The sequence below is a fragment of the Vipera berus genome, assembly GCF_964194415.1.
Source record: "Vipera berus genome assembly, chromosome: 10".
NCBI classification, from domain to species: Eukaryota; Metazoa; Chordata; class Lepidosauria; order Squamata; family Viperidae; genus Vipera; species Vipera berus.
Window position 1 is genome coordinate 15,771,266 of NC_138213.1, and position 115,000 is coordinate 15,886,265.

The 115,000-nt window shown below is 42.9% G+C and overlaps 4 protein-coding genes across 7 annotated transcripts; 2 read left to right on the forward strand and 2 right to left on the reverse strand.

Annotated features, from left to right (window-relative positions):
* Nucleotides 1–8,857: 8,857 nt before the first annotated feature.
* On the reverse strand, nt 8,858–32,317 carry LOC308672570 (dipeptidase 3-like). 2 transcript variants are annotated; one of them, XM_081335591.1, is made up of 11 exons: nt 32,262–32,317; nt 22,822–23,108; nt 21,527–21,653; nt 21,120–21,249; nt 19,333–19,480; nt 17,329–17,398; nt 15,576–15,752; nt 14,870–14,957; nt 13,428–13,503; nt 10,710–10,845; nt 8,858–9,563 (listed from the first exon to the last, which is right to left on the reverse strand). In XM_081335591.1, the coding sequence occupies exons 2-11, from the start codon at nt 22,938–22,940 to the stop codon at nt 9,381–9,383; spliced, it is 1,254 nt and encodes a 417-aa protein (XP_081191717.1). In that variant the 5' UTR covers nt 22,941–23,108; nt 32,262–32,317; the 3' UTR covers nt 8,858–9,380. The 2 variants fall into 2 exon arrangements, with proteins under 2 accessions (XP_081191717.1, XP_081191718.1); XM_081335592.1 differs by lacking the exon at nt 32,262–32,317 and adding an exon at nt 31,813–32,135.
* A 19,814-nt stretch (nt 32,318–52,131) lies between these two features.
* Nucleotides 52,132–71,311, forward strand: LOC308672625 (galanin receptor type 1-like; the record flags this gene model as incomplete). The annotated part of the gene is made up of 3 exons (XM_081335672.1): nt 52,132–52,821; nt 62,223–62,288; nt 70,994–71,311. The coding sequence occupies 3 exons, from the start codon at nt 52,132–52,134 to the stop codon at nt 71,309–71,311; spliced, it is 1,074 nt and encodes a 357-aa protein (XP_081191798.1).
* A 6,395-nt stretch (nt 71,312–77,706) lies between these two features.
* DDX28 (DEAD-box helicase 28) lies at nt 77,707–79,523 on the reverse strand. The gene has a single exon (XM_081335719.1). The coding sequence runs from the start codon at nt 79,503–79,505 to the stop codon at nt 77,826–77,828; it is 1,680 nt and encodes a 559-aa protein (XP_081191845.1). The 5' UTR covers nt 79,506–79,523; the 3' UTR covers nt 77,707–77,825.
* A 1,381-nt stretch (nt 79,524–80,904) lies between these two features.
* On the forward strand, nt 80,905–103,978 carry DUS2 (dihydrouridine synthase 2). 3 transcript variants are annotated; one of them, XR_014027447.1, is made up of 17 exons: nt 80,905–80,944; nt 82,354–82,511; nt 83,387–83,432; nt 84,045–84,136; nt 86,305–86,348; nt 87,943–88,003; nt 90,355–90,402; nt 92,885–92,950; nt 94,420–94,490; nt 94,843–94,929; nt 95,299–95,467; nt 96,583–96,704; nt 99,080–99,223; nt 99,558–99,645; nt 100,183–100,256; nt 102,199–102,529; nt 103,649–103,978. XR_014027447.1 is itself a non-coding variant. In XM_081335562.1 (16 exons), exons 2-16 carry the CDS (start codon nt 82,386–82,388, stop codon nt 102,428–102,430), a joined length of 1,470 nt encoding a protein of 489 aa, XP_081191688.1. In that variant the 5' UTR covers nt 80,905–80,944; nt 82,354–82,385; the 3' UTR covers nt 102,431–103,360. The 3 variants fall into 3 exon arrangements, 1 of the variants encoding a protein (XP_081191688.1); XR_014027448.1 differs by lacking the exon at nt 103,649–103,978 and adding an exon at nt 103,388–103,411; XM_081335562.1 differs by lacking the exon at nt 103,649–103,978 and having other exon boundaries at nt 102,199–103,360.
* The last annotated feature ends 11,022 nt before the right edge of the window (nt 103,979–115,000 follow it).

Consider the following 115,000-nt stretch of genomic DNA (forward strand, 5'->3'; position numbering starts at 1 on the left):
ACAATTTGTTAAGCGGATCTGGCTTTCCTATTGATTTGCTCATCAAGAAGATCGCAAAACATGACCCCAGGAGACTGCAGCCGTCATAAATATGAGTCAGTTGCCAAGTGTTGCCAAGAATTTGAATCATGTGATTATGGAGATGCCGCAACGGTTGAAAAAGTGCAGAAAATGGTCATAAGTGCCGTTATAACTTTGAACGGTGACTAAATAACCTGTTGTAAAGTTGAGGACGATCTGTATTCCTGATGGAAATTAAAACCCTACAGACCCTGGGATGGTTTTCTTCTCTTTCCACATCCATAAATCTTTACTATTCCTCCCCTTTCGTACCTCCTACCATGATTAATCCAAGGTGGTGGCTGGGACACATGTAAAAAGATTTCAATTCCTTTGGTTGTGGACCTTCTCCTGACTTTTTTTGACCCCCTGAGACGCTGTTCTCTTTTTTTGACCCCCTCCCATTTTCTTTGACTAGTGATCATTCAAGCAGCGAGAGATGGTTTGGTGTAGTGGTGAAGGCACCAGACTAGAAACTGGGAGACTGGGAGTTCTAGTCCTTTCTTAGGCACAAAACCAGCTGGGTGACCTTGGGCCAGTCATGCTCTCTCTGCCCAAAGAAGGAGGCAATGGTAAACCACTTCTGAAAATCTTGCCAAGACAACTACAGGACTCGTCCGGGTATTTGTCACTGAGAAAGCCAGTTTGTGTACTGGGGTGATTATGTCAAGCTCGAAGCGTGTGTATGATGTTGCCACTATTATTGCTTCTCAGCTGGTCAATACAGTAGGGGGGAGGAGATGGGGGAATGGAATGCAGGCTCCAGTCAGCCTGTATGAACCAAGGACGTCTCAGCAGGTGTTTGCCAACCCACAGAGACACTTTCTCATAACAATATTTTGACACTTGATTGGACAAGGTGACCTGCACTAATAGCGGGAGGGAGAATTCTATACTTTAATTATAGTGGTTTGCATGGGAAATAACCAGAGCTGGTTTTGCTTTCATCTGTGCTGACATGATGTACTCAATAAAGTTTTGCATTAAGAGATTGGATCGTCTCGACAGTGCTTGCTCAGTTGGGTTCATCAGTCGGACCTTGATAGATTAAAGCATCAGATTACAAAGCCAGAAATCATGAGTTCTGGTCTCATCTTAGGCACAAAGCCAGCTGGGGGACCTTGAGCCAGGCTTCTGTCTCAGCCCTAGGAAGGAGGCAATGGCAGACCACTTCTAGAAAACCTCGCCAAGAAAACTGCAGGGTTTCATCCAGACAGTTTCTGAGAATCGGTCATGATTGAATGGAAGGGAGGGGGGAAATTTCCAGCAGTAGACGATAGCATATGGAAGCCATGCCTGGAGGCTGTTCTTGTATTGAATGGAAGTCCTATGAAATTGGGGAAAAACAATTCCAGAAGTATCCAACGGCAAATCACAAGATGAAGATAAAGGTTTCCCCTGCCCACCCATATACAATTCTAGGGGGATGGTGCTCATCTAGGAGTGGTGTACTTTAGCAGAGAAAGACAGTGTTGTCTGAAGATTCTTCCATGGTCATGTGGCCAGCATGTTTATATGCCAAGGCCCATGGAATACTGTACCTTCCCATTGAAGTGGTACCTATTTATCTACTTGCATTTGCATGCTTTCGAACTGCGAGGTGGACAGGAGCTGAGGCATGGAGAGGACACACTGTCACGGGGTGCTCGGGTCTTTAACTTGGGCTGTCAGCTTTCCAGCTGACAAGCCCAGCACACACACACACACACATACCCCAGGCAAGCCATAATAATGCGTCAAATCCTGCATCAATGCAGTCATCATATAGAACTCAACTTGAAAGAGGTTTTTCTTCATACTTTGAGGGAAACAAATTTGGGACAGGTTGGAATGGAGAAATACGGGGCTCTTGGCTCCTATTCCCATTTTCTGGGATGCAGGCAGTGCTTCTAATAAATGTCATTAACAGGAACAGGATGGATGGCTTAGCCAAGCTGAGCGAACAATGCAAGATATTTTTTTGTTGTTGTTGTTCAGCTGCTCCTAGGCTGTTTCAAGAGCAGCAGCCTGGTTTTTATTAAGAAACGAAAAAGGAAGCTGAATACAACTTTCCTTCCTCATGCTGTAAATCGCCAAGGCAGACTGTGTAGGGACTCTGATTGTGAGTAATGCCTTAAGACCTTGGCAGACTTTGCCTGGCCATCATTAATCCAATTACTCCAAATTTTCTGGGTTCACACAGTTAAACAGGCTGAAATGGCACTGACTCTTCCCTTCGGGAAGGTAATTTTTGCTGCTCGCCATGAAACGATGCAACCTGTTTCCCATCGGCTTATATTTCATTGTGTTTGACAACCACAGAGTCTTCTTGTTGGGTACATCCTGAATTTTTCACGTTGGGTTGAGCACTTGTTACTGATAGGTTTAGATTGCAGTTTTTCTCCCCCTCCCCTTTCGTTATTATTGATTCGTATACATTTTATATTTATTTATCAGCTGTGTTGGGGGGTTTTTTTGTAGTCCTTTGTAGCCATTTGATTTAGTTTTGCATTTTTCTGTTTTGTTTTTCAAACTTGTAAAAGTATGTAAGTTAAAAAAGAAAGAAAGAAAGAAGAAAACTTTTGGAATAAGTTCATTGGCCCATGGGCTTCCATACTGCTTCTGAACCCCCAAATCTTGGTCCCTACAAGCCGGATTAAACTTAGGGAAGAAGGCTAGAAAATATCTTGCCTTAGGGCAGAGGTCTACAAAGTTGGCCCTTTTATGACTTGTGGACTTCAATTCCCAGAATTCCTCAGCCAGGCACCCTGATTTAAGGTATCAAACGTCTTGTGCACAACTTGTAAACTTGAAGGCGTCTTTTCTTCAAGTTGATTTTGGAGATGAGTTTTCAAGTTTTCAAGTTGTGCACAAGATGTTTGATACCTTAAATCAGGGCTCTTCAAACTTGGCCCTTTTATGACTTGTGGACTTCAACTCCCAGAATTCCTCAGCCAGGCATGCCTTAGGGACAAGAATGGGAAAGGAATTCTGCAAAAAAAAAAAATCTTCCATTCAATTGTGTCCAGTTCTCAGAGACTGCCTGCTTGAATGATCACTAGTCAAAGAAAATGGAAAAGAGGCTGGAAAAAAGGGAACGGTGTGTCGGGGGGTTAAAAAAGTCAAGAGAAGGTCCACAACCGAAGGAATCGAAAAGCTGCCTTTTTTTTTACATGTGTTACAGCCACCACCTTGGATTAATCATCGTAGCAGGTATGAACGGGGAGGAATAGTAAAGATTTATGGACCTGGAAAGAGAAGAAAATGCTTGGCCGAAGGTCACTGTCAGGACCCACCCCAAAACAAAACCTCTTGGAGTCAGTTCTAGTCCAAAAGGAATTTTTACTAGGACATGTTTGGTTGTGGAAATACAAGACAGGACTTAGTATTGTTTTACAAATTGAAACTTTATAAAGGGTTCCCGGTTCAACCCCCCTTCCCTCAACCCCATTTGGTCAGCGCCCATCATTTTACTTCGTGTCATCCCTTTCGTGGGAAAAAAGGAACTTCGAATCTTTATGGTTATTGCCTTCTTCCTCTACAGATTTAAATGAAGACACAGGCCAGATGCCTTCTTCTCTAACCCTCCCCTTTGTTCCCCCAGTTCAAATCTTTCCCTTGTTCTTTGAAATAACCTAAGGCAGGCTGAATCCACATGCGCTTCTCCTTCCTCGGGAGATGGCAGAATCCGGGGGGGGGGGGGGGATAATGTTTTAAACATACATTTATGAATGTGATATAAATGGATTCTGACAGTCACCCAGCTAGCTTCATGCCCAAGGCAGGATTAGAATTCCCAGTCACCCAGTCTCTGCCTGATGCCTTAACCACTAGGCCACACTGGCTCTGCAAATGGGGTAGCACCACAGAAAAGGTCCCCCCTCCTCCTAGTACAGGCACACCTCGCCTCCTTTGGTAGGCCAACCTGGAAGAAGATTTGGCCCTTTTATGACTTGTGGACATCATCTCCCAGAATTCCACAAGTCATAAAAGGGCCAAGTTTGAAGAGGCCTGGTTTAGGGCTTTAATGTTGAAACCACACTCTGATTTGAATCTGGAGACAGAGGCAGCCAACCTAGAGAATGGCGAGCTGACAAAACCCCTCGAGCTTTGATTGAACAACGTGTAGGGAGCTCCTTCTTTCTAAAGAGGAGGGAGAAAAACAAGAACGTGACCACACATATTGCTGGCTTTTTCCCCAGAGACTCAGCTGAAGGTCCCCCTAACAAAAAGTCATCGCTCAATGCAGAAATAAACTTTGCAATGTAGCAACGCCGTGTTATTGCCCAAAAGAGGAACTTTCTCAGAAAGGATTGAGCAAGACATTCTCCTCCCAGCTTCAACACGGGCTCAGGCAGAAACTGGGGTGGGGGAGTAAGGGTACTTCCACCATGAATCTTCTGCCCCTCCACTTTTGTTATGCCGGGAAGGAGCTGAGATGAATATTAAAAAAAAGCTATTGCAGTAACACGATCAGGGGACTGAAGGCTAAAACATATGAAGAACGGTTGCAAGAATTGGGTATGTTCCACTGGTTAATTGTTCTAACAGTCAGGAAGTTTCTCCTTAGTTCTAGGTTGCTTCTCTCCTTGATTAGTTTCCATCCATTGCTTCTTTCCTGCCTTTAGGCGCTTTGGAGGATAGCTTGACTCCCTCTTCTTTGGGGCAGCCCCTGAGATATTGGAACACTGCTATCATGTCTCCTCTCGTCCTTCTCTTCATTAGACTAGACATACCCAATTCCAGCAACCATGAATGAAATAATAGAATAAGATAGGATAGGATAAGATAGAATAGGAATGAAATGGAACAGAACAGAACAGAATGGAATGGAATAGAATAGGAATGGAATACAATACAATACAGATATAGAATAGGATAGAATAGGATAGAATGTAGAAATCATGTAGATATAGGATAGAATATAGTTATACAGTAGATATATAGATATAGAACACAACAGAACAATTATTTAGTAAAATCCACGAGAGGGCGCTACCATCCAGTATATGACTTTCAGACTAATTAACTCAATGAATTATTATGGGGTTTTTTTCAGCCCTGCTGGACTGCATTAGCAAAAGTAGTATCCTGTATGTGACTTTTTGCAAAAGTTTCTCCTACTTACACTATATTAAACTAAGACCTGACTTTCACACCTGCAATGTTCCCATTTCCAAACATTAACAAGAAAAGTGCGTGGGCAGGAGCTGAGGCAAGGAACGGGAGCTCAGAGCAGTTCGAAAGCGTGCAAATGTGAGTAGATAAATAGGTACCACTTCGGTGGGAAGGTAATCGCGTTCTGTGTGCCTCAGCATATAGCCATGCTGGTCACATGCCCATGGAAGTGTCCTCGGACAACTCCCTCAGCTAAGAAACGAAGGTGAACACCGCTTGTGTAGACACAACTGCACAGGGGAAACGTTTACTTTTAGTGTTACAACATCCCTTTCCTTGGTTCCTGGCTGGACAACACATTTTCAACTCACATCTCCAGTCAAAGACCTGATTCTTTTCTGCTTATTTGTGCTATTGTGTAGTTCTTTGATGAGTAACAAGTAATAATGCCAATTTTATTCTAAAGGAAGCCAGAACAACATTTAAATTAAATATCCTACTGAAAGATCTCAGGCATTTCCCACTTACTGTATTCATACAGTCTGTTATTTCATGGTTTAATCAAGGCTTGTTGAACAAACCATCACAGTGGATGGTTTCTTGCATCACGTTAACCTGTAAGTATGATGTACAAATGATAGTGATGCTATCCATTCAGACGGGTCCGACTCTTGCCGATTCTATGGGCCAGGTCTCTCCACATACAAATCATAATCACTGGATTCACACAACATACTAAATTAAATCCAAAGAAACCATATTATATTTTAGAGAGATGTGTGAATAAGACTGAGCCACTGGGTATTCAAGCTGAGTTATGCAAACCTATATAATAATAATAATAATAATAATAATAATAATAATAATAATAATAATAATAATAATAATAATAATAATAATAATAATAATAATAATAATAATAATAATAATATTTATTTGTATACCGCCCTTCTCCCGAAGGACTCAGGGCTTAGCATGAAGCAAAGGATGTATACGGGTGAACATAAACTAGTAGGGTTAAAATTGTCCTAGTTAATGGAGTTAGCAGAGGTGGCAAAACTGACTGTTTTGGTTAAAGGGAAGAATTTATCTAGTTTTCAATAAAAGAGAATATTTATAGCTCAGGGCTGAAATGAGGGGTCCTTGGTGCTCTCTGAGCTTGGTGGTTTTCTTGCAGACGTTTCATTACCAACCCTGGTAACATCATCAGTGCACTGAAAATGTTATCTAGGCTGGTAATCAAATGTCTGCAAGAAAACCACCAAGCTCAGAGACCACCGAGGACCCCTTATTTAGTTTTATTCCTACTTGGAAACAGCTTATGGGATTTTTGTTTGAGTGGAATGAAAAGGTTTTAGGTTGTGATGATTAGAAAGATTTTCTCATTAACACTGCGAAGTGTAAACCAAAAGGTTGAAGCTGCAGTTTTTTGGATCTTACTGTATTGAAAAATGCAAGAAGTCAGTTTTTCCCTCTCTTCTCAGGTTTTCTTTCTCTTAGTTTTCTAAATGTTGAAAAAAAAATCTGAAACTTCGATGTTATGTATGTTGACAGCAGCAAGATTACTCTATGCTCAGAAATGGAAGACTCCATCAATTCCCCCAACGGAGGAATGGTTACAAAAACGGATGGAGCTAGCAGAGATGGCTAAACTGTCTGTCTTGGTTAAAGGAAAAAAAATACAAATAATTTTATGACCACGTGGAAACCGCTTCTAGATTTTGGTGTTTGAGGTGGGCAAAAAAATGAAATTTTGACTGCGGCCTTTACCAGTGAGATGGATTTGATGTTATGGAAATGGCTAATCTATATTATTTTGTAAAAAGGAAAAAGTTGAGGTTTGACGTTGATGCTCTATTGCTGTTCTGTACCAGCCTGCTACCGGCCCTGCAGAAAAGGCAGGGACAACCCCTTTACAAACGGCAAGAGGCTGGAATTACGCCTGCCAAATTTATAGCTACAAAAACAAACAAGACACGAACCAAGAAACAGGAGCTTTAAGAAACACGAACTATCCAAGCGGTTGCCTTCAGCAAACCAGCCCTCCCCACACATTCCCCTTATATAGAGTTCAGGGCGTGGCTTCTCTCTGCCTCCTTCTGAGAAGCCCCATTGCCTTCCTCTGTTTACTCCTACTTGACTGCCTCCTGCGTCGGGCGTCCTTGAACAGGGCCAGCTGTGGGTCATCTTCATCCACGCTGTCAGGCTCACACAGCTGGGTCTCCGTGGTGACCAAGTGGGAGGGGCCTGGCTGAGGGCTCTCATCAGCAAGATCTTCAACCCCCTCAGCAAGGTCTTCAACACCCCCCTCCTCCTCCTCTGAGTCGTCCGACCCAACTGCCGAACCCACAGGCTGACCCTGAATCACAACAATTGCACCAAAAGAAGCCGGAAGTCAATGCTTCCCCCGCCTTTTTTTTCCTCCCTTACCTCATTTCTCTACTCCCTTTTCCCTTCCTCATCTTTCCCGCTATTTACTTTGCATTTGGATTGCATCGTATATTATAAGCTAATAAAAATTGGTGTATGTATAAACAAGCAGCTAATAGCAAACTATTAAAGCCCTGTACTTTCAAAAACTAATAGAACATTAACTATATAAATAGAGATAAGGAGAACTAGAAAGAACTTATCCTGGCTTTTCCATCCAAGCAATCTCCAAATTTTGGCCTATTGATCATCTGGTTCACAAAAACAGATGTTATGACTATGCAGGACACTTCAATAAATAAATAAATAAATCTCTGACAGTTTCTTGAGCTTTGCAGACAATAGTCTAACCTCAGCGTTAAAACCTGATCTAGAGGACACCAAGTTTAGGAACTAAACTGGGGAATTGCTCATCATTGTAAAGGTTCCCCCGCACATGCGTGCTAGTCATTTCCGACTCAAGGGACCGGTGTTCATCTCCGTTTCAAAGCCGAAGAGCCAGCGCTTGTCCGAGGACGTCTCCGTGGTCATGTGGCCGGCATGACTAGACGCCAAAGGTGCACGGCACGCTGTTACCTTCCCACCGTAGTGGTCCCTATTTTTCTACTAGCATTTTTTATGTGCTTTCGAACTGCTAGGTTGGCAGAAGCTGGGGTGAGTAACAGGCGCTCACTCTGCACTTGGGATTCGACCCGCCAAACTGCCAACCTTCTGATTGACAAGCTCAGCGTCCTAACCCACTGTATATCTATGTCTATTTTCAGGGTTCCAACATACTTCATTTCAAATATCTGCAATACAGGTAGTCCTCAACTTGGGATCACGTTTGAGCCCAAAATTTCTGTTGCTAAGCGAGGCAGTTGTTAAATGAGATTTGCCCAATATTTTGTGCTCTTTCTTGATACAATTGTTAAGTGAATTGCTGCAGTGGTTAAGTTAGTAACACGATGGTTTAGTAAATCTGGCTTCTCCGTTGACTTTGCTTGTCAGAAGGTCACAAAACATGACCCCCAGGCCACTGTGGAATGGTCATAAATATGAATCAGTTGCCAAGTATCTGAATTTTGAACATGTGGCCATGGGGATGCTGCAACGGTTGTGTGAAAAACAGTTCTAAGTCACTTTTTTTCAGTGTTATTGCAACTTCGAATGATCACTAAACAAACTGTTGTAAGTTGAGGGCTACCTGTAAACTTTTTCACAGCATTGTCTCTCATGGGGAGACTCCTATGCCATCACATGAAGTAACCAAAGAATAAGAAATTCACAGTACTAACCCATTCATGTTTAATTGAAGAAGGAAGTTCCACAGGATTTAACAGGAATTAAATATCACTAGAATGTGCTGTGAGTTATTGAATATGACTGAATTTCATTCTGAACTGAGCATGTAGGTACCACATGTGATGTTTATGGAAATGATGGCTCTGTTTGGGCAGCTTTTCTTTTCGCATCCCCAAAATCTTCTCATTCTGTAAAGATTCTCATTCTTCCAGGTCACGGTTGCCCCAGAGGTGCTTTCCCAAAAGGCATTTGGGTTTTCTTAGTTTTTCCGTTTGAAAACATCCCACTTCTCATCCATAAACGGAAGAAGCTTCTTGGATGAGAAGTGAAATGTTTTCAAGGGAAAAAACCCCCCAAGAAAGTCCAGTTGCCTCTTGGAAAAGCACCGTTGTGCAAATGAAGCAGGAACCATTGGCTGTTCCAGACTTTGTGACAATGAGTAGTGTTGTTCTTCATTTCTATCTTAACTTTGGAAGCATCCGTCCTTGGCACCGTTGTCAGAATCAAGTTCAGGGCAACATCATGTACATTCCTATAGTGTATACAAGGCTTTTGAGTAGCCCCATGCAAAGCAGCCTGCAGGAGCTGTTCCTTGATGAGGTTGGAGGCTTCAGCTCCAGGCGACAGGTTTGATTCACCTGTTCAAGTGGGATTTCCACTTCACTTGCCTTCCCTTGCCAGCTCTTCTTCACCTAGTTCAGAAGTTCAGAGTTAGGGCCAAACTCACAAATCCCCTTTGTATGAAATGCAAACATCTGAAATCATATTTATTAAATTGGTATACCATCCATCTCACTGTTTGGGGTCACTCTAGATCAGTGATGGCGAACCTTTTAGAGACGGAGTGCCCAAACTGCAACCCAAAACCCACTTATGTATCGTCGGGTGCCGGGTAGGCGTGGCCCATTGGGTGGGTGTGGCCCATTGGGTAGGTGTGGCTGCAGTGGTAACGGCAGACTGGGTGGGACTAAAAAGTTCAATCCATCAATTCCAACTTTGCGAGATCTTTTTTTTCCCCACAAGAAGTTGAAATTGATTGATTGAAACTTTTTTTTTTTTGCACACGGCGGCGGAGGCCTAAAGCGAAAAGGTTTTATAAAACCCAGTTAAAGGCCTAGGGCTGGGGCGACAGCGCGCGTGCCCAGAGAGAGGGCTCTGCGTGCCACCTGTGGCACACGTGCCATAGGTTCGCCACCAAGGCTCTAGATCTAGGCTCAGGTCAAGCTCATGGTGATCCTTGAACCAAGAGAAGTAGCTATCAGGATCTCCATTGTCCACCTGGTGCCTTGCTGGCATCTCATACCATCAAAGGGGAAGGGAGGGGGGAGGCAATTGGGGCAACCCACACCTGTGTACCTAATGGTGGGAAATGGGGAGTGGGAGCTAACATGAAGAAGACCAGAGCTGTCTGTACCACTTACACCGGGCATCTTCAAGCCCACTTGTCCTGGGTGTGAAATTCCAGCAGCTTAAACAACCCAGAGTTTCCCACATCGGGGTGGATCCTGGATTGGGTGGCAATGGACCAGACATTGCGGGGAAGGATGGGGAAATGTTGGGTTTGGCTCTTTGAGCAGGAACTCCACTTTCCACCTCACCTTCCTGCGACCAACAACTTTAGTAAAAGTTCTTTTCACTTCAATCAACTGGAGTCGAGAGTCTGCTTTCCTAAATGGTTGTTTTGGGGCAGGTCTGACAGCAGCATTTCATGATGTTGATCGACAATTTAAAATTGTCACACCTGGACTCCAGGATCCCTAGGGATGTCTGCCATCAGTCATTAATATGACGAAAGAGCAAAGCTAAAAATCAGTTGTCACCGAACGGGAAACCCTTACATTTTCTACTTCTTTGAAAACACGAAGCAAGTTCTCCCTCAGAATCCCACGAAGTTCTTCCTTGGTCCAACCTCTCTTCAGCAGTTCTTCAATTAAGTCTGGATATTTTGAAACATCTTCCAGTCCCTGAGGAAATCTGTCAGTCAAGACAGGAGAGGCACAAACTAAATGTCTATTTCTTAGCAAAACCACAGCCAGATTAGGAACTAAGAAAATTCATTGTCAGCTTTTGCTACCAGTAAAATGGCTGCTCATGAGAGACTCACAAGCTTTTTATAAATCTATATTTTTGTTAAAAAAAACACCTGGGAAATTCCAAGAATTTCACCGATTGCACTGCTTGATATGTTTCTTTATGGAATAGTTTATTAGACCTAAATGTTTTTTAGAAAGATTAGACCAAATATGAAGGGTCCCTTCTGGGTAGAACCGGGCCATTTTTACAGAGGTTTAAAAATCTGCACAACATCTTCATACCGTGAAACTACCATCCAGTTAATGATTTTCTTGGAAAGTGTTGCAGCAAGGCTATAAGTAGCCCATATCTTTCCTGTGGGTGGCAAGGACAAAAGATACTTTCCCGGATACAAAAAGCTATCAAAGCAGTAGGTGAATGTTAATTCAAGACTGAAGATAAGACGTAGACGGTCACAGTCAATAATTGATTGTCATACATGTACAATCCTGCTTAGCTATTACTCATCGTTTATTCTGGAGAGTGCCAGCATGCACAAAGCTTGCTATTTAATTTGAGAAAGGACACCTCCTTAATAGGACAGTTAGGTGTCACAAGAACCTGATAACCAACAGAATGAAAGCTTTCTTCTATCAAACGGTCAGCTGGAATTTTGTAGCTTAGATCTCCTGGTCCTATTCTTTGCCTAAGTGGTCAAAGCTCTTTCCCAGCTTCACAGCCTATGTGAAATTAGGAGAGACCACTAGGCCAAACAGCCAATGCAAGGCAACCCACAGGCTCAGAAGGATGGGGAGAGGTCAGAACGCATCCCTTTGCACCCGCTTCCTAAAATGAGGCGCTCCTTGCTCATGATGGTCAGGCTAAACCAAGCAGACCCATCTACTTTGAAGTCTGAGGTTACAACATAAGTCGCTGCAACTGGTGGTAATGGAAATATGCATTAGGAAATGGTCAAGGCAAGCCAAATGACTCTCTGTGAAGGAAGGAAAAGATTTTTTTTTAGCTCATCTTTTTTATACCTTTGGAGTCCTTGGTGATCTCTGAGTTTGGTTGTCTGCCTGCAGACCTTCCATTACCCAATCATCATAAGTGCTAGTGTCATGGTTCTGACAAATGCAGTACTTCAAAGAACTTCAAGGCATTGTTTACCTTAAAGGATCTTTTAATATGGCACTTACATATTGGAAGACAAGATCTGAATTCTCCTCCCCTGAACGTATAGTATCAAGCACGATTCCCTCCCTTAATTAAACACCGTAAATCACATTCTCCAATCAGTTTAAAATGCAAACTTTCCCTCCTGTTTAACAACCGGCCAAATTCTTATCTTGTCTTATTACAAACAGTCTTGAGATACATTCTCCCTACTCCCCCCAGCGTCCACTAATTCTAGCTCTAAAAGTAATAAACGAGTTAAAGAAAGGCTACATCTCTCTATGTTTTCAAGCAAGAACATCGGATGTTAGCAGCATTGACAGCTAGCATCTGTAGGCTTTGCTCCCTGTTTATATATGTGTATAGTAGCTTGACCTGCCACCAGTGATGGAGTATGTATGTATGTATGTGGTTTTCTCCTTGCTTGATTGGGCTACCTGCTTGCTTAGGGTATTGTGTTCTCCTTAAACAAGGAAGTACCACTCCCGCCAACACTGGCAGGACAAGCTACTGTATAGAAACAGAGAGCAAACGCCATACCCACTAGCACTAAATATGCTACATAGTTGGGCAACAAAACATCTGCAAGCAAACTGTCAAGTTCGGAGAGCACCAAGGACCCCACTGAAGAAGCTTCCTGGATGAGAAGCAAATCGTCTTCAAGGAAAAACAAAGTCCAGTTGCCTTTTGAAAAAGCACGTTTGGGACAACCCTGACCTGGATGATTGAGAATCTCCATAGATATCAAGGACTTCACAGTTCAACCTTGAGCTGCACATGTTTTTCTCTGATGGTATAACTTTGCTTAAAGAATCAAAGACACCACAGGGATTCTGAATTCTTTTGGGGACTGAAGATTTCAGTCAGCTTGGCAGCCTTGGAGGCAAAATTTCCCAAAATGGAGGGCACCAGGAGAAAGCAATGTGTTTTTCAAGTGTCATTTCACTTAAATTAAATTAATTAAAAGGATATCCGTTAAATACAGCTAATATAATTTTCAAACTAAAAATATTAAATCTCTCTGGGCATGCTAAAAGTGGCAGTTTGGAGAACCTCTTTAAGGTTTCCATACATCCACACCCTCGTGAAATACATGACAACAATGTGCAAAAACGTTCAAATGTGAGTACTTTTGAATATGAAAAACTCCATTTTCTTTTCAAAAGAATTCTTTGGCTTTTGAACCGGGCCCCTTCAAATGTTGCTTCAGGTCTTTAGGGCTCAGAAAATGGGATTATTTTGAGTTCAAAACACTTCTCAAAGGACTGAAACAGCCTGTTTTGAATATGAAATACATTTCAAGCCCTAATAGTTTGAAATGGAAAAGTTTTGCACATCACCAAAAAATAACGTATCCACATACTAACCGTGAATTTCCATCATAGTCACCGCCAATTCCTATTGAAAATGAACCTGCAATTTTCTTTATGTGGTCAAAGTGATCTGGAATTTTTTTTCCATCAAAAAAAGAAGATGAGATAGCATCAGTACATAGCCAGGAGAAAGGGGAAATGCTTATAAGAGAGGACCAGGTAGAGCTGGAGGGCAGAGTAAAACACATCATCAGTTTAGACTTCATGGTAGCCCAGTGGTCAGAATGCAGTATTGCAGGCTAACTCACTACTCACTGCCAACAGTTCGATCCTAACCAGCTCAAGGCGGACTCAGCCTTCCCTCTTTTCCGAGATCGGTAAAATGAGGACCCAGATTGTTGGGGCAAATATACTGAATCTGTAAACCACTTAGAGAAGGCTGTAAAAGCACTATAAAGCGATATATAAGTCTAAGCGCTATCTCCATTTTCCCTGAAGTTTCCTTCCCCTACTGTAGGGATGATCTTGAGGAAGGAATTCAACACCTATTAGGTTAACCACTAGCTTAGCTCCAGAAGAGAGAAGGGAATGAGAAAGAAGCTCAAGATTGCCTCACCTTGATTCTTTTTGCTATAAGGGAGAGATAGAACCTCTGTCAGGCTTTCAAAGTTCTGTTATAAAACCCTTCAAAAAACAAACTGAGTTCCAATAATCCTGGTGGAGCCTGTTTCCTGAACTGGCCTATCTTGAAGGGCTGATAGCTAGAAAAGATGGTGGCCTTCTCTCCATGAGGTACTTTCAAAAAAGAGGACCACCCCAAATTTAATTCTCATTCTGTTTAGTCTACCCAACACAATGAACTGCATAATTTACCCAACTATGATGATGATAATGATGATGATGATGATGATGATGATAATAATAATAATAATAATAATAATAATAATAATAATAATAATAATAATAATAATAATAATAGAGTTGGAAAGCACCTTGAAGGTCTTCTAGTCCAACCCCCTGCTCAGACAGGAAACCCTATACCATTTCAGACAAAGCACTGTATATAAGTCTAAATGCTATTGCTGTTATGTTGCCACAAACAAGTCCAGTCCTCCTTGAATTTCATTGGCCTTAATCTAGTGCCAATTTGGTGCTGACCATTAGTGTACCAGATTCTTGTGTATAGGCTTGAATAAATCATTTCTGCAGCCAACTACACAAACGATCCTGATTCTTTGCACCTGACAATGCTTCATCCAAGTTCCCCCATTGACTTTACTTGTCAGAGACCAGCTGGGAAGGTCGTAAATGGTGATCACGTAGCTTCGGGATGCTGCAATTATTGTAAATACATATCAGTTGTTAAGTGCCCAAATTTTGGTCACATGACTCTGGAGATGGTGCAATGATCCTAGGCGCAAGGATTGGTTGTAAGTCACTTTTTTTGCTAAATGAACGGTTGTAAGTCAAGGACTACATGTACAATGTTTGCAAACCTGCAACAGTTGAGATGTTAACTGACTTATTTCCACAGGCCAAAAACTTCACAGGGAACGTCACCATTATAATTCCATGGTTCTCGTTCTAAAACAAGGGAAAAATTAGTCAAATATCCAGTTCTGATGGCTGTGTCTCTCTTGATACCTATCAAGGCCCCCTGCCCCACCTCATTAGAGAAGTAAGCATGTTGCAAAGCAAACCACTTCTCTCTACCATACGGGTCTCCAAACGCGGCAACTTGTGGATTTCAGTTACAGGCAGCCATGGGAATTGAAGTCCACAAGTCTTAAAGCTGCCAACTTTGGAGATCCCTGCTCTACCATCAGCCATCTTAGTAGGAATGCCTTTTAGTCTTGCATCAACCTTGAGCATTATCTGAAATTAGAAAGACCAAGTGGTTGGAACCCTATGTTTGGGTTGAAACCCAAGTGGTTGGAACCCAATGTAACCCATCGGGTTGTAACCTGAATTGTTGTAACCCAATATAACCCATTGGGTTGTAACCCAAGTGGTTGCAACCCAATGTAACCCACTGAGTTGTAACCCAAGTGGTTGTAACCCAATGTAACCCACTGAGTTGTAAACAATGTAATCCACCAAATGCAAATTAGGTGACCAGGAATAATGGGAGTCCAGGACATTAAAGGGTCTCTGGTTGAGGGAGACCTTCCTTTAGTGCACGATCTGGAAAACAAGACTCACAAGCTTTTGGAGAATGTCATCTGGAACATTCCTGGAGTGGCGGCAGATGTAATAGGCAGAAGAATGGCTGAAAATGACAGGTGCTCTGGAGACCCTAAGAACAGCTTTTGCTGTCTCATGAGAGGTGTGAGATAGGTCTACCATCATCCCCAGGCGATTCATCTCCTTCACCACTTCCTGGAGAAAATACAGCAGTTATTGTGGTACACAGACACAGAGACACACTTGCCCACAAAGCTGGGACCCTGACCATCCTCCCCCAAATCACAGTAAAATGTTCATTTCTTGAGTGCTGTTCAAAGTTTTCTCCCAACTAACCAACACATCTCCAACTCAAGTCTTCCATTTTCTTGTTAGGAAGAAATTCTAAAGCCACTCAGCATGTTCAATCAAGATGGTCAAGATTGGCATCTTCTGCCAATCTGCCAATCTTCTTCTACAAGAAAAAATGCTGATGGAATCAACCATTTCTGTAGACTAGAAGGTTGGGGAAGACTGAGTTAGGATAAAGTTTGCTAAGGAATGTGGAAGAAATTGGAGAATCAATAATTGGCAAAAAGAGTGGAAGAAGAAAGATGCCAGAGAGAAGGAATAATTTATCTTTAACTCAATAGAGGTAAAGGTAAAGGTTCCCCCGCACATGCGTGCTAGTCGTTTCCAACTCTAGGGGCCGGTGCTCATCTCCGTTTCAAAGCCGAAGAGCCAGCGCTTGTCCGAGGACGTCTCCGTGGTCATGTGGCCGGCATGACTAGACGCCAAAGGCGCACGGAACGCTGTTACCGTCCCACTGTAGTGGTCCCTATTTTTCTACTTGCATTTTTACGTGCTTTCAAACTGCTAGGTTGGCAGAAGCTGGGACGAGTAACAGGCACTCACTCTGTTACACGGCACTCGGGATTCGACCCACCAAACTGTCGATCTTCTGATCGACAAGCTCAGCGTCCTAACCCACTGAGCCCTAACTCAATAGAAGATTGGGCTTAACTTTTCTTCAAATAACAATGAAATAAATTGTAAGTCTGAAGACAGGAACTACTTCATATTAATGAGGTATTTTGGATCTCTTTTGGTTAAAGAGAAGAATAAAAAATGTTTCCTAGATATAAATGGAATGGGTACTCTGCTATGAATTCCAGGTAACTATGCAACCAATACCTCAAGAATGTATTTATTTCTCAATTAAAATTATTTACATCCTGCCTTTCAGGATATACAATCTCTCCAAGGAGACTTTCAGTTAATAAGAACAATTCTTTAAAGTAGGAGTGTCCAACCTTGGCAACTTTAAGACCTGTGGACTTCAACTCCCAGAATTCCCCAGCCAACCAACAAACCATCAAACAAATCAACTGGGATCACACTTTGCATATTATGCAAAGACCTAGTTCTCTGGAGAAAGCTTTGATGCTGGCATAGATGGAAGGAGAGAGGAAGGAGAGGACACCTGGCAGTAATGTGGTGATAGATGTACTGTTGGAAGTCTTGGAGACCAGATTATGGATAGATCTTCATGGAGAAGATCTATTTATATACTCTCTAAGACTCAACAACAACTTGATGGCATATACCACCACAATCACCATCATCGCCACAATCTTCATCATATTTAAATGGTGATTATGGTGGATTCTCATCAAGATACAAGAAATGACCCTTGTAGATTAATTCCCAGATCTCCCTTACATATGAGAACCTCAGATCTCACTATCAATTCAAGTCACTTCCCAAGTTTCACTTAGGAACTTTCTCTTACGATGCCAAAAGGAGTCAAGCCGTTAACATTAGGATAGAAATGGTATCTGCCTTTCGTTGAAGTTTCTGCCCTGAAAATAAACAAAAAAGAAGGACTTTTATTCAATGCAAGGTGAAAAGTTGAAAGGTATTCAAAGTAAAGGTATTCAAACCATCCAGTCAGAGCTGAAGAACCTTATTGGATGAGAAGCAAAACATCTTCAGAGAAAAACCAGAAAGTCCACTTGCCTCTTGGGGCAAGGGATCTAAGTCCAGCCCACCTTGAATTCTGTTGACTGTTATTTACCCTCAATTTGCTTTCAGTATTAGTAATTCTATTGCTACCAGCCTCCTCTCCGTTGAGGACTTCTATGTTGCACGAGCAAAAAAGAGGGCTGTGAAAATATCTACAGACCCCTCACATCCTGGACGTAAACTGTTTCAACTTCTTCACTCAAGATGATGCTATAGGGCAGACATGTCAAACTCCTGACATCATGTGACATTGCGCAACGTATCGGCACTCTTTTTCCATTGCCGGCAATGGGATGGGTGCAGCTTCTGCATGATGCGTCTGGCCCGCGGGCCGGCACACCCCTGCTATAGGGCTATGCACGTCAAAACAACCAGATACAAGGACAGTTTTTTCCATTTCTTTCGGAAAGGAAAAATAGAATGAAATCCACCAATGTAAATGTAATCAATTGTTGAGAAAACTGTCACCAGTAAGAATATCTAGAACTTGGGGGTGAGAAATAAACTGAAATAAGTACTGTAACAGGATTTATGATAAGGCAACTAAGATGACTAATAAGAAATATTATATTAATATGATTATTATTTTTTCAGGAATATTGGAAAAACTATATACTTAACTGTTATTTATCAGAATAGTGAGAATTGTATTAATCTAATGTTTGCAAAGAAGGATACTTTGGGGAAAGGGGAAATCAACTAAAATTAACATATGGAATATAGATTATAGAAATCAATTGTTAAAGATTGTTTTACAAATGTTACCCAGACAACACACTGTTTACTAATTATTGAGTGATCTATATTGTGTTAAAAAAACCAATAAAATATATACCTCCCAGGCCATCACTCCCCCAAACACTGTCAAATTATCTAGTAGGGCCTATTATTCTCCTTATCTTTCCTATTATCTACCTCCTTATCTACTTATGACTATAACTTTGTTACTTGTATCTTATGATTTATATTGTTTTGTTTAGTATCCTAGTATGATTCAAGTTTTTTGCTTATTTAGTATCTTATGACTTATGACTAAATGTTGTATCTTATGATTTATGATGAATGTATTTTTATGATGATCATGATCATGATTTATCATCTGTTGCTTGTATGTACACTTGTATGTACACTGGGAGCTTATGCCTCGGAGACAAATTCCTTGTGTATCCAATCACACTTGGCCAATAAAGAATTATATTCTACTCCATTCCATTATTCTATTCTATTCTATTCTATTATTCTATTCTATTCTATTCTATTCTATTCTATTCTATTCTATGCTATGCTATGCCATGCCATGCCATGCCATGCCATGCCATGCCATGCCATGCCATCCCATAATTCTATTCTATTCTATTCTATTCTATTCTATTCTATTCTATTCTATTCTATTCTATTCTATTCTATTCTATTCTATTCTATTCTATTCTATTCTATTCCATTCCATTCCATTCCATTCTTTCGTAATTCTATTCTATTCCATTCCATTCCATTCCGATTCTTGTAGAGAGCTTTAGCATACAATAAACTCATATAATCCTTTGAACTGCCTGGACTTCCTGATTTCCCAGTCTTGACCAAAGACTGGCCATATGTCCCATTTTTCAGTGCCACTCTAATTTCAAATGGCCACTAAAAAAATGTTTGCAAGTCAAGGATTACCTGCAATTCATCTTCTTAAACTACACACACACGCCATATTATCTAAAGCAACTGTGGCTGCTGTCATAACAATCCAGAGTCTCTGACAGAAAATTTGTTTGTTGGTTACCAGGGAGTGTTGCAAGTGTGGGTCAAAGTCATGTACCGAGCACCCAGCTCATAGAACATCCTCAAGGTAGCCAGACTGCTGTCAATGGAATGGCCACCTTCAATGCCGATCAAGCAGGCGATCTTATTGTTGCTGAGATTCTCTATGCCTGGAGTTGAAACAGAAAGAGAGCCCTCTAATTAAAAAAAAAAGACAGAGCATCAGAGGAAACCTACAGTTTAGAGCAGGTGTGTCCAACTTTGACAACTTTAAGACTTGTGGACGTCAACTCCCAGAATTTCCCAGCCAAGTCAGTCTACAGGCAATCTTCAGCTTATGACTGCAATTGAGCCCAACATTACTGTGGCTAAGCCAGACATGTGTTAAGTGAGTTTTTTGCCCCATTTTACGACCTTCCTTGCCACAGCTGTTAAGCGAATGCCTGCAGTTGTTAAGTTAGCAACACCGTTGTTAAGTGAATCTGGCTTCCCCCCATTGACTTTGTTTGTCAGAAAGTTGCAAACGAGATCACGTGACCCCGGGGGACACAGCAACCATCATAAATATGAACCACTTCTTGGACACCCGAATACAATTCACACAACCACGGAGATGCTGCAACAGTTATAAGTATGAAAAATTCTCATAGGTCACTTTGTTCAGTGTTGCTGTAACTTAGAATAGTCACTGAGCAAGCTGTTCTAAGTTGAGGACTACCTGTATAAAAACTAGCACAACAATTTCAGCCTTGATTGGAACATAAGACTGCATAAGAGGATGTTCATCACCCCTGGAATTTCAACACATCACATGGACAAGGAGCATAGGTAGAGTTGCTCTCCCTATCTATTCAACTGTCCCCAAAGTGCTTTTTTAAGAGGCAACTGGACTTCCTTGTTTTTCTTTGAAGACCTTTCACTTCTCATCCAAGAAGCTTCTTCAGCTCTGACTGGATGGTGGGGAATGGAAGGATTTATAACCCTTGCAGACAGCTGATCATTTGCCTTGGCCTTGACTTATGACCATTCAGTCAGCAAGCATTTGAAGTTGTGATGGCAGTGAACAAATGCTGATTACGGTCAGTTCTCAGACTTTGGCTACTCCAGTATCCCTGCAGTCATGTGATTACCCCCCATAGTTGCACTTTGTAACTGCGTCCTTTAGAAATGGAAAATCCAGTCTCCATTATCATCATAAGTCAAGGACTACCTGTATGTTGCTTCTCTTTCTGTTTACCCTTTTCAATAGTCTGCATTCTAGCTCAGATGAATAAATCCATCCAGTATGCTCCACGGCCACAATAACTAAGGGTTGTTGTGATTTCCACCCCACAGTTTTTCTCCTAAAGAAAAGGCAAGCAACTGTGGTTCAAGACCCTTACATCCATACTCAGCCTTCTGTTGCAGCTCTTTGCAAGGCTTAGCACCTTTAAAATTAAGGATATAATGTTAATCTCCTCTAAATGAAAATTGTACGCTATAATTTTCGGCTGCACATGTTCCTTCCTTCCAGACACAGGGAGGTTTTTAGAAAAACATTTCCTGTCCTTGTTCTAAAGTTTTCTTTTGATATTCCTCAGAACCTACAGATACTTTTCCCCCCGGTAAATAGGTCCATTTTAATGATTAACTGAAGGGATTGTAGAAGAACGAGATTGCCAAGTATTTCTAAGCTTACAGATAAACGTATCTTTATGCTGTTATGTCAATTAGGTTGTTTCTCATGAAAACAGGAAAATGATGCATGTTTCCTATCTCTTATACTTTCGTCTAACGTTTCTTTCATTGAGCAAGTGAAACAAAATTTACCCTCTGAAGATGTCAGCAGTTCCAGTTCTTCATAGTCTTCACACATCCGTTTGACAACATCAATTTGTTCTAGTGTCAAACGTACAGCATCTTTGTTCTGTGCACCGCAGAGAACATATACTGACCAAAACTGCAAAAATTTAGAAAATAGAAAGAGGGATGAGTATAAGCTATGTTTGCCACCTTGAGTTATTTATAAAAATCATAAAGGCAGGCTAAAAAAAAATCTAATAAACAGGTAAAATAAAGGTGGCAACTGCTATATCAGTTCAATGAAGTACTTCAATCCTTGTATCATGTGAAACATCATTTACTTTTTCACCACTGCTCTCACCATTGTTGACCAACCTCCATTCTGGCATGTATCTTAGCCCCTAGTTTTTCCTTGGGACTCAGGTAGAACTTACCTGCACCCCAACATGGCCAGCCTGGAGCTTCTCAATGTTTGTGTTGGTGGTGCTGAGTTTCCTCAAGTCAATTGTGCTTAGCTTGTTCTGGTATAACCATCTTAATTTCAAGGGCAGATCGTTGTGTCTGAAAGATAAGACAGGAGAATTAGAACAATGAATCAGTGGAATAGAACAATTAATCAGTGGAACAACCTGCCTCCAGAAGTTGTTCCAACACTGGAGGTGCTCCAACACTGGAAGTTTTAAAGAAGAGATTGGACAACCATTTGTCTGAAATGGTATAGGGTTTCCTGCCTGAGTAGGGCGTTGGATTAGAAGACCTCCAAGGTCCCTTCCAACTTTATTATTATTATTATTATTATTATATAACTTTTATTCATTAAACATGAAACTCAGTCAACTGAACACTCTAATTGACTGGCACTAATGGTTGACACAGGTTGCTGCCAGCATCCTAGGTATCAACCAGGTATCTCCTTAAAATGTAAGATGTTCCAAGTAGGGCAGTTTTTTTTGTAGCTTTGCTGGAGTTATTGCAGGAAGCTATTATTCTATTCTATTCTATTCTATTCTATTCTATTCTATTCTATTCTATTCTATTCTATTCTATTCTATTCTACAATCTATTCCTATTCTATTCTATTCTATTCTATTCTATTCTATTCTATTCTATTCTATTCTATTCTATTCTATTCTATTCCATATTCTATTCTATTCTATTCTATTCTATTCTATTCTATTCTATTCTATTCTATTCTATTCTATTCTATTATTCTATTCTATTCTACTCTACTCTATTCTATTCTACAATCTATTCCTATTCTATTCTATTCTATTCTATTCTATTCTATTCTATTCTATTCTATTCTATTCTATTCTATTCTATTCTATTATTCTATTCTATTCTACTCTACTCTATTCTATTCTACAATCTATTCCTACTTTACTCTACTCTACTCTACTCTACTCTACTCTATTCTATTCTATTCTATTCTATTCTATTCTATTCTATTCTATTCTATTCTATTCTATTCTATTCTATTCTATTCTATTCTATTCTATTCTATTCTATTCTATTCTATTCTCTGCTTGGTGGGCAGGAACTGGGGCAAGGAATGGGAGCTCACCCCGTTGTGTGGTGCTGGGGTCTCGAACCCCGGTTGCCAGCTTTCCAGCTGACAAGCCTAGCATCTTAACCACTGAGCTGCAGCACACCCCCCCCCATCAGAATAGGATTCTAGTCAAATCATAGCTTTGCTGTTTTACGTCTGCAAGGAAGGAGACCCACATACCCGTCTATTAGCCGAGATGCCGCCATGAGGTCAAGAACTTCAGTTCTCAAGGATTCATTAGTTGCTCTGGATCCCAGAATGTCAAAAAGCAGAAAGAGTAGCCCCACAAGCCCCACCATCACTGGATCCCAAGGAAGTCCACAAGCTAAATGAGATGCCTCTAAATATATTTTTTTCCTCTTGGATATAAAAGGAGCACTGTTTTGGAGGAGACTCTTCAGGGAAAGGGTTTCAAATCCAGTGAAAAGAGGTAAACGGTCTCTGAAAATCTTTACTCAATCAGCCTGCTGTTGACGAAGGAAGAAAAAGAGGAGACGTAATGGGGATACTCTCATACTGCATTAAAAAAAAACAATATATGTGTCTCTCAGGCTTTTCAACACCGAGAGTTCATATCCCAAATAACATTACATAGTAACCTCTGAGAATCTCTCTCACATAGAAAATATGCACTCACGTCTTCCCAAAACTTTGCCAGAATAGATTCTTCTTACTGAAGACCAGATGTTCCTCTGGGCAGCACTAATATTTACAACATACAAACTGCATAGGCACCAGACCCAACAAAATGTCAAGGAAAGACATTTTAATTTTCATACATTCGAAGCCAGGATTGGTCGAGCATAGGAAGAAATGTGTTTTGGTTTGTTTTTTTTTTTTCCCCAATCCCGCCCATGGACAAACGTGTATAAAGATTAGGGCTAAGAAAAGCATTTGCTGACCAAAAAAAAAAGTTCTTTCTTCTTAAAAGAGAAGGCAACGCTTTCTTCCGTCTGCAGTATCCAAGGCAAGTTTTCTTTCATTGTGTAATTTATTAAGATCCTCATCTCAGAAATTCCCAGCTGTGCGATTGCTGAGAATTCTGTGCATCAAAATCCACATACACTAAATGGTTCCTTTAGTGACCATTCAAAGTTACAACATCCCTGGAAAAAAACATGACCATTTTTCACACTTATGACCGTTGCAGCATTCCCCTTGGTCATGTGATCAAAATTCGGATGCTTTGCAACTGGTTCGCATTTATGACGACCGCAGTGTCCAACGGGGTCCGCTTTGTGACCTTCTGACTAGCAAAGTCAACGGGGAAGCCAGATTCACTTAACAACCATGTTAGTAACTTAACAACTGCAGCAATTCACTTTACAACTAGAGCTAGAAAGGTCGTAAAATGGGGCAAAACTCACTGAACAAAAGTTTCGCTTAGCAACATAAATGTTTTGGGTTCAATTGTGGTCGTAAGTCCAGAACTAACTGCATCTGAAAGCTCACGAGGCTGAGGAAGCTTTGCTTTTTGGAGGCAAGCCAGACTGTCCCTAGCTGGAGTGAATTCTGTTGGGAAGCCAAAAATGGGAGGATTTCTTCAATGGATTCAGAGGACATTTATGTGTAGAAAGTTAGATTTAAAAACAATGCAAAGTAAGAATCAGAAACAAGCTTAGAATCCTTAAGGGTTCTAACATCCTGCAATGCTAGCTAAATGTAATGGAGGACAAGAAGCAATACAAACACCCAAGCAACAAAAATAGTTAAGAAAAACAGATTATGCAGCATGACTAAAATCTATAAAAGGAAAAGAGGGGGTGGGTGGGTGTGTTTAAATCATTTTGCTGTGCCATTAAATATGGATTTCCTCAGAAGGCCTTTGCAGAGTTTAGGTAAGGTGACTGGGCCTCCAACGTATATGTTAAACAATCATTTTTTCTAGAGGATTTTCCTGACCCTAGTTCTTCTGCAGGGTTTTAATTCACACCAGAGTCTCCCACATTCATTGTCATGTCTCTCAGCCATCTTCAATCTGTCCTCCAATTATGTTTGCGATTACATTTCCCAGAACTGTGTCAACAAACATCTGAAGGGCAGAAGGCTGGAGAAAGCTGCTACAATTCCTTGAAAGCACATCACACAACGTTCATCTAAAACTTATTTCTGAACAGAAGATTGTATTATAGACACAGAGAAGACGGGGTGACTGGAAGTTGAGAAATGCATAAAACTAATTGTGTGAATGAGATCCATGTACCTCTTTCAGACATTTAAAGAGATACTACAGGAAAACCTGAACAAATGGCAAATTTGGAGGATAGAGGGACAAAATCCCTCTTGAGCCGTTATTTGCAATTCAGTGGAGCGTCCCAATGCACCACAAAGGTTTGCATAGTAAAAGCTGTGGTTTTCCAGTAGTAACGCCTGGCTGTGGGAGTTGGACCATAAGGAAGGCTGAGTGTCAGAAGAATTGATGCTTTGCAATTACAGTAATGGAGAAGACTCTGGAGAGACCCTTGGAGATCAAATCAAAAGACCCTGATGTTGGGGAAGATGGAAGGCAAAAGAAGGGGACAGCAGAGGATGAGATGGGTAGATAGTGTCCTTGATGCAATGAAGGTAAATTTGGGCAAACTCCGGCTGACAGAGAAGGACGGGGGGAGGAGGCTACGGTCCATGGAGTTGCAAAGGGTCAGACACAGCTTAGTGACTGAACAACAATCCCAAACAATACATGTGAGAAAGGAAAGGGGCTTCGGCTGTGTCTGTGGAGGTTCTCAGTTATCCAGGACCAAGGTGCTTTTTCAAGAGGCAACTGGACTTTCTTTGCTTTTCCTTGAAGACGTTTCGCTTCTCATCCAAGAAGCGTCTTCAGTTCTGACCTAACGACTGAACATGTGCAAACTTTAAACCTCGCTTTCAAAGATTTGGCAGTTTGCAACCAGAAAAGCAGCTCTCCGATTTCCCTTGGTTTAGCTTGGTTAAAACCTGCACAGGAATTGCTTTAATCATAACAATGCAATATCTGCTACTTGGCTACAGGTTGTCCCTTGACTTACAACTGTTCGTGTAGAGACTTTTCGGAGTTACAACAACACTGAAAAGAGTGACTTATGACTGGGCCTTGCCCGTACGACCATCTCAGCTTCTCCACTGTCACGTGACCAAAATTTGGGTGATTGTCAACCAGGATGTATTTACAACATCCCTGGGGGCAGGTGATCACCCTCTGCAACCATCCCATTTGGCTTCCGACAAGCAAAGACAATGGGGGGGGGAGCTGGATTCGCTTGATGGCCACGTGATTCACTTAACAATTGCAGTGATTCACTTAACAACCCTGGCAAGATGGTCATAAAGTCGGGCACATGCTTAGCAATGGAAATTCTGATCCCAATTGTGATTGCAAATCGAAGACTACCTGTATGCACAGGATGCATAGATGAGCAGGTGTTCAACCACTAATCTGCTTGATGGATTCTGGTAAGACAGGATATAATTGAGACACATGATATTTATATAAAAACAAGGGACTCTCGTGACACTGTTAAATCCAAGGTTAACGTGGCATAAACATCAGCTGAAATACTGTAGACATTGGCTCATAAAAACCTGCATTGTGATAAATGAGCTAGTGTTTTGAGCATCACAAAACTTTCTGTTGTGCTTTTTTTTTACAAAGGCTGCAAATGTCATGATTTCTTAGGCATCTATTTGCAACAGGTGATTTTTTTTTTTTTTGGAAAAGTGACCTTTTCTATCAATCAAAGGAGGCAGCAATACGTTTTACTGTTGCAGAGATGTTTGTGATATTCTGCAATAATATTTGGAACTGATTATATTAGAGGAGTAATTTATTATATTACAGGAGTAATTTATTGCTAAACCAGGGACTATTGATAAGTATAAAATATAAGAATTTTTTTTTTCTTTTCAGTTTGTATTTTTAGAATGAGGTGGTCTCTTTTATAATTTGGGTTAAGGTGTTGTTGTTTTTTAGATTAAATATTATTATACTAATTGTGCCTGCATAAAATTTTTGGAAAAAGAAAAATTGAAGTGAATGTGCATAAAAACTGGAAAAATACACTAGGGATATTTTTCCGTCTCTGCTCGGTTTCTGTTAATGGAAAACCTGGAAAACTCAAAAGGAGCTACACTAGCCATGTCAATCTGATGCGTCAAACGCACAAAGGATTCTTGTAATGCTTTCAGCATACGCATTATAGCATAGGAACTTCCTTAAAAGGCAATATAGTCCATTAATTCATCAGTGTTGCACATCACCAGAAACAAATAAGACTGTCCTTAATAGGAATTGTTGGAGGTGCCTATGACAAAAGCTTCCACTGGGCTAAAAGCTGGAAACATTTTCTCAATCTTGAATGAAATTCTTCCCGGTTTTCCCTTCAAGCCCGCCTTCCATTTTCTGTCCTAGAATAAGAACTACCATCTGCTCTGTTTAAGGAACATATCTGGGGTTTGGGGACTCTTCCAAAACCCAAACAAATAAAAAAGCTCTTTCAAAATAATAAAAAAGAGGCTAAATCGTACAATGAATGTTTTGAGAGATCTAAATATGTCTAATCTAATGAAGACTAGGGGAGACACGACAGCAATATTCTAATACTTGAGAGGCTGTCAAAGAGAAAAGGGAGTCGACTTATTCTTCAAGCACCCGAAGACAGGACAAGAAGTAATGTGTGAAATATCATTTATTTATTTTTTTATTTATTTAATTAAATTTTTATACCGCCCTTCTCCCGAAGGACTCAGGGCGGTGAACAGGGCATATCTTAAAACTACAAAAGTACAAAAGTTAAAAAAGAATTAAATTATTGCCCACAATAAAAACAATAAAATATATATATAAATATTAAAACCCTAAGTAATTCCCCATCAGGCCAGGCCAGCTTGTTCAAATAAATGGGTCTTTAACCCGCGCCGGAAGGAGCGGAGATCCGGTGCCATCCGGAGCTCAACCGGCAGCTGATTCCACAAAGCCGGAGCGCCCACAGAGAAGGCCCTCCCCCTGGGGGCCACCAGCCGACATTCTCTGACTGGAGGCACCCTGAGGAGGCCCTCTCTGTGGGAACGCACGGGGCGGAGGGGAGTCGACGCCGGCAGCAGGTGGTCCCCGAGGTATTCCGGACCCATGCCATGTAAGGACTTAAAAACCATCACTAAGACCTTGAACCTCACCCGGAAGACAACTGGTAACCAATGCAGCTCGCGGAGCAAAGGTGTAACATGGGAGTACCGGGAAACTCCCAAGACAACTCTTGCGGCCGCATTCTGTACCAGTTGGAGCCTCCGAGTGGTCTTCAAGGGAAGCCCCATGTAGAGAGCATTGCAATAGTCAAGACGAGAGGTCACGAGCGCATGAGTGACCGTACACAGGGCATCCCAGTCTAGATAGGGCCGCAACTGCCGCACCAGGCGAACCTGTGCGAAAGCCCCCCTGGTCACGGCTACTACATGATCTTCTAAGGTAAGCCGTGCATCCAGGAGGACTCCCAAGTTGCGAGCCCTATCTACGGGGGGTAAAGACTCACCCCCCATAGAAAGTGATGGAACGTTTTGAATGTCCCGGGATGCCGGAATGTACAGCCACTCAGTCTTGTCAGGGTTGAGTTGAAGTCTGTTCCTCCCCATCCAGACCCGAACCGCCTCCAGGCAACGGGACATCACAGCGAGGGCATCACTGGGGTGGTTTGGGGTCGAAATGAAAAGTTGGGTATCATCAGCATATTGATGATACCCAACTCCAAAACCACGAATGATCTCACCCAGCGGTTTCATGTAGATGTTGAACAGGAGAGGCGAGAGAACCGAACCCTGAGGAACTCCACAAACGAGAGACCTAGGGGCCGATCTCTGCCCCCCTGCCAACACCGACTGCGAACGTCCCAGGAGATAAGAGGAGAACCACCGAAGAACTGTGCCTCCCACTCCCAATCCCCTGAGACGCCGCAGCAGGATACCATGGTCGATGGTATCGAAAGCCGCCGAGAGGTCTAATAGGACCAGGACAGAGGAATATCCCCTATCCCGGGCCCTCCAGAGATCATTCACCAGAGCGACCAATGCCGTCTCCGTGCTGTACCCGGGCCTGAAACCCGATTGGTACGGGTCCAGATAATCCGCTTCATCCAGGACCAGAGGGAGCTGATGCGCCACCACACTCTCAACAACCTTCGCAAGAAAGCGAAGGTTGGAGACTGGACGAAAGTTGTTCAATACAGCTGGGTCCAAGGCAGGCTTCTTGAGGAGAGGTCTCACCACCGCCTCCTTCAAGACGGTGGGGAAATTACCCTCACTCAAAGAAGCAGATATCACCACCTGGAACCAGCCTCGTGTCCTCTCCCTGGCTGCATAAACCAGCCAGGAAGGGCACGGATCCAATAAACATGTGGTGGAGCCCAACCTCCCCAAGTGGAGCTCAACCCACTTCATCAGGGGTCACAGAATCAAACTCCTCCCAGATAACATTGACAAGAGCGCCTGTGTCCTGATCGTCAGACTCTGCCCAGCTGGAGTCCAAACCGGTCCGAATCCGAGCGATTTTATCCGACAGATGTTGACCAAACTCCTCGGCACGACCCTGCAAGGGATCCTCCCTCACCTCCTGATTAAGGAGGGAGCGAGTCACCCTAAACAGGGCGGCCGGGCGATTATCTGCGGACGCGATGAGGGCAGAGAAGTAATTGCACCTCGCTGCCCTCATTGCTGCGAGATAAGACCTAATATAGGTTCTTAACCGCAACCGGTCGGATTCGGATCGGCTGGACCTCCAGCAGCTCTCTAGGCCCCGTTTCCGACGCTTCATCTCCCGGAGCTCCGCGGAGAACCATGGAGCTCGATGGGATCTGCACCGGGTCAGGGGCCGCAGGGGTACAACTCGGTCCAGTGCCTCAGTGGCTGCCCTTTCCCAGGCTTCCACTAAGGCATCCGCCGAGCTGTGAGCGACGGAGGCAGGTGGGGATCCCAGCGCTGCCTGGAACCCGAGAGGGTCCATTAAGCGTCTGGGGCGGTTCCGTCTAGTTGGTTCCGCATCCCCACGGTGGGGGGGTGGCAAGACGGAAGACCAGCCGCAGGAGGTGATGATCGGTCCATGACAGGGGCATAATAAATGGAGAGCCCCCACCAAGATCATCCAACCACCGTCCAGATAAAAAAACCAAGTCAAGGGTGTGGCCTCCCTCATGAGTTGGTTCAGAAATTACCTGCGTCAGGTCCATGGCCATCATGGAAGCCATGAACTCCCGGGCTAACTCAGATGACCCTCCCAGGGATGGTAGATTGAAGTCACCCAAAACTAGAAGTTTGGGGAACTCAATCACCAAACCGGAGAGGACATCGAGTAGCAGGGGCAGGGCTGCCGCTGTGTGACTAGGCGAAACGTACACCAGCAGCAAGCCCAACTGCGCCCCCGAACCAAACCTCAAAAAGAGAGACTCACACCCGACTATCTGAGGAACGGTGGTCTCCCGCGGACATAAGGTCTCCCTAATAACAACCGCCACTCCCCCGCCCCTACCTTGAGCCCGAGGCCGGTGTAGCGCTCGGAAACCTGGTGGGCAAAGGTCAACCAAAGGGACCCCACCCTCTGGACCCAACCAGGTCTCGGTGATACAAGCCAGGTCCGCATGCTCACCCTCCACCAGATCCCGCACAAGGGGAGCCTTATTAACCACGGACCTGGCATTCAGGTACACCAGCCGGAGCTCAGGAGGCTGCACATCCTCGCTCCCGGCACCTCGGGGAAGAACCAGAGGGTCGGAGCGCCTCACCGCTTGCAAACAGCGGAGACGGCCCTCCCGGTAACGATACGGCCCTCTGTCCATACGGCCCTCTGTCCATTTAAAGAGAGACTCAACATAGAACTAAGGAGAAATTGCCTGACAGTGAGAACAATCAATCAATGGAAACTCTTGCCTCCAGAAGTTGTGGATGCTCTATCACTGGAGGTTTTAAATGATAATTTATTTTTATTTATTTATTTTATTTTAATCCCATTTATATCCCGCCCTTCTCCGAAGACTCAGGGCGGCTTACAAGCTTAGCAGTAGCCTTCATTCTATGTATATGCCTGCTTATTAGGGCTATAATGATAATAATAATGATAATAATAATAATGATAATAATAATAATAATAATAATAATAATAATAATAATAATAATAATAATAATAATAATAATAATAATAATAATAATAATAATAATAGAAGGGACCTTGGAGGTCATCTAGTCCAACCCCCTGCTCAGGCAGGAAACCCTATACCACTTCAGACAAATGGCTGTCCAGTCTCTTCTTAAAAACTTCCAGTGTTGGAGCATTCACCGTTTCTGGAGGCAGGTTGTTCCACTGGTTAATTGTTCTAACAGTGTGGAAGTTTCTCCTTACTTCTAGGTTGCTTCTCTCCTTGGTTAGTTTCCATCCGTTGCTTCTTGTCCTGCCTTCAGGTGCTTTGGAAAATTGCTTGACTCCCTCTTCTTTGTGGCAGCCCCTGAGATATTGGAACACTGCTAACATGTCCAATGTCTTTTAAGAAGACATTGGACAGCCATTTGTCTGGATTGATATCTCCCCTCAAGCAGTAGGTTGGACTAGAAGACCTCCAAGGTCCCTTCCAACTCTTATTATTCAATGTTCTAAAATCCCACCCCTCACTAGGGCTGCATATATTCAATACAGAGTTCCTTTATCCATGCAGAATAATAAACCAACATTTCCTGGAAAAAGTCATTCTATGCTTAGTATTCATTCTCTCCAGAATACTTTTTTTTCACATAGAAAAATGAATGTCAAAGATTGAGGAGTTTTTTTTTAAGGGGCCAGGCCTTCCTCTCCTCAGCTCTGACCCCTGAAATCATCTGCCTTACTTTTGATAGTGCTTGATCTACTAGATTTGGATCAGCTTTCAATCCTTCCTACACTGAAATTCTAAAACGATGACCTGTAGACCAGAGGTCCCCAACCTTTTGGGCACCAAGGATCGGTTCTGTGGAGAAATTTTTTTTCCACAGACCGGAGGGTGGGTGGTTTTGTGTCCTGCCTGCATCCCGTGGATGGGGCTTTGCTTGTTTCTGTGGACCGGTTGCTGGCATGCCACAGCCCGGTATTGGTCCATGGACCGGGAGTTGGGGATTCCTGCTGTAGATGATTCATTAGGTTCTCCAAGACAGATACATCAATAGAGCACAACAGAGCATAGTTCCTACCTTCAGAAGATCCCATTGGCTCTTCACAGCACCTCCAACACAGATCAGTGAATGGGAAGTGCTCTCCTATTTCTGAAATCCAGCCATACCATTTGAACATGTCTACGTAATCAAAATGTAGATCCCTAATGCTTGCGGTAAGTCATCCAGGAGTCTACCCACTGGCCTGATCTACTTCCTGACCGCTTCCGTTTTCCATCACACAAAACAGAGGACTCCTTTCAAAATTAGTCATTCTTTTGGCTCCATGCTTAATTTGTTCATCTGTCCTACAGTGTGGGAATTTAGGATGTGGTTCATATACCCTTCTCTTTCTCTCTGGTGTTTCTCAGCAGTGGCTGATCTCCAGGTCCTCCCAAACATTGATGCATGGGTAGCACCACCCACAGAATGCACATTTTCCTTTCCCACACACACAGAAGGGGAAAAGCTCAGGGTTTGTATCTTACCAAACTGCAACAGTCATTGTCAGCATCACCACGATGCACAACGCAAGCTGAACGCACGGGGTTTTTGAAGGAGCAGCATGTGATCATGAGAACAGATGATGGGCTGGTGATTACGAGGGAGTTCCCCAATTTCTCTACTATCTGGTTCCTCACACTTCAGCTCACCAGAAAAGGAGAAGTAGTAAGATAGTGTTCGATGGCAAGGTGATTATTTTACTATCTTAATAAAAACAGAGAAATGATATCGAAAGGGCATGCGAGGGCAGAAGGAGGAATCTGCAATTGAATCTCTCTCTCTCTCTCTCTCTCTCTCTCTCTCTCTCTCTCTCTCTCTCTCTCTCTCTCTCTCTCTCTCTCTCTCTCTCTGTGTGTGTGTGTGTGTGTGTATGTGTGTGTGTTTACAAAAGCACATTTTTCCTTCTTATTAGTCCACTGGATATTGGCAGGGTTGAGGAGACACAAAGGCATTCCTACTCTGACAATGTTGATCGTGTGACCATGGGGATGCCACAATGATGAAAAATGGTCATAAGTCACTTTTTCAGTGCCTTTGTAACTTCCGGCGGACACTAAGTGAACTTTTGTAAACTGAGGACTACCTTTCCCTCTTTCTATGTACCCTCAGGGAGGAAGAGGTTGAAATCCAGAAAGCGGGTTCTCAAGCTTCAATCTCCAGATGTTTGGGAGACCAGCAATTAGTGGTAGCAGCAGGGAAGAGTCATATCGATCAGTCTTTCTGTTACATCTACAAAGATTAAAAGTACAATGCGTTTCCTGATTTTGCATACAGCTGAAAGTCAGCAGTGTGTCAATAGCAGAGAATTCTGGTACTTTCAATGTTGAAATATGGAGTTCTTGGTGCTCTCTGAAGTTGGATGTTTTCTTGAAGAATGCAGGGTCTACGTTCGTGGCATTCATTTTCCCTCCCAGTTTAGAGTTGCGTCTAAAGGAATGGATTCAGTGGCCAAGAGATTACACTTACCTAATTTCCTTAGAAGAGCAGAATTCAGTTCTGTATTTCTTTAAAAAAAACACCGTCGCAACAGAAATCCTTAACAAAAGAGGAGAATACTAAGGTAGAAAGTCTAAACAAGTATTTGTCCATTATTACCTTTAATAGGTCAGTTTTTGTCCCTTTCAAGATACGCCTATCTTCTTCAATCTAAGGCCGCCTACAAGCAAAGTCTTGCTTTGTTTTATATCTGGGACTTCAATAGAATTGCAGAGAAGGTTGTGTCACTCCTACATACCTTTAACAATTAATCCACGTAGGCGGGACCTTCCCCCCCCCCCGGCAAGTTATCTGCCTAATTCTTCCCCTTCTCATTTATTTATGCTAGTTTGGAAATAAGTCAGATAAAACAAGGATAAAACTAGAATTACATGTAGCCCCCAATGTACGGCCACAGTTAAGCCCAATATTTCTGTTGCAAAGTGAGATAGTCGTAAAGTGAATTTTGCTTCATCTTATGACTTTTCTTTCCACAGTTGCTAAGTGAATCACTGCAGTTGTCAAGTTAGTAACCCGGTTGTTAAGCGAAATCTGCCTTCCCCATTGACTTCGCTTGTTGGAAGGTTGCAAAAAGTGATCCTATGACCCCGGGACAATGCATAACCGTCTTAAATATGAGTCAGTTGCCAAACATTCAGTTTTGATCACATGACCAGGGGGATGCCGCAATGGTTGTTAAGTGTGAAAAACAGTCATAAGTCACTTTTTTCGATGCCGAGTGGTAACTTTGAATGGTCACCAAATCGGCGGTTGTAAGTCAACGATGACCTGTAGAAGCAGAGCCTGAATCTAATTGCTTCGTAAAAATGGACTAAAAATCTTTATCGTCTATTTTTTTGTGCACAAATGGACTCAGAGCTACAGCTGTCTATTCATCTCTGGAGATTCTCAGTCATCCAGGACATGGTTGTCCCAAAGGTAATTTTTTTTCTTTCAAAAGGCAACTGGACTTTCTCTGTTTTCTTTGAAGATTTATTTATTTTATTTTTATTTTAATTCCATTTATATCCCGCCCTTCTCCGAAGACTCAGGGCAGCTTACAAGCTTAGCAGTAGCCTTCATTCTATGTATATGCCTGCTTATTAGGGCTTTCCCCCCCCCCAAGCGGCATTATTACAAAGTCAGCTTATTGCCCCCAACAATCTGGGTCCTCATTTTACCTACCTCGGAAGGATGGAAGGCTGAGTCAACCTTGAGCCTGGTGGGACTCGAACCTGCACTAATTGCAGGCAGCTGGTGTTACTTAAGGAGGCATTAGCCCACTGCTCCACCAAGATGTTTCGCTTCTTATCCAGGAAACAGAACTGAAGAAACTTCTGGGATGAGAAGCAAAACGTCTTCAAGGAAAAAAGAAAAAAGTCCAGTCGCCTCTTGAAAAAGAAAAAAGCACCTTTGGAAGCATTTGTACTCAACCCTTAGAATATTTACTGTTAAACTGTTGCTTATTTTTCTGTAGTTGAGCCCCTCCTCGGGGTGGGGAGGGCACTTGCGGCCCATTTTCATTTTTGGAACCTCGTGGTATTCTTTGGAAATAAAGATGAGTCAGCAAGTAGATTTTTTTAGCACGTCAGGGATCTATATTTCTCAGAAACTCATCCCCCTTGAAAAAGTTTTCTGCTGAACCTCCTGATCTCTCTGAGGCTCTGTCTTTCTGTCTTATCGGGGGTGAACTATGGAAAAAGGGGGGTTTGGTATTGGTCCAAGCATTGATAAAACATTAGCATTTTGTGAACTTGTGTTACAGAACAAGCTAATTGTGAGAAAATAAAGGTTATGCAGGGGTGATAAAGGTTATGGGTGTTGGTAATGACCTACAAAGCCCTCCATGGCATGGGTCCAGAATACCTTGGGGAGCACCTGCAGCCGGCGTCATCTTCCCTCCGCCCAGTACGCTCCCACAGAGAGGGCCTCCTCAGGGTGCCGCCAGTCAAAGAATGCCGACTGGTGACCCCCAGGGGGAGAGCGTTCTCTGTGGGTGCACCGGATTTATGGAACCATCTTCCGGTAGAGCTCCGGATGGCGCCCGATCTCCGCTCCTTCCGGCGCGACCTTAAAACCCATCTCTTTAACGAAGCGGGCCTGGCCTGATGGGACGGGGTGGGATTGTTACTATGATTTTAATTTTAAATTTGTATTATTATGGGCACTGTTTAATCATGTTTTAATAATTTTAATTTTTTTGTACCTGTTTTTATGTATTGCCCTGTTAACCGCCCTGAGTCTCTTGAGAGAAGGGCGGTATATAAATTAAATTAATAAATAAATAAATAAATGCCAAGGAAGAAATCTGCAAAACATGGATGAGCAAGATGTTCCAAATTATGAAGGGAGAGCGAAGTCCTGAACATGTTTTTTTCTGATAAAATTCTGGTACATCCTGTGGGCAAGGAACACTTGTGGGAAAGAATATCTTGATCAGATGGACAACCACTAGACTTTGATAAAATGGTCATGGCACGTTCTATGACACTGAGACACCAAGGGGTACTGGGGCATTCTAGAGCAAGTTAAGTTCAAAAATCCTTGAGAATTGCTGGAAGCTTGACATTCAGACAAATTGGCCATTAACAAGCACATAGAGATAAACAAAGGGACGCGGTGTTTCAGTGGGTTAGGACGCTGAGCTTATCGATCAGAAGGTTGGCAGTTTGGCGGGTCGAATCCCGAGTGCCGCGTAACAGAGTGAGCGCCTGTTACTCGTCCCAGCTTCTGCCAACCTAGCAGTTCGAAAGCACGTAAAAATGCAAGTAGAAAAATAGGGCCCACTATGGTGGGAAGGTAACAGCATTCCGTGCGCCTTTGGCATCTAGTCATGCCGGCCACATGACCACGGAGACGTCCTCGGACAAGCGCTGGCTCTTCGGCTTTGAAACGGAGATGAGCAAAATTTGGAGGACTATAGTGCCCATGATTTGATTTTTCCTCCATATTAAGAAAAGTTTAGACCTCTTTCTGAGCTCAGCTGCTTGTTTTTTCATTCTTACTTGCTGAATAAAGGTATCTTCATATAGCTTCAAAGCTGTGAAAGTCTCAGACTTTCGATTGGGTGGAAGACCATTAATAAACCCCTGGTCTGTAAACTTGAGTCAAGTTCAAGTCAAGTGCATTTCATACAAGATGGATGTCAGACCGACTATTCATTTTTGTTAATAAGAAAGCCAAGGGGGTACCAAGGTCAAAGAGTTAATCTAGCTCAAGCCCCCATTCAGCTGTGAACTCAATGGGTAACTTTGGACTAGGAATTATAACGTAGCATTCCTTACTTATTGGACTTGTTGAGAAGGCAAAAAACAAGAGTAAGTATAATCCAACAGCAAAGATGGGACATAAACGTAATTTTATGGAATTCCTTGTGCAAACTGTAAGAGGCTTACATGAGAGAATCCAATTTGTGAGCAGAATTGGCTATTCTGAACCTCCCTCCTTTATTGTCCTCCGATCATTCCGCCGGGGCCTGAAGACCTGGCTCTTTGAGCTCTCGGGCCCAGGCTGAGGAGAAAATTTTAACTGGGGTTTTTAGTGTACAGGGTGAATTTAATGCTTTTTAATTGGTTTTAACTTTTGTATGTTTTGATTTTTAATTCCCTGTAAACCGCCCTGAGTCCTCAGGGAAAGGGCGGTATACAAATGCAACTAAATAAATAAATAAATAAATAAATATTTCTTGAGATCCCCAGAAAATGATGCATTGAGCAGTTTTTTTCTCCCTGCTGACAAATGGCCGACTTTGCTGCCAAAGCTGGTTCTTTGGTAGCGCACTCCCCAGGTTTGAATGGGAGCAATTAGGAAAGACCCACGATGACCTGGGAAGAGAATGCAGAAGGTTGCAATTCTCTGTAAGAGCAGCTAGAGCAGGTGTGTCAAACTGCCGTCCCGTGGGCCCGATGCGTCACGTGGAAGCCACGCCCACCCCACTGCCGGCGATGGCAAAACTGTCCTGATACATTGCACGATGTCACGTGATGTCGCAAGTTTGACATGTCTGAGCTAGAGGATCAGGTCTCCATCTTTTGCTGTCACTCTTTGTATTTTTAGGTGTGCCTTTAATAGCACTTTTTCGAAACATTTCTTAAATTGGGCACATTAAAACTGCAGAGTATTCTATTCCTTAAGCAATGGATACACAGGAAGTAATGAAGGAAAGGATCAGAAACAGTGTCCTCATTTGCAATATGATTTATTTTCTTGAGTCCATCTTGTGGTCTCTAGTTTTTAATGATAGTTGATATAACCATTCAGTTTATAGAGTTTGTTCCATATATTGGATTCTCTACAGTCTAGTTGGAGGAAGATGTAGAAGGGGAAGTTCAGAAAAGTTCTCTACTCTAACCTGGTGCCTTCCAGATGTGTTAGGTTACAACTTTCATCATTCCTAGATAGCAAAATCACAACAGGAGGTGTAACCTGGGTTTGCTTGGATGGAGGTCAGGTTATGGAAGGCTGATAATCATGGGTCATCTTGGAACTGGGACTTCATTCAAGAAAATCACTAGCACTTTGTGATCTGTCCAAGGTCCTGCAATCTTTTCCATTTGACTTCTGTGCTTTTCCTAAACTTTGGAATTATATGGATTGTCAATCCCATGGCTGTGCTGAACTATGCCTGTTTTAAACTGGGATTGCTAAACCAGCCACAATGGCCAACCCTGAAACTATAACTCCTGGTTAGCCATGGGTTCACTAATGTTCAAAAACTAAACAAAAGCACATCATGGGTATGTGTGTTGCATAAATCAAGTCTGGATATACTTATATTCTTAACCGCAGTAGAAAAAAGAAGAAGAAAAACGTGTACAATAAGTTCAACCAGATCAGGTAAAAACTTCAAGGCTGGATTTGTACAGTGTGCAAAGCTTTAAAAACAATAACTCCAAACCAAAGAAATGATGAGCAAGAAAGAAATCAAATCCTGGTGCAAACTGTTACTTTTTCTTATCAACTGTGCCAAGCAGGGAAAGTGATTGATAGTTCTGTGAACTCCACAGCAAAAAGTGGCAATTTAAATGCATGTAATGTCTGCCCTCTCGAGTACATTCCTCCCTCACAGCAAAATGTCACTGCCCCCAACTCATTAAAAGCAGAGATGAAGAGATAATGTTTTTCCATCACTGGAGGCATTTAAGCAGGACAATGTGGGCATTGATTTCTGCTTTAAGTTATTTTCTAAAAAAATAAAATAAAAATCCTTTCAAAAATCTTAATGGGTTCAATGGCATTAATGGGGTAATGCCTGACCGGAGCTGGTTTAAGAAATGAAGGGTTGAATGCAACTCTAGATTTACAAAATTGTGGACTTCTCTCCAAAACAAAGCTTTGGAGATGGATGGGTGGATGGATGGATGGATGGATGGATGGATGGACGGACGGACAGACAGACAGACAGACAGACAGACAGACAAATAGAATGTATCTGTCTCTTGTCTAGTTTATTAATTGTTTGTTTTTTTTGATTGATTTAGAGAGAGTGAGAGAGAGACAACAATAGCAATAGCACTTATATACCTCTTCACAGTGCTTTACAGCCCTCTCTAAGCGGTTACAGAGTCAGCATATTGCTCCCAACAATCTGAGTCCTTATTTTACTGACATCTGAAGGATGGAAGGCTAAGTCAACCTTGAGCCAGTGAGACTCGAACTGCTGGCAGTCGGCAGAGTTAACCTGCAATTTTGCATTCTAACCATTGTGCCACCATGGCTTTTATAGAGAGATAAGGAGAGAGGAGGGGGGGGACCAGTTCCATGGAGAGAGGTTTTTCTGTGGCCCAGAGGGGGCATGGTTTTGCATGCTGCCTGCATACCATGGATGGGGCTTTGCTTGTTTGCGCAGCCTGGTTCTTGGCATGCTGCGCCCCGGTGCTGGTCTGCAGACTAGGGGTTGGGGACCCCTGATCTAGTTGAATTAATAGTTTGTTTAGATAGATAGATAGATGAGAGAGACAGAGAGACAAAGAGAGAGAGAGAGAGAGAGAGAGAGAGACAGAGAGAGAAGAAAAACAAAAACAAGAATAAGAGAGAGAAAATCCTGACGCAATTATAAGAAAATAAATTGTATACACAGAGGTTCTTACACATATATAAGTGCATGTGTTTGAATGTTTAATGTAACTGTTTCAATCAAACATTTTCGTACTTCAATGTAATTGTCCATATATAATCTTGGCCTTTAAGTAACTCATTCGTAGGGCATAAATAACATCAGGTCTCCAATCCATTAGATAAATGAATTATAAATATTTGCCTTTCCAATGTTGAGGAACTATTTTGTTGACAATAAGAGTCTGGAGAACCTATTTCCATTGTTCAACTGTCAGTGTCAACATAATAAGCATGTAATAATTGATTTAAGAGGAAAAATGCAGTGATTTTGGTTTTGTTCTAATGTAAATATGGAAAGAAACTGCTCTTCCCAGCTGTGTTATGCCAGAGGCATTTGAATTTCTATTTTCATTCAGGAATTTTTCCTCTTCTGCAGATTGTATACATGATTGTTTATTAGGAAGCAAAGGCCAAAGATGAAACCAACATGTTATTTTATCTCCTTCCAACTTGAATGCTTTTCCAAGAAGAAAGTATAAACTGTACTCTTTAGATAATACAATATGCGTAACAGGATTGGTTTTGCAATCTTCAAACCAGGATAGATATTCTGCTGCTGGAGACCACTGTTTTTAAAAAGGATTTTTTTTCAATCTCTGAGTTCCATTTGAAAGGGAATAATAACAAAGCAGAAACATACTATCAAAAAAGCACAAGTATTTATGGCCTCTTATTTACTTGCAAAAACGTTGGTGTGTTTGTTAGTCTTTCTAAATTGATGCATGGGTCAATGCATCATCAGTTCTTTATTTTTCCATTTATTTCCTGTAGAAAATTGATGCGAATCTTAGCAAATGTTGGGATAGAATGTTAGTTGAAGATGTGCAGACTTCAACTTCCAAACCTCCGAAGCCAGCATTGCTATCAACTAGTACAGGGGTAGGCAACCTTGGCTCTTTTATGACTCGTGGACATCAACTCCCAGAATTCCTGAGCCAGGAAATCTGGGAGCTGAAGTCCACGAGTCATAAAAGAGCCAAGGTTGCCTACCTCTCATCTAGTGAATGGCTACCTGGGGAATTCTGGGAGTTGAAGTCCATACATCTTCAAGTGGCCAAGGTTGAGAAACAATGCACAGTTGGAACCAATTGTATAGGGTCCTGCTCAACCAGGGGGTTGGACTAGAAGACCTTTAAGCTCCCTTCCAACTCTATTATTCTATGTTCTATGTTCCGTAATCTTTATTTTTTTAACCCTCTTCCTTACTCCAGGAAACCCAATAAAATGCCTTTTTTTTACAAAAATATTTTTATTGAGAACTTTCTGATAAGAAAATATTATTTTTCCATAAGAAGATAGTATTGTTGCAATAGATTTCTCAGTTGAACTAGGGAGGATAATATATATTTTTGTCCCTTTTTTAAAATTCACTTTTTTTTTCAATGTTTTTGTTCAGTTCTGTTTTGTCTCCATTCAATATTTTTTCTTTTGGATTGTGGATTTTAATCTTTTGAATAAAATAAAATTGTTTGAAGGAAAGCTATGGCAAACCTAGACAGCATATTAAAAAAGCAGAGACGTCGCCTTGGTGACAAAGGTCCATATAGTCAAAGGTACTGGTTTTCCCAGTAGAAATAAATGTATGGCTGTCAGAACTGGATCATAAGGAAGGCTCAGAACTGATGCTTTCGATCTGTGGTGCTGGAGAAGACTCTTGAGAGACCTTTGGACTGCAAGGAGACCCAATCAGTCAATCTTCAAGGGATTCAACCCTAGCTGTTCTCCGGAAGGACAAATCCAAAAGCTGAATGTCATGGTTCCAAGAGATGAAACCAGTAAGAGAACTTCAAGGTAAGAATTCTTCCTTAAAGAACATTTTATTAGGACTTAGAGTTATTGGCACTTGCATAGCTGAACCCAAAACTGAAATTCCCTCCCTCCAGATACAGTGTAACAAGTCGCAATTCCCACCCCAAAGAAGCTGTCAGAAATCACATTATCCAATTAACACAAAACTTGCCGGCTTTCCTTCCCAGCTCCTCAGCCCACCAAAGCTTTATCAAGTAATGACCTTGAGTTCCCGCACAGCTGCAGTTGTTATGGCAAACTAAACCCTCAAGCATTTACTCCACCCCCCCACTTCTACAACTAAACTTCAAAACAGTAAAAAAACCAAGGCACTCTTAGTTGCCAGAGTGTTGACATCCATTGTCAAATACTTTGACCACCAAATGAGCAGAGAGGACTCCTTAGAAAAGACTCAGATGTTGGGAAAGATTGAAGGCAAAAGGAGAAGGGGACGGCAGAGGATGAGATGGTTAGATAGTGTCATTGATAAATAAAAATGAATTTGAGCAAACTTTGGGAGACAGTGGAGGACAGGGTGGCCTGGCGTGCTTTGGTCCATGGAGTGGTAAAGAGTCGGACATACAGAAAGGCTTGAACTGCCAACCTCAAGAGAAAGTTCCCACATGGAAGCACAGCAGGAGAGGAAAGTATTGAATATTCAGTTTCAAATCAGTGGCAAATCTTTTGTTTCCACGTCCTCTGAACCTGCAGTCAGGCTGCAAAAAACAGGCTGCTCTTCGCGGTTGCTGTGGATTTCAAACATCGCTTGTCAGGTTTTGCTAAGAATTGCTTGATAAAACTGGGAAAAGAGCCACCAGAAAACTGGGTTTTAACGTGTCAAGTTATTTGTTGGGTTGTTTTATCTTTGGTCTTTTAATTTTTCTTGGGGTTTTAGCACTGTATTTCCATTGTTTTTAACTAGGGCAATTGTTTAATCTTTTTTTAATGTTTGTATTTGCTATTTTATTCTGCCCTGTGAACCGCCCTGAGTCCTCAGGGAGAAGGGCGGTATATAAATGTTATTAAATTAAATTAAATTAAAATTCTCCTGTTTGGGAAGTAAAAGATTTGTGCCCTAAGAAATGTGTGTGTGTACGTGGGTATATGCATAATGGTATTTTTGGAGAGCTGAATGCAACCAAATTTCATTTTAATGTATGCTGATTAGTGTATGTTTAAAGTAACAATAAAGTTATTATTCTATTCTATTCTGTTCTATTCTATTCTATTTTCAATAATTCTATTCTATTTTCAATAATTCTATTCTCTATTCTATTCTATTCTATTTCAATAATTATATTCTGTTCTGTTCTATTTTATTCTATTTTCAATAATTCTATTCTCTATTCTATTCTCTTCTCAATAATTCTCTTCTCTTCTCTTCTCTTCTCTTCTCTTCTCTTCTCTTCTCTTCTCTTCTCTTCTCTTCTATCCCATCCCATCCCATCCCATCCCACCCCACCCCATATTCTATTCTATTCTATTCTATTCTATTCTATTCTATTCTATTCTATTCTATTCTATTCTATTCTATTCTATTCTATTCTATTCTATTCTATTCTATTCTATTCCATTCCATTCCATTCCATTCCATTCCATTCCATTCCATTCCATTCCATTCCATTTTTCCACACAATTCACAAATTCTTTCAAAATAAACCTTTGCATAAGAACAATGCAGATGACAGCAAGCCAGGGCCATTTTTAAAGCTAAACTGTTCCTCACATTTGTCCCTTACCACTGTTTGCAAGGAAATAAATGAACTTTGGGGGAAGAAAATCTATGGGGTCTTTGCAAAATGTCTGGTTAAGGCTGGGCAAAGCTCTTAGCTACTCAAAAACCACTCAGAGATGATGATGACGACGTGTACAGTCAGCTGGGTGACTCTGGACCAATCATCAGAAGGCTGTGAGTTCTATTCTGCTTTAGACATGAAAGCTGGCTGGGTCACTTTGGGCCAATCACCAGGAGATGGTGAGTTCTAGTCCCATCTTAGACATAAAAGTCAGCTGGGTGACTTTGGGCGTCTCTCCCAGCCCAACTCCCCTCGCAGGAATATCATTGTGGTGAAAAGGAGTATGTTAAGTATGTTTATCACCATGAGTTATTTATTGGGGAAAAAATAATAAAGGCAGGATATAAACAAACAAACAAGTTCATGTATGTTCTCCATGACAGAGTTCATTTATAGAATAAAGAATACTTTTATAGAACACAGAATAACGGAGTTGGAAGGGACCTTGGAGTTTTCTAGTCCAACCCCTTCCTCAAGCAGGAGACCCTATGCCATGCCAGACAAATGGTTGTCCAATCTCTTCTTGAAAAGGTTCAGTGAAGGAGCATCCACAACTTCTGGAGCCAAGCTGTTCCACTGGTTAATTGTTCTCACTGATAGGAAATTTCTCCTTATTTCTAGGTTGCTTCTCTCTTTAATGATCTTCCACTCATTACTTCTTACTTCTTCTCCTGCCCTCAGGTGTTTTGGAGAATAGATCGGTCCCTTCTTCTCTTTTACTGCCCATTAAGTCCTGGAAGAATGCTAACACATCACACCAACCCTTCTCTTCGTTAGACTAGAGACATTCCCAAGTCCCTGAACTGTTGGACTTAGCCTCCAGTCACCTAATCATCTTTGTAGCTCTTCTCTGCGCTCCTATTTATTTGCCCATAGAAAAATAAATATTGTTATACAAATCAAGAAAGAAAAAGAAGTTTTGTTTATCAGCAGCGGTGAGCAATGTGCTCCAAGGAGTCAAAGTACATGGATGAGTAAGCAGAGTGGATGAAGTATAGATTATTTTCCAAGAGCGCAAATACAGTTTTTAAGTGAAATGGGAGGAGAAGATTTGCAGAGCCAAAAAATACAGATTCAATAAACCTAAAAGGAAAACAACATCAACTACATGAGAACTTTGTGTGTTTGTGTGTGCGTGAATCCAGAGAAATAACTGTTTTCTCTCACTTTCAGGACTGTTCTAGGACATAGTGTCTTGTGCCTAAGGATATTTACTCATGTATTATTATTATTATCCTTCTCATCTTTACTATTACCTACTCCTATTGGCATCTTACGATTATATCACTTTGTTGTTTACATGTACACTAAGAGTTTATCCACTGGAAATAAATTTCTTGTGTGAGGGTGGAGATTCATTCTCCAAGCTTGTGGGTTGGTTACCAAGCTAGGTAAAGTTGCAAGCCCCCCCCCCACAACCAGCACTTCACCTTCCAATGTCCCTCACCTGAAATACCCTCCATCACACGGCCCACCACAAGACCCTCACTTGACACACACACACACCTGACCCATCATGAGATCTATCACAAGACCCTGTCCTGATTTTACCCTCACCTGACATGACCTCACCATCACAGGACCTACTGACCAGATGAAGCCCTTGTAAACAGAAGAAAACTGACACTGACATCCCCTAAATTTTGCTGAAGATGTTATCTTGCCTGGTAACAAGCATTTGGAAACCAACCCATAAGCTTGGACAATGAACCTACACCTTCATCCTATACCTGATCTACAGATATTTGCCACTCTCACAAATTCCTTGTGTGTCCAATCACTCTTGGCCAATATTCTATTCTATTCTATTCTATTCTATTCTATTCTATTCTATTCTATTCTATTCTACTCTACTCTACTCTACTCTACTCTACTCTACTCTACTCTACTCTTCTCTCTACTCTCTACTCTCTATTATATTCTATTCTACTCTACCCTACCCTACCCTATCATTTCCTAGTTTCTACAGTTCGTATCTTCTTCTGGAGTCTTCTGAAAATTGATCTTCCGCCAGGAAGATCTTCTGCCAGTCCACTTGACTGTTTTCCCATCTCTCTGACAACTATACACCAAGTTGCTTTTTCACTCAAGCCCTGTGAAGTGCTGTGCTTGATTTTAACAGGTATTTGAGCAAGCCCGATGCTACTTTGCAAAGCCCATAATCAAATTCAGGGAAAGGAAGAAAAGCTTTGTAGAAACACAAGCTCTTGGCACTCAGGCGACATGTAAATAATATCTAAAAGACTCTTGCAGAGGTGTGTAACTCTCTAATTAACATTTGTTTTGGAAACTGTAGGTTGACCTGCCCAAGAAACCTGTCTTGATGTTCCGTCAAAGAAGGAAAAGAGCTGTGAGATGTCTTGACAAAATTTGGACTTCATCCCCTTAACCATCGGGTGATTTATGTTAAGGAGCTGTTTTCTTATACACTACACAGGAAGCTTTGTGGAAAGGTCGCGTAGAAAAAAAGGCAAAGGTGTGAAGTGGAATTAAGAGGGCAATTATTTCCCTTTACAGGGATCTCTTCTGAAAGCCTTTGTGGACCAAGATTACAATTGCTCCCTATAGACAATCTCCTCAGGGCAAAGGAGCATGGAATTTTGTTTTGTCTTCCCTGAATATTGTGTCAGTCAGCTTGTTCTGGTGACTCAAGCACCTGCAGCTTAAAATTACTTCGAGTTTGTTTTCTGTTCATCTACTACAGGAACTCCATCTTCTGGTGGAGGACTAGAAAGCCAACTAGAATGAAATATCAAGCTAAAATGGTTAGATGATTCCTGGAACAAAGCAAAGTTACCCCAGTAATTGAGACTAATGGTAGAGATGCTGGAGAGCTTAAGTAGATTTTTCTGTAGCATTTTTTTTCAGCCATCTCCACAAAATTGTCCAGGGAGATAAACTGTATATTATTTCATGGCTACCAGCTACCAACTACTATTCCAAAAGATATTCCCATTCCATAAAAGGTAAAGGTAAAGGTTCCCCCGCACATGTGGTCGGCATGACTAGATGCCAAAGGCGCATGGAGCGCTGTTACCTTCCCAGCGTAGTGGTCCCTATTTTTCTACTTGCATTTTTACGTGCTTTCGAACTGCTAGGTTGGCAGAAGCTGGGACGAGTAACAGGCGCTCACTCTGTTACTTGTCCCATTCCATATAGTACATCAATAATAAATACAAACAAAAAATATCAAGCAATATCAAGATAAGAATCTGCCATTTTCGTCTTTTTTTCTATATTACAGATTTCAATGTCTCTGCTGTTGCATTGTTGATATGTGTATAACATATGTGAGTTCATATGTGCACTTTTGCTTCCTGATTTCTTATGCTTTGGTTTTCTGAACAATTTTTTTGAGGAGAAGATGGAGATAGTTCTTCTGCTAAAAATCCTCAATAGATATAAGAGTACAATGTGTAATAAATTGTTCAGGATAGATAGATAGATAGATAGATAGATAGATAGATAGATAGATAGATAATAGATAATAGATAATAGATAATAGATAATAGATAATAGATAATAGATAATAGATAATAGATAATAGATAATAGATAATAGATAATAGATAATAGATAATAGATAATAGATAATAGATAATAGATAATAGTTGCCCCGCACATGCATGCTAGTCATTTCCGACTCTAGGGGCCAGTGATCATCTCTGTTTCAAAGCCGAAGAGCCAGCGCTTGTCCGAGGACGTCTCCGTGGTCATGTGGCCGGCATGACTAGACGCCAAAGGTGCACGGAACGCTGTTACCTTCCCACCATAGTGGTCCCAATTTTTCTACTTGCATTTTTTATGTGCTTTCAAACTACTAAGTTGGCAGAAGCTGGGATGAGTAACAGGCACTCACTCTGCTACGTGGCACTCGGGATTTGACCTGCCAAACTACCGACCATCTGATCGACAAGCTCAGCGTCCTAACCCACTCAGCCACCGCGTCCCATAGATAATAGATAATAAATAGATAGGTGATAGATAATAGATAGAATAGATAGATAATAGATAGATAGACAGACAGACACTGAGAAAGTGCAAACTTAGAATCCAGTCCAAATTTAGGGATAGATCAGCTATGAGCTTCTGTCACAGATTAGCATCAATACAGGTTTCGCTGTCAGAAGCCAATATATTTATTCAGATGCTCAGAAATGATCTTTGTCTCATGCAGTGCATGGCAAGTCCAATAGTAGCACCAGCCAAAGGTGTCCGTGGGATGTCTGTGTGTGTATATCAAATAGTCAAGATGGTGACCACAAACTTAGAACCAAAGGCCTGTTAATTTTTAACATGTCTTGAGTTAAAAAAAAAAGATACTTTGGTTTTCTAGTCACAACTGCCATCTTGACTTTTTAACCCCCTCCCCTCATGGATATCCCTGGACCATCTCTGGCTTTCTTGGACTTTGTGCCTGCTCAAAATCGGTACCGAAGCATCCCTCTCCAGGAGATGGGAAGACAACAACTAAATGACCCCCTTACAATCCCCATCATGTGCGTAAATCTTCATTAACCATTGGCCATTCTGTTTTTTCCCCCTATAAAAATCTTACATTTCTCTTCTGTTGATGGGACTGGATATAATGTGGAACTGCAAAACCTGCAGCATCTCTCAGAAACCTTTCTTCTGAGATTTGTCTATTAGCCTTCAGTCCCTGCTCCAGATCAGAAAGCACAGAGGATGGAGAATGAAGGCTGACCCCTGGAGCCAAACCATTTGGGATTAATCCCCCAAAATCGCACTTCCAAGCAGATGCACGTAGGTTTAAACTATTAAGATACTACCTCGCCCATGAAATTAGCCTGCAACGCTTCTGATATCAACAGGCTGGCAGAGGAATGACAATCATTTTAGTGCTGCTTCTCGTATCAGAGGGAACCGTTCAGGGAGAGAAGAAAAAGAAAGCATTGGCTTCTGAGTTTTGCAGAGGCACTAAATGGCCAGGGTGGAAATTAAAAATGAACTCTTCATCTGCTGCGGGGCAGCCCATATTTTGCCATATGTAAGGGAAAAGAAACTCAAGAAACACAGTTAATCATTTCAGCCATTGGAATATTTAGTAGCTGGGTTCACATAACATACTTCAGCTACCAAGCAGCTGACTGTTGGATTTGGCCGCCCATTATTGTGCTAATCAAGTCGAGGACCACATTTAAGGAAGTGGACCCCTTGCTGACATCTTCCATCTTCCTAGCCATCCCATAAATCCAAATGTACAGGGAAGTATTTAGAAGGCTTCCTTGTGTCAACAGCCCCTGCTCCCACTCATCTAGCATAAAGCCGTGGGCGTTGCTTGGGGACTGCAGCCAATCTGTTGAAGAGCAACGATCCTGGTTGGGAAGGGGGTCAAATGTGGAATTAGGTTGGACTTGCTACATGGACACAAGAGGGCTAGATCTGACTCTCCCTGAGTGCCTTGGAGCCTTAACTGGCTATTCCCATGTGAAAACTGCCAGTCTGGGGAGATTCCTGTGCAATAGGCAGATAACAATAAAGTAGTCAGCTTGGACTTTACATGTGTGGATCTGGTTGGTTGTGCCTGACAAAATAAATGTTTAGGAGGGATGTTCTGTCTGGCCAAGCCTCCCCCCCTGCATTTTGGCCAATCATTTTTTTTCCTTGGGTCAGCTGGACTTTGAGATCTGTATATACAACGCTGCTAACCGTGGCTGAGGAGATTGGCTCATGATTGTCCCAAAATAGCTGGGATAAGAGCCCTGGTGGCACAGTGATTAGAAGGCAGTTGTTTGTTGTTAGCTGCAAAGTCATGTCCAACTCATCGCGACCCCATGGACAATGTTCCTCTAGGCCTTCCTGTTCTCTACCATCTTCTGGAGTCCCTTTAAGTTCACGCCTACTGCTTCAGTGACTCCATCCAGCCACCTCCTTCTCTGTCGTCCCCTTCTTCTCTTGCCCTCAATCTTTCCCAGCATTAGGCTCTTCTCCAGTGAGTCCTTCCTTCTCATTAGGTGGCCAAAGTATTTGAGTTTCAACTTCAGGATCTGGCCTTCTAAAGAGCAGTCAGGGTTGATCTCCTCTAGGACTGACCGGCTTGATCGCCTTGCAGTCCAAGGGACTCGCAGGAGTCTTCTCCAGCACCATAGTTCAAAGTAGAAGGCAGTATTGCAGGCTAACTCACTGCTCACTCCGGGAGTTCAATCCTGATGGAATCAAGGTTGACGCAGCCTTCCATGATCCTTCTGAGGTCAGTAAAATGAGGACCCAGATTGTTGGGGCAATATCCTGACTCTGTAAACTGCTTAGAGAGGGCTGTAAAGTGCTGTGAAGCAGTGTGTTATTTTAAGTGCTATTGCTATTAAACTGCCTGTCTCTTGTCCCAGCACTGACTGGTGATCCATTACAACCATATACATTATGTCTGGATCAGAGATGACTAATGATTGAGAGCAGCTTAATGCTCTATATGATTTCAGGAAGCCTTATTTCACTGAAAGCATGTATCTCTTGCTATCCCCTGCAAGTGGACTACATAAGACAAACCTTCTTTGACTTGAATTTCCCTCCCAAGACTATCCTGTTGCTTTCTTGGCAACAATCCAGAAATATATGGCCATCCTCTTTACACTAGGAAGAAAAGCATGCATAAAGACCTAAAAGAATAACACATCTTTGTCTTCTCAGGCTACATCTGGTTTTTTGTTGTTGTTGTTGGGGTGTTTTTTGTGTGTGTTTTTTTGGAGTTGTTCTTTCACCATGGCCAACTCAACAAAGCCTACTTGCCACAGCCAACTTGCCATGGGACAACTCGGTGCAGGACAAGAGTTACGCTAATATCAAAGAAATGGTGGATGAGAATCATGAAAGAAAGGATGCAAGAGGAGGAACAAAATGAAATGTGAATGACAAAAACTGAAATAATTACCGATTTTTAAAATTAAATGGAATTGTTGAATTGTCCCACAGCGAGTTGGCCGTGATGAGTTGGCTGCGGTGAATTGTCCCACTCCAGCTCCGGGAGCCCTTTTGGTGGACAATAAGGGAAGGGAAGGCCCTGGCATCTGTTGGCTACAAGAGGTCACAGACTTGCACAGAGTGCAATTGTTAGCTCCCCATAGCTATAGTTCTGTTTGGAGGCTTGCATATGTTCAGACTGTTTATCCCCTCCTTGCAAATTGAAACAGAGCCCATGGTTTCAGCTAAGTTTAGCATCAGGTGGAAATATTGTCAGCAGATGCCCACCACCCTTTCTGCCCTAGCAGAATAAACAGATTGAGCTATCATCGCACAAAGTTTATTTCCCAAGACCTGATGGCAAAGGGGGGGGGACCGGTAAATCCCACCACTCAGGAGAAAAGCTACCAGTCTCTTGACATCATTTCAGACTTCCTGCTTTTGTAGTTGAGAGACATTTTCAGAAATCACTTTCTCCCAAAGCTGTTTCCCTTAGGACAGGGGTGTCAAACTCAATTTCATTGAGGGCCGCATCAGCATTGCGGTTGCCCTCAAGGGGCCAGGTGGGTATGGCCAGGGTGGGTGTGGCCTACTGGGTGGGCGTGGCCAGAGTGTGTATGGCCTACTGGGTGGGCGTGGCCAGCTCTACATCGTTCCCATCAAGGGTGCCTATGGGGGCCTGGGCAGGAGTGGGACAGATCTGAGGGTCTCTGGCAGCAGGAGGGTCTCTGGGCCAGGGCCAAGGCAGTGGGGGCCGTTCCCTCACTGTTTCCAGGATGGCTTCACGGGCCGCATGAAACCACTTCGCGGGCTGGATCTGGCCCCCGGGCCTTGTGTTTGACATGTCTGCCTTAGGGAAAAAACAGAGAGCTCTTGGGACATAGAAGGCCTGTACAATGCCAACTTATTAATAAATACAGATCGAGGATCGCAGTAGGATGAGGCATAAAGCTTTTCCTTAAGGCGGCATCTTCCTCTAGCACTATACTCATTATTCCACATGCCAGCTTGCAAACACTTCTTGCCTACTAGATGAAAAAGAAAGGCTTTAGTCTTCTGCAGGAGTTATACACCACTAGTTGAAATATTTTTCTCCGGTATCCAGCTAAGGGGAATGTGTTGTTTCTCCATATCGACGTCCTTGTTAGCAGCCTCCAGCTTTATAAAACCATCAAGCAGACTGGACAGGAGCATTGGAGACGGTCAGTTTATATGTCTTAACCTAGGGGAGGACATCCCTAGAGTGAGGTGAGTCTCCCACAGATTCCAAGGGTAGTCCTCCCCCCTGGAATCAAAGTGACCATTGAATTGTAACTGCACACCAAACCAAGGTCATTTGGCTTAATGTGTGAATCCAGTCACAGGATCAAGGCATTCAGATCCTGGGCAACCCACCCTCCTTGAGGTCCACTAAATAAACCAGTTGGGGAAGGATAAGAAGCAATGGATGGAAACTAACCAAGGAGAGAAGCAACCTAGAACTAAGAAGAATTTTCCTGACAGTGAGAACAATTAATCAGTGGAACAACTTTGCCTCCAGAATTTGTGAATGCTGCAACACTGGAAGTTTTTAAGAAGAGACTGGACAACCATTTGCCTGAAATGGTATAGGGTTTCCTGCCTGAGCAGGGGGTTGGACTAGATGACCTCCAAGGTCCCTTCCAACTCTGTTATTTTAATCTATTCTGAAGGATGCGTATGGCAGTGCAGAACAAAGTTTTAGCAGTGGGTTTTGATTTGCGCCAGAGACCCGGAAGCATGGGGAGAAAACAAGGCTTTCAAGCATCTTGTGTGAAAACTCATATGTTGTGTTGTGTTTGCTTAGAAAGAGCCCTCTCCCCTCCCTCAAGCTACAGAGTGAAAAGAGGAGGAGCTGGAAATCTCAGCCAGCTGCTCTCAGCCCAGCTCACTAGCTTTCTCGGCAGCATTGCTGGAAGCAGCTTAAAGTAAGCCCTCTCTCTATCTCCAAGGCTTGATGAACAGAGAGACTCCAGTTGACGATCTTGGCAACAACCAGAGGAAAGCAAGTCTTCAAGATGCCTAATCAGCTGCTGGGAACATTTGAATGAAACGCTTCTACTGATCACCATGGAGAAGATCTTTCAAGACAGAGCAAGCATATAGAACCCATCAGAGCTCCATCCAAGGGAGGAGAGGCTTTCATCAACAAACTTCCACAATTTGTAGGCAAAACACACAGGTCCATTGTTTTCCTGGAAACATCCCCCAAAGTGGGGCCACATCCCCTCAAGAGAGCCCCCATGGAGGAGGTAGCCACCAATGTCACCTTTTGCACCACTGATATGGTTTTCAAGCAAGCCAATGCTTCTACTTGTTGGCCAAGCAAGACAGGAGCTGGACCAGAGACAGTGATTATCCCTGTGCTGTTTGGACTGATCTTTCTACTGGGGATGGTGGGGAACACACTGGTGCTGGTGGTGCTTGGCCGTCTCCCACCAGGTGGACGTCCCTCCCGCAGTGCCACCAACATTTTCATCCTCAACTTGAGCATTGCGGACTTCTCCTTCCTTCTCTTCTGTGTCCCATTCCAGGCCACCATTTACTCCCTGCCAGAGTGGATCTTTGGAGCCTTCTTCTGTAAGTGGGTGCACTATCTCGTCATGGCCACCATGCTTGTCAGCATCTTCACCTTGGTGGCCATGTCAGTGGACCGGTACATTGCTGTGGTGCATGCCAAGCGCTCCCTGTGCATTCGGAGCAAACGTAATGCCACTCTTGGGGTGGGGGCCATCTGGTTCCTCTCTCTCCTCTTTGCCATCCCAGTGGCTGAGCACCAGGAACTTTTAAGTGGGCACCAGCAGGCACCCAACAGCTCCTTCTGCTGGGAACACTGGCCTGGCAATCCGGGAGCCAAGCAGATGTACAAGGTGACCATCTTCGTGGTGGGTTATCTGCTACCTCTGGTGCTCATCACATGCTGCTACACCAAGGTGGGTACCAATGGGGCAAGAGGGGATGGAGATGGGAGGTAGGCATTTTCAAGTTGGCATATCCAGGCTCTCAGTTTAAGCCAGCCCTGCTCAATTCCAGGAGTTCTTTGTTTGCTAGAGAAAGATTTGGAGCACAATGGTAGACTTCTCCCAAGCATGCCCATAAGATACTCTGTTGTCATTAATTGATCCCTGAGAGTCCATACATGACTTGAACTAAGGGGAAAGCAAGGATGAGTTAAATCCTCTGGACATTTGACACAAAGAACCCACCTTCAAATCACTTTAGAATAGAATAACAGAGATGGAAGGGACACTGGAGGTCTTCTAGTCCAGCCTTCTGCTCAGGCAGGAAGCCCTATACCATTTCAGCCCTATACCATACCCTATGCCATGGCTGTCCAATCTCTTCTTAAAAACCTCCAGTCTTGGAGCACCCACAACTTCTGAAGGCAAGCTATTCCACTGGTTAATTGTTCTCGTTGTTAGGAAGTTTCTCCTTAGTTCTAGGTTGCTTCTCTCCTTAATTATTTTCCATCCACTGCTTCTTGTCCTGCCTTCAGGTGCTTTGGGCAATAGCTTGACTCCCTCTTCTCTGTGGCAGCCCCTGAGATATTGGAACAGTGCTATCATATCATCCCTAGTCCATCTTTTCATTAAACTAGACCTACCCAATTCTAGCAGCTGTTCTTTATATATTTTAGCTTCCAGTCCCCTGATACTCTTTCTTGCTCTTCTTTCACGTGGGGTCATACCTTAAGCTAAGCCAGATCATTACTCATAACATTGGGCTTGAATTTAGTGCATCTCAGCTCTTGGGATTGTAAACTTATAGCTTGGTGTGCTGTGTGGCCCCATCCAAAGTGGTTATTTCCAACTCTGTTTAACTCTGATGTACAAATCCAATCATTAACACAGGCCATTCATCTATGCATATGAATGATAGATGACAGTAGGGGTTTCATATCCGCTGAATCTGGGAATTTCCACATGATATGAAATCTATTCTACCACTGAGCTACACCCTCACCTCACTCCAATGATCTTGCTAGCTTTGTGCTGAAAACTAGACAAATTTAGAAGTCTAAACTGACCTTGTTAGGACAGATAGGCAGCTTCTGAATCTAAATTCCATCTTTCCTTTCCTAAATGTCTTGCCAGAATTTCACCACTATGAGTCCTTCTTACATCTATGCCCACACATACACACCGAAGTAACAGAGTTAAAGCCAGTAAGAGCAAAGGAGACCTTTTCTTAGTTTTAAGATCCAGAATCATATTATTCAAGAAACAATTTTTAACTTTTAGAAACCCGAGGAAAGAAAACATATCCATAATCAGACAATAAGCAGACGATGGAGATGATGCTGTTTGATCGTGTGATGATCATTTGATGAAATGCAAACCCATCCTTCTCATTTTACTCTAATTCCCTCTAATTGATTTTTTCCCCCTTCTTCTAGTGATCAAGGTTAATATTTAATTTGTGGAAATGGGTTGTTTTAAGCTAATACGGATGTTTGCTTGTCACCGTTCCAATTAGTTCTTGATAGAGGCCTCATTTTCTCTAAATAGTGGAACATATCTTTGCAAATGGTTGTAAGCCGTCTTCTGAGCAACATAAGTAACCACCCTCAGAGAGAGTGGGTTTCTCTTCCTGATCCTTGCACCTGCTCTTTCCCAGACTAAGATACCATGAATGTCTGTTAGGAAAAGTGGCTACTTCCTTGCTTAAGACATTTGTTAGTGCTAGTACAAACTTGGTCAGATATTCAGGCTTCTGGGAGTTGAAGTCCACAAGTCTTAAAGTTGCAAATTTGGAGAGCAGTACTAGAAGAAAGGAAAAGACATGAAACTTACTCCACTTTTTACTTACTTCCCTACCATGTCTGTTTTTTTTATCTGGCTGGTGTTGAAGAGTTGATATCATTCTTGAAAGGTTCTTCAAGTTTATCTTCTCTTAAACTAGCAGAATCAAGGTGGGGTTATTTTGAATTTCTTTCTCACCTTTGCTTCTCCCTCTGGAATATGGAACTGTTTCTCCTTAATGCTTCTTAAGGTTGTCTCTCATTCCTTTTTGCAGTTGATGGCTTTGCTCCAGTCCTTCCTAAATACCCAGGGTTGCTGTTCTAAGGAAAATCTGCAGGGTAGACTATATAAGCATTGTTCTTCCCTCCTGATGAAAGTTTGAATGTAAATCTAATAGGTAACACCCAATTCTATCAATCTTCTCTGTAAGCCCAAGAGTACCTAACTATTTTATCAATCAGTTTCACTATCTTCAAACTGTAAAGCCTGTTTCCAAACAATGGTATTCAAATAATCCTATCTCTGAATATAACACAGCACACACTGTTGTTAGCTAGGTCAAAGGTCTTCTTGATGGGAGTTCTTGTCCGTTTTCTCCAGGAAGTGCCTGGTATCCTCTTGTTCCAGGATACCATTGGTATTAAACTCCCATCAATTTTAACCTGTTGGTTTATCTGGATTGTGGAGGCAGGGAAGCCTGCAAAGCTATCAAATCAGTATTCCATTAATGGAACCTGCAGTTCGCAAACCAAAAGTAAGAAGGAAGGGAGGGAGGGAGGGAGGGAGGGAGAAAGGAGAAGGGAAGGAGAAGGGAGGCAGGCAGGCAGGCAGCAATGAAGGAAAGAAAGAAAGAAGAGAGAGAGAGGAAGAGAGGGAGGAAGGGAAGGAGGAAGGGAGGAAGGAAGGAAGAAAAGAATAAAGGGAGGGAGGGAGAAAGGAGAAGGGAAGGAGAAGGCAGGCAGGCAGGAAGGAAGGAAGGAAGGAAAGAAAGGAGAGAGGGAGGGAGGGAGGAAGGGAAGGAGGAAGGGAGGAAGGGAGGGAGGGAGGAAGGAAGAAAAGAATAAAGGGAGGGAGGGAGAAAGGAGAAGGGAAGGAGAAGGCAGGCAGGCAGGAAGGAAGGAAGGAAAGAAAGAAAGAAGAGAGAGAGGAAGGGAGGGAGGAAGGGAAGGAGGAAGGGAGGAAGGAAAGAAAGAAAGAAGAGAGAGAGGAAGGGAGGGAGGAAGGGAAGGGAGGAAGGGAGGGAGGGTTCCCTCCCACAGGAAACTAAGCTGGAACCCCCCCTTCCTCTCAAAAGGAAAAAGTTAATCAGTTTTGGAGCATTCAGCCACATGCCACTGAGACAGAAATAAATCAGCTCAGTTTTCCAATGGCCAAGACTGTAACACCAACACTCCTGATTTGGTAATAGCTGCAGTGATGCCAGATGCATCGTGATGGTGATGTTACATCCATCGTGTGGATTAGGTGTTTCCATAATGACATCGTTTGTGTCATTTGCTTGAGGACATCATGGCATGTACGACCTCATTCCTTCCCTCCTTGCTTTCCCAGACCAGGGTTGCCTCTGTATCTAAAGGAAAGGGATGGTTTGGTCAAATGGCCTCTATGAATCCTTCTTTAGCAGAGGGCCATAAACTAAATGCAATAAACTTCCAATGCTCTTCCAACCTCAGTAGTAACTTAGGAATTCAAATGTTTTCCTTCTGCGTCACCGCTTTGAGTGAGCCCGTCAGCAAGGGAGATAATAAATGCTATCGTTAATAGATGCATTTTCTTTTAATTAACTGACATAAGTACTTTAGTCTCCTAGATCTAATGGTTAAGTACATTCATTGCTTGGTTACAGTAGTGCAGTAACTCTGTTTTCAAAAGGTTAAGCTAAATTTCGTTAGAGAACAGGATACACTTTTTCTCCTCTTAATAGTTTACTGATTTGTTTTTTTAAAAAAAGATAAAATATTGCCCACAGAATTAGACAATCTTACATAAATTACGAGCTCCTGAAAATAAATGCTCAACTGGTGTTTACAATAACAGTGGGGAAAAAGTTGCATATGGCAAGGGCCACTGATGCTGCCGATGTTGGCGGTATTCCTATAATATACTTAACAGGACCAATAGGTGGTTAATGGAAGAGAACCATCAAAAAGAAGTCAATTAACCTTAAATTAGATTCTTATATCTTGCCAAAATCCAGGCTCACTCAGGCACACGTTTAAATTGATTTGTGCTTAGATTGTAAGCCACCCTGAGTCTTTGGAGAAGGGCGGGATATAAATGGGATTAAAAATAAATAAATGATTTTCATGTAGTCACCTTAATCATTTCTCAAGTCACTTAGAGAACTTTCACAGCAAAAACAGTACTGGGGTAAAAAGAAGGACATTGGTCAGAACTCATGCATAGGACAAGGTTTCAAGACTTTTTCAGGATTTGAACATCTTTTAAATGTTTTGCCTTTCTGTTTTTTAAGATTACTTACTTTGAGTTCAACAATAGATGCCATTTCAAGGGGCAGTATTGTCTCTGTGCTGAAGTTTGGGAATAGACAGAATTGATACTGGACATTGACATAAACAAAAGCAAATTCTCCATATGGAGTATTGCTAAAGGTATCATATCTAGGCTACACAATCAAAGTTTTCTCTTTGCTACTAGCTAGTGTGGGGTTTTGCCCTGTCCAGATATGGTAGCACTGAAAAAGTAAGAAGGTTGCAAAAACTAGATATTTGAGGCATGGCATATCCATTTCAAAATAAGATGTAAAGATGTAAAATTTTCCAGAAATGCTAAATCAACATTTAGAAAAACATAAAATGTGGGGAAACCAGGCATATATGGAATAACTTTCACATATATAAAAATATAAAGATATTTTAGTAAATGTAATCTATAAAGATTGCTTTGCTTATATATAAAAAAGTTTGGTGTGTGAAGTTTAAAAGTATATAGTTTATTGAGACAGTTGTTATAAATGCATCCATTTAATTTACCAAAAGAAATATTTTCAATTTTAAAAACGGAGCTACAAGCTGCTAATTCTATAAAATGGGATCTCTCTCTCTCTCTCTCTCTCTCTCTCTCTCTCTCTCTCTCTCTCTCTCTCTCTCTCTCTCGATCTCTCTCTCTCTCTCTCTCTCTCTCTCTCCTGTTCATTAAAAGACTACAGGCAAAAAAATTAAGAAAGCAACAAGATTATAGGAAAATGAAGGACTTTGCATTCTGGCTGTGGAATCCTGAAATCCCTCTATCTTAAAGTTGCCAAGTTTGAGAAACATTATTTTAAGTCCTTAAAAATTAACTAGTAGGAAATAATTCAAGACAACCCCCCCAAATTTCTATTCTTGCTTAGATTCCACTCCATTTATGTAACCCTAAGTATCTTGCTGAGTCCTCAAACTACAACCATGGTTTTAATCTTGATTACCCAACCCCCAGTTGGGGTTCTGAAAACTCACTGAAAAATAAACTAATCAGATGAGTGAGTTCCCTACAGTGTGCTTGGCTAAAATGCTAGTAAAAAGGGTCTTGACCGGTGCGTCCAAACCCCACTTAGGGTAGTATCTCTTTTTATAGTATCCTTGCACCAAAGCCTTACACTGTTTTTCTTTGATATGTAAATTGGTTGGAAATAAAGCTTAAGCTTGAGAACACCTCTTCTGGATTTCAGTTTTTTTCCTCCACTTTGGCTTGATGTTGTGTCTGGAAGGAGAAAGCAGCAGTATTCTTTCACAAGTCTACAATTTCATTTATTTTTTTTTAAAAAAAAGAGCCATCCTTTTTCCATTCTACTGGTGACCTTGTGTAAAAAATAAATAACAGTTGGGTGGAGAGAGGCTTCCAGGTAAACTGAGCGTGGGTGAACAAGTCTGGAATTACAGTGCACAAAAAATGATCAGTGGTCCTCATTTACACAGGAGAAAGAAGGTCCTGCAGATCAGCTATTTGGTGTTATGGCCCATCAAGTCACCAATGTCTAAGAATTTAGCGCGGCATGTTGAGAAACATAATACTAAGAATTTGGGTAAAAAGAAGGACATTGATGAAAACTCATGCAAGATTTTAGGATTCTTGGACCCAGGAATCTTTCAGGATTTGAACATCTTTTAAATGTTTTGTCTCTCTGGTTTTTCGGATCATTTTAATTTAAGTACAACAACGGCCTCCTTGACTCCTATCAGCTGCATGGACAAGTCCCTGCAGTTGTCTTGGCAAAAGCTTGGAGGTGGTTCTATTCACTTCTTTGTTTATTTAAGTTCTATCCCACCATCATTATTTTTATAAACAATTCAAGGCAGAGAACCTATTTAATACCCCTTTGTCCTCCGATTTTCCTCACAACAACCCTGCTTGGTGAGTTGGGCTGAGAGAGAAAGAGACTGATCCAAAATCAGCCAGCTGGCTTTCATGGCTAAGCTCTCATGAACTCACTTTCTCCTGGTGATTGGCCCAAGTCAACCAACCAGCTTTCATGGCTAAGGCAGAACTGGAGCATACGATCTTCTGGTTTCTTAGCTTGCTGCCTTCGCCATTAGACCAAGCTGGTTTGCCTAGGACAGGGGTCCCCACTCTCCAATCTGTGGACCGGCACTGGTCTGCAGGATGCCAAAAACTAGGCCGTGAAAACAAAGGAAGCCCCATCCGTGGGATGCAGGCAGCACACGACACCACATCCCCTCCTATCTGTGGGAAAAAACACTCTCCCTGGTACCCAAAAAGTTGGGGGCCTCTGGCCTAGGGCCAAGAAAGAGGGAGTGGCCCAAAGTCACCCACCTGGCCTCTGTGCTTAAACAGGGCTAACTCCTGTGGCCTCCTAGTTTCTAATCCAGCGCTTTTAACCCTTACACCAAGCTGGTTCTAGCTAAGTAGCCTTTACGGTCTGCAAGGGTCAAATCCAGGCAAGATCTCTTTGCTTGCGGTTGCTTCTCAGCAGCGGATCATTTAGGCCTAAACGGTATTAATTACCTGAATGCAGTTAATAGCTGTTTTCACTGTGCTTCTTCAAATGTAAATAGCAGATTGGAGGTTGAGGAAGTCAGCGCTGAGGAGCAGGAGAGAGAGGGAGAAGGAGAAACCAACTTGTTTCTTTCTCATTTATACACCCAAAACCCTACTTTTTTTAAAAAAAACGTTCACGATTTTAATGAGCAGCAAAATGCCCTGACAAACTCCATTTGGAAAGGTGACATAGAGCTAAGTTTGAAGTAATAGAGAGTAATCTTTTTTTTTTTTGCTTTTGCTTTTCAAGGCCAGCCTTCACTACAGAGGCCTCTTTTGCAAATGGAGGTAGGGAGAAGAATCCCTTTGCATAAACAAAACAGATGCAGGTTAATTAGCGCAATGTTATGTCAACCCTGAGTCACAGAAATACGATGCCTTTCAAAGAGGAGATAAAACAATTCCATTAAGATTAGTGGCTCTTGGCAGATGTAACCTCCCTGAAGCTGAACAGTGATCTAAGGTGAAGGCCATCAGCTTGTTAGATGGATTTACACAAAATGTTGAACTAATGTGGTCCAAGATTTAGTAGCTATATTTGCCCAGCTTCAAAATTTCCCTTCCCTTCCCTTCCCTTCCTTTCCCTTCCCTTCCCTTCTCCTGTACAATTATCGTTTTAATTAAGCATTTAGTATATTGTGTAGTTTGCTGTAATGGATAACGCATCAGGCTACAAAACCAGGAGACCCTAAGACCATGGGCCAGTCACTTTCTTTCGGCTCTAGGAAGAATACAATGGCCAACCACTTCCAACAAACCTTGCCAAGAAAACTGCAGGTCTAGTCCAGGCAATCTGTGAGAATCAGACATGACTGAATGGAAGAAAAGTATGTATGTTCCAGACAGCCTATGAACAGTTTGTTCATTGTTTCAGAAATATTTTCTTACCTAAACCAATAAACAGAATAACGATGAGCAGGCAAAAAAGTAGTTGCAGTGGGAACAACTTTTGACTTCCTGCTGGCTTCCCCAATGGTTTTGCTTGTGGGAAGGTGGCAGGGATTGTCAGAAATCATGATCCCATGACCGTGGCTGACTGCAGTGGCATGGCGGGACTGCAGGGTGGCATGGTAGTGCTGCAATGGCCATAATTTTGTCAATACTGTAGAAGTGAACTGAAGATTCCTGAAATTTCAATCCCACAGAATTAATGGGCCCTGGATTTTGGACATGTTCTTTAAGTTAGTATCAGGCATGATGGATCAGGTCCACATGTAAAGGTCCAATTAAACTAATTTATTGCTATCCATGCCTATTCACAAGAATATTCTCAACCAATCTGCTATGAATTAGATAAGGGTCAACAGAATTCAAGAGGGGTTGAAGTTTGTTCACTTGTGGCTATGTAGAGATTCTAGGTTGATTTGAAATATTGATAGCTTGGGTATAGGATGAAGATGAAGTTCGTTCTCCGAGCTTATGGAAAAATACCAATGCATCATACACGAACAAATAAACCCACATGCCTCAATTCCATAGGACAGATAGACAGACACTTTAGAATGCACAATCCACAGGAACACCAACAAAATACAAACCCAAAAATGCAACTCATTACAACAGAAATTTAATACCATCACCCCCGCAGTCACAAGACGACAATTCAAAACCATGGATCAGAAATCTATCCAGCAGACCTTTATCTAGAAGGCAAGACAAGAAACAACGGATGAAAACTAATCAAGGAGAGAAGCAACCTGAAATTTAGGAGAAACTTCCAAACAGTGAAGATAATCAACCAGTGGAAAAGCTTGCCTTCAGAAATTGTGGGAGCTCCATCACTGGAGGTTTTTAAGAAGAGACTGGACAGCCGCTTGTCTGAAATGATATAGGGACTCCTGCTTGAGCAGGGGGCTGGACTAGAAGACCTCCAAGGTCCCTTCCAGCTCTATTCTGATTGATTGATGGTGAAAAGACCGTCCTCACACATGGCCTCAGTTTCAATCACAAAGATGCTGACCCCACTGAATTCCTCGCCAATCTCGAATCCATTCTAAAAACATGCAATCTGGACCAAGCAACACAAGACGACATCAGGCAAAGAATCATCTCCAGCGTGCAGTGCAACAAACGAAACGAAACTCTGAGCCAAAAGGAGAGGAGAGTACTAAAGATATTGAAAAAGATCACAAGCTCGGAGGACAAACCTTCACCCTCATTTTAGGTTGATCCCTCTTTCAACTCCACACACACACAAACACACACACACACACACACAGAGTTTCTGCTATTTCTTCCCCTACGTTAGTCCATCACAGCGACCTGGTTTTAAAAAAAAATGGTTGCTGTATGAGGCTCCATTTTGCCCAGTTGAAGGTTACAGATAGATGAATGGACAGAAGAGTTCTAGTCATATAGAGACAGCTATTATGTAGTGCAGTTTCTTAAAACACACACACACACACACACACACACACACACACACACGAGAGGCTATAAAAAAAAAAAGCAAGGGGTTGCAATGATCTCATTTGAAGCCTGATCAAATTAAGGGGGAAGATTCATCATTCTCTCGCAAACTCCAGCAACGGGCTGAGGAAAACCGATATTTTCTGAAATGAGGTAACAATTTCTTTCACTCTTTCTTGTTGTAGGTTTTATATCACCTTCATAAAAAAGTGAAGAATATTTCCCGGAAGTCAGAAATATCAAAGAGAAAGGTAAATGCCCAACAGCAATTACTAAGCGTTGTAGACGAGGAAGATATTTTGTGTTTCACAAAAGTAATCAAAATGTGGTACGTCTGTTTCTATGAGAGATGATGCCCGCGGGAGGGGAGGGGGAGCTGGTGTGAAGGACAACAATGAGATGGCAGTTTCCCAGAAAGGTGGGAACATATTCTAGAAAGAGGGAGGGGGAGAAAAGAGAGAGACCAGCCCAGAGATGGATAGGAGACAAAGAGGATTCAAATAGCCACTCCCTAGGATATATTCACTAGGGTAAGAGTAGTAAGCATTTAGCCTGGCAAGATTCTGTCTGTTACATGTAAGCATATAAAAAATTGAACCCTGGTTGAACCAGTCTGATTTAGTGATTAAAGCACCAGACCTGAAAGCAGAAGACCATGAGTTCAAGTCCTGCCTTAAGCCGTGAAAGCCAGCTGGGTGACTTTGGGCCAGTCCCTCTCTTTTGCGACAAAACCCACCTGACAGGATTGTTGTTGTAGGGAAAATAACAAGAGGAAGGCGTGTTGGCTATGTTTGCCACCTTGAGTTATTTGTAAAAATAATTAAAGCAGGATAGAAACAAACAAAACAAATAAATGTATAACTCCCTTTTTGGAAGCTGGTAGAACTGAATTTCATATAAGAAACTCACGGAGGGCAATACTGTAACTAGCAATTTTTTTTTCCTGAAAGCGAGCCAACAGTCTTGCAGGCATTTAAGGTTGAGGGTTTTCATGCTGTGCATATTTAAAATTTCTGTGAACTGCTGTTTTGCAGTTTCACAACCAATTAGCAAGATGACCATGCTTGATCAAAATTCTTAGCCCAGGTAAATGTGTTTCCAAACAAGGGGTTTTTTTTAATTAGTTTATCATCCTTTATTCACCAAATGTTACAAGAAAACCCAATGTTAATTTGAAATACTGCCATAAGGAAGATAAACATACAGTTATAAATAATAGTAAAGTTCCAAATTATTATTTTTTTATTTTTAAAATTGCAGGGAATTGAGTGGAGGACTTATTTGTTGGTTGCTTCAGACTAACAATTTTAGGAACTGAGAGCATCTTTTAATATGCGTTGCGCTTGAAGTAATACATAAAAAAGATACAGAGCTTTGTTGGCATCTTTATATAATCTCTATCTTCACTTTTTAACCATGTATACTTTTCTCACAAATATTCCTGTTGGGTAAAATGATCCTAAAAGCAGTTTTTGTACTTCTGAAAGCCATACAGGACTATCAGTAACCGTAGATAGATAGCTAGAAACAGTTTTATTATTAAAATTACATGCAGATGCTGTTTCTTTGTCTCCCTTATCTTAATTTATCATTTTTCTTTTTAAAACTCTAATGAAGAATTATGGAGTACTTCAAAACTGGCTCTACCTTGTGGCCTTTTGTGAACTTGGTAATGGTACATGATATATTTTACTATATAGAGAGAATGTACGTTTACCCGGATTCTGTAGTTGAGGATAGTCTGTGCACCCAGGATCTGTAAGTTTGGCTTATGGCTTAGTATATGTGATCCAAACCGGTTGTGATTTATTCATAGTTGGGTAAATTATGCAGTTCATTGCATTGGATAGATTAAACAGAATGAGAATTTAAACGTGGTGGTCCTCTTTTGAAAGTACCTCATGGAGAGAAGGCCACCATCTTTTCTAGCTATCAGCCCTTCAAGATAGGCCAGTTCAGGAAACAGGCTCCACCAGGATTATTGGAACTCAGTTTGTTTTTTGAAGGGTTTTATAACAGAACTTTGAAAGCCTGACAGAGGTTCTATCTCTCCCTTATAGCAAAAAGAATCAAGGTGAGGCAATCTTGAGCTTCTTTCTCATTCCCTTCTCTCTTCTGGAGCTAAGCTAGTGGTTAACCTAATAGGTGTTGAATTCCTTCCTCAAGACCATCCCTACAGTAGGGGAAGGAAACTTCAGGGAAAATGGAGATAGCGCTTAGACTTATATATCGCTTCATAGTGCTTTTATAGCCTTCTCTAAGTGGTTTACAGATTCAGTATATTTGCCCCAACAATCTGGGTCCTCATTTTACCGATCTCGGAAGGAGGGAAGGCTGAGTCCGCCTTGAGCTGGTTAGGATCAAACTGCTGGCAGTGAGTATTGAGTTAGCCTGCAATACTGCATTCTAACCACTGTGCAACTATCTCTAAAGTGTTCACTTTCATTAAGGCTACTATTATCTGACATTCATTGCTACTTGGATTTATCAGTGTTAGTTATATAGTGCAGGTAGTCCTTGACTTACAAACATTTGTTTAGCACCTGTTCAAAATTTCAACAGCGCTGAAAAAAGTGATTTACAAGTGGTCCTCACACTTATGACTGTCTTAGCATCCCCACAGTCATGTGGTCACTTAACAAACATGTGATTCACCTATCAACCTTGACATACAATTCGGTGCGACTCACTTAACAACTGCCTTGCTTAGGCATGGAAATTCTAGTGTCAGTTGTAGTCATAAGTTGAGGACTACCTGTATTTTTTGGGGGGGGGCAGAACTAGGAATACCAAGTCTGGGCTGCAACACTTTGACCAACCAGTAAGTGGCGGCAAAGGGTTAGAGATTTCTATATCTCTTTGCTGCCCTCTGGTGCTGATTCTAAGAAAGGGAGAGGATCCCACTTTCAACCAGTAGCCAAAACAAGGGACAAAAGCCACTTAGAAGTGGAATGAATTTACTAGCAGCATGCAGAAATAGGAGGTTTTCCTTTCCTCTGTCTGTTGGAATGACAGTGAAATTCAAATAATCTAGTTCCTCGCGGAAGGAAGATGAAAACGTATGTTTTCAAAAGCAGAGACAGATCCCGTAGCTCAGGCAGATCCCATGCTCTGCATAAGGGAGATCTGAAGACTGACGCCCAGCATCTCTAGATAAGGCTGGAAGTGGGAAGCCCAGTTTGAAACCCAGGAGAACTCCAGGAGAGTGAACGCTCACCAACCATGTCCTAATGTTCAGATTCACTATGAGTTTGCCTACTGAGCTTCTCTTCAACAAAGGGAAGAGGACGTTGTGGTCTTTGGCCCAATGATCCTTATGACCACAGTTAACATTTCTTTTGCCAAGGAAGACAGTTGTTAAGAGAATCTTGCTCCATATGACAACCTTCCTCGCCACACTTGTTAAGTGAACCAGTGCAGTTGTTAAATTAGTAACATGGTTGTTAAGTGAATCTGGCTTCCCCATTGACTTTGTATGTTAGAAGGTTGCCAAAGGTGATCATGTGACCCGGGACACAGCAACCATCATAAATATGAGCCGGTTATCAAGTGTCCAGATTTTGATCATGTAACTGTGGGGATGCTGCAATGGTCAACGGTGTGAAAAAGGGTCATAGGTCAATAAACAAGTGGTTGTAAGTCAAGGGCTACTTCTACCTCATCTGCAAAATGATGATTAGAGTGCACAGCAACAGCTGCCTTGAGTCGGTTTCTCATCAAGAACAAAATTATTGAAAGTCCGAAACACCCCTCAAAATGACCGAGGCAGGCGATAATTCCAAGGAGATCTCGTTTTTCCAGTCTGGATTCCTTCCGCGGCCAGGCATAATTTTTTTTAAAAAAAGAAAAACAGGAAACTCAGGCACTCCTGCTATTTGAGGACTGATATAATTTAAAATAATTTACTCTTGTATATGTATGAGAGAGCAAATCGGTTTTCCATCAAAAGCAATTTTTTTGCTGAAATACTGTACTTTACTCTGGCCATTAGCTGTTTAGTTCCTGCTCCTATAATATTATGCTCAGCCATATGATAATTATATCATATTGATGGATATAAATGGGGCATAATGCTGGCTTTGTGCATTTAACTATAACAGATATAATTGTGACTAGATTGGCTCAGCAAAGTAGTTGCCTGTGGAGATTCTCAGTCCTCCAGGTCATGCTTGGCCCAAAGGTGCTTTCTTCATGAGGCAACTGGGCTTTGTTTTTCCTTGAAGATGTTTCACTTCTCATCCAAGAAGCTTCTTCAGTTCTGGTTGAATAGTGGAGTCATCTCGTTAGCATTCTTTCTGAGAGTCATTGATGCCACTGGGAGGTTTACCTGTGCCCTCGGGGTCACCCGAACCAGAGCGCAAAATGGATATGGAACATCCATTCGCACAACACACTCCTTTAAGCAGTTCCAAGAAGGTGTTTGAAGATGTTTCACCTCTCATCCAAGAAGCTTCTTCAGTTCTGATTGAATGGTGGAGGATGGAAGGATTTGCATTCCTTGCAGTCATCTTGTCGTTAGCACTCTTTCTGAGAGTCATTGATGCCACCTGTGCCCTCGGGGTCACCTGAATCAGAGTGCAAAATGGATGTGGAACATCCATTCACACAACACACTCCTTCCAGCAGTTCCAAGAAGGTGTCTGCCATTAGAGATCTTCACATTAAGGCCTCCTTCTTTCCCCATTCCGAGTGCCAAAAAAAAATTAAGAAGCCAGTGAGAATTAGGTTTGTGGGTGTGTGTGTGTAACAGAAAAACAACAGTGCTCTTAGCTAATTGGAAAAGATGTTGGCTGGTGAATTTGGCAAGAAATATTTTTATTCCAATTGCTGCAGCACGAGGTCAGAGGTTTGCAGAGCTACTATTTGAACTGACAGCTTTCAAACCTGACTGGCTGTTTTTAGACCAACAACCTCATTCCCAGTGTTGTTTTATCTACAGGCTAGGGTCAGGAGGTATTGTGGGGAAAAGCCACACGATCCCTTTGGCTTGTGCGGGGACGAGAATGGGTCTGCAGGTCATGTTGAGTAGTAAAGCCTTTCCATGTTCTTTGGTTGAAATCACTCGGGCAGGAAGGGCTGACCAGGTTGAGGACAACAGTGCAAAGAAGAAGGAGGAAAGAAACAATCTTTTCTTCCAAAACCTCTTTTCTTTTTTGCATCTTCTCTCCCTCCCAAATAACAAACTGCAGGGAAGGAACCCATGTTTTCTTTCCCCAAAAGTTTAAATACATCATTGCAAGGGCTGAAGATAGAAACCTAGGCTGGCTGGCTCTTACGGAGTGCTTATATGCAGTGGTGGGACTCAGATATGTGAACAACCAGTTATCTGTGTGAATGCCACTTCCAGACGTCCATTCTGAGCCTGGGCAACAAAAAAGTAGCTACCAGTTTTGCCAAAGTGGTGCAAACTGGCTGAATCCCACCACTGCTTATATGGCATAAACAGATGGCCTCCTTGGACAATGCTTTCATCTTCCAGGGCATGATTGTGGCCTACGAATTCCAGATCAGACTCAAGGGACTTACAAACAAGGAAGGGATTTACAAACATGAGATAATGTTTGCCCTTTAGTCTAGCAATGCATATTCTGGCCGGCAGTTTTATTTAAAGATTTTCAGGGACAGGAGGATCTTTCACAGGCATTCCCAAAAGGTTGAAATGGTGGCCAAAAGGAGTGAATGAATGGTCATAATTTGAGGCGTAATCACAGCGAACGCCAGCTGGGTTTGTCTGTTGGCCAAGATTACACTTTGATTTGGCCCAAGATGTTGCTGTGTCTTGATTCTCTTCCAAAGGGTGCCCTTTCTCCATCACCTCCCACCCTTCCTCTTTGTCATTTGTGTGGCAATTATTTAGTCAGAGTTACCAAAACAAATCTCAGGGCAGCGCCACTGAAAGCTGTTCAACAAATGACTCAGAGGTTCTGGGGTTTTTTTTCCCCTCCAACCAACCACCGAATGCATTCAGGATAAAATACTTTGCTTTCTGGACGTAACCAAGAGCCATGTAATTAGAGTATTTTCAATAGCACTTTAGTCCTGGAAGTGCTAATGTAGGGCTGGTAGCTCCGCGGTAAAGTTTGGGTGATGAATCAAATCAAGACCAGACCATAATTGTGAGCTCCCAGAAAGTAAGCAGTGCTAAAAAGGACAGTGCAGATAATAGCTTTCTATTGAACAGGGATGTTCAATTTCTCCCCTCTCCAAATTGTCAAGGGCTAGATGTGTGTAGCACATACGTGAGCTGCAAATGAGCTCACCACATTTTCATCTAACATACGACGCAAACGCAAATGGGGCGTGAGCTCCAAGCAGGCAATGGGGTTACTTAAATAAACCACAATTGGGTTCATCTAACTTTGCATGGTGTGGGTGAACGCAGTCAGTTCCATCTGAATGTATTGATAGTGCTCTTCCATCGTGCTCGAGCATAGCAACAGCCCTTAGACTTATATACCGCTTCACAGGGCTTTAGAGCCCTCTTGAAGTGGTTTGCAAAGTCAGCGCATTGCACCCAAAAAAGTGGGTCCTCATTTTACTGACCTCGGAAAATGGAAGGCTAAATCAACCTTGAGCCAGTCAGGATCAAACTCCAGATTGTGGACAGAGTTAGCCTGCAATACTGCACTGCGCCACTAGGACTCATTTTAGTAGTTTAGTTTGGAGCATTACTTAGCCCAGTAAGGAAAACTTTGTTTTTTTCTCTCTCTCTTAATAATCCTTTTGGTAGAAGTGTCCAGAAATGAAGAAGATAGGCTTATAATGGAGGAATTGGCAACATCGGAAAGCACCGTAGTTAGTCCTTGACTTGTGTTCACAACAGGACCAGAATTACTGTTGCTAAGCAAGGCGATTGTTAAGTGTGTTGTGGCCAGTTTAGGATCTTTTTTGCCATATAGTACTGCAAGAGAGATTACAGCTTTTTGTCTCCCAGTTCGGGTGGAGGTTTACAGTAGTTTTGGCCACCATAAACACACGAGCAGAAGGACACTCCATCCATTAATAACCTTATAAAGAACATGAAGCATGCAGGCATGTGCTGGCATTTTGGAAGACTGGTGAGGAGCTAGTGGCGCAATCCACTTTTTCTTCTTCTGCAAATATTGGGCACTCTAATAAAGAGGTTCAGTTTTCTGGAATCTCAAGTTGTTGACAAGATCTATCAGCAATACATCCTTAGATGTTGACAGCTAGGGTCCATGTCTTACTTTGAAATGGCCCTGATAGAGGATCGGCTTTCTCTGTTATGATCAAGCCACTAGTAAGATGTGCCCCACAACTATTTACAAGCATTATGTTTATCCACACTGACTCTTAAGAAAAGTATAAGAAGGTGGCAAAAGACGCCCAACATCTTGAATCTTGAGACAGATCTAAAAACCCAAGAAGAAAAGGTGCTGCACAACAGTAGACATCCCAGTTCAGCCGCTGCCATTTTTCTTTTTCTTTTTGGAGCCTCTGGCAAGTTGAAGGGACATGGGTTGGTCTGTCTTTTTCACTGTATCTCTCTTAATATTTATTCAATTTTGGGTGTTCCACTTTGGTTTGAGTCTACAGTCTCCAAATCCTAAAGAACCTACTGCCTTCAGATGTCCACCATGCCAACATGAGGTGTCGTATTTTCAAAACTTTGCCTTACAGCAAGATCCTCAATTCAGAGAAAGCCTTCAAGGTCTCTTTTTGTCTTTTTTTTAGAATGGGGAAGCAGCTGTCTTGGTACTTGAATCCTCAGTCCAGGGAAAAATTACTGGTTTTTTAAAGTGTCTGAGGAACCATACAGGAGTTTGAGTTTGTAGACGATCAAGGGCTCTTTAAAGTCAGCAGAAACTCATCAACCATTGAACAGAGGGAATGTGAACTCTCCAAGGTCCTGATAACTTACTTTAGAGTTCTGGTTAATAAATGGGCCCATTTGGGGGAAATCATTCGATACATTAAACCAGTGTTTCTGATATTCGGTAACTTTAAGATGTGTGGATTTCATTTCCCAGAATTCCCCAGTCAGCATCCTCTCCACACATCTTAAAGTTGCTGGGGAGGTTGAGAAATGTTGCATTAAACAATAAGCTGAACAGATTGGATTCACACCCAGAAGTAAAAAAAGCTAACCCAAGTTATCAGTAATTGAATTTGTCACACTGTGAGAATCTGTCTGCCAGATGTGAAACCAACCTGCTTAAGCATGTTGTATGAAGCCAATCTTAGTAAGTGACTGTCCATAACTGTTTTTATCCTACCTCTCATTAATTCAGGGCTTTAAGGCTGTGGTACCCAACATTATCTCCTATTTTCCCTTAGTTTGATTTACGAGGGAGTGACTGGCCCAAAATCACCCAGCGAAATTCTTTGGTTGAGGGGGAATTAAAACTGGAGTCTCCCCAATTCTAATCCAACACCATTACTACTGCACAACACTCAAATTTTCTCTCTTTCCCTCTCTCTGTGTGTGTGTGAGAGAGAGAGAGAGGGAGGGAGGGAGGGAGGGAGGGAGGGAGGGAGAATGACACAGAGATTGTGATTTCTTGATGGCCTCACGTCAGGACTGTAAGCATTGCCAGGAATACAATTAAAACAGCAGAAGAACAATCAAAACAAATCCTGAAAGAAGAAAACCGTGTTTGCTCAAAATGAAAATATTCAAGCTCATGAGATCAGATGAGATCATTTGCAAGATTAATCTCCAAATCCTCTGTACTAGAAATAAAATTATGTTTGCTGTCAATCTGTCCCAAGCCCAGTTTAAGAACTTTCTTTTAAAAAAAAGTTAATTACCCCTTTGATAGCTGCTAGGTTGCAAATAGTTAAATGTTGGAAATCTGACTTTTGCCCATCGCTTGGCGTATAGTTAAACACAACTTGGCAATGTGGCATCTTTGTAAAAAATAAAATAAAACGATGCTGCGCAAGCTGCAGTTCGCACAGTTTGTCTCTCCAAAATTTCTTCTCTTTCTTTCAGACGGCCCAGACCGTCCTGTTGGTTGTTGCCGTCTTCCTGATCTCCTGGCTCCCCCACCACATCATCACAATGTGGGCAGAATTTGGGCAGTTCCCCCTGAACAATATCTCCTTCACCTTCCGCATCATCTCCCATTGCTTGGCCTACGGGAATTCCTGCGTCAACCCTATCATCTACGCTTTCCTCTCTGAGAATTTCCGCAATGCCTGCCGTCAGGTCTTCACTTGCAAGTTCCTCCTTCAGCCAGCCCCTGCCGACAAGCTGGTGAGAGTTCGCATGGAGAATTTTTCCACTACTCACTCCACAACCAATGTGTGAAAGGGAAGCCGAAGCTCAAAGTAGTACGGGGAGAACAGCAAATGGGCGACTATACAAAAATGTTCAGAATTGGTTCATCTTGGAAAAGCTGGCCTGAGCAGGTCATCCGTTGCGTTCACCAGGGTGATATTACCCAGCTCTCTTGTTCACCATGCTTATATTTCCCATCCACCATATTTACCATGGTGATATTATTCATGAGTCGTGTTCATCGTAATTAAGTGACCCATGTCTCATATTTACCATGGCTATATGACCCACCTCTGATCTTCACCATGGCGATATTACCCATCCACCATGGGTAATATGTTCACCAGGGTTTGCCAGGGTTATGTTACCCGTCTCTGATGTTCACCCTAGTTATATTACCCATTTATGATGTTCAACCATGGTTATATTGCCCATCTCTCATCTTCACCATGGTTATATTACCTGTCCCATCATGCACACCCTGGTTATGTTACCCAGTCTTTGTTGGCACCACTTTGACTTTTTCAGCACTAGTCCATTCGTGGCTTAGGAGGGACAATGAGCTGTTTCTCATGATGCCGGAAGGGAAAGTTCCAATTTTCTGGAAGGTACGAATTTCTATTTGCCGCTTGCTACTGAAAAAGGCAGTGAAAAGTACAGCAAGCTGTCTCAGTGTTGCTGCTACCAAGGCCTAACCCTTCATCTCGCAGGATGCATTTCCACGTTTAGTGTGACAGTTGGTGCTGTGTGTGTAGATTTCAAGACGTTTGCGCCAAAGCAAAGACCCTCAGTGCATTATGCAAGGCTGCAGAATTTATCTTCCTCGGTAAAATTGATTTTACCCTTCTTAGTCATATGCGTTAATTTATTCTGCAGTCGTGGAAAGCAAAAGGATGGGCAATGGCACTTTTTTTCGCCCTGACCATCTGAAATTATTTCGGCCATCTCTCTTTTCTCTGCCTGAATATTTTCAAGATTTCTTTGCAACCAGAAGATCTAGAAAGGTGAGGAGTACTGTAGGTTCAGGAATAGTGTAATCCCAAACTGACTTAAATTAGAAAAAGTACATTATAATGTTGTTTTTATTATGAAAGAAAGACCCCTTTACTGCTTTCTAATTTGCAATTATCCTCTCTCTCTCTCTCCCTATTCATTGGAATATAAACAAAATATAGAGAAACACCCTCAATGAAAGACGCACTGCAGGGTACTCTGAAATTAGGAACTGCTGGAAATCTGTCAATTTAGGCAGCACAAAGGACACCATTTGAGGTTTCCCACACCAAATGCAGTCCTTCCGTGCCCTGAAAAGTGCTTTACCCAGTAGCCCTTCAAAAGCTGGGCAGTGGCTACTTTGAGCTGCCTCTAGATGCGTGGACCACAACTCCCAGAATCCTCCAGTTCAAATAATGCCTTTGTAGAGATCTCATAGAGCTGAGATTCACGTTATCTGTGGGAACATCCAGACTTGGAAAGGAAAGAAGACACGATTGGAAGGGTTGGTACTAATTGGGTTATTTCATTTTAATTAACTGTCAAAGTCAATGAAATAAAATGGTTTAGATCCTGGGTCTGCCACCTTTTCAGGGAAGAATCCTTGGCACATCGCTGGAGGTCCATGAGGAGACCTTCTCTGGAAGAGCATAGATGATCTGTTGTTGCTCAGCGGCCGAGCAAGGTGGACCATAGCAAGCTATGATGAATCAGATTCCACGTTTTCCTTTGTTTTCACCACTAGACCATACGAGCCTTCAGACTGGATCCAACAACCTGGAAAGGAGACATGTTGTTTTTTCCCAGCATTTAAACTGCAGGCTGTCCACATGTGGCCAAACCATCATCTGTCTGTAAAGGAATGTTCCAACTCAGCTTCAAATACAGTTTCACTTGAATGTGACAGCTGGAAAAATCTCCCCACAGAGCACGGCAGGTTGCCACACCTCAAGTTCCATCTATAACAGCAGAAAGATGTGAGAATTTGCTTTCGTACATAACATACGCACTTCACTTTGGCCAGATTTAGAACTGCGGTTGTTTATCATAGTATTATCTTTGAAACGCTGAAGAGGTCAGATGTATTTTTCTGTTCAAAGCAATTTGCTGAAACACTGCCGTGCTGGTGAATGTTTTGTGTCCCGATATGGTTTTGCTCAGTTGTCAAAGTTTATATAATTGTGTGTTACTGGAATCCTTAGTTTAGAAGCCAATGGGTATCCGTTGTGATTGTATTGCACTGCGGGTGTAAAAATGCTTTACTGTACTGATTACTTTTATTGTGATGGAGAAGAACGGTGTGCCTCACCTCTCTTTGCAAATTGGAACACACTTCATTAAAACATTCCGTTTTCTCAGTTGCTAAACAGCTACTAATCTGCTTGCTCGGCAATGCTAGCTGTGGACTGGGTCCAGCTGAGATATTGGTCCGATTCACATGGCAGTCCAAGTCGTAATGTGGTTTATTTTTGGCTTACCGTGGTAAGTGAATCCAGCCATTATGGCTTGTAAATTGTGTTTTATCTTACGTAAGTCCAGTCAATTGCAGAGTTCCTTCCCCCTCCTCACAAGCAAACAAACTATGTCAGAACCCACCCCAATCCACATCTTAGGAAAGAAGAACTCTTGGAGACGAGATTATCCAAACAGGAACTTTTACTAAAACATGGTTGACAGTGGATAATCTAGACAGGATCTGGAAATTGTCTCGCAGGTCGAAACTTTTAAAATGTCCCCGAGTAAAAACCCCTCCCCTTGGTCCATTTGGTCAGTCCCGTATCAGTCAGGTTTCAGGTGTCAAAACCCGTGGGAAAAGAGAAACATCAGTACACTTGCAACATTACTTCCTCCCCTTCACATTCCAGTCGGAGATACAAACCAGAATTCCACCCCCCCTCCCTTTCTTTGTTCTTCTTAGTTCAAAGGGTTTCTTCCCTGGTCTTTTGTGATGGCCTCCAAGGCAGGCTAAATACACAAACCTTGCATCTAAGGGATAGGGATGGGCTCTTAACAACCCTGCCTTCTCTTCCCCTCCTTGGGAATGGCAGAATCCAGTAAGGTTGTGAGATTTGGGTTCTGCACAGATAGGGAGTTAGAAATGAAATATAAATGGATTCCGACACTGCAACTGGATCAGCATTGTGAAAATCAAGACACAGGTATCCCTCAATTTTATGACCATATCTAGAACATAGAATAGGGTTGGGACGGACCTTAAGTCTTCTAGTCCGCCCCCTTGCCCATGGCAGGAAATCCTATACCATCTCAGACAAACGGCTGTGCAATCTCTTCTTAAAAACCTCCAGTGATTAAAATCCCACAACTTCTGGAGGGAAGCTGTTCCATTGATTAATTGCCCTATCAGGAAATTTCTCCTTAGTTTCAGGTCAGATCTCTCTTTAATAAGCTTCTACCAGTTACTTCCCGTCCTGCCCTCCTAAGTGCTTTGGAGAATAGGTTGAACCCTTCTTCCCTCCGACAGCCCCTCAAGACAGACCAGAATAGGAATAACATTTGTTGTTAAGTAATGAAATCTTTAAGCAAGGCATCACATGACCCCACCCCCACAATTTTATGACCTTTCCCCCACAAGTGTTAAGTGAGACAGGGATAAGTCTGCGACTTCTGATCTGGTTTGCTGGCTTCCCCATCGACTGCGCTTGTCAGAAGCCAGATGAGAAGTTGCAAATGAGTTACGTGACCATTGGGGTGCTGCAATGAGCAGTTGTAAGCCACTTTCTCAGCACAGCTGTAGCTTCAAATGGTTATCAAACACATGACTGCAAGTTGAAGATGACCAGCTAAAAGAATTTCTAACTTGCTCGGGCAAGTGTAAAATAATTATTTAGAAATGTTTAGATTTCAAAACGTTGAAAATATACGACGTATATTTGTACGCTAAGCCGGTGGTTCTCAACCTTTTCTTCATCACAAACCCCCTTTAAATACTTTTTGCGGCCATGGACCTCCAAGACTTAACTCAAGATTTAAATCATAACATTTCTTCAAGCTTTCGTGGACTGCCTGTGGCAACATCATGGCGCCCCCCCCCCCCCGCGGCCCATGGACCACAGGTTGAAAACAACTGTGCTAAGCTATAAAGACTAATGGATTTCATAGCAAAATATCATGTGACCCTCCACCACGTACAAATCTATAACTAGCCTTGCTGAAACCCAAGTGGTTGCAGGTAACAAGCTTCGACTCCTAGAAACTTAAAACGGCAGCACAAATGTCAAAACAACATATAAATCTTGGCTGGAAAGTAAGGTTCAACAACAACAACAACAAAATCAGATGCTTAGCTTTAAGTGAATTGTAGCTCCTAAAAGCTGATACGTTTTAATAAATTTTGGTAGCCAGGTTAACAGACTCCAGATTTTTTTCCTATAACAAACTAGTATGGTTCTGCTCCCACAATGTTTGACCAAAAATAAAGTGAACTTTTGATATAGTTTCCTTGGTTTATGGTCTGCATAAATCACAAGTTCAGCTTGACTTGAAGACTTGACCTTGTGCTAGTTTAGAAAGGAATCAAGGGTGTGATTTTTTTTGTAGCATTGTTACCTTTATGATCTAAAGAACATGGAGTTCTTGCTTTAATTGGGGAAATGGTAAAGTTAGTGGAAAGTTAGCGTTAATCCAATCAGTATTAAAAATGCCCTTTACATAGATTTTATGAACATAGAGGTTTTCTTAAACCAACCTTTCATTGCTGCTTCAAAAAAAAGTTTTTTTTATATATAGCAGGCATATCAAACTGCCGGCCCACAGGCCGAATACGTCATGCCGAAACCGCACCCATCCCATTGCCCGCAATGGGGAAAAAGTCACGCTATGTCACGCGACATCACAAGTTTGACATGTCTGCCGTACAGGATAGATTCCATTAAGATTACCCAAAAAAACCCCTACAGGTTACATCTTTGGATTTTCTCAAATATTCCTCTTTCTGCTTTTATTTCTGTACCTTTAATAGTAGCCAAACACAGTGGCTTTATTTGCACAGTATGCTCTGCAAGAAACCTAAGTTTGCAAGCATACTCATAAGCCTATTTTTAGATACAAACCCAGCAACCTGCTGACTTTCAACTGAGATTCCACGTCACTTCATCCCTTTTAAGTCAGATGTTGCAGTTCAGATTCGCTATAGGTTGTGGCATCTCAATAGAAACAATGCAAGAATTTGGCCATTTCTGATTGCTATGGGTGGAGTAAACATGCTTGCTGTATGAAAGTACCATGCAACAAGTACCACACACCTGGATATCAGGTGAAACCATAGACAAGAACGTACACATTGCTTTTTTTATACCTTCCCAACCCACTTTTCCAGTTAATTGGAAATAGCAGTTGCTTTGACGTAGATCACATGCAGCCAAACCATGGTTAAAGAGACAATGATGATTCTGCTCTAACAGCTCCTGCGTTTTAACACGCTCTCTAAATATGCACCGAGATCTTGGATATTACTGCTCACGGTTCTAACGTGTCTGCCTCTGTACTCTTCAAGGTAAGCTGGATGACTGCAAATGTTCACAGCGCCTCCTCAAAGCTCTCTATACATGCCCAAGGGCACTTCTTTCACTTATAAACATTTGTGTTCTGGCACTGAAGGCAGAAACCTGCCCAAATATGCACTTAGTATACGATAGTCCAATGAGTTTACAAACAATATTAAGGCTGTACAGATAAGTCAATCAATCAATCAGAATAGAGCTGAAAGGGACCTTGGAGGTCTTCTAGTCCAACCCCGTTCAAGCCATGCCATTTCCTCGACTTATGACAATTGAGCCCAAAATTTGTCGCTAGGTGAGATGTTAGTTTTGCCCCACTTTTTGACTTCTCTTGCCACAGTTAAGCGAATCACCACAGTTGTTAAGTTAGTAACGTGGTTATTAAACGAATTGGGTTTCCTGGTTGACTTTGCTCATCAGAATGTTTCAAAAGGCAATCACATAACCCTGGGACTCTGCAACCACGAGTCAGTTGCCAAGCATCTGAATTTTGATCACGTAACCATGGGATTGCCGCAATAGGCATAAGTGTGAAAAATTGTCATAAGTCAGTTTTCAGTGCCGTTGCAATTTTGAATGGTCACAAATTGAACTGTTTTAAGTTGAGGACTAGCTGTACACTATTTTTTGAATTCAGAATGTAATTACCAGTATGCATTAAGCTGCTTTTGGTACGTGCCATGTATTTCCAGGAAACTACCAGATTGCACCTGGAATGGCAGAGCCCAGAAGTTTGGCATGGCTAAGGGCCGTACCATTTGGCACCTGAACTGCTGGATTATACCATTTGTAGAATGATATATAAAGTCAATTTGGACAATACAAAACATATGTAAATATGGTGAATAAATATGGTGAATGCAATATCCTCCATGTTTTTATAGATGACGTTTCTAACTGTTCCATGTCAGCATCCATGCATTAGCAGAGTTTTATTAAGGAACTGAGTGGTCAAAAATCAAATACACAAAATGTCAGAAATATATTAGGAACTGCTGCAAACATTACATTAATTCTAGGCCCTCCGGGCAAATTCAGAATTTCTTCTTTTTCTGCAAAGACTCCTTAACAACTATATCTAGCCCTGGAAGCGGACTCCGTTTGCGAGCTGCTGTTTCTATTTTCCGAACAAGATCTACATCCCACTTATGGGTTACAAAGCTGATCGCCGTCCCAAGGAATCTACTGCCGATGCGACCAACTCGTCCCACCCGATGCAGATAATCTGGCAATGTTAAAGGGAAGTCATAATTAATGATGAGCTCTACGTGAATGGTGTCCAATCCACGGGAAGCTATATCAGTACACAACAGAATGTCAGACTCGCCTCTTCTAAAGGCATGAAATATGCCAGCTCGTGTATCAGCCGCTATTTTTCCCTGCAGACGTAAATGTTTGATCTTCTGGTCTTCTAAAATGTAACTCAGCCAGTTCACAGTGCTGGCTCTGTTGCAGAAAATAATAACGGCTCCGGAGGAGGGCCCTCGCTCTTTGAGGAGCTGTACCAGCTCTGCTACTTTGTCACAGCCCTTCAAGCGTACGAACCTTTGCTCCACGTGAGGCTGAAGACAATGCAAACTTGACCCAGTCAATATGGTGAAGCTGGAGAGATCGGCAGACTCACTCAACATCTCACTCAGCCCCTTTGGAAGGGTAGCACCCATAGCTACCAGCTGGGCTTTGGGATCCCAAGCCTCATCCCTGTCTTCAGAATGTGGGTCCAGAAAAGCTTGCTGAACGACATCCTTCAAGAAAGCATGCTGGACTATTTCTTTCACCAGATCGACGAACGAGGCATCCAGGAGAGTATCCACTTCATCCAACACCAAGAAGAGCAATTTCTCCAAGGACAACATCCTCCTCTTCAGGACTTTGCTCAGAGCACCAGGCGTGGCAATCAAGAGGTCAGTGGGACCCTCACGGATCCGGCGCCGGATCACAGCCGTGCCTCGGCCACCGCCGATCTCCTTCACCTGCAAGTTCAAAGGGCCAGCCAAGGAGGCGGCAACTCTACGCACCTGCCCCGCGAGTTCTCGGGAGGGCACCACCACCAAGGAGCGGGGAGAGGTCGCATAAACGTCCTTCTCGGGGAGCTTCGGGGCCTGCAAGAGCCGCTGCAAGAGAGGCAGCAGGTAAGCCAGGGTTTTGCCGCTGCCGGTTTCCGCCCCGCACAGCGCGTGGCCCCCCTTCAGCAGGGCCGGGATGGTACGCTGCTGCACCGGCGTGGGCCGCGAGACGCCCAGCACCTCCTGCAAGGGGGCCGCCACGCGAGGCTCCAGCCCCAGCTCGAGGAAGGTGGACGGGGCCTCCCCGTCGCTCGGCTCCCGAAGAGGCTCCTTCCGCGTCCGCTCCAGCTGGAAATAATCCCCGCGGGACAAGCGGTGCTTCCAGCCGTCCGACACCAAGCGCGGCCTGTCCAGGCGGCCCACCGTGTGCCGGGCCGCCTGGCTCAGCTCGCGTCTCCTGGTCCGCAGCAGCAGCTTTTCCCCAAAGGACGCGCTGCCTTCCCTCTTGGGGCTCCCGCCTCGCTCCCGCTTGGACGCCGGCCGCTCCAGCCGCAGCTTCCAGGCGTGGGGGATCCGCACCACGCGGTCGTCAGGCGGGGACGCTCCGGAGGCCTGGCGCAGCGTCCAGCCCCGCACGGCCGGCGGCAGCCACGAGGGGAACCGGGCGGCCGCCGCAGCTCCGCGAATCCCCCAAAGCGAGAGCGCCATGACGGTGCCGTAAGGGAGAACGCGACGGTCGCCAATGGATGACGTAGACAGTGGGCGCGGTTTTAGGACTCGCGGTGGAGGCGTTCCTCGATGACGTCAAAGACGCCCTCGCCTCCTGGCGCTTAGAAACCATAGACTATAAAAATATAGAGGAGCCCCCCCTCCCCCTCTCTCTCTCTCTCTCTTTATATATATATATATATATATATATATATATATATATATATATATATATATATATATATATATATATATATATATATATATATGTATATATATATATTAAAAAAAGAGAGGCTCCTCTATATATATTTATTTATTTATTTATTTATTTATTTATTTATTTATTTATTTATTTATTTATTTGGATTTATATACCGCCCCTCTCCTAAGGGACTCGGGGCGGTGTACAGGGCAATTAAAACACTATGAACAACACATAATATACAAACATTAAAATGAAATTAAACCAAATAGCCCTAAACAATAAAACACGTTCTAAAAATTAAAATTTTTTAAAATTTAAGATCTAAAATCCCAGTCCCTCAGTCCAGTTTAAATAGCCAAGTCTTCAGGTCACGGCGAAAAGAGCAAAGGTCGGGAGCCATCCGATATAATGTTTCATTAACGAAGGCGATAGTACCATGTTTCACTTTGGGGCATTAGGATAGTTTTCATAAGTTTTACGATTGTTTTCATAAGAGGATGGCTTGACATTTAGAGTAAACATAAAGATCAGCTGAGAGCGGTTACCACACGTGTTAAACTATAACTCGTGGACTTTCAACTCCCAGAATTCCTGAGCCAGCCTGGCTCAGCTTGGAAACCTCTCCCTTTTCCCTCAGCATGACTGGCTCAGGAATTCTGGGAGTTAAAGTCCACGAGTCATAAAAGAGCCAAGGTGGCCTACCCTTGGACTAGGGAAGTCTTCAAACTTGGCCCTTTTATGATTTGTGGACTTCAACTCCCAGAATTCCTCAGCCAGGCAAGCTGGCTGAGGAATTCTGGGAGTTGAAGTCCACAAGTCATAAAAGGGCCAAGATTGAAGATCCCCTGGGTTAGACTATAGAAATGAACTTGCAGTTTTTATCAGAACTACAAAAATTTGAACGGGTGGCTTATAAGCATATCAAAAAATTTCTTTCCAGACAACCGGATTTTATCAATTGGGTCAGTAACGCTAAAAAAAATTGTAATGTTTGAAGCATGGGGCATTCCGTATAACCGTTATAAGGGCGAGCCAAGCGCGCAGGCATGATTTCATTGATATGAGATCCACTGAACGTTTATGGAAGTATAATTGTACAACTGTAATTCGAAAAACCCAACTTTGGCATCGTGGGGGGGGGGAAAGGACCAGGCAGCGACGTCATATCTCGTCGCCTGGCGCATGCGCGGCAGCGGACGAGGCTGGCCCGAGCGATGGGAACCGGCGTCTGGTGAGTTGCGGTGGGAGCCGCTTCCGAGCTGAGCCTCGCTCGGCGTCCCACGGCGGAGGGAAGGCCTGGAGGTCCCCTCGGGACAGGCTGAGCCCGGCAGGAACCCGGCCCATTTCACGGGGTTGTTGTAATAGCGGAAACAGGAGGTGGGAGTGTTAAATAGTGTTAAATAGGCACGCTGGCTGAGGAATTCTGGGAATTGAAGTCCACAAGTTGCCAAGGTTGGGGACCCCTGTACTAGAAGACCTCCAGGGTCCCTTCCAACTCTGTTATTCTGTTTTATTTACTTCCTGAATGTTCTGAATGGAGGTCAAAGCTCAAGAAATGATTCATAGTGTACATTAGAGCAGCGTTTCTCAATCTTGAGAACTTAAGATCCATGGACTCATCTCATCCTTCCTTGGCTGGGCCATGCCCATAGCTGGTATCCAGCCTCAACATCCTGCTTGGAGACAGCCGAGTCTCACCCCTGGTCCAACCTTTCTTCCTATCCTCATTTTTATTATCTAGGCTGGTTATCTCCAATCGATTCCTTAGAATAGGCAACCTTCCAGTGCAGTTCTGAATTCCCAAGTGGCTGAATTAATTCTAATATTAGAACAATTAACCAGTGGAACAGAAGCAGTGGAAGGGCTTGCCTTCAGAAGTTGTGGGTGCTCCATCACTGGAGGCTTTCAAAAAGAGATTGGACTACTATTTGTCTGGAATGATATAGGGTCTCCTACTTGAGCGGGGGGGGGGGGGGAGGCTGGTCTAGAAGACCTCCAAGGTCCCTTCCAGCTCTGTTATTCGGGTATTCTTAAATGAGCTTGGATACTCTTGAGAAAAGGGGGGATATGATGCCCCTCTTCATCTACCCTTTTAGGGAGAAAAGAGGGTACATGATCAAGACAGAAGAAGTGATCTGTGGAATGAAAAAAATTAGAAACATGTTTTATAAATTTCATTGGGAGGTCTTTAAAAAAAAAGAAGAAAAACGCTTGCCTGGTTGACATGGCAGAATCTGGAAGCATTAATTAGGATAAATGGATGTGTATGTAACACCAAGCCATGAATCAGGTTGAAATTGGCAACTCAGTTTCTATATACAGGTAGTCCTCAACTTAGGACCACAATTCAGCCCAAAATGTCTGTTTCTAAACAAGACAGTTAAGTGAGTTTCCCCCCCCCCCCATTTTATGACATTTCTGGCCACAGTTGTTAAGTGAATCACTGCAGTTGTTAAGTTAGTATATATATATCAACAGATTAAACTAGGATTGGAAGCTGTATCTGACTATGGCAGTTATAAGTGCAATGGATGGTTTTCCTTATTTATGCAAAGAATAATTTAACTGGTCAGTTTTTAATGTTACTTCAATTCAGTGGGACTCTTTAATTTTTGAACGCGTTTCCCCCCCCCCCCTTAGTTTTCTTTCTTTCAGCTGATTCCAAAGACATCATGCCAATGAACCACATAGCCCTCAGTTTCACAAATAAAGCCATCCTGGCTCCCATGGTGCGGGTTGGGACCCTGCCGATGAGACTACTGGCTTTGGATTATGGTGCTGATATTGTGTATTGTGAGGTAAGGGACAAGGGTGTTTCCCTCTCTTTCAGACTGTTTTCAGGAGAGAATGGAATGGGAATAGAAGAGATGGCTTCATTGGCCATGTGCAATTGGACAAAAAGTGATTTGCCTCCGGTCTATAAGCTCTCGGTGTACATACAAACAACAAAGTAATATGATCATAGGATACCGACAGGAGAAAGTAGTAGAAAAGATGAGAAGGATAATAGTAATACAGCCATACTACATGGGTAAATATACTTGGATATAAGACAGTAGTGTGGTAACTAGCTTTTCAACAGAGGGAAAAACCTGTCTTTTTGTCTGGTTGTTTTGGCATGCAAATGCCCTATAGTGGTGTCTTGAAGGGAGCAGTTGAAATAGTTTTATGTCCAGGGTGTGAGGGGTCTGTATAATATTTTCTCAACCCTCTTTCTGACCTGTGCTGTATACATAGCGTATACTAACCATTATGTAGCAATTATGTACAGCACCCATTATGTAGTAATTCATAGAGGGAAACACTCTGACTAGAGTTCACAAGTAGATCGCTAGAAACCGCATTTGAAGCAAGGGTTTGGGATTCTGACTGTCAAAGTCTCTTCCGTGTTTATATAATTGTAGTTCTGTCTCTGCAAATGGCAGCACTGGCCAATACTAACAGGGAAAAGAGACCACTAGGTAATTTCTAGAGCTGGAAACTAGTCTTCAAATAGCTCAGAAGACAGCAGTGACCAGCCACTTAGACATTGTTGCTAAGAAAACAGCCTGGATATCTTTCACCTCTTCTGTATATTAAAGGGAAAGGGGGTTACTTTTTAAAAATCCGTTTGTTTGTTTGTTTTTTCCTATTGGGATGAAATTCTTTGGTAACCTTTGCCTTGTTCTTTAAGGAGCTGATTGACATAAAGATGCTTCAGTGCAAAAGAGTTGTAAACGGCAAGTATTTATTTGATATTTGAGCGACAAAATGAAAAAGTTCTGTTTTTCCTAACCGTTAGCTTAAGACGATAATTAATGTGGCTTCTTTTCTTTAGATAAAGTGCTTGTTAAATTAAAACGTCTTGATGAAACTGAAATTAACACTGGTAAAAAATGGTAATATTTGGTTGGTACATATTTGAATATGTAACCCATAAACTTTTGATCAAATTATAGTGTAGATAATTAATCATTCCAGCTGTAAACTAAGCTAAACATGTATATAATAATATTGACCTGTTCTTCCTTATGGTTCACCTTATAAATTGCTGGCGTGTTTAACTTTATTTATAGATTATTAAATATATTGTTTTTGACACTTATGTAAAGGATGCTCCTTTCTTTGGAAGTATTCAGAGCTTATGTAAAAGTGACACATCCAACAAATTTAATAAACACAATTACAAACTGAACTTTCAGTATTGATATCGTGATTTAATATTTGGCTGTAATCAGCAGTGAAGATCTAAGAAGTGAAATCTTGAATGGCAATATGGGTGTGTTAATTAATAATTAATAGTCTGTTAATTGAGTCCTCAGTAGAGACTTCTTCCCTTCTGTGTCCCACAGATATTCTTGGAACTGTGGACTTTGTTGCCCCCAATGAGAGAGTGGTGTTCAGGACTTGTGAAAGAGAAAAAGACCATGTTGTTTTTCAAATGGTAGGAAACTGCAAGAGTTACAAAAGCAAAGCTAACTGCTTAAAGCGAAGCAACCGCCACAAAAAGGTCGTAAAATCGGGGTGGTCATGTGGGGAGAGAAAGAAAGAAAAGCTGTTTCTGTAGGCAATCGCTTGTTTGTCTGACCTCCCCCACCCTCCTCAGAGAGGGGGGAGATTGAGAGAAAGAGATTTCAAGAGAGCCAGCTATTTGCGTGACGTCCCCGTGGCTCCAAGCTCTGTAGGCATGGGGGCCTTTCAAAGGGCAGAGGAGTTGGCAAACCAAGCTGAAGGTGTGAAACTAAGTAGTGATTTGAGAAGAGCAGTCAGAGCTGGAGAGGGGAGTTAAGCGAGTCATCAGCCTACAATCATGTTCCCACAAATAGTCTTATGTCAGAGGTCACCACACTTTTGGACCCCAGAGACCGGTTCCGTGGAGAGAGGTTTTCCCACGGACCGGAGAGGATGTGGTTTTGTGTGCTGCCTGCATCCCACAGATGGGGCTTTGCTTGTTTGTGCAGACTGGTTGTTGGCATGATGTGGCCCGGTACTGGTCCACGGACCTGGGGTTGGTGACCCCTGGTCTAAGTCCAACCACTCCTGAATTCTGATAACCCTTATCTGATACTGATTCAGTACTAAATTTTATGACTAAAATTCTCATGCATGATCTTGAGCAATAAGCCTTTGAGGGTGCAGGTTCGTTCTCCGAGCTTGTGGGTTGGTTTCTGAACGTTACCAGGCTAGGTAACATCTTCAGTGGAGTTGAGGGGATGTCAGTGTTCTGTGTATAGGGGCTTTGGGTGTGAGTGTCTCAGGCGAGGGTCTGTGATGGATCAGGGATGAGTCATCTGTCAGTCTTGTGATGAGGTCAGGGTCATTGGGAGGTGAACTACTGATGGGAGGAGGGCTTTCATGGGTCGGATGAGGGTCGCTGCTGCCTCTGGTTGGCCGTGCGGTTGATTGGTATTCTGAGAGATTCATGGGCTGGTTTTTGGCCAGTGTGTCTGTTGATGGAATTGCTTATGGAGTGCCAGGCTTCAATGACCCATCACAACCCAACACAAGGCCCATCACAGACCTTCACTTGACATACCCACGCATGAAGCCCTTATAAACAGAAGAACTCTGACACCCCCTCAACTCTGCTGGAGATGGTAACGAAAGGAGAAACTTCCTGACAGTTAGAACAATTAACCAGTGGAACAACCTGCCTCCAGAAGGTGTGAATGCTCCAACACTGGAAGTTTTTAAGAAGAGACTGGACAGCCATTTGTCTGAAATGGTATAGGGCAGTGATGGCGAACCTTTTAGAGACCAAGTGCCTAAACTGCAACCCAAAACCCACTTATGTATTGTCGGGTGCCAGGTGGGCATGGCCCATTGGGTGGGCGTGGCTGCAGTGGTAACGGCAGACTGGGTGGGACTAAAAAGTTCAATCAATTCTAACTTTGCGACATCTTTTTTTTCCCCGCGAGAAGTTGAAATTGATTGAACCTTTTTTTTTTTTTTGCACACGGCAGCGGAGGTCTAAAGCGAAAAGGTTTTTTAAAACCTAGCTGAAGGCCTAGGACTTGGGCGATGGTGCGTGTGCCCACAGAGAGGGCTCTGCATGCCACCTGTGGCATGCGTGCCATAGGTTCGCCGCCACAGGTATAGGGTTTACTGCCTAAGCAGGGGTTGGACTTGATGACCTCCAAGACTAGACGACCTTCCAACAACAACAACAACATCATCATCATCATTACTATTACTACTATTGCTATTACAATTATTATTATTATTATTATTATTATTACTATTATTATTAAAATGTTCAGAAACCAACCCACAAGCCCGGAGAACAAACCTTCACCCTCATCCTACACCAGAGCTATAGATATTTGCCACTATTGCAATAAATCTTTAGCGCAACTTCACATGTGAACCTTTGCACCTGACAATAGTCTTGTCTCTTTCCAGCCAGAAAGTACAGTTCATGTACCGCAATGGCTGCATTACTTAATGATAAGAGTTGCCAGTCCTATCTAGGGTTTTTTTTAACGAGGAGTACCTCTAATTTTTTTTTAATGTATATGTGAGCAATTCTGTGAGCTCTGGAGAATGAAGAATGAACTAGTAATCTTTCTAGAAAAATAATCCTCTATGTTTTTTCCCCTCACTGTTGTTCAGGGCACAGCTGATGCTGAGAGAGCCTTGGCAGTAGCCAAACTTGTGTATGTATCTGTCAGAATATATTTACATGCATGTTACTTACGTGTTGTACTTCTTTAATCTTACATTCAAACAATTCTCGTCAGCTTATGTGCTATATAAACAAAAGTGAAAACACCCCCAGGCAGGTTAAAACCAAATCATAACAATGCTAACAAAACTACATCCGCTCCCCTCTCGCTCTAAGACCACAGAAATGACAATAAACAAAGAAGAAGAAAAAAGACTTAATTTTACTGGGCATTAACTTTTAACAAATCTGCCTGGGTTGCAGATCCACTCCACATTTCCATTTGTATAATGTTTATTTCTTTTACATTTTGCAAATCTCAGGAGTAAAACTTGACAGTATTAGTTTGGCATAGTATTTAGGGCAGGGGCGTCCAGCCTTGGCAACTTTTTAAGACTTGTGGACTTCAACTCCCAGAGTTCCCCAGACAGCCACAAGTCTCAAAGTTGCCAAGGTTGGACACCCCTGGTTCAGAGCCTTGGATTAGGGGCTAGAAAAAAAGTCCCCCTCAGCCATGGGGTGCCTTTGGGTCCATTATGCTCTTTATTGTAACAAGCCTCACAAAATTGTTGGGTGGCCAAGATGGGAAGGGGAAATACTTAGATTGCCTACCTTGAGTTTCTGCTGCGGGAAAAGATAGCACTGATCTAATGACACCCATCCATCTGGTATACTTGCCAGATTCATTTTTCTCACCAGGCACTTGTGTACATAACTCAGACTAGACTGTTGTTTCTCTGTGTCGTAATATGTAGGGGTATATGCATAATTCTGTATTTATTTATTTTTGCCATATTTATGTAGTGTATATTGGAGGTGGTGACCCTTTGAGAGCTGAATGCAATGAAATTTCATTTTAATGTATGCCGATTAGTGTACATTCAAAGTGACAACGCTATTCTATTCTATCCTATCCTATCCTATCCTATCCTATCCTATCCTATTCGACTCGACTCGTATTCCTTTAGCAAGGAAATTATGGGTGACTGGGATTGGTGATAGCCTAAAGCTATTGTTTACTTATCATGCAAACTATTACTTTCTTGAGGTAATCAGAAAGCAGAATGGTTTAGAAAATGCTTGTCTCTCTTTCTTTAATAAAAGCAAATTAAATCTTACGGTAAGTCTGGGAATTATATCCCTGAGCTTTTAAAATAAATGTACAGACCCCCCCCCAAAAACCGTGAAGGAAAAGATAACGGTAATTTAAAACAGAGTTGTAATCTCCATGGTGAAGATGCAGCTCGTGTGTATGGCTTATTGCGACTCTTACAAAGTCAGTAACGGGATCATTGGATACTGCTCAGACGTGAGCTGTGTCTGGTTTGGACAAAGGAAGTTTGATCCTTCTGACAATGATCTTGAGCTAAGCAGGCATATAAACGGAAACAGTACAAAAACAAATGCTTCGAGAATAAAATGGGAGGATTTGCTACAAAAAGATGATAAGAATAAACAATTGCTTTGCATCTCACGGTTCCAGCCACTGGCTAGTTACTCTGAAAATGAATTGCTTAATTGTGTGTGTGTAAATGTTAAAAAAAATCTCCTTATGCCTTTGTGATTGTCTTTTTGCCTTGTTTCAGAGAGGACGACATCGCTGGCATTGACGTCAACATGGGATGCCCCAAAGAATATTCCACAAAGGTAAGGTTGATCTTGCCCATCTATAGTTTTTCTTTTTCTTTATGAATCATATTTATAGACGCCGTGCGATGCAGTACCTCCGGTTTGATGAATGTCTGCATAACCTGCATCATTATTTGAATTTCTGCCATCTTTCTTATTCCTTTAATCAAGACTATAAAAGTATGAAAGACCCATTTCTTTCAAGCCTTTGAAATCACCCCCTAGGAATTTGCAGGCTGCAAATACAATTGTGCTTAACTGAAAGAATTGCCTGTCGTGACATAATAGCTAAATACGTGTGACAGAAACCTTGTGTCCAAGAACAGGAAAAGAATTTGGGTTGTGGGGTTTTTTTTGTTGTTGTTTTTTTTAGAATAACATATGAATAAGTTTGTTTGCTTGTTTGTTTTTCTCTCAGGAAGTCAGAACCCCGATCGGAGTTTTTGTGTTTCAGTTTTGTCATATTAGGAATGAGACATCGGTATTTCTTGCCTGAACCTAACATTAGACCAGGGATTGATCGAGCCCATCCTGTTACATTTGGCTGATTTAACAGTGCAGACTGTGTCCTTGTTTTGATCAGCTGCATTCAAACAGCTTCCCTTTTTTGCACACTAAAGATGCGAATTTCTAGCTTACTCCAGAAAAACACGTCTGCTGGCCCTTTGGCTTCCTGATTCGCTCCAATCTGAGTAATTGAGAAGTTATGAAACGTCTCTTTTACTACTTCCATTCATTTCCTTGTATTTTTCGAGTTAATGCATCATCTGGTAGCCTGATTGGCATCTTAAGTAGGAAAGCAGTGGGAGGGTTCCCTGCGTGATTCTCAACTTTCCACCAGACAAAGAAAAGAGGGTTAATGGACTGGTGTAAAATATATCAAGAACTGTGGAGCCCTTGGTGCTCTCTGAGCTTGGTGGTCTTGTTGCAGACATTTCATTACCCAGCTAGGTGACGTCATCAGTGCTGGAAGGGAGTGGGGTTTGCTGATTACGTTGCCTAGTTGGGTCATGAAACGTCTGCAGGAAAACCACCAAGCTCAGAGAGGACCCAAGACCTCCACCATTCAACCCTGAGCTAAAATATTCTCTTCTGTTGGCACCTCATAGGATGGCCTGGTGTTGGCTTAGTTAGTACAATGTGCCTACTAGATGTTGTGATTTGTAAACCAGAGGATTCAGTTTACTGTTAGGTGCAAACCCGGCCACTGTGGTTTAAAGCGTGATTAAGGAAACAGTGGCTTAGCTTGGTGTGTTGATTCCCGCTACGGAACTCTGAAATTTGCTTCAGATGGCAACAGGCCTCCGACCTCTTGGCCTTGCAGGTTGAATCTGGTGCCTTCCAAATGAGATGGATTTTTGTTCCCCCTAATTTCCCAGCCTGCGTGACCCTCTTGTTAGCATCCCCACAGTGGTACTCCCGGCTTGGTAGAAGTAGCCTGGTTTCCCCTCCACAGTTTTCAAATTCTTTGATTATGTTGATTAATTACCTTCTCGGTACCGGGAATTCCTTGACTTTGGTTACAATTTAGCCCCAGATTTCTGTTGCTAAGCAAGGCAGTTGTTAAGTGAGTTTTTGCTCCATTTTATAGCAACAGCGCTTAGACTTACATACCGCTTTACAGCCCCTCTCTAGGCGGTTTACAGAGTCAGCCTATTGCCCCCAACAATCTGGGTCCTCATTTTACCTCCCAAGTATAGAAGGCTGAGTCAACCTTGAGCCGGTCAGCATCGAATCCCTGGCAGTGGGCAGAATTAGCCTGCAATACTGTATTCTTACCACTGCGCATCATGGATGGATGGATGGATGGATGGATGGATGGATGGATGGAAGGAAGGAACAAAGAAAAGGCAATAGCAACAGCACTTAGGCTTACGTACTGCCCTGTAGTGCTTTACAGCCCTCTCTAAGCGGTTTACAGAGTCAGCCCCCAACAATCTGGGTCTTCATTTTACCAACCTTGGAAGGATGGAAGGTTGAGTCAACAACTTTATAACCTTTTCCCCACAATTGTTAAGCAAATCTCTGCAGCGGTTAATTGAATCATGCGGTCATTAAGCAAATCCGCCTCCCCCTTCCCTTGACTTCGTTTGTCAGAAGCAGCTGAGAAAGTTAAAAATGGTGATCAGATGATCCCGGGACAATGCAAGTGTCATAAGTCCATGCCAGGTTGCCAAGCACCTGGATTTGGATCAGATGACTGTGGGGAGGCCGCAACGGTCGCGGGTCGCTTTTTTCGACGCCGACACAACTTCCAGCGGTCCCTAAACGAACGGCTGTAAATCGAGGATGACCTGTAGAGCCTCCTTGAGATATTTTGGGCTGCTGAGATGATGATTGAAGGCCTGTTTTGTGTATGTTCCCCCCAGGGAGGAATGGGTGCAGCCCTCTTGTCTGATCCGGACAGAATAGAATCGGTGAGTATCCCGAGCTCCTTGCTTGTCGTTTTCTGTGGCTGTTGATAAAAATAAGAGCGGGTGGAGACTGGAGGAATTGACGGGGGCTGTGAAAAGGTGGCAGGGCAGGAATATGTTGAGCAGAGCTATATCAAAAGTGTACAGGGGTCACAACCAGGTGGTTTGCAATAGTGGCGAATACCTGTAGCTCAGGTGTAGGATGGGGGTGAAGCTGCCTTCTCCAAGCTCGTGGGCTGGTTTCCGAACGTTTCGTTACCAGGCTAGGTAACTTCTTCAGTGTCTGTTCTTTTGTTTCATATATATATATATATAATTATTAATTTCCCAATTTTACATTTGAGTATTTAAAAAACAAGGTGGTGACTGAGTTAATCAATCGTTCAAATAACAAAATCTTTGGCGCAAATCTCAGGTTACAACATCAGATATTTCTTCTCTTTTTTCCCCCCTTAACATTTACTGTCTCGTATTCCAACTAGTACATGTCTGCTTATATCAACTCAATAAAGACATCGTCATTACATTTATCAATAAATGTTTAGCTTAGGCATACCTTAATTACATTCAGTCTCCCTAAGCAATCCATATCCTGTTATCAATTTTTACATAATTTTAAACTTATCAATATTCCAATTTAACCTTTGATATCCATAGTTTTCAGGCTTTGGGTAACCAAGAGTTCCCTTATCTCACTTCGTAACAAACTATAATGTCCAAAATACACATTTTATCTATTTAAATGCGATCTTGTTCTATTTCCTAAAAGTTATCTATTTCCCACCACTTTAAGTCGCCTACTTAATAATACAATATCCCCTTTAATAAATCAAAACCATTATATATATATTGCCTGGGTTAATAAATCAAACACATTCTTTTGTTTCTAAGGGCACTTGACGCACCCACACCTGAAGCCTTTATAAGCAGAAGAACCCTGACACTGACGTTCCCTAAACTCCGCTGAAGATGTTACCTAGCCTGGTAACGAAATGTTCGGAAACCAACCCATAAACTCGGAGAACGAGCCTTCACCCTCATAACGGTGGGGTTTTTTTGCTAGTTTTTTGTTACTCCCTGCCTGTCCCAAAGTTGCTTTTTCAAGAGGCAACTGGATTTTCTCATTTTTAATAATAATAATATTGTCGGAAGGGACCTTGGATGTCATCTAGTCCAGTGATGGCGAACCTTTTAGAGACCGGGTGCCCAAAACTACAACCCAAAACCCACTTATTTATCGCAAAGTGCCCACAGGGCAATTTAATCTGAATACTGAGGTTTTAGTTTAGAAAAAACAACTCATACATTAGCATCTTTTGTCTTAAAAGAAAAACAGAATAACAAAGTTTTCAGCGATTACAAACAACTTTTTACTGAAAGGTAAAAGTTTGCATTTGGCATGCCTTTGAACAGTTAATGTGATTTTTGCTGTTGTATGCACGCTGGTAATTTGTCTAACTTTGGCTTATACTTTGTAAGTTTGAGAGCAACACATGCAGCCCTCAGGTCATCTGTTAGCCTGTTTCTGATGTCAGATTTGATATAATTCAAAGCTGAAAACAGCGCACTCGCTCCGGAGGCTTGTTTTGGCTACGAAGGGGCTTGAGAAATGGCTTTTTTCTGCAAAAACATAGCCAAAAGAGCGAGGCACGCGTGCCCACAGAGAGGGCTCCGAGTGTCCCCTCTGGCACGCGTGCCATAGGTTTGCCACCACTGATCTAGTCCAATCCCCTGCTCTTTGAAGAATTTCATCTCTCATCCAAAAAGCTTCTTCAGCTCTGACTAGCTGGTGGGGAAGGGAAGGATTTATATTCCTTGCAGACAGCTGTCACATTTTTTTTCCCCTCGTTTCTACATTTCCTTCCTTTCTCCTACCTCCTCCTTCCCCCCCCCAAAATCCTCGGGGGCACGTATAAGTTTCTTTTTCAAAATAATTCTTGATGCATCTGAAGAAGTGGGCAGTGTTCCCTAAGAAAACCCTTAGCCATGTATTTTTCTTTGCAGAGTGATGCGTTGTTGGGTGGTTATTTTTTTTTTGTTTGGCAGTAACGTTTAATGGCATTTGGGAACATATTCAAGCTTCCCCTATTCCTAGTTCAAAGCTTGCCTGGAGGATCAGGCTGAGAGCAGAAAGATTTTTTTATGAACAGCTTGCAGGCAGAATTGTGGACCTCCTTCATGAGAAAAAGGCAATAGGAAGTCATTAAGAGTCATTTAGCTTGTTTTATTGTTCCGTTGAGAACTTGAGGAGACATGACTTCAGAATGAGGGAAAAGCCTAAATCAGGGGTAGGCAACCTCGACTCTTTTATGACTCATGGACTTCAACTCCCAGAATACCTCCCAATATTTGGCTGGCTCAGGAATTCTGGGAGTTGAAGTCCATGAGTCATAAAAGAGCCGAGGTTGCCTACCCCTGACCTAAATTTTCAAAGCGTTCTGCATCTCTTGTTCTTAAAAGACTGCTGTTGCTTCCTCTTCTTTAGATTTTGACTACGCTTGTCAATGGTGTGTCTAAGCCAGTAACTTGCAAAATCCGAATTTTGTCATCGGTAAGAATATATTACAATATTTCAGATATTACACTTCTGGGGGGGGGGGGAAAGAACCTGTCTAGTCTTTTGATGCAAAAAATCAGTTTTTGCTTCATTTGCGGCAATTGCACTGAGTGAAAATGAACCAGTAAGGGAAATACTGCACCTAATTTTGACTCTGGATTTTTCAGCCATTGGCGTGAGAAATAGCCCCAACATCATCCAGTTCATGGGTCCCCAAACCCCCGGTCCGTGGACCGGCACCAGCAAGCAGGCCGCACAAACAAGCAAAGCTATATCCTCGGGATGCAGGCAATATTCAAAACCACACCCCCTCTTCTCCGCGGAAAAGTCTTTATCCATGGCACCAGTCCCTGGTGCCCAAAAGGTTGGGGACCTCTGATCTAGATGACGTAGCCTTTGAGAGATTTTTTAAAAAGAAAAAAAGTTCACTGCTGTTTATATACAGTACCCCTCTCTGCAAATAAGACCCATTAAATTGAGTAAGACCAAACATTTCTGAGTAGACGTGTCTAGGATTGTTCTTTTAAAACTCTGATAAGAGCCCAGATCAGATGTAGCCCCAACTGATTCAGAAACCCTTTATTGGGGTTCAGGAGGTGCTGAGGTTAGCCTACATGAACTCCCTCCGTTGAATTGCGTGCTTTGGAAGAGCATTTGTGTCCTGAACACATCATTCTGTACCTACACAATTTGTTAAACAGGATTTGCTGGGGGGGAAAACACAAATCACCCGGCTTCCAAAGGCTCACTGAATTCAAACTCACCACCCACACTGTACAGGGTGGGTTTCCACCCTGGTAAAGGTTCAGGAAGCTGATGTTTGGAAAATGCCAATTAGGCTGGAAGTGGGGGGGGGTGTCAAGCAAGGGCCTAGCTTGGAGTCATTGCACAGCCCCAAACCTCCTAAGCATGACCTCCCCCCAGATCTATGAAGCCTTATTGGGCCATGTCCCAGGGGAAGGCCAGCAGTCTGATGGGATTCTTGTAACATAGGTAATAAGCAATAAAGTTACCACCCGAGGCTATCCACAAATGGTTCTCGCTGCTTGCACCTTGGCAGCTATTAAATAAAGAGCCTCCAGATGCTGCTACTTGCTTCCTCACCAGATCATAGAATGACTGTTAGGATGGGGGGGGGGCTTTCTGATTTTCTTCATAACACACAGACACACAGTCTTTCAAAACCGGAAATTTATTTGCTGCAATTCTTGTAATCTCCTCCCAATAAATCTCATTAAGGACTTGTACTTGGAAAAACGAATCATTTGGGGTTTAAGGCAGTTGCGAAGAACCTGACGCACGTTGTAATGGGTTGGTACACCAACTGCCCCCCCCGAAGCCTTTCTCCTCAAAATAAAAAAAAGAAAAGAAAAGAAATCTCATCCACATTTAGTTTCAGGAAAGTTAAGTAGTAAACTTGGGTGAGCGTTGATTTTTTTTTTCTCCCCCACCACCATTTTCAGGAAGAAGAAACTCTAAGATTAGTGAAGAGGATAGAGCAGGCGGGAGTAGCCGCTATTGCTGTTCATGGAAGGTAACCTAATCCTCCCTCTGAAAAGAGAAAAATTCTCATGGGTCCTTCTGCCTCATGAAACCCTTTGAGGTTGGAATTGGATCTGCTGGTAGAACAGGCTCTGCTGCTCAGAAGCCATGGTGGCGCAGTGGTTACAATACAGTATTGCAGGCTGACTCTGCCCACTGCCGACAGTTCGATGCTGACCGGCTCAAGGTTGACTCAGCCTTCCATCCTTCCGAGGTCGGTAAAATGAGGACCCGGATTGTTGGGGGCAAATAGGCTGACTGTGAACCGCTTAGAGAGGGCTTTAAAAGCACTGTGAAGTGGTATCTAAGTGCTATTGCTAATCTCTGATCTTTCCCTTTTGAAGGAAGAAAGAGGAGAGGCCTCAGCACCCTGTCCACTGCGATGTGATCAAAGCCATCTCTGAGGCAGTTTCTATCCCAGTAATAGCCAAGTAAGTAGAACGAATTCGCTCTAAGGCCAGAGTGTCCAGCCTTGGCGCAAACAAGCTGCCCTAATGGATGAAATTGCATTGTGAACATAAATGTTCCCTCCCCTGCAGTTAGCAGAGCTTGACATTGGCTATACACTAGTCCTTGACTTACGACCACAACTGATCTCAATTTTTCCGTGGTCAAGTTGTCTATCTGTCTCGTTTTTCCTCAATATATATATATATATCAGTCCAGTCGCCTTTTCGAAATAAAGACCCCTTTTGATGCAACTAGGACCTGGATAACTGAGACTCCTCATAGACACCACATCTCACCTACATCAGGTTCATGCACCGCTGCTGGTAATGCGAACCATGTTCTTCTTTCAGCGGAGGATCCTACGATTTCATCAAAGAATATTCTGACCTCCGGATCTTCCAGGAAGCGACCTCAGCATCTTCCGTAATGGTCGCCCGGGCGGCCATGTGGAACCCCTCCGTCTTCAGAAAGGAAGGCTCTTTGCCCTTGAAGGACGTCATGCAGGAATACATCAAATACGTAGGCATTCTTGACAGCAGTCTCTTAGAGTGGGGGGGGGAAGGCTCTATTATAGCTGAAGGAACATGAAACCGTGGTCTCCCATTTTTCTGGGTTTCATAACTGCAGGTCCTGCAGTCCCACGCAGCTAGACCTCAACAATCACAATTAGGACCAGAATTTCCATTGCTAAGCAAAATGGTTGTAACATGAGTCGCACCCCATTTTGCAATCCCTTTTTTTTCAGGGGGGCAGGGCGGGGGTGGACGGGACAAATCACTGCAGTTGTTCAGTGAATCTCATTGATTGTTAAGTGAATCCCACTTCCCGCACTGATTTATCTTGTTGGAAGCTGGCTGGGAAGGTCTCGAGTGGCGACCGCACGACCCTGGGACACTGCAACCGTTGTAAATACATGCCAGTTGCCAAGCCCCCCAAATTTTGATCCCTAGACCATGGGGATGCTACGATGTCGTAAGTTGGAGGACCGGTTGTAAGTCGCTTTTTCCGTCGCCGTTGTAACTTTGAACGGTTGCCGAACGAACGGTTACGTAAGGGCCTGCCCCAGTTGGCCTTTCAGGAAAGTAAGACTCTTGAATCCATTGAGTTGAATCAAAAGAACTTTTACTGAGAGAGAGTGGCTGCAGGAAAGCCGAGCAGAATCTGAAGATCCCACGCAAAGAGTAAAAGCAATTCTTTCAATTTCCCCAAATCCCAGCCCACCCCCCCACCCCCCCACAACAAGTCCACCGGCAGCCAATATGATGCTCCAAAGATGTTTTGAGAATGCTGAGGTGCTAGGCAGATAACTCTCAGGGCACAACAGCCTTGAAGTCAGGCTGGAATCGGGTGGGGGAGAGAGTCTGCTTCGTCTGCGAAGACAGTCCCCCTCCCTAATTCCATTAATGGAGTAACTGTTCCCCATCTGTAAACTGCACAGTTTGTTCAATCTAGATGTCTGCTACGAGAGAAAGATGAGGGCTTTTTTTAGTAGCAGGTTTCTGACATATTCTAAAATTTCCGGCAAGTCAAAAGAGAGTTGGAAATCTGCCTTTCTAGAAATGAACGAGAATTGGACTTGGAAGGCCTTTGTTTCTCCTTTGTCAAAGTGTTGTTACTCATCTTGTTTTCCTTAGGCAGTGAGATATGATAATCATTATACCAATACAAAATATTGCTTGTGCCAGATGTTACGGGAGCAATTAGAAAACGCCGAAGGAAAAAAGCTGCACGCCGCACAGTCCTTGCAGGAAATCTGGTAAGGGCATTTTCATGTTTTTGTTTTAATTAACGTGTCCCTGGATAAAGCCAACAGTGTAAAGTGCTGAAATGCAAACAGTTTAAAATATTTGTTAGAATTTTTTAATGCAAAAACTTGCCACTTTTGTTTACCTCCTTTTTTTAATGCATGCTAACTGCCTTTGCTGGAAGGAAATCTTCTATTCTTCTGTTAGAATGATTCTAATCTTCACATCACAGATGGAATTTAGTCTTACTTATCTTGCTCGTCATTTCCTATTATTCCCAGTAATATAAAAACCTAATGTAAAATGATCAAGAGGCGTTCTTTGGAGCACCACTGGCTTAGCTTGTGTGTTCGTTAAATTGATGTGCTGCCCATCTCACCTAGAAGCGACTCTAGGCAACTTAACAACAAAGCAAAAGCAACAAGATAAGCCATTGAAACATTACAATAATACATATTAACATTAAAATGGACGTTAGGTTATTATCAGAAAGCCCTCAAAGACCCGAAAAGCTTAACTAAGAGGTTGAATCTATGCTAAAAACATTTTTATGCGAAACTGCCCAGGAAGCAAGTCTTTAATGAAGCCTCTTCCCAAACAACTAGGGATAGGATTGAGACTTTGATGGGCCACTTTTGTTACTGTTTTACCTGGACCTCAAAACGTTAAGCAGAGTTAGGCCTGCTTGTTACTGGATGGGAGAGATGCTTTGACTTGCCTTGGCTAGGCTAAACGTGTCAGAAGAAGGCAGTGGCAGATGGACTCCTGCCGAGAAAATTATCTGGGCTGTGTCTATGTGTCTCCAAGAGTTGAGCTCCTTTTAAAAGTAGATTTTACCTTATTTCATTAAAGAGGCATATTTACCTTTAACTATACCACGGGTCGGCAACCCGCGGCTCCGGAGCCGCATGCGGCTCTTTGAGCCGTCTCCTGCGGCTCCCAGCCGCCCGGTGCGCGCGCACCTCTTTGAACGAGCAGTGGTGCGCGCGCACCTCTCCAAATGGAGAGTGGCACCGCCACCTCCCCGAATGGGCGGAGGTGCGCGCGCACCTCCCCAAACCTTTGGAGAGGTGCGCGCGTACCTCCGCGCGATCGGGCAGAGATGCCGCTCTTTGAGGAAGCTGTAGCGGCCCGTCTCCGAAGCTGCCGAAAGCGGCAGCTTTGGAGACGGGCCGCTACAGCTTCCTCAAAGAGCAGCGCCCCTGCCCATTCTGAGAGGTGCGCGCGCACCTCCCCAAACCTTTGGAGAGGTGCGCGCGTACCTCCGCGCGAACGGGCAGGGGCGCTGCTCTTTGAGGAAGCTGCCGCGGCCCGTCTGCAAAGCTGCTGAAAGTGGCAGCTTTGCAGACAGGCCGTCGCCGTCGGGCAACCGGGAACCGGTTCCATCTCACTTTTTAAAAAAATGGCAACTGTGTGAGTCCGTGCATGCGCAAAAAACCGTTTTGCGCATGCGCAAAACTTTTTTTTGCGCATGCGTGTGCATGGACACACGCACGCGGCTCCCACTTTTTTTAATTTGTGATGGAACCGGTTCCCAGTGGCTCTTTTCCTTTTTTAGGTTGCCGACCCCTGAACTATACAGTCAGTGCTTTTCATAATACAGGCAGGTGTCGACTTACAGCCACAACCGAGGCCAAAATTTGTGTTGTGAAGTGAGACTTGCCCCATTTTATGACTTTTTAATGACTTTTCTTGCCACAGTTATTAAGGGAATCCCTGCAGTTCACAAGTTAGTAACCCAGTTAAGTGAATCTGGCTTCCCCAGTGACTTTGCTTGTCAGAAGGTCGCCAAAGGGGATCACGTGACCCTGGGACACGGCAAAGGTCATAAGTATGAAGCAGCTGCCAAGCACCTGAATTTTGATCACGTGAACCACGGGGATGCTGCAACGGTTATAAGTGTGAAAAACGGTTGTAACTCACTTTTTTAGGTGCCGTTGTAACTTTGAATGGTCACTAAATGAACTATTGTAAGCCGAGGACTACCTGTATGTGTAAAGGTAAAGGTAAAGGTTCCCCCGCACATGCGTGCTAGTCGTTTCCGACTCTAGGGGCCGGTGCTCATCTCCGTTTCAAAGCCGAAGAGCCAGCGCTTGTCCGAGGACGTCTCCGTGGTCATGTGGCCGGCATGACTAGACGCCAAAGGCGCACGGAACGCTGTTACCTTCCCACCGGAGTGGTCCCTATTTTTCTACTTGCATTTTTTTTACGTGCTTTCGAACTGCTAGGTTGGCAGAAGCTGGGACGAGTAACAGGCGCTCACTCTGTTACGCGGCACTCGGGATTTGACCCGCCAAACTGCCGACCTTCTGATCAACAAGCTCAGCGTCCTAACCCAAATATAACATTTTCTAGAATTAATTTGATTTTTTTTTTAATCTATTAGTGAGGTTTTCGAGATGAGTAGTTTCTTCCAAGAAGCATCTGATTTCCTGGAGAAGAAAAAAGTTTCACTGCAAGTCAAGAGCCCAAATAATGATGATCACACTGAAGACACAGATGTCATTAAGATGGCAGTTAGGTTTGATAAGTAAGTGAGATAATTAGCACCCTCTGTTTCTTTTAAATACGAAACATTTAGAGAGCTTCTGGGTTACGCTGGGCCATAGTCTTGTTTCATCTTGGTTTGATAAGAAACAGTTGTCTGTGTTCAGGCCTCACATTAAGCCAAGATTTTCACTGTACTTTGTTGTACTCAGTCAGCTTGCTAACTGAGGAATTCTGGGAGTTGAAGTCCACACCTCTGAAAATTGCCAGATTTGGGGAAAAAACATTGGTGTAACAGATTGGGCTGTTGAAGATGAAGGCAGCCCCCTAGCCTCCGGGGTGCCTTTTATTGTTCCGTTTTCTTTTTACTTCTTCAGACGAGAGTATCCCCCGCAGATTACACCCAAAATGTATCTTCTGGAATGGTGCAGGAGAGAGAAGCTGGTTCAACCTGCTTATGAAACAGTAAGACACCATATGACAACATTCATTAGTTAAACTCCTCCTCCTCCTCCCCCCCCTTTCCAAATTCTTCTTAGGCTGACCTAGGAGCACAGTAAATATTTAATTTGAATAGGGAATCGTGTCCTCTTAAAACGTTGGCTCCGATAGCCAGAGATACTCGGGGCCTCTACAAATATTTGTGTCTGTGGGAATTTTGACCCACTTTTGCTCGTACGCTAGGCCCAAGCCCCTTGCATCACAAGCTGCCTTTGAAATTCTCCAGCTTTTCAACCAGCAGCTTGCTCTTGTGTTCTGGAGGAACAGCTGTTCGGGACAGCCAAAGATTCGAAAGCCGCTTTCAATGCGGCTGAATCAGCTGCCTTAAGCTTCTGCGTCCTAGCTTTAAGCCGGTGCTGTTTGTCCCCAGCCTGGCCCTGAAATATCACACCTGTTGGGGATTTGCTAGTTTCACCAACGTTCGCTCCAAAGCACGTTGAATGGATCAGTGCTTGCGTTGACTTCATATCCAACCGCCCTTCGTTTCTCGTCTCGCTCTAGAATGAAAGGCCCCGGGATAGACTGTTCTGTTCTGTCGTGACGGTTGCTGGGCAAAAGTACAGCTCGACTTTCTGGTAAGCGCCGTTTGGGAAAGTGTAATTTGCAAGGGGATCCTTTGCTAAAAAGGGCGGAGTTGTTCACGACAACTCGGAAAGGGAGGAGGAATAATAGGGCTACTGAACGTCGGCATAATACCTTTTCGATCAGGGATGTCCAACCATGGCAACTTTAAGCGGACTGCAACTCCCAGAATTCCCTAGCCGGCTGTGCCTGGCTGGAGAACCCTGGGAGTTGAAATCCACACATTTTAAACTTGCCAAGTTCGGAAAACGCTGCACTAAAGGGTAAGAAGAAGCTTCTGATCTGCTCTTCTGAGCGGTGAAGCATGTTGAAGCAAGGAGGGCCTGTTTTTCAGTGTTTTAGAATACAGATAGTTCTCGGCTTACAACTATTGGTCTATGCCGGCGGGGGACTTTTGGGAGCTGAAGTCCATGAGTCTTAAAAAGTTGCCAAGGTTGGACACCCCTCTCTCAGAGGTTCTTGTGTGATTCATTCTGTCCAGGTTGAATCGCTGTGAGACCTGCTAAGCTCTCTGGTGGCGAACCTATGGCACGCGTGCCACCGGTGGCACGCAGAGTCCTCTCTGTTGGCACGCGCGCCGTCACCCTAGTCCAGGGGTAGGCAACCTCGGCTCTTTTATGACTCATGGACTTCAACTCCCAGAATTCCTGAGTCAGCATAGCTGAGAAGTGTGTGATAGTGGCGGGTTTTTTCTTTTTAAAGAAAAAACAGTTAAAAAAAAGAAAAGAAAAAAAACCCGCCACTATCACACACTTTTCCCAGAAGAAGGAAGCTGAAGTCACCAGCCTAAGGATGACGGATGAGATTTCGTCGAAACGTTGCCCTGATACCTCCAATTTTACGTGGGAAAAAACCCGAATGACCAAAGATCTACATACAAACACCCGCGAAAACCTCAGAAAACATATATATATATGTGTGTGTGTGTGTGTGTGTGTGTGTGTCATGTGTGTGTGTACATACATACATACATACATACATACATATACATATATATACACATACACTCACTGGGCGTAAACTCCCTATGGGATTCAATGAGACTTTTGCTTCCCTGAATTCAGTAGTGGAATAAAATCAAGTCAATATGAATTAATTTACATTGTTCTTCTGGCACCTGAAAGAAAAGAAAAATCGGGACCAATGGCAAGGTCCCAGAATCGATATCCACCCCTCCACCCTCAGAAAGGTCCTAACCTATCTATATACCACGACTATGGTGACCTGGTCTTCATCGTTGTGTAGCATCTAAGTGGTCAAAAACCCAAATGAGCATCTGCTTTTAACTGAAAAAGACTCAACCTGTAGCTTTCAAAAAGCTTCTGGTGGCTCCCTAGAATATCTCACTGTCGTTTTCAAAAAAACAACCCAGAAAAAACAAAAACCCTTTTGGGCTCAATTGTCGCCGTGCGTTAAGAACTAACTCTTTTGTTTTTCTTTGAAGACATTTGACTTCTCATCCCAGAAGGGAAACTGCTTCAAAGGAAAACGAGAAAGTCCACTTTCCTCCTGAAAAAAGCACCTTTGGGGCAACCATGAGCTGGATGACTGAGAACCTCCATATGACATTGAGTAGATTAGGGGTCTTCAAACTTGGTCTTTTGATGACTTGTGGACTTCAACTCCCAGAGTTCCTCAGCCAGGCACGGGTGCCTGGCTGAGGAATTCTAGGAGTTGATGTCCACAAGTCATCAAAGGGCCAAGTTTGAAGACCCCTGCAATAGATAATCTGCCGAATGCAGAGTTTGGGCTTTATGTATATAGGTAGTCCTTGACATACAACTGTCCATTTAGCGACCGTTTGAAGTTACCACAATACCGAAGAAAGTGACGTACATCCAGCCCTCATGCTTGCAACTCTTCCCTGTGTTCCCATGGCGACAGGATCAAAATTCAAACTCCCGGCTACCATCTCCCTGTCCTCTTCTTTTCCAGGGAAAAATCCAAGAAGCTAGCCGAACAAGCGGCGGCTATTGCCTGTTTAAGAACGCTGGGCCTTCCTGAAGGCAAGCGGAGCGAAAACGCCGATCAGCCCTCGCTTAACAAACGCAAGAGGCAAGATCAGCAACTTTCAGACTGTGAGGGACACAGGGACTCTTTTGTGCTAGATGCTGTTTGCAAGAAACCTCATCTTCTTCCTAAAGAATCTCTTTGCAACAGCTCGTAATGACCGTCCTCCGCTCCTCCGCTGGCTGGCGTTTTACCACTATGCAGCTTCCCATTCTCTCTCCTATATTTTTGCCTTGGAGGCAATCAGGTGGAACAGGTAAATTTGAATTTTGATTGGTATTTCCTTGGTGTCAGGCATGGGATTCCTTACCTCTTTTTTTATTTTTCAACTTTTTAATTGGGGACCGTTAAGCCCCTGGAACAGCTTTATCTCCATGTCAAATTCTTCTGTGCCAGGGGTCCCCATTTCTGGGTGTGTGTGTGTGTGTGTGTCACAGAGCAGGCATTCCTAAAATTCTTTATTTCAGTTGTATGCACTCTCGCCCATGGTTAAATCCTGCAAGATATCCACTCTCTTCACTCAGGCATTCAGTGTTCTTCACCCAAAATCTCAACAACATACCTGATGTTTCAAGATCTTTTAAAATTTAATTGTGGTAGCTTGCACACACTGCAGGACTGGGCAGAGAGGGAGGGGGTCACCCCTCACGGTACTGCTGGCTTTGTTTAAGGTAGGGGTGTGCAATCTTGGCAACTTTAAGACTGGCTGGGGTACAAAAAATAACAAAGGACAATTCCATCATTAACATGAAACCTAAAATGTGTCCATCCTGGTTGAATGCTGAGAGGTATATCTAAAATTAGCATAAAATGCTAATTTTATCTAAGGAGAGCGGGTGACCAGATTGGATTTAGAAACCTTGTGCCGTTCATTTGTCCTTAGACTTGGTAGAGAATACCAATTTTAAATAACACGGAAGTGTGATACTTGGAATCTGCATTGCAAACATTGCTCCTTTTATGGTCTGTAAGTCACAATAAAAAGACATTTCCCATCCTAAGCTCTGATTCAAACCCTTCTTGTTTTGATTTAAATCTGAACCAAGATAAAATAAATAAAATGAACGGCCCAGATCTGGTGTATTCCAATGAACATCTTTTTTCATTCTGACAGATATTCCTTAATGAGAAATGAAAGCCAGTACTGGGATTGGGGGGGGTGGAGTGGGGGGCATTTTTCTAGACTTCGAGCAGGCAGCGAATTGAAAAAGCATCTGAGACTCAGCCAGATGGTAGACAGGCATGTCCAGTGCTGGAAAACTGCTGGCAAGGATGGATGGATTTCATTATGGAAACATACGATGTCCCCAGTGTGATCTTTTCCTTGTTATTTTGTTTTTTTCCAACTGAATAAACACTACCCTTTTCTTACAAGGAAACATTGCTTCATTGATCTGCCGTGGCGATCTGGAGGATCTGGGTCAGATTTTTGCTCAAGCTAGATTTTGAGATCATGGAAGAGCAGCACGGTGGCCTAGAGGTGAAGACGCTCGCCTCCCGCTCGGAAGGTTGAGAGTTCAATCCTACTGGCAGATATTTCTCTCCGAGAGCATGAAACAAAAAAAGGCACCAAAATCTGCTGTGAAGTCCTCATAGGCAACAGGAAGGGCATCCAGCTAGTAAACGCTCAGCTCCATTCAGCCGCCCCGATTCTACCCTGAATTAATGGATTGCAAGCTTGTTAAAAAAGAATTAAAAGATTACAGATGGCATCCAAAAGTTCATTTAGAAACAGTTCTCTGCAAATGAAGGACATCCGTTGCCATAGAGCTGGCCAAATTGATAACCATTCAGGCTCAAATGGAAAGCAACTTGATAGGGATGGATGCGCTTCCTCAGCTCACAACCATTCGTTTAGTGACTTTTTAGTTACAGCACTACTAAAGTGAGTTATATAACAAGTTCTCCACTTAACAACTGTTGCAGCATCCCGGAGGGGGGGGGATCACGTGATCCCCTTTTGCGACCTTCTGACGAGCAAAGTCAAGGGGGGAAAGCCAGGTCCGTTGAAGAACCGTGCTACCAACTGAAAACTGCGGTGATTCGCAAAGGAAGGTTGTAAAATGGGGCTCAATTCGCTTAGCAACAGAAATTTGGGGCTCGGTTGTGGTCGTTAACTCGAGGACTGCCTGTATGTCCATTTCTGCTGAGATCCCAAGGGAAAAGAAAGCCAAAGGAAGATATAGGCGGTCCTTCGCTTACGACCACAATCTGGCCCCCAAATTTCTGTCGCTAAGCAAGGCGGTAGTAGTTCAGCGAGTGGCACCTAATTTTCTTGCCTTTCCCCCCCCCCCTCAGTTGTTAATCGCTGCAGTTGTTGAATGAATAGTGTGGTCCTGATGTGAATCTGGCTTCTGCCATTGATTTTTCCCATCAGAAGCCAGCTGGGAAGGGCAAAAGTGAAGATCACAGGATCCTGGGTGGCTACAACGGTCATAAATCCACCGCCAGTTGCCAAGTGTCTGAATTTTGACGTGACTATGGGATGCTGCAGCCGTCACAAATATTGAGTCAGTTGCTAAGCGTCTCTAATTTTAATCCCGGGGATCCTGCAGCGGCCGTGAGTGTGAAAAACAAGACAAGTCGCTTTTTTCCCCCAGTGCCGCTGTGACTGAATGGTCACTAAATGAAGTGCTGTAAGTCGAGGACTACCTGTAGTGCTTTTCAGCTTAGGAAGAAGATGGTTCCTGCCCACTAGCTAAAGCAGAGGCAGGAACAAAGGAAGTTGTTGTGTTCGTTGTGCGCATCAGAGGGCAGCATATACTACAGGCTGTCGATCCTCCCAGCCTAGTGAATGAATGAACCTCTGTTGTCAAAGTACAACCGTGTATACATTGAGATTGGCTGAGCCTCCCTTCGTGCCCCCACCCCCAACTCACAGTGACAACAAAACCTCCATCTTATTACACCATGTGAGCTAATTGCACAATACACCGGCCTCGCAAGTCAATCATACATAAAGTTTATAAAATTATTGCCTGTTCAAGAGCCTAACAGCCCATGGATAAAAGCTGTTCTTCAGCCTGTTGGTACGGCTGGCTATACTCCTGTATCTCCTACCCGATGGTAGGAGAGTAAAGAGATACTGACCAGGGTGTGAGTCGTCCCTGAGGATTTTCCTCACTCTTGCAAGGCAGCGGGTCCTGGCGAGGTCATCCATTGGTGTCAGGGGACAGTGCCATGGTTAGGAAGCAGAGTCTGGCCGGGCTTCTCCAGAATTAATTACACTCGAGTGCTATATCAGCTCCAGCCTGCATGGCAAGTAAGAATTAGAAGTGGAAACGCCTGAAGTTTCTGGATTGTTCCCTTGGCTCCTGTTGGTAAGCATCAAGCTAGTCCAGCATCCATGAGCTGCTTTGTAGGCTTGACTCGTGCACGAAAGCCAGGTAGCCTCAAATAAGCGCTACGGATTTTAATTCCTGCATTGCTTTTAGAGGCCCTGAGGATTTCCTATCACAGAATGGACATGAATGGGCCTTGGGCCAGTTTCCACAAGAATTCTCTTTTGAACAATACTCCCTGTTGGAGAGTGTCAAAAGAAAACCCCAGCCTAATCAAGGAAGCACCAAGAATCCCTTCCACCAACACTGACAGGGCAAGGCACTTTGTATATAAGTGGAAAGCAAACTCTTCTCCCTTCTGGCACTGATGATATTACTTACTGGGGTCATGAAACGTCTGCAAGAAAACAACCAAGCTCAAAGAGCACTAAAGACCCAAGGCAGTCCTCCTCCTCCTCCTCCTCCTCCTCCTCCTCCTCTCCACAAAACCCACCCCCTTCTAGCACTGATGACGTTACCTAGTTGGGCAATGAAACGTCTGCAACAAAACGACCAAGCTCAGAGAGCACCAAGGACCCCACCGCCAAGATTTTTCTGGATTTCCTTTTTTTTTCTTCCCCTAATAGTTTTTTTACCTACCCTCTCCCGTTAGAGCTGGCATAAAGTAGACCTTAGTGCTTTGCAAAAGGGCTCCGTGTATGACATGCTGCCATGTCCTCCCCTCTCAGGACACTTGTGGGCACCTCCAAAGAGAGTCTTGAATGCCCCTTGGCCTTAGATACTCCTGCATTTGGGGCTTCCTTCTCTGCAGGAGATGGTAGCAGAACATATTTTGGAATGTCCCGGGCATGGAGCCGAGCCTTGCCCTGGAATGTCAGGCTTAATGTTGGGCTTGATGCAGTTGGAATAGCAACATCCATTGCTTCCCCAGGACTCTGGCTTGGAGAGCGCCGAGACAGTGGCTGCGGGGACAGCTCAGCTGTTCAGTTTCAGACTTCAGAAATGCTGTGCTGGTGGTTTCTTTTCCTTTTTAGCTTACCCCCCCCCCCTGGCCTGCAATGAGGGCAGGATGCTTTTCAGCAAGTCTTAATGTCAGGAAAACAGGTGCGCTCGTTCAAGGCAGCGCTCATTGACAAAAAGGGTTTTGTCACCCTGTCAGGAAAACAGATGGCCGAAGATGGTGTCGCACTAACCGAGATGCAGAAAGGGCCCCGTTAGTGGCTGTGGTCTGGCTGGCACCAATCTCTTCTTTGCCCGGCTGCACCGCGTCTCTGGGAGCTCTCGGTCGCTCTCCCCGCAGGCCCCCCCCCTCAATCCAGCAAAGGCAGAAGACAGGAAGAAGGAACGAGTTCTGAGGACGTGTGCTCAGAGGGTTTCTGGGCATTGGGAAAAACCAAGCTGCGATTCGGATTCACTTTCTCCGCTCTGCGTCAGTCCTCCAGAAGCAGAATCCAGGCAAAGATGCTCCATGATTTTTATATATATACATATATACATATACATATACATATATACATATACATATACATATACATATACATATACATATACATATACATATACATATACATATACATATACATATACATATACATATACATAACTGTTTTTAAGTTAAATATATCATAAGAAATCCTAAGCTAGAATAGAATTTAGAATGGAGTAGAATAGAGTGAATAGAATTATTGAGAATTGAATTATTGAATTGAATTATTCAATAGAATAGAATGTAGAATAGAAAATAGAGGGAATAGAATATAGAAGAGAAATAGAAGAGAAGAGTAGAAGAGAACAGAGAATAGCATAGAAGAGAAGAGAGAATAGAATAGAATAGAATAGAATAGAATAGAATAGAATAGAATAGAATAGAATAGAATAGAATAGAGAATAGAGTAGAATATAGAATAGAAAATAGAGGGAATAGAATTGAATATAGAATAGAATAGAATAGAATAGAATAGAATAGAATAGAATAGAATAGAATAGAATAGAATAGAATTTAGAATAGAAAATAGAGTAGAATAGAGAAGAGAATAGAGAATAAAGTAGAATACAGTAGAGAATTGAATAGAGGAATAGAAGAGAAGAGAAGAGACCTGTGGCATCAGTTTCAAAGATTTAGTGGTCATTTCTTGAAATAAAAACAATACTTGTAGGCAACTTGGATATTAAGACCTTCCTTAACAGATAAAAGCTTTGGAGGAATGTTGTTTTTTTTCCAGGGGTCTGATAACGTGGATTGCAGGTCACCAATGCTTGAATCACAGCATGCCTGTTACACTTCGAGGCTCCTTGAGCCCTTTTGCCATTACTACTCGGTCTACCCTCTCAACAGAGTCAAAGCGACTTGACTTTGGACAAATCCAATACAGACAGTCCTTGACTTACAGCCATTTGTTTAGCGATCATTCAAAGTTACAACCGCACTGGGGGAAAAAGTGACTTATATCTGGTACCCGCACTTACAACCATCACAGCATCCCCATGGTTGAAATTCAGGAGCTTGGCAATTGGAATGTGTTTGTGACCGTTGCAGCATCATAGGGTCACGTGATCTACCAAGAGCCTGGTGGCACAGTGCTTAGAAGGCAGGAGTTCGATGCTGAGAAGCTCAAGGTTGACTCAGCCTTTCATCCTTCCGAGGTTGGTCAAATGAGGACCCAGATTGTTGGGGAAAAATATGCTGACTCTGTAAACCACTTAGAGAGGGCTGTTAAAGCACCATGAAGCGGTATATAAGTCTAAGTGCTATTCTATTCTATTCTATTCTATTCTATTCTATTCTATTCTATTCTATTCTATTCTATTCTATTCTATTCTATTCTATTCTATTCATGGCGCAGTGGTTAGAATGCGGTATTGCAGGCTAACTCTGCCCATTTTCAACAGTTTGATCCTGACTGGCTAAGAGATTGATTCAGAATTTCCATCCTTCTGAGGTTGATCAAATGAGGGCCCAGATTGTTGGGGGCAATATGCTGATTCTGTAAACCGCTTAGAGAGGGCTGTAAAGCACTATGAAGCAGTATATAAGTCTAAAGTGCTACGACTTTCCCAGCCACCTCCCGATAAGTGTAGCGAATGGGGAAAGCTGGATTTTCTTCATGACCATGTGATTCACTTAATTGAGTGATTTGCTTAACTACCGTAGCAAAAAAAAGGTCTTAAAGTTGAGCGTGACTTAGTTAACAACAAAACTCCTGGTCCCAATTGTGGTTGTAAGTCAAGGATTACCTGTAAAGTTCCTTTTTAAAGAGACACAGTGGTTCACTTTCCCTTAATCTTCCTTCTGTTGTGCTAAAACAACCTTCCGCCTCAAGTTCATTTAAGTTAATCCAGCAGGATGGGAGCTGCATATTTTTGAGCAAAAGCCGAGATCTCTCTTTTGAGTCTCTGCAGGGTTTCTGCTAGTCTGCTGCTGGCTTTGGTGACGCCACTGCAGCAGCACTGTGTGAATGGCCTTGGGGAAATTAAACTCCTGGGTCTGATCCTCACTAGGGTGTTGAGTTCAGTTTGTATGCATGACTGGGAGCTGTGTTTCAGGCCAACTTTCAAACTTCATAAAAGTTGTGCCAGTAAACAGAGGCTGCTATTCTCTTCAGAAGTTCTGGAATTAAAATATACATGGGATTTAATCAAATGTCCAAATTAAATTATGGAAAGAAAGAAAAAGAAAGAAAGAAAGAAAGAAAGAAAGAAAGAAAGAAAGAAAGAAAGAAAGAAAGAAAGAAAGAAAGAAAGAAAGAAGGAAGGAAGGAAGGAAGGAAGGAAGGAAGGAAGGAAGGAAGGAAGGAAGGAAGGAAGAGAAAGAAAGAGAAAGAAAGAAAGAAAGAAAGAAAGAAAGAAAGAAAGAGAAAGAAAGAAAGAAAGAAAGAAAGAAAGAAAGAAAGAAAGAAAGAAAGAAAGAAAGAAGTGAGTCCTTTGATGAGAATCTAGAACAGACTTTCTCAACCTTGGCAACTTGAAGATGTCTGGACTTCAATTCCCAGAATTCTGGGAATTGAAGTCCACACCTCCAGGTTTCCAAGATTGAGAAACATGATCTAGAAGGTGGCAAGGAAAGGTGACTAAGAAAACAATCATTTCTTCCCGTTCAAATTCTGCCCTTCCTCCTGTAAGCCAGCCTACACTTGCTCACAGATTTCTTGACAAGTCTGGAAGAAGGTTTGAATCTCTGGTTCCTGTCAATCAGGCTTCTGGACTGCAGAGCGACTAAAGGGTTAACGCTGAAGTAATACCTCCTACCAGAGCACTTCTGTTTATTTGCTTATAATGAATTACACACAGAGAACAAAGCTTGCCAGCAGGGATTTTTGAGCATCCCTTGGTGACAGAGAATACTCCACCAGCAACTAATTGGTCCAGCAATTCCCAACTAAGGCTCTCACAAAAAAGTGTGTACTATAGTCAGAAGCTGCTTGGCGTGTTTTGGCACAGCAAACCAGATCTTTTGCCGCATTAAGCCACTTCTCCCTCGGATTGGTTTCAACCCTTCACTTAACTTGGTTTTAAAACCAATGTTCCTGGGTTGCCCTAATCTGGATCAATTTACAAAGTCAAGATGGTGGTTAATTTTTTTTTAATATAAAGTGTGTTTTAACTTTTGCATTCATAACACAATAAAAGAATCACTTCATTCTTACAATTTTGTATTTTCCTCTTTAAAAAGGTCTTTTAAAAACAAATCTTATAAAAGTCATAACATCAATGAACAATTTAAATCAGCTGTCGAAAAACATAACCTGGGCCAGTTTGGTCTAGTGGTGAAGGCACCAGGAGACCAGGAGTTCAAGTCCTGCCTTCGGCATGAAAATCAGCTGGGTGACTTTGGACTAATCACAAGTCAATGGTGAGTTCTATTCCCACCTTAGCCAGGAAAGCCAATTGGGTGGTTTGGGGCCAATCACAAGTCAACGGTGAGTTCTAGTCCTGCCTTAGCCAGGAAAGCCAATTGGCTGACTTGGGGCCAATCACCAGGAGACGGTGAGTTCTAGTCCCACCTTAGTCATGAAAGCTGGCTGGGTGACTTTGGACTTATGACCAGGACATGGCGAGTTCTAGTTCCACCTTGGGCATAAAAGCTGGCTGGGTGACTTTGGGCCAGTTAACACTTTTTCAGTCCAACCCACCTCACAGGCTTGCCGTTGTGGGGGAAAATAGGAGGAGGAAGAAGCATTAAGTATGTTCGCCAATTTGAGGTATTTATAAAAACAATAAAGGCAGAATAAAAAACCTAATAAAATAAAGATGGCAACATATAGCATGTATCCATATAATCAAGTACTTCTTCGTATCATGTAAAGCATCAAGGTTTTTCACCACTGATCTCAAGACTGCTGACCAACCTCCATTCTGGCATGTATCTGCTTCTTAGTTCCTTGCTACATTTGGAAATCAGATAGCACCTATTTGCAACCCAACGTGACCAGTTTAGGGTGTTGAGTGGATCACTCGCCTCAGGATGATCTTTGAGCCCAGTCCTTGAAGCTTGTTCAACCAATCATGATGAAAACCTGACCTTCTCAAAAAAAAATCTCTTGGGCGTGCAAAAACCTAGAATTCCCATCCACCACACCTGGTATTCTGGGAAATGATGACAAATTCTGGGTGTAGCAGCTGCATGTCTTGGTATTTGGATTCAAAAGCCTGTTCGTGCGCAGTACTTATTTGGTGACGTTGAGTCACAACCACTCGCACAACTCGGTATCTCGGTGTTCTACACTAACAAGATAATGGGAGAACTGTCCATTTAAAGGAGCCAGATGAGTGTTTAAAAAAAACAAAACACGTTTGTGTTGATGTGGCTGGACCTAGCCGCGCCTTCTTTTTTGTCTTGCCAAAGTCCTCTGAAGGACTTACTTCTGCTAAGAGAGTGTTCGGCGTTGTGAAAGATTCATGCAAATGTATTGGGATAATAAAACGCCAATAAAGCCGATAGAGGCTGTATTAGGTTTGGGTGTAGCTGGGAACGGTTGCTTTTCCGGAAACAAGTGAGGAAGCAGAGAGTGAGCGAGCTAAGGGAGAAAAAGAGGAAGCAGAAACAGTTTGCTTTGGCAGGAGTGAAATGTGCCTCTTTACACCAGCCTACTTGGAGATGTTTTGAAGTTTCCTTGAGGAAGCTAATCTAAGCCAGTCGATGTCAGGCACAAAAGACTAGGTCGCAGATAGGCAACCTTGGCTCTTTTATGACTGGTGGACTTCAATACCCAGAATTCCTGGACCAGTCATGCTGACTCGGGAATTCTGGGAGTTGAAGTCCACCAGTCATAAAAGAGCCAAGGTTGCCTACCCCTGGACTAGGTCCTCAGGTGAGGTCCAGTTAAACTGATTTATTGCTAATCATGCCTATGCACAGGAATCTATTCAACTAACTGTTAGTACCTGCTAGGAGTTAGATAAGGGTCCACGGAATTCAGGGGAGGTTGGACTTAAGTTTGCTTCTGGCTACGTAGGGATTCTAGGCTGGTCCCTCTTTTATCTCTGCCGCCAGGTTCTGCCTTCTTCTACAGTTAGGGGAACCTACAAATAGATGGTGCCATGTGGGGCTTAATCATTATAGATTGGAAGAGGAACCAACCCTCCTTTTGTGGTAGTGCTGTATTTCCAACTCTCATGTGCCTACATGAGGTCAAGGCCATCTAAGCTAAGAAGTCTGGGTTCTAAGATAACAGGCCGGTCCTCGGTGGTGAAAGTCTGTCTCAAAGTATGAATAAGCCACCTCCAATCTGCTCTCGCTTTGTTCATTGTCTTCTGACGTAATCAGATAGGCGGTATCTTCTTTCTATTACACATACACAATCTCTTGTTTTTGTCATTATTTAATTGGAGGAAGCTGAGATCCAAGAGGAATAGAGGTTGTTGTATACAATAGCAAATTAGAACAGTTGTGATAAAAAGTCCTTTGCTCAAACCCCACCTGGATGCAGTGTTCATATAACTTGTTGGCACATGGGTGGATGGATGGATGGAGAAAGATAGATATGAAAGAGAGATACCAAATTCATGAACAACCTGGGTGTTCATAGCACATTGCATAAACCAACTGCATCTCAACAACATCTGTGGGAAGGGGCCGCATGAAACTTACGGGTTGGAGATCAACAAATTCTTTACTGGATGAATTTCCAACTTGTGGCTTTTTGAGGGAGGGTTGGAAGACCCTCACCCTGCCAATTTGTTTGCAAGGAATGTTGCAGAAATGTACGGCCCGCCCGTACTATATAGGTCAGCCAACATTGGTGCCTTATTCTCCCTGAGCCTTGGAAGACCCATTTACAATTTTAAATCAAAGCAAAATAGAGAAGCAAGCGTGTCTTTGGGCTGTTGTTGTCATTTAAGGGTTCTATCCACCCACCCTTCCATCTCTGCCCCTCCAAACAAAGCTAAATCTCCTGTGATGCATAAATGAATTAAGGAGAAGATGAGTCTTCCTAAAGAGATTGCTGCGTTGCTGTGATGCAGAACATCTAACCTCATCCTGTTTAGATGTACAACACAACCCTTTTGCCCCAAGTTGCAAAGTCCCCATCCAAAATATTGTGTAGGATGAGGCTGAGAACAGCTCGCCTACACACTTCACACCCATCAGAGAGAAGCGTTCTTTTGTTTTTCTGATGAGCTGTGTCTGCGCGCGCGCTATTTTTTGCTGACCCAGTGCTGGGAAACAGCAATGGGTGTGTTTATGGATACCTGCAACCAACTGACTCATACAAGGTGGATTTCCAAGATGTTGTCAAAGCTTCGGATACCGGAGTTTCATTGCGGACTTCCTAATGTTGGCTGTAGGTCCCCAAAATCTCACTTTGGGGAGAGATTTTAAGCTGAATGGTAGTTTTGCAGCGAGACTGACCTACTTGAAGCTTTGGAAATACTGTTTTTGGAAATACTGTTGGGTTAGGTGGAAAGGGGCAACCACGTTTTGAAAGCCCTGTGAATCGTCTCACCATTATTGCTGAAAATCAGCAGCTCTGTTTCTCCAAAATTGGAAACCCTACAAATGTAAAAAACAAAACAAAAACATAAGCCTACTTCTAAAATAATCTGAGTGTAGATATCAAAAGAAAATCCACAACATTCCTCCCCAAAACCACAAAGTGTATTTGATGATGTGGACCCTTTTTGTTGCCGTTGCCCAGGCATCCAAAGGTTGCTCATTGCTGTGGCACACAAATGAACCGGTTAGGAGGTGTGCATCTGACGCCTTCACCACAACAATTGCAGAACAGTGATAAGCCTAAACTTCTGTCGTGTCATCTGCATTCCTGTTTCTAAAAAAAATGCTGATCTCTCTATTCTCTCACCCACCCATCTTTGTCTGTCTGTCTGTCTGTCTGTCTGTCTATCTATCTATCTATCTATCTATCTATCATCCATCCACTCATCAACTCTCCACCACCATCAAATTATTCAAATGCTTGCAATTTCTTTCCACAAATTCAGAGATGGCTGTTTAGTGCCTTTTTGTCGGAGATAACTAGGCTGAGCCAGAGGGAGGGATCAAAGGCGTCATCAGTCTCGAGTCCCTTTGTGCCCACAAGAGATCACGTGATCGCAGGACGTTACAACTGGTCATAAATGTGATGTGTCTGAATTGCAATCATGCAACTGCAGAGGTGGTGTGAGGATCATTAGTGCGAGTATAGGTTGCAAAGCACTTTTTGTAACTTGGTCATTTAACACTCGTAGCTTGAGGACTATCCGCATGTTAGTTCTCTTGCATTGTCCAGAGGCCTCTGGGTAAATTTCAGCAAAGCACAGGAGACCCATGTTTCTCCTGTCCGGATGCAAACAAATCAGGGCCAGCAACTGAAGGTAGCATAAATGGGCCTCTGCCAAGGTCCAATCAGGTAGAATCCCACACCCTGGTCGGTATCTCTTTACTCTCCTACCATCGGATAAGAGATACAGGAGTACAGCCAGCCATACCAACAGGCTGAAGAACAGCTTTTATCCATGGGCTGTTAGGCTCTTGAATGGGCAATAATTTTATAAACTTTATGTATGATTGACCTGCGAGGCCGGTGTGTTGTGCAATTAGCTCACATGGTGTAATAAGATGGAGGGTTTGTTGTCACTGTGAGTTGGGGGTGGGGGCACGAAGGGAGGCTCAGCCAATCTCAATGTATACATGGTTGTACTTCGACAATAAAGGTTCATTCATTCATTCATTCATTCAGAGTAGCTCAAGTGGTTGGAATGCTGGGCAAGAGGTTTACCATCCCAGCGTTCAAAACCTGAGAGCTGCCGTAGGGCGGGCTTGAGCTCTCGTCCCTCACTCCAGCTCCTGTTGGGGGACATGAAAGGAGCCCCCAATTGGGCATCCCCGGGGCAACGATGATGTCATCCTTTCAACCTGGAAGTGCTTCGGTGCTCCTGCCAGGAGTGCAGTGCAAATCTCATCTGGACATAAAGTGGCTACCCTGCAGAGTTTCATCTGCCTGGACCAC

What these genes read in the sequence shown, in the direction of transcription:
- DUS2 (XM_081335562.1), top strand. Translation starts at nt 82,386, where the DNA reads ATGCCAATGAACCACATAGCCCTCAGTTTCACAAATAAAGCCATCCTG. An exon ending in GTGCAAAAGAGTTGTAAACG is followed by an intron (nt 83,433 to 84,044) that starts GCAAGTATTTAT and finishes TGTGTCCCACAG; the next exon opens with ATATTCTTGGAACTGTGGAC. An exon ending in CAGTCCTTGCAGGAAATCTG is followed by an intron (nt 96,705 to 99,079) that starts GTAAGGGCATTT and finishes TTAATCTATTAG; the next exon opens with TGAGGTTTTCGAGATGAGTA.
- LOC308672570 (XM_081335591.1), bottom strand. Translation starts at nt 22,940, where the DNA reads ATGGTGGGGCTTGTGGGGCTACTCTTTCTGCTTTTTGACATTCTGGGA. An exon ending in CACACTTGCAACACTCCCTG is followed by an intron (nt 17,399 to 19,332) that starts GTAACCAACAAA and finishes GTTTATTTTCAG; the next exon opens with GGCAGAAACTTCAACGAAAG. An exon ending in ATGACATTCTCCAAAAGCTT is followed by an intron (nt 14,958 to 15,575) that starts GTGAGTCTTGTT and finishes CCCTTGTTTTAG; the next exon opens with AACGAGAACCATGGAATTAT.
- DDX28 (XM_081335719.1), bottom strand. Translation starts at nt 79,505, where the DNA reads ATGGCGCTCTCGCTTTGGGGGATTCGCGGAGCTGCGGCGGCCGCCCGG.